The sequence below is a fragment of the Emydura macquarii genome, unplaced genomic scaffold, assembly GCF_026122565.2.
Source record: "Emydura macquarii macquarii isolate MOO-44397 ecotype Brisbane River unplaced genomic scaffold, CSIRO-AGI_Emac_v2 contig_1027, whole genome shotgun sequence".
NCBI classification, from domain to species: Eukaryota; Metazoa; Chordata; order Testudines; family Chelidae; genus Emydura; species Emydura macquarii.
The window spans coordinates 20,158,312-20,302,490 of record NW_027131164.1 but is presented as its reverse complement, the minus strand read 5'-3'; the positions used below and the strand labels follow the sequence as shown (position 1 = coordinate 20,302,490).

The window sequence follows — 144,179 nt, the reverse complement described above, 5'->3', positions numbered from 1 at the left end:
GGAGCAAAGGAGGATGAAGCAGCAGCCGCCGCCAGAAGGTTTGTGGCAGCTGAATAAGAAATGTTTCCTGGGCTAGGAGATGGGGTTTCTCTGCATCCAGAGGATCAGGCAAGGAGAAACCTCTTGGCCCCAGCTGGCAGGAGGGAGCCACACCAATGTACCTCCCTGGGGAGATGGGGTAACTGGTGACTCCCTGGCCCACTACAAGGGGCAGAAGCGTGAGACCCACTAGAGTGAAGTTGACTGTCTGCCACATATGATGTCAGGAGTGGGATTCTATTGTGCAGTGTGTTTAAACCAGGGTGGTTCTAACACATCCCACTACCAAGATGGAGGATGTGGTGAAAGCCCTGGTACAAGCCACAGCTGCCCAGCAGGAATCTACCCGGGTCCAGGCGGCGGCCCAGCAGGAGGCTGTACGATTACAGCAGGAGACCAACCACCTGCTGAGGAGCCAGGCTGCCCAGGACCGGGCCCTACTCCAGGAGGTGGTAGGCCAGTTGAAAGTCCTGATGGAGCGAGGTGGCAGCCAAGACGGGGTGTGGGCCATATGAGCCAGCAACTACCTGCAGAAAATGATGTGGGTAGATGATATAGAGGCATATCTTCTGGCCATTGAGAGAACAGCCCTGTGGGAGGCCTGGCCCTGAGATCAGTGGGCCAGTGTCCTTGCCCCTTTCCTAGGGGGAGAGGACCAGAAGGCCTATTATGATATAGTGGCGGAAGCTCTGGTCTCAGGGAAACTGGTGGGCCAGGACCAGCTGTCCTCGGCCAAATGCACTGGAATAACGTGTGTGCATGGTGCGCTCAATTTGTACCCATCCACTCCGGTCCAGATTGGGATTCAGGGGCAGACCACGAGAGTAATGGTCAGTGTCGTCCCGAAACTTCCCTACCCAGCCCTCATAGGCCGGAACTTCCCAGAGTTTGGGTCCCTACTCCTGTGGGAGACTCTCCGATGAGTAGACCATTGACTGGTTACAGGGTGCCATACTTACAGGCATAGCAATGTACACTTGTTGTTATTAAAAAACAGAAATGATCCTAGAAAAAATCTGTGCCTGTCAGTAAAAATAGACTTTAAAGCTGTTCTTTACCGTTTGCATTTCTCGGTCGCCTTCTGAACTCCACATGGGGGAAGGGGGCAGCCAGAGTCTGAGCCTAGGCTTACATTGCAGTGTAGACATACCCTAAGTAGCCTGTTACTCAGTGGAATTTTCAGCCTCGAGTTAGGCACCCAGACTCCCCATACAATGCCTGGGGAGAGTAAAGTGCCTAAGAAGAGGATTTTCAGAAGCCAAGCCTGAACAGGGAAATATCTTCTTCTATGATTCTATGACCTAACCTAGCTAGGAGTGAAATGCTGAGGAGAGGGGCAGGAAGAGTGGGGGGAGAAGGGAGGGACTTAGGCACTTAAGTGGCTGACCCAATCTGACTGGCTGAAAAGCCAGAAGTAGGTGCCTTTCACTACTATGAACCGTCTCCTGGAATTAGGCACCTAAACCAGGTTATCTCCTTAGGTAGCTCATGCCCTAGCAGCTGAAACTATCTGTCTCTTGCTCATGCTAAGTAGCTTTTTCACGCTCACCATACATTTTCCCCATATGTCACCATATGTCTCTTGTGTGAGTATGGGTGCCATGCTGCCCCTCCATCTATTATTGGCCTGCTCCCACCCCGCCTGATGCAGTAGCTGGCAGACAGAAGGTGATCAGCATGCTCTGAGCGCACCTACAGTTAGGCTTTGCTTTCAAGACAGGTGTTCCCCTCCACCTAGTTGAGAAAACTGGCTTTGGGGCCTTCAGGGCTTTGAATTGAGCTAGAGCTCCAAGCTGTTCATTAGCTGTGGCATAGCATCAGTGCTTAGGCAGCTTTGGAATGCTGACTGGTGGAAACCCAAGTGCCTAGGGGACTTAGGCCCCTTCACGGTTAGGCAGCAGCTGAGCTGCAGCTTTGGAAATGTCAGTGGCACCTAAAACGGCAGACGAGAACCTAAGTGCTTTTGAGGATCCGTGTCTCACAAGTATTTAAGAATAGAAATAACAGTAACAATCCTTCTTCCTAGTTTGGAAGATAAATTGTGTGATTAGTTTAAAAGGGTATTTTTCTTTGTTTCTTTTAGGAAGCAAGCAGGTGTGTTGTGTGCACTAAGGAATTACTCAGGGAACACCAACTTTAACAACAGGAATTTTATATTTAATTCAGATGTTTTGTGAAATCACAAATTTGGGGATACACATATGAAAAGCAAGAGAATAATTTCTTCACTGAGATCTGTACGTTTCTTACTAGCATGTTTTATTGCAGCTGAATGCTTTCTGTTTACTATTCATTCCATTATAGCTGGCATGCTTACTTTAGCTAAAACTCATGGCAGCTATTAATAATCAACAGAAGGCGCAAAGCTTTGCTATTGAAAATTACAAACAGTTCTAACTGAGACATTATTTCTCTTCAGAGGGCCTCTGGCTTTATGAAATGAGGATGAGCAAGAGAAGAAGAGAGTTTGATAGGATCCATGTACTATATAGACCAACAGGGTTTTTTTCCCACTTAGTTATTAATATATGGAAGGAGTGTGACCCTATTTCAATCCCTCCAACCCCCCAGTAATGGAGAATGAATCCTAAAATGAAGCAAATGAGAGTTCCATGAAAATTGAAAAACACTGAGCCAAACTCACCCCTTCTATCTTTGGATGGATCTGCAGTTCCTCCCCCAAACTTGTTTCTCCTCCTCTCCTTCAGCTCTTCATTTTCCCACCCCTCAGCAGCTGGTATACCATTCTCTTCTGATGGACATGGCTGGGATATAGCTGCAGCTTCTTACTGTGGCCAGCTGATAAATCAGTCAGCTGACTAGATGCTTATTAGTCTCCCTGCCTCCCCAACTTCACAAGCTGCTGCTACTTCCACACCTTACTCTTCTTCTCAGTCCCCTCCACATCTACCACTCCACCCCATTATGACCTACCACTCCTCTCTCTCTCTGCCTGCAACAACATCTTCCAAAATATCTCACCCTGAACATCTTCAGGAAGTTCCCTGCTATCACTGATTTTACTCTTCCCCTTTGTCCCTGAATTAAACAAAGTGAACAGAAATGGAAAGCTTCACAATCATTCAAACACTAGTGTTCCACCCTTCACATTTGCTGTACCATATGCCCAGTCATCATGTCCCTTTTGGTTAACTTGGCCCTGTCCGTAAGGGGTCTTATATGCAGAGTGCTCACTCCTCCTGTGCAAGGTATGTGAGGAACAGTCAGATGTTTGCATGGCATTTAGATCTACAACTGATCTGCTTCTCATGCAGCCCAGATGCTATCATCTTTCTTTTCCCCCCATTTCTTATGGAAGTGGAGAGATGGAGATGATTAAACTAATTTAAACCAGGGAAAATGGCAGAGATGCTGATAAGCAGAGGGAAACCCCTAGCAGTATGGACCAGAGCTACGATTATGCATTCTGTCTTCCCGTGGAGGCATGTGCCTGATCTGTGCTGCCAATACTGTCCACACACTTGAAATAATATTGACTCCATTGCTGTTTTTCATAACATTGATGGTTTTTTACCATCTGTGGTTTTCCTGAGGCTGTGACCATTCCTTCTATTAGGTTCTCATCACATTGACCTATTCTATTTAGTTTAACAATAATCTATTTACCTTAACAAAAATAAGGTTATGAAGATAAAGATCACTGTAAGTATGTACATGGGGAACACATTTTTAATAACAGGGTCTTTCATCTAGTGGACAAACGTATCACACAATCCAATGGCTGGAAGCTGAAGCTAGACAAATTCAGACTGGAAATAAGACATAAATTTGTAACAGTGAGAACAGTTTCTAACCACTGGAGCAAATTACCAAAGGGTCATGTCGATTCTTCATTACTGGCTATTATACTGAATGGTTGACTAAAAGCTATGCTCTAAGAATTCTTTTGGGGAAGTTGTATGGCCCGTGTTATATAGGAGGTCAGACTAGATGATCATCATAGTCCCTTTTGGTCTTGGAATGTATGAACCTACAGCTTTGTAAACTAAAGGGCCAGATTAAAGTGCTTCATTTTGAAATGTATCCCAAAATTTCCACCTAGTGCTTAATGTCATGGCTCATTTCTTAAATGGAGCACATCATTGGCATCTGATCCCAAGCCCACTGAAATCAATGGAATGATTGCCACTGACTTCAATGGGCATTAGATCAGGCCCTATAAACATATAATATCCATTTTCCTTGCTCTGCCCTGGTTCTGACTGCAGTTCAAGGCTTTGTTTAGGATCCGTAAAGCCCTTGGTGGTGGGGGAAGGGTCCCAGCCAGTTGAAAGCTCACCACTGCCTGAATACTTAATAGCAGTGGGAACCCATTTTTCTAGGTTCATGATGTTATAGCATTTATGGAAATTTCCTGATTTCAGTTGTTTTAGGGGTTTTTCCATGGGAAAAAAGGGTGTTCTTAGCAGAGGATCCATCTCTCTGGAAATTGCTCCTTCTTGCGGGCTGCCAGACCCCAAGGTTGGCAAGCTGTAAGGTGCAATGTAAAATGCATCTCTTTGGTCAGGCCTCCCATTGGCTGTTCAACCATTTTAGTAGCAGAGAATGGAGATTTTTATAGTCTTTTAAAATACATATTTATGTAGAAGTTTGTTTTATTTAATGTACAGCAGAGAGGTTTTCAGGCAATGGGTGCACCTATAAGTAAATTTAGTACTTACATGACTGGACTTTTTGTAGACTTTCACATTGTTGGAAAGGAGAGTTATTAAATTCATTATTTCTTTTCTTTCCTTTTCCCCCTATAGATTCCCACAGTGTTCGATGCTGATTTTAAACTTTTTTCCTTTCCTACATTCTTGTTTCTTTTTGACAACATACATATAATTATGAAAATAAAAAGGGGCCAAAGGGTTGCTTTTGGAAAGATGGGTATTTAGGACAGCTGGAGTTTGCATGAGATTGCAATTCTCCTTGAGGAAATGGTTTTGTTTATAGTGTGGGAATGTAGTAATGCTACAAATTCTTTATCGTAGAAAATAATGTCCTGTGAAATTTAGGTTTGCAAACATGTGATTAATCATTGCAGGAGGAGGAGTGGAGTTTTGTACAATTCCTAATATGTTTCTTTGCATCTCATAAATTGGGCATCAAGTTTATATGGACAGCACAATAGACTGACTTCTCATGAAGCCTGGTGCTATAAGAGGATGAATGTCCTTAACCCTCATTGACATCAGTGGGTGCTTAAGGAGCTCAGCACTTTGTGGGATTGGACCCTAATAACAGACTAGTCAGGGATAGTGTAGAAAAATACTGTGCAAATTTGGCAAATCATGCAATACTGCTCAGTTGTCTACAATAAAACGCAATAATGGTTAATTACAAATAGAATGAAATGATGATGAAATAGCAGTAATACATTGCACTAATATAGCAATTTCATCTATTGGTTCTCAAAGTGTTTTACAAGCATGAGTCATCATTATTTTCCTCACTTTACACATGGGGAAACTGAGGCACAGAGAGGTTAAATGACTTGCTCAAGGTCACACATCTAGTAGGTTGTAGTCAGGAACTGAACACAACCCCTTTCTCTAACCATGTCACTGACCTGTAAGCACTCTAATATTTCACTTCTAGATCTCTTGAGCAGAGATTACCAATCATAACCAACTGCACTGTGTTTTAGTGATGTAGACACATTTCCATTGGAGACAAAGCTAGCAGCTCCCAATTTATTTCCACTTGTGGCCAAGGCAGGATAAAACCGCAGAGTATTCAAATGTGAAAACTGGTGCATTAACTTACACCCCTCATCAAACTCCCCCCTCCTAGGAGGTGAAAAACATTTGTTTAAATTTTGGATTTTGGATTGTGAAAGGAGCCAGGCAGCCAGCCCTGGAAAGATAAGTCTTCTATGTATGTCTAGATCAGGTATAACTTTATTAGGAGAAATATGAGTCATTACTCTTACCTGCCTAAGTTCTACTATTACCTTGAGGACTGCCTCTAGGGAGAAGAGAGAAGTTCTATCTCCCTATCCAATCATTCCTTGATGTCACTGCTGATACAGTTAACACAGTGCTAATTTGAAAGGGTGTTTCATGTTTGTTTTAAATATATAGGTACTGAGATGTATTCTTGAGAATGGAAAAAAAAATCCTTGGTCCAGTTCTACCCCTAGATAAACAGGTGATTCCCATAAAGGAGTTGTGCCCATAAATCTGAAAGCACAATAGGCCCTCAACATATTAGCATCCTGATATCATCACATGGCAAATCCCAAAGGAATATAACTATCTTGCAGATCGAGCATCACTCAGATTGATCTCTAACTGGAACAGTCCTTTTGCAAGGTTTCTTTGGTCATTTTCATCTCAGTGGCAGAGAAACTTTTCACTGTTTGGGCTACATGGCCAATTGACCAGATTGTTGCAGGCTGTTGCAGGCTGAAGCATAAACATTGTCATGACTTAACAAATGAAAAAGTATTCTGAGAGCCATGGGAAGTGCATGTAGACATTGAAAATAAAGATAAGGATTTCAAAATGTGTTGATGTTATTACTATACACTTTGTCAAGGCAACCATCACTGTGGTGTTTAGACCCACTCTTCACTGTTTAAACTGGGTCATTAACATTCCTAACGAAGGGGCGCAAGAACCCCAACATAGGATTATTTTTTTGTGGTCTACTCTTTTACATGGGTCAAAGTCTTTGGCTGACTTCCAAGAATCTTACACTGTAATTTATCATTTTTAGGGCATGTCAAAGCTAAAGCAGGGCCCTTCATGCAAGTAAATCAATTGAACTACTTGTGTGAGTAAGGACACCTCATGAGATCAAAGTTTGTGTGATCAGGCCTTTAGAAGTCTGATGACTTTCACCAAGTTTAGCCATAATATCCCTGTAGGCAGGCGCCGTGACCTTCCTTGGAGCCTGGGCATTGGACTGGAGCCGGGGGCATTGGACTGCTCACCTACCCGCCCTGCCTGAGGGCTGGGGGCATCGGACTGCATTAATCACCCCACCTGTGGGAAGGCCAGAGGCTATAGACTCTTGAACAGGCACTGCTTATTCCCCTAAAGGAAGGCGCTGTGGCCTTCCTAGGAGCCTGGGCCTGAGGAAGGGTTGCAACGTCTCGGACGGACCGTGCCACTGGCTTACAATCCCCAAACTCAACTTGTCCATTCTTATCTTTTAGCCTAGTACTAATGAACATTGGCAGCATATTACACTGTTGTACTCTAAAGCAGGCTTTTATTTACATTGCCATTTTAATAGAAATACAATTATGAAACTAAGTAAACATCAGTTAATAATATGAGCCAAATACAATACAAAACAGCCAAGGACATTCATTCCAGCATTGCCTCTTTACAAAATACCACACACACCTAAAAAAATGCCACACAAAATCCACCCTTCCCTTTTCATATACCTCCTTACTTACATACCTCTGCAGCAGAATCTTTTGGCATTAATTTAACAAATACAAAAACTATTTATAAAAAGCAATTAAAACAGTGTAGTTTGAAGGACTTCACTGTTCAGCACACACAGCTTCAATTGACATACATATGCTGAAGGAAGATAAATTGATCATATAGATTTGAAGTGTGGTGTCTGTGTGCTAGATTGCAATTGGACAGTAGGCAACTTAACTTCCTGTATGTTTGTTCAGTCTTCAGCATACCACTGATGCTTAGTAAATAAACATTAATAACTAAAGAGGCTAATGGCATTTTATTACAAGAGATGTGTAAAACTAAATTGCCCTTTAATACCATGTGAGCTTGATTGTATATTTCATGAATATTTTATATTTTGTTTTGGACTATACAGAATATATTTCCTTCTGTCTGCATATGCTCTCCTAATGTCATTCATTGGGAGCTCCACTGTAGCATTGTATACTTCACCATTTCACCCTTGAGGGTCTCCTAGCTGCAGTCTCCGCATTTGTCAGCCAGAAAAGGAGGAGAGAGGAAATAGTGTTACCTGATGCCTTGCTGATTGAAAGTGAGGCTGCCAACTTCTGTCTCCTTGTCTGATTGACAGGTGTAAAACCTACTAAATATACCAGCAGTAAGGAGGTCATTCTGGGCATGAGAAACTGAGTCAGTAGTTCTTAGAACCAAAAATGCAACTATGAAAAGGGTGGGAAATGCAGACAACTTCAGGCCAGGGGAAAACTTATTCTCTAATGGCTGTGGTGAGGGGACATACAACAGGACCTTGAATTCTGTGTGAATGGGGAAAGGAGAAAAGACTATTTTGAGGTAGACAGGAAAGGGAGAAGGGAAAATGATTAACAGCAGCGTTTTTATAACTAAGTGTCTGAAGCAAATATCTAATCTAGAAACTTCATTCATTTTTCATTTGATTATGTTTTATTGTCTTGTTCTCTACCAAACCCAGAAATGCATAAACACACCTTGAAGCAAAAAGAAACCCCAAAGCTTTTATGCATGAGAATTACCATACTGTGCTCAGTGAAAGTGCTTACATCACATCAACAAAATCTGTTCAATAACTCAGCTTTTCAGGTGAAAAATGAAATCTAAAATGAACAAATTAAAGATTTTTTTAAATATAAGAAAATTTCCCATTGCATTAAAGCATTGCAGAGCTGAGAGGGAGGGGGAATCTGAGGAAAAAATTGTCAACAAAAATGAAAAATAATAAATTTTTTTTTTTTTTGTAGAAAAAAAAAAAAAGAGAGAGAAACTCCAAAATTCTGGGGGTTTATCAAGAACAAAACAACAAAAAAATTTCAGTTGCTGAAAACCAAAACATTTTCAGTTGTTACCTTTTTTAATAAAATCCTTAAGTTAATTTATCAAATAGATTTTTTTTAACAAACATTTCCACTTTGTTGAAAATCCAATTTCTGTCCTTCCCCAAAAATAACCCCTCCCCCCCACTCTACTCTGAAGCCATTTTGTTCACCATTTGAACATACTCTACACCCTCTTGGTTATTCAGATATGTCTTTGTTGTAAACTGGGAAGGAAAAATGTTTAATCAACAGTGAACCTAATTACACATGGTCTCACGGTACTGAAATTGCTGAACTTTTCATATAGAACCAAACTATGAGAAAAGCTTTCAAAACAAAATTAAACCACATAAAGCCCACCTGCTTTTTGGTGCCATTACAAATTCAAAGCTTTGTCCAGGTTTGTCATGATGTTCATTAAGGTTTGTGAACTTCTCAAGTGAACCCAGATCCAATCAAAGCCAATCTGGGTAGATTTATGTTTTTGCATCAGAGCCCATGTGAGATTTGTGGTTTCCCATTATTTGGATGCAAAACATAGTAATCTGCAGTTTTACTAGAGTTTTGTTTTGAGGTTTTTTTGAAATACCAAATCAAGCAAAAATTGAAAAGGTATTCTTTTGTATGCATCATGATATCTAGATTGTTCAGCCATCTAACTGTTGCCTCATCAAGGGCAGAAAGATGTTGCAATCCACCCTCCAATCTTCTAACTGTGAACTCCTTCACCACGTTTGACCATCTGCATTGTTGCCCTGCAGTCACGTTGTGAAAATTGGGCTAAATCAAATGGAGGACATGTTCACTTGCCTTCCTGTGGCATCCTCCACAAGGAGCATAAAACAAAGTGAAAGTAGACACAATGCAGAACACAGGCTTGCATTCTAAGTGAACATAGTATGCATCTGCTTGAAACAAAGAAAAGATTTCTCTGAACCCTTGTAAAGCAAGGCTGCAGAGTTTCACCCAGTTTGGTTTAACTTCTCAGTGATTTAGTGATCTGCTTTCCACCTACAAAGCTCCCTTTGTTTTCTGTTTTAGGATTTGTAGATTCTTATAACTCCATTAATCTTTAGGCACTGTATTTAGTGCCTATCTATAAAAAGAGGAATAAGGACAACCCTGGGAATTACAGATCAGTCAGCTTAACTTCAGTACCCAGAAAAATAATGGAGTAAATAATTAAGCAATCAATTTACAAACACCTAGAAGATAATAAGGTGATAAATAACAGTCAGCATAGATATGTCAAGAACAAACCATGTCAAACCAACCTAATACCCTGTCAAAGAAAGTTAACAAGCCTTGTGGATGGGGGAAGTGGTAGATGTGATATATCTTGACTTTAGTAAGTCTTTTGATACTGTTTTGCATGACCCTGTCACGAAAAAGTAGGGAAATACCATTTAGATGGAGCTACTATAAGATGGGTGCATAACCTGTTGGAAATCCATTCCCAGAGAGTAGTTATCAGTGATTTCACAGTCAAGCTGGAAGGACATATTGAGTGGGGACCACAGGGTTCAGTTCTGGGTCTGGTTCTGTTCAATATCTTCATCATTGATTTAGATAATGGCATAAAGAGTACATTTATAAAGTTTGCAGATGATACTAAGTTGGGAGGAATTACTAGTGCTTTGGAGGATAGGAATAAAATTCAGAATGATGTGGACAAACTGGAGAAATGGTCTGAAAAGGACGAAATTCAACAAAGACAAATGCAAAGCACTCCAATTAGGAAGGAACAATCAGTTGCATGCATACTAAATGGGAAATGACTGCCTAGGAAGGAGCACTGCAGAAAGGGATCTGAGGGTCAGAGTGATCTGGGGATCACAAGCTAAATATGAGTCAACAGTGTAACACTGTTGTAAAAAAAGCAAACGTCATTCTGAGATGTATTCGCAGGAGTTCTGTAAGCAAGACATGAGAAGTAATTCTTCCATTCTACTGTGTGATGATTAGACCTCAACTGGAGTATTGTGTCCAGTTCTGGGAGCCACATTTAGGAAAGATGTGGACAAACTGGAGAAAGTCCAGAGAAGAGCAACAAAAATGATTAAAGGTCTATAAAACATGACCTATGAGAAAAGATTGAAAAACTGGGTTTGTTTAGTCTGGAGAAGAGAAGACTGAGGGGAGGACATGATAACAGTTTTCAAGTACATAAAAGGTTGTTACAAGGAGGAGGGAGAAAAATTCTTCTTCTTAATCTCTGAGGATAGGACAAGAAGCAATGGGTTTAAATTGCAGCCTGGGTGGTTTAGGTTGGACATTAGGAAAAACTTTCTAATTGTCAGGGTAGTTAAGCACTGGAATAAAGTGTGTAGGGAGGTTGTGGAATCTCCATCATTGGAGATTTTTAAGACCAGGTTAGGCAAACATCTGTCAAGGATGGTCTAGATAATACTTAGTCCTGCCATAAATGCAGGGGACTGGACTAAATAACCTCTCGGGATCCCTTCCAGTCCTATGATTAAGACAACTGAAGACTTCCATACACTTGTGTCTCTCTAGCCAATTCTTCAGATCAGTTCTCAGTTCCCTTTAGAGCTGAACTCCCCACTCTCGGATCTGCTCTGCAAGGAACACTCTGTAACATCCTGGATGGTATCTTAGTAAATATTTAGACTTGCAGAGTACTTAGTGAAATTCATGAATGAGTTCTTCAATTTGCAAAATCAATAGCACTCTGTGGCAGGATAAGGTTAGATAGGACAATTCAAGTGCCATGTTTCCAGAAGGATCCCACATTTTCTTCAGAGGATCCCAGATGTTGGGATTCCATCCTCATCACACCCCTTAATATACACATGGCCCTGCATTTCTACATTTTTCATTCCAGACTATACATTTTTCAGTGTTTAGCCCAGCACATAGTATGGACTTACTCTGCATGTCTGATACAGTTGTGATCTCCTCTATGATAGAAGTTTTAAGTAATTAATTAAGAGAAATTAACAATCAGTGATGGAATATATTTATGAGGTTGTCATATTCTGCCCTGTACCACAACATTCAATTTGCCTTTATAATGCTCTTCAAACCACTAAAAAACCTTTTTTTACTGTTTTGATTTCTTTTGCCTTTTTCCCTGGATTCCCTCTTTCTAGTGCTAATTATTACTTCTTGGTGGGAGAGCAGAAGAAGCATTCCCTTTATCAGTTGTGTCTTCAATTATGGTCCCAAATACTATACTAACACTATTGTAAGGTATGATGTGTTGGGTCATTATTGTAGATTATTGTTTGTATTTTAAAAAATAAGAAATCCTCACTGATGCTGCCATGCATAGTGATCCACAATGCCTCCAGCAGAAAGTGTTGAAAGAATGTAGTCAAAATTCTGCTGTCCATACCGCACACACCACATTTACACATACCATGTTTACTAAGCAGAAAGTTTAGGCGCAAAGCAAACATGGTGACAGAAATCTAACTAAGCATCCTTTATTTAAAAATATAGTTCAGAAGACTTTGTAAAACTATGCTATTTGCACTATTTTTAAAGGAATATTATGTGCCTCAATTTACCTGCTTGGTATTATTCTGTCTGAGTACATGAAGCTGAATAAAAAGGGGTTGTTAGAATAGCAAGGAGGAAAGGAAACAATGGTAGAGATAAGCATCTGGGGTAAACAATTTCAAGGGAATTAAGATGAAAATAGCTGGATCATTAATTGGGAAGATGATGATTTCAGGTGCCAGGAAAGTTACACAGCTGTTTTGCCAAGGCCAGAGCCTAGAGATCATAAGGCCCAAAAATAGTTAAATGCAAAGTGTGTGTAGGGGAGGTGAGTGTTCAGCAGCTACTGAGGGAAGCTGCAGCAAGGAAAGTCTGTCCCAGCCCAGAGAAGGTGGAACTTACCAAAACTTGCAAGGAAAGATAAGGTTTAGGTAAGATAAAATGTGCACAGACTTTTGTTATTCTAATCTTTTTCTCTGCTTGCTATGTACATTTGGGTGTATAAACAATAAGTCTGTTTTGAAGGAATTGTTCTTAGTTACCTTAATCAGCAAGTGATCATAGGCTCCTAGGGGGAAGTTTCTTGCAGATGCCAAATACAGTTGGGCCAGTCGTGTTATCACAGTCAGGAAACAAGGGGGCTGCAAACCAGGTATCCAAACTAAAAGTGGTAGAGTTACAAGATTCTACACACAGAGAGATAAAGGTAGCAAAATCAATCTTCTGAGGGGTGCACTCAAGAGAATCTGCAAAGGACCCAAATGCAGCTGGTCCTGTCACCATAATAGGTAGTTTTGAAAATCTCTCCATAATTTTAATGTAAAAAATTAAATGCATGCTACTTCCATGGACTTTCAGGGCCTTTCCGCCAGGCCCTGCCCCCACAAGTGACATCAGAGAACAGGAAGTATTATATTCCACCTCCTTTCTGCTGCTGCTGGTTGCCATAGGGATCTTTCAGGATTCTCTCTGCCAGGAAAATCTATGTGATATTTAATTGAATTCTTGATCATCTGGGCAGCCCTCTGCTCCTTTCCATTATACAGAGTTAAGAAGAGCAAAATGAAATACAGGCTGAAAAGAAATTGTAACTCAAGGGGGGGAGGATGTGTTAGATGCAGATGCATTCTGCAAGCACAAAGATACTCAGTTCATCATATCATGTTCTTCTCAAAAACTGGTGAATTTCACAGTGGAATTGCCCGAGGAAGTTATTGCTACTGCTTGTAACATCTTCCCCTTCTCAACTGCAATCTCTACTTTCTGCAAAGAAGGGTGAACCAGTGATATACCACGGCCATGTTTCTCACTGACTCACTGCCAGGAGAAACAGTGAACAGGAGCTTCTCAGTAGTGATCCAACATCTTGTATAAGGGAAAACACATTCCCCTGTGGATCTCAGGACATCCACACACCCAGTGGGCCGTTTCCCATATGGAAATCTGAACTGGGCAGCAAGGAGAGCCTGAAAACCTGATTATTCTCCATGAGCTCTATGTCAGAGTTAGGCTTTCATATATATTAATAAAGTAGTGAAATGAATTGAACATTTTTGAGTTCTGTTCTCTGACAATCTATCCTGTCCCCATTGAAGCCTATGGTAAAGCTCCTTTTTACCTCAGTGAGTATAGGATCAGGCTCTAACTGGTAACATGACTAATAATAGTGTATACTTCACCAAATATGTAGCGATCAAGTGACTTACTGTATAAGGACTTCAGCCCTACATATATTATGGCACACTTGGAACTAATAATTTAGTATTCTTTCAATCCAAATGGTGGCCCTTAGAAACATGACAATCTTAATCAAAATACATTTTCTTTCTTATCTATATGCTATACTTCACTATCAACAGAAAACAGCTCAAATGCTGAGGTAACATAAGTTAAAACAGTTATGTAGTTATCAAAGACAAATAGCAAAGTTTTAAGGGCAACTCTTTACTAAGCCTACACAACTTATTTTTTCCTACTCTAATTTTGTTGCAAAATCTACTGTTGTTTTTAGGAGGTAACTTGAAAAATTATTTCATTAAAATCTGGAAAGGAACTTATCTATTCTAAAGGTATAGGGCTTTGTTTTTTTAAAAGAAACAGCCTAGGATTTACTAGTGAAGAACGACTTTTTATAGCTGTGACAAAAATCCCGTTTGACAGCCTTGTTTATGTTGAAGGAAATAATGATTGCTGACAGTCTGACCACCCGGTGTGTTATTTACATTTGAAACATTTGAAATCAGCTTTGTTTAGATAATTTTTAAGTTTTGCATCTGGCTTGCCTGCACATGTTGTTTGCATGCTGTATTAAAGTTAGTATCTCACATTTGAATTGTAATCAATAATGTCCAAGTTTCACACTGTCAGCCGGGAGCTATTAATGTGAAGTTGTTGAGTCTCCTGTTAAACATTTTGTTCACTTAGATCTTGGAATCTAGCTGTTAATGGAAACCTCTTCACATTACAGAAGAAAATTGTGGAGGTTTTTATGTAAGAGAATTAAATGCCTAAATTCTAATTTATTCCATATTCATCCTCTAGAGAGCCACAGAAATGTATTTTTTAATGTAATAACGTGTAACAGAAAGAGATTCCAAGGTACATGAATCCCTAGGATTTGGAGAGCACATTTCTGAATATATACTGTAGAGAATTAGCAGTTTAAAATTAAGAAACTCTGAGTTAAGACCATCCATTAAGCGGCACAGTACTTTTACAACTGCTTAAATAAGAAAGATGCTTTGATATGATCTGTACCAAGGAAGAACTTCTCCCTTCATTTTATATTGCTTATCTCTTTGTTTTGCCAAGAACATTTCTGAACTGATTAAGTGAATAATACCTGCTGGATATTTTGTTAACCTGAATGAAAGGCTTGGACACAATTCTTCTGAACATAAAGAGCTAGGGGTTATATATTTTCCATCCAGCTTCCATCCTAGTAACAAAAACAAAACAAAAAATGATAGAGGTAACAGAAAGCTTTAATGTGTTTAAAAAAGCAACAAGAATTAATAATTGCCAGTCGCTTCCATCATTTTCTGTTACTAAAATAGATACGAAATTATTTTTCCTGTTATCTTTCCTCTCCATTGATTTTTCATTCAGGTATATCAGTTTGATGTATGATCGAGTTTTGAAACTTTTGTTATTAGGAGTTTGAAACTGGGTCACCTTGAGCAACTTAGTGGGGTCATGTGAAAAGGAAAGGATGGACATGCAACCTCTACATCTGAGCTGAGAGAACAACATTTGTGTATGGAAGTTATCTTGTAGACTGATTTCTTAAATGGCTGAAGAAGTCGCAGTCTAGAAGGGCAAGTAATCCTTGGTATTATAGGCTTTGACACTGCATGTTTCTTGAAGCAGAAGTGCTCTTCGTATGATGGGCTGATCCTCGACTTCATGGCATGAACAAAACTGAATTACTTTCATTTATTGCCATTCTTGAAAGGCTTTCTCAGATATGAACGTACTCAGCAGTACATCCAACTAAAACCAGCCTTTTGGAGACTCATTATCATAAAGCAAACCCTTTATCTGATAAATTGTGGAGGAAAAGAGAAAAATGTTACCCTGAATGCTTTTCCCCCGCTTCATGGTCAAGACAAACAAAGAAAACGCTTTCTTGCTCAGAGGGCAGCTGCAAAATGGAATGACACTATTCAATTTTTTTGATAGAAGATCTCCAAATTCTTCATACAGTTGATAAATATTTAACTGCAGAGGATAAATATCAAGCAGGGTACCTTCAAACATTTCAGTGAGATGGACAGGACTGATTTTTGATGATACAAGTTCCAGTCTGGAGAATAAGTAACAATTTGACAATATAGTGTTTATAATCACTCAGATAAAGGCTACTGTCTAAACATATAGTGAGGAAAAGTAAATATAGTCTGCTACATATGAGATATTGGAAAACTAAATTAGGACACGAGGCTATTGAGTTTGCTGGCACTGAAAAAGTATTCTGATTGGATGGGTCCTCAAGATTGTGTAAATAGATATCAATAATGAGTGTCTGTATATCGTATTTACTTGAACAGGAACATGCTCCTGTTGTAGACAACAGAAGTACTCACAGATTTCAAATGATATAGGGTTTGTTCAAAAGTCCATGAAGTCAATGAAAAGAATTCCATTGACTCCAATGGAGCTGGATTACATCCATAGTTACTGTAGCTTTGCTACAAGGAAACTTAAGGTCCACATTTGAAAATAATTAAATCAGATATGCAAAAGAAGTGACCCAAAACGTATCAGACACATTTTAGGACGGCTAAGATTTATAAAGGGTTTTGTTTTTATGCATGTTTGTCAGAATCTGTTTGCTGACAAGAAACCAATTCTAGAGAGAGTGCTGTTTTAGGTTTATGGTTGAAATGTGGCCTTAATTTTGAAATCGAATATGAAGGAAGGAAATTAGAAACATTAAAATACAATGGACACATTGAAGGAAATGCCAGACTGAGTGCAGCTAATAGTGTGAGTCAAATTTTAAAGTGTAACTGGCGGGTCTAATGTTTCACAGAAAATGAACATTCTGAAGAAAGTCTTGCTATAACTTAAATTAAGATTAATCCTCGAAAATACTGCATCTCCGTTTAAAGGAAATTCATTTTGGCTAAAAATATTATTGTTAATGAAAACGCTGTACAATGGTACCTATGTATATATGATACTTTGTAAACTCAAAATAGCACCCATAAAGCTATAGGAACTGAGGCTGTCAATAGTAAAAATACATTTGTATCTATATATTTCCTTTTATGATGCTCAACAGTATTGCCCAGATATTTTCTGAGGTTTAATTCATGTAATTAATTACATAACTAACAGTTAGAATATAAAGTGATTTGAAGTCCTAGGATGAAAGAAACTATAGAACTGGAGGAGAATATTGCAAAGTATAAATAGATATTGCAAATATGGAGAAAATAAATTTAGAAACCCCTATAATATTATTGTTTATGTGCCCACTGGATGATCTGGTTTAAAAAGGCTACAGTTAGCATCTATAGACAACCTGTGTACTTCTTACCACCAGTAGAAATTTATTTATTTAGCCAAACCTTTCAGCAGAATTTAGCCACTCCACTGAATAGTAATTATGTACTCACTGCTGAGAAGGGAAAGAGAAGTATTGTTTAACATTTATACCGGAGGCCTCAACAAAATTGAGACATCATTCTGCTAGTCACTGTGCAAACATGGAATATCTGAGAGGCTCTGCCCCAAAATGCTGACACTGCCTTAAAGATCATACATAACAGGTGGAAGAGATAGTAAGTGGGTAAAAGAGAACACAGGGTAACAAAAACAATAGGAAGTTTAAGCACAAACTATCTGCATGTAAATTTCTTAGCCAGTCAGTAGCTGTAATCATTGTTAAACTATACTATATGGATGAAGTTACAGTATTCAGCTTGTGTTATTTATACAACTTATAAGGGATCTATCAGGGAGTCAACAAACATGTGGACAAGGATGATCCAGTGGATATAGTGTACTTAGATTTTCAGAAAGCCTTTGACAAAGTCCCTCCCTTTCTCAGCAAAGTAAGCTATCTTGGGATAAGAGGGAAGATCCTCTCCTGAATCAGTATCTGGTTAAAAGATAGGAAACAAAGGGTATGAATAGTCAGTTTTCAGAATGGAGAGAGGTAAATAGTGGTGTCCCACAGGGGTCTGTACTGGGATCAGTACAGTTCAACATATTCGTAAATGATCTGGAAAAAGGGGTAAACAGGGACATGGCAAAATTTGTAGATGATACAAAACTACGCAAGATACTTAAGCCCAAAGCAGACTGTGAAGAATTACAAAGGGATCTCACAAAACTGGGTGACTGGGCAACAAAATGGCAGATGAAATTCAATGTTGATAAATGCAAATTAATGCACATTGGAAAACATAATCCCAACAATACATATAAAATGATGGGGTCTAAATTAGCTATTACCACTCAAGAAAGGGATCTTGCAGTCATTGTGGATAGTTCTCTGACAACATCCACTCAATGTGCAGCAGCAGTCAAAAAAGCTAACAGGATGTTGGGAATCATTAGGAAAAGTAGATAATAAGACAGAAGATATCATATTGCCTCTATGTAAATCCGTGGCATGCCCACATCTTGAATACTGGTTGCAGATCTGGTTGCCCCACCTCAAAAAAGATATGTTGGAATTGGAAAAGATACAGAAAAGGGAAACAAAAATGATTAGGAGTATGGAACAGCTTCCATATGAAGAGAGATTGCTCAGACTGGGACTTTTCAGTGTGGGAAAGAGACGACAAGAGGGGATATGGTGTGGAGAAAGTAAATAAGGAAGTATTATTTACTCCTTCTCATAACACAAGAACTAGGGTTCACTAAATGAAATAGGCAGCAGAGTTAAAACAAACAAAAGGAAGTATTTCTTCACACAAAGGACAGTCAATCTATGGAACCCTTTGCCAGAGGATGTTGTGAAGACCAAGACTATAACAGGAGTCAAAAAAGAACTAGATAAGTTCATGGAGGGGAGGTCCATCAATGGCTATTAGCCAGGTTTGGCAGGGATGCAAAACCATGCTCTGAAGTGTCCCCAGCCTCTGTTTGCCAGAAGCTGGGAATGGGCGATAGGGATGGATCACTTAATGATTACCTGTTCTGTGCATTCCTTCTGAAGCACCTTGCATTGACCTCTGGATATTGGACTAGATGGACCATTGGTTTGACCCAGTATGGCCATTCTTATGTTTATAGCAGAATTTCACATGCTTAAATTGTCTTTCTGATTCACAATACAGATAGGGGCTGTGCCACCCTCAAACTCAGCAATCAGGCCATTCTCTACTGTGGAGCCAGGATTCCTCACTAAGCCAAAACTTTTACTGAAGTCAAATATAACTGCATTCCAAAATCAAACTCTAACTGTACTTTTCTCTTACTTAACTGTACTCCTTTTGCACTTATTATAGGTATTTTTATTTTGAACAAAACAGAGATTCTCAGCCTTGGTGTTGCAAACGTGTCCATGGGCTGGGACAATCCTGACATTTCCATATGGGTAAATGAAAGGAGGGGCTCAGCTAGATAAAGGAAGATCCTGGTAGTTGAGAACCACTGAAATAAACACTTACACAACCTACAATGCCTTTTAGTTGCTGAAAAGTCAGATCTAAAGACGGCTCTCACTGACGCAAATGTAATTATGGAGTAATCCCACTGAAGTCCATGGAGTTATACTGGATTTATACCTGTGCCACTCAAAAGATAACTAGACCAACTACTCCTCCATTTGTGACATAGACTGTAGCTACAAAAATGAATAAAATCTATTCCAATATTAGGATCAGAGGTAGATGAATTGGTGTGTATTGATAATGTTTAGACCAAATATTTCTACAGAATTCCAACCAAAATTGGTAAAGGATGAAGCAGGTTAATTTTTTTTTTGCTCATATTTGTTATGGCATGGAAAAAAACCCCAAAGAGTTAAAAATACTAAGGGGCTGTCTTTGTAATATTTTTAACTCAACCAAGAACCTATGGAAATCTCACAGGAACAACTATTCCCATGACATTTTTAGACTAACATGTTTCTAGTAAACGTTGGATAAATCTGGATGCTCAACACCACCAAACTGACCTTGTAAACATTTTGGCCAAGATTTTCAAAAATAGATGCCTAAGGTTAGGCTCTCAATCCAACTTTAGGCAACATAAATAGGTGGTCTGATTTTCAAAAGTGCTGAGCACCCATCACTCCAATTAAAGTAAATAGAAGCTGATGAATGCTCAGCTCTTTTGAAGATCAGGCAACTTATTTGTGTGCCTAGAATATGGATTTAGGAGCTTAATGTTGGGTATGATTTTAAAAATCCTAGATTTGAAATTTGTACAAATGTAATTGTGGATACAGTTCAGCAAAACCTACCAATCTTCTTGAAAAAAATGCAATAGACTGCCAGTTCCCCAATAAGACAACACTCAACTCTGAATCTCTCTCCAACTATTTTCCCACCTCTAACATCCTATTCCTGGGAAAATTGACAGTAAGGATATCTTTTAAAGTTTTCAGCAAACTTCTATTAAAACACAATTCTTAAATAATTATTTATATGAAGAATAATTAGGAAAAGTAGCTCTGAGAGAAATATTTTTGTGTAAATTCCAATAGACAGAATGCTTGTCTTGGCATGAAGTCATGGATGGAATTATTTGCTAATTTGTTGCTAAATGCAGGAGATGCTAGTCTCATGGAAATTTAAGCCTGTACATAAGGAAGGATTTGTGTTATCATCAAGGTTATATAAAGGCAAAATCAGATCAGAAGTTATGCAATTTATATGTTGGTTTATGATTTAAAACTAATATACAAAGAATGACAATGCTACAATTCACTAAGGACAACAACTCTAAAATTATTAATATACATTGGAAAGAAGAGTTTAACCTCCTCCCCTATACATTGCACCTGTAAGCTTTAAAACATGTGTGCACGTTCAAGTGTTACTAATTATGTATATACTATTATCAAAGGTTTAGCACTTTTACTCCTTGTGACTATGACTAACAGTCTTTTCTCCCTCTCCCTGAACATTTAACTAACTATATTATAGCTAGGTAATGTAAGTATTTCTAAAGCTCCCACTTAAAAATTGCTCAAGGTGGCAACACCTGAGTGTGGGGCTGGGAGGCTACACATTGTCATTTCTGCAGGCCAGATCACAATATCCTGTCTATTCACTCAAGAGGAAGTACTTTGTGACCTCCAAAAAATAAGCAAAACCAAAACACATGCACAGGTTCATCACTGAAGTTGAGTGTGGTGCTGTCTGAACAAATCACTAGGGTGATATTTGAAGCAATCCTCTCCAGACTAGGAAATCAATCTATGTTTGACTTCTGTGGAAGGAAAGATTGAAATAATGAATGCTAAAATGAACTGTATGGACAGGTTAACTGATCATGTTGAACATGCAGCATACAATATATGGAGATGTGGAGATGGGGGGAAAAGAAGAGCCATCTATGGTACCTAGAAAAGCAGTTACCAAATAAGTTAATTTTAACACTTCTTTCTTTGAAAAATGATGATTCATGAAAACCAAAACTTGTTGTGGAAACAGCTGTTTTGACAGCCTTTATGCCTAAGCTGACAGAGTAACTTGACATAAGATAGCCCTCATTTCACAGTGGGCATGACTAGGAAGTGAATGGAAGATTAAGTCATAAATAAGAGCATAAAAAGCTGGAGTCAGCCTAGCTAAGATAAGCTGGAAAATAGTACTAAAGACAATGGTCAAGATAAACCTGTAATGTAGAGATCAGTTTACATACGAACAGCACATGGACAGAGAATGCTGGACAAGGACTGACTCCTGAAAAGTAGTCAAGACAATGTGATACCATGTATAGTCAGGAATGCCACTGTTAGTAAAGTAAGATGTATATAAAGAAAAGTTTTGCTATATCCACCTCTCTGGGTTTGAACTGGGACAGCTAGTACTGTTACTATATCCCTGTAGCTGGGTGGTGTGGCCTCCCTCAGAGACTGACGGCAAGGGAGAGCCAAACCCCCTCTGGGGGTTGAAGCCCAGGAGTACACCACCTCACCGGAAGCAGGTAGATGGTTTTCCCCATTGCCTGCCGGCGGGCTAGGCCTTGGACTATTTCTTTGTTCTGCCAAGGGCTAGAGACTGTTTTCCCCTGTTGCCGGGCCACCCTGTGGGCTGGATTTTGAACTATTGCCTCGCCCTGCTGAGGACTAGAGGCTGTTCCTTGCTGCCTGCCCGCCCTACTGAGGGCCGGGCCGTAGACTATTTTCTCACCCTGTGAGGGGCTGGAGACTGTTCCTGTGGTTATGTTCACCCTGCCTAAGGGCCAGGGCATCAGAACTGCTTACTCGCCCTACGAAGTGCTCGAGACTGTTCCCATTTGCCTTGCCTACTCTGCCTAAGGGCCGGGGCTCAGCACTGCCTACTCACCCTATGAAGGGCTCGAGACTGTTCCTCTTTAGCAGCCCACCCTGCCTAAAGATCGGGGTCTTGAACTGCCTGCTCACCCTACTAAAGGGCCAAAGACTACTTCCCCATTTGTTTGACTCGCCCCCTAAGGGCTGGGACCTGAAACCGGGGCTCGCCCTGAGAAACGCAGGAGATGGCCCCTTTATTTTGGACTCCCCGCTGGGTGCAGGTGCTGGGAGGTGTGGTCTCCCTCGGAGATTGACAGCGAGGGAGAACCACCGGTGCAGCCCACAAAAGGAGGCACTTTACAATCCCAAATAAAGATATCGGAGTGACAAATTCTGGAACTGAACTGAGTTTTCAGGAACCTAATGGAAATAGGTCTTAGGGGGGGCCCAATATAGCCCAGAATGGAATTTCCAGTCAAAATGACAGAGACTCCCTCTTGCTACCCCAAAATAGCCAAGAGACTAGTGGTTAGGGCATTCACCGGGGATGTGGGAAACCTAGGTTCAAGCTCTTGCTCTGAAATACGATACAGCATGCTTGTCTTAAAGGAGGCTTCAGCTGATTCATATATTTGCTACAAGTTAGGTATACAAGAAATAAACACCAGACTTTAAACACCTTACAATTCTATTCATATGGTATATGTGACTTCTGGGCCCACGATATTGCTTCAGTTCTCCAGAACAGAGTCTTGGTTTTGGATGACAGGAATTTTTTTTGCTTAAGCTTCTGATATGCACCATTAAGAATCATCTAAGAACAAAGAATTTAGAAACTCTCTTTCCACAAGGAGGGTGAAGGAGTCCTTAAGAAAGCAGATCTTTCTGCTAACGCTGGGCTAAATAAAGGGAGGATGTTTGAGTCCCAGTTTTTAAAATAATGGGAAAAGGTCCTGAGCTTTGCAGGAGGCATGTCTATATCTTTTTTTGCAGCTCTGGAGACAGAGAACTGGAGATCTTTTCCGTGGTAGAAGCTAAACTGACATCCAGAACTCACATTTGCCTCTGCTTCCAAAATAGCAAGTGAGACTAAAACCTATTGTCAGAATCAGTGAGCCTGTTTGAGAGAGAGGTTTATAGTAACCTTTGCAGGCATGACTACAATTAAAAAAAAAGTTCTAAGGATCGGGGAATGATCTCTCCTTAACAACCTTTGCTCTGCCACTCAGATGAAAAAACAGGCAGCATTTGGCACAGGAAGGAAAAGCAGAAAGTTTGCTATTTACAGCTTTACTTCAGGTAGATCATATAACCATGACTTAGTTGCTGGAAGGATCACATGTGTGAGATTTTTATTTTGTATTCATAGAAATGCCAGAAACAGCAGGGACCTGGTTATAACCAAGTATAATCTCAAATGGAGAAGACTCATGAAGTGGTCTAAACACATTTTTTTGGCTGATAAACATCCTATGAAGAAGTGTAATTATATCCTTTGATGCATTAGGAAAAACTTCCTAACTGTCAGGGTGGTTAAGCACTGGAACAAATTGCCTATGGTAGATAGTTTGAATTGAGTTTATTAGGGAATATTTATAATGGATGAAGGAGAGAGAACATTAGAAACAACATAACTTATTAAAAATCAAAATATTCTTCTAATACATTTAATTTATTCTTATACATTTTTCCATACAGAAAAATTAACTCTAAAAATTATTGTAACTGGAAGCAGAATAAAAACATTTTAGAGGACAATTTGTAAAAAATACAGATTGTAAATTGATTGTGCATAATCCAGTGGATATTTCAGAAAAGAAGTTTTGAAAAGACAACAATAAGGCCATTGAATGCATTTTAGTTACAGTTCATGGTAACGTAATTAGCTGGGAATATGCCTGTTTGGCCTCGGATGCTTCCTTCCCACCAGTCGAACTGTGAATCTGTTTTGGTTGTGACAACGATTTTATCTCCAGCTTTGAAATTCAAGTCACCTGGTTGCTGTCCTTCAAATGAATAAAGTGCCATCACTTCCATAGGTTTACTCCAAGAATTCCCTAAAAACAAAGGACAATTGAAGTCTTATTTTATTTTTAAAAGATTTGATTAACATGTTGAACTTCATGTACAGTATATTTTCTCTCTCTCTCTCTCCCTCTCTATCTACAGATGTGATGAAGTTCCATTTTTAATACATTCTCAGACTGGTATATCATAATAAATGTGTCATTACACGAGTCTAAAGAGCACAGTGAAAACAGAACTTCAATATAAAAACTGCTGGTCTTCCTTCTCAAGGGCTCACTTCTGCATTATAAAGTCAATGGGAGCGGGACAAAGCCACAGGTGCTGAAGCATCAGCATTCTCTAAGACAGAGCTGAATACAGAGTGAAAAATCTTAAGCGCTATTATGGAATAACAATACCCAGTTCTGTCTGCAAAGTAAAGCCCTTTTTCATTAACAGATAGATTTGCAGAAGTTATAAAATGAGTTTCATAAACTCATTACTTATTTCTTTAAAGCACTGACAATCTACTCATTTTACTTGCAGCAGTTCAGAAGTTAGACAGCTCAATAATCAGAGGAACTGTAGAGCGTTGAATGCTGGACATTTTTTCTAGAACAAGGATGGTCTGTAACATAACAAACTCTTGCAGATCATAGAGATGGGTACACTTGGAGTGGGTTTGGATTTGCAAAAAGTTGGGACTCACAGACTTTAAGGCCAGAAGGGACCATAATCTATCATCCAGTTTGACCTCCTGCACATTGCAGGCCACAGAACCTCACCCACCCACTCCTGTAACAGACCAATATCCTCTTGCTGAGTTACTGGAAGTTCTCAAGTCATGATTTAAAGACTTAACGTTACAGAGAATCCACCATTTACACCACTTTAAACCTGGAAGTGACCCACGCCCTATGTAGCAGAAGGTGAAAGCTCCCTAGGGTCTCTGCCAATCTGACCCAGGGAAATATTCCTTCCCAACCCCAAATATGGCGATCAGTTAGACCCTGAGCATGTGGGCAAGACCCATAAGCCAGACACCTGGGAAAGAATTTTCTGTAGTAACTCAGAGCCCTGCCCATCTAGTGTTCCATCATTGGCTGTTGGAGATATTTGCTGCTAGCAGCTGCAGATTAGCTACATGGCACTGTAGGAAGTCTCATCATACCATCCTCTTGTGACCCAATGCATCCCATGTACACCCTTATGGTGTGATTGTGTATCATTTATATTCACTCTTATAGTGTAACTGTGTATTGTTTAATTCACAGTATGTCATGTAAGGTGTTTTTGGAATGCTCACGACATGCTGAACATTATTGTTATAGTAGTATGTTTCTTGCAATGTCATGTGTATGGTTATGAAGCTCTGCTATGTAATATTTCCAATTGTGTGTGTCATATGGCTTGAATAGATCCAGGAAAACACTAAAAGCAGAGGTAATTTACGCCTCAGCGAGGCGTGCGTAAAACAACTCAGTTCTTCCAGGAACAATGGACTGGATTAAGTATCTGATAAAGTGATGCCCATTTGACTCAAATGGAGGAAAAACCCTGCTAGAGGGGGTGGCGGGGGAACCTGATAAAGGAAGAGGCATTCTTGAGCTCTCTCTTGCATTCCATCCACAAGACAACACCAAGCAATTGAAAGACTGTCCATAGGGGGAGGGCCTGGCTGAGGCGAAGTCATCCTGTTCTAATTGAAGTCAATAGGTGTCTTGCCGTTGCTCCCACTGTAGTCTGGATTATACAAGTGATATTAAGGGGCCCAGTGGGGGCCACATAGGTGTTAACCATTCCCTTTGAGGAGTCTGCTTCTACTCAATAACATCACCTTTTTCCATTAGCAGAGTCTGAATGTGTTATTCAGTGGGCAAACATGTTTAACTGTAAACTGCAAAGACGGAGCAGGGAAATAGGAGGAAACTATTAAATATATAGTGAATGAGACATGACAGTGTTTGGAGAAAGAGCTCAGAGCATGATTTCTATGTTTATAAGCAATGCTTCATGTTTGTCTTATTGTTACATTTAATAGACAAAATTATACACTTAAACTTGAACTGCCATGCACAAAAAATGACTGTTTCACTTCTTCAAAATGTCATTTGTTAGGTGACATTTGCGTTTTATTTTTTCTCCCTCTATTGAGATATTTTACTTTTCTTCAATGTTTTAAACTACCATAACATTCAGGAATGTGAAGTCTGTAAAGTAGAAAAATATGTAAAAATATAATTTTATTGGGGTTTGAGTCATTTCAGTAGCAGAATGTTGACTGTAAAAGTTGGTGAGTTTCTCTCAGAACAGAATTATAAATGTGCTTTTGTTGATGGCTTTGTCATGTAGTATGTTTGCGCTCTGGTAATTGGGCATTTTAAAGCTGAAAACATTCTTTAAGAGATGTGTGCCAAAATGTAGCACAAGTTGTGGTTCCCTACTTGACGTTTACATCGTCTAAATAGTTGTGGATGATTATCATGTCTCCCCAGCCCTGTTGTCATTGTTTAGCCAATATATAAATATTTTAGTATTTTTAATCTTTCCTCATAAATTAATCCTTCCAACTTCCTAATGATTTTTGTTACTTTTCTCTTAACTCCCTGGGCTCTGTCTCTGGACTGCTCAACACAAAATAGTTGCACTGGTTTAACTGAAATCATTTTTTAAACTGAGTTAGTGAAACAAATGCAAACCCCTGGATACTAGTGATTGCCTCTTTCATGACTGAAGTGGCACTGAAATCTGCATTTAAAAGCAGAACTAAAATCCCTGTTTCACATTTTATTGACTGTGCCAAATTTGGGGCCTAAATCAATCTTACTTTAGAAGACAATGGAATTTTCCATGTATTTTTAAAGAAAAATATTTACTTTTGCAAAGAAAACATTTTAATATGCTCTTCAGCAGTCTTCTTTTTCGGGTTCTCATAGCTAAACCATCACAGTGCCCAACCTCAGACTTCATGTAGACATAGGCCACTTTTGAAATGGACTAACTAAACACACAAAGGTGTCTGTCTATCAGGCTTGTGTTCTTAGTACCCTGCTTTATGGCTGTGAAAGCTGGGTTACGTACTCCAATCAAGAATGGACATGGAACAGTTTCCATCTCCACTGTCTTAGAAAAATCCTTGGAGTTACTTGGGACCAATGGATCATCAATACCAAAATCCTTCAGAGAAATGGCTTACAGTCTACACTGGAAGTTCGCAAGCTGTGTAGGTTGGGACACGTGCAGTGCATGCTTCAAGATCGTCTGCCAAAGGCTGTGCTCTATGGCCAACTTAAGAACTGCCCACGATGCACAGGGAGGCCAAAGCTCCGATACAGAGACAGGGTCAAGCAAGGTCTCAAGAAATTCAGCATTCCCACTGACAATTGGGCATGGAAAGCACGTGATGCCTGCTTTTGGGGAGGCTGGATGGGGGCGGGGGGGGGGGGGGGGGGGAACCAGTCCTCCCCCATAGCCCTGTCTCCTTCCCCAAAGCCCCACCCAGGCTCTGCTCCTGGCACCCACATGCATCTGCAGGAGAAGTTGACCTGGCTTGCCCTGGAAAATACCTTTGGGAAGAGGATGAAGGGGTGCGAGTGGTGGGTGGGGGAGAGGGCGAAGAGGCACAAGTAGCAGGCAGAGAGGGACATCGGGAGAGGGGGCCCAACCGGAGTGGGGCCCAGTTGAACCGCCTACGCACCACCAGGACGGGAGGTTGGGCACCCTTTGCTTTTCAGTGGAGAAGCCCAGGCCTTGCCGACACCAGGCCCCACGCTGTGTTCCCTGTGGTGCTGGGTCTGATGTGTACAGCAGAAGCTGATGCCGGGGACAGGCTGGGTCAACTCCTTCCCTGGCAGCGAGTAGGGAAGGAGTATGGATGGGGCAGAGAGGTGGAGGAGCTTCCAGCGGTGGCTGGTTGGGGAGGCTTAGTCTCCCCCAGCCTATTATACCCACCATCTATGCAACTGGAAAAATCCTGCCCACTATTGCTCAGTTTGGAATAGGGATCTAAAATATTAAACAATTAAATGGTTAACCAATACGTATTAGTCTTACTGTTAATATATTACATTTAACGTTTAAAACAGATTGGTAAAATAATTCTGTGACACTAACACCTAATGTGCACATTAAAAACGCAGCAACAATACCAGCAAATTTGCTACAATTGTGTTGTGAGAATTGGGTTTTAAGTGCCATTATTTTATGTGGGTCTTATTTCCTTGCCTGCGTATTTTTCTACATTTCATAGTGTATGTGGAACTAGCTTCCACATCTTTAGGACCATTGCTATGGAACTGACCTCACACTTTGGTAGCATTAAACCTTCAAACAACATCACGTAGGTTATCACGATTTTTGATAACTATTTTTCCAGAGCAGTACGCGCACACACAGTTTTGAAGCTTGAGCGACTGAAAAGGAGTAATGCCTGGAATCCTTTCATAAAAATAACAGATGACTCTGTTAAATATAAACTATGTAATACAGTGCTGAGGTATGCAAACAGCACCGGAGAAATGCTGAACCATTTGAAGCTGAAACATCCCTCTATTTCATGTTAAAAAGGCAGCTAAAATCAACCCATACTGACAGCATTTGTTTCTGGCAGTTCAAGAGAATGTAATATACAACATGCCGAAAAACTAACCGAGTTGTTGTGCACCATGATCACTACAGATACGCTGCTTTTAAGTGTCATTGAGGGTACAGGTTTTCATGCACTGATGAGTTTTGTAGAACCTGAATACCGTGTGCATGTGAAAAACTCTAACCTCATGACTAGAGATGTGCTATGAGGACTGTGTGAAATCTCTCTGGGAAAAATTGGAAAACGCCGCTAAAGTAGCTTTTATCACCGACTGCTGAACAGCATTAACTACAGAAAACTACACATGACTGTCACTTGCTATTATATTGAAAATTGGGAGCTTTGATTACAATTCTACAAACTGAAAGTGTGGCAGAACAACATACAGTAGAAAACCTTGCTGAAAAATTAAACACTACAATGGAAAGATGGGGTCTGGCAGGCTGTGTTTTGGCATGTGTACATGCAAGCGACACTGTGCTTGCCAACACACCGAGGTATGTTAGGTGGAAATCTGTCAGTTGTATTGCCCACACTTTGCAGATAGCCATAAATGATGGGATTTTTTCAAGTAGTGTGGATCGTGCTGTCGCAGCTGCAAGTAGATTAGTTGCACACTTCCATCACCACATGGGGGCTGGAAAAGCACTCAAAAGAAAACAAACACAACTTCAGGTTAAGCGACGCCGTCTGATCCAGTTGTGTAAAACTCCTTGGAATTCGGTATATGACATGTTCGAAAGACTCAGTAAGCAAAGGTGGGCGATAACAGCTGTGCTTTCAGATAGCTCTGTAACAAAATAATCTGATGCCTGAATGCTTCAGCTGCAAAATGAGCACTGGCAATTAATATAGGATATCTTACCACTACTTTGCACTTTAAAATGTACTACAGTGCCATGTCTGCTGAACAATCAGTTTCAATTTCAAATATTTATCCAATCTGCAACAGTCTTCTCCAAACTCAACTCAGAAGTAAAGCTGCTGTCGAAAATGGCTGCTGTTCATCATTCTCTGGAGCATCGCATGAATCCCAACGATGCTGCCATAACTGCCAAACCTGCATTTATTGCCTCCTTGTTAGATCGACGCCATAAACACATGCGGGTCCTTTCACCTGTCATCCAGATTGCTGCTAAATCAAAGCTTCTGCAACTTGCACTGATGGTAGAAGAACCTCTGAGTGCTGTGGCTGAACTGAGAATTGCTGAACCAGTTGAGCCGATAGAACCAGCACCCAAAAAAATGTGCGAAACTGAGAAGAGTGCTATAGTAATGCTTTTAGGTGAAGATTGTACCGAAAAGGAGAATGAGGAGAATGCAGTAGAAAACGAACTGGAAAATTACTTCAGAGAGCCTTGTCCTTCATTGGAATGCAGTCCATTTGAGTTGGGGATGTAAAATAGTAAACAATTAACGGTCTTACTGTTAAGACAAATATTTATCTGTTAACCAGCGGCGCGGAGGTTAACCAGTGGCGTGGGCTCCCCATCTCCATGGTGATGGTGCCAGGCCACGGTGGAGGCGGGTGAGGCCCTACTTCAGGCACTGCGGAGTGCTTGACTGCAGAACACTGGGGATCACAGGTCTGAGACGGGGGGTCCCCTGTGAAGCTGGGCTGGGGGGTGCTACCCAGAGGCTGAGGGGAGGGGGTGCAGTGGGGGGAACAGGACACAAAATTATATCAGTTAAATGGTTAACCAATATAATTTTAATAGTTTAAACTGTTACCTTTTGTAACCGATATTTACATCCGTAGTTTGGAAAAGCCTAGTTAAGGCTGGTGCAGTCACCGCAAAGAGTCAGAGAGCCCAGGCTGAGGCCTACAGGTGACCCAGGAAGCAGTGTATGATTCAACCTCCATCTGGAGAGTGGACCAACAGCCACCGTGGGAAGATTTGCCGCTTGTGCATTGGGCTTTTCCCATACCATCACCAACCACCACTAATGGACTGATTTTGTCATGTCTCCTTTCATCTATTAAGATGTTAGACGGCCAGTTAAACACAGCTTTATTCTCCATACCCATCACAACCTACCTGATCAACACCTCCATCAGCCAGAACTATCACCACTCAACCGCACCCAAAGAATGTCTGTATGTGCTCATGCTTCATACCATCCACTTCCCACCCTTGTGTCCCGCCCTGATACCAAGTGGTGGGCCCTGTTACCACCTAAGGAGGGCAAGGAACCCCACTAGGCCAGCTTGTATTCCACTCTGGTTCCATGGCCCACCAGGAAAATTAGGTGGTGGCTCCTCCACAGAGCCATTAGCACCTGTGTGTACCTGATGTGGTTTACAAACTCCCCAATAGCTATCCCTTTTTCAATGAGAGAGACACCCTGGAGCACATTATGTAGAATGTATCTGGTTGCCATCCTCTGGCTCCTCCAGAACCTTACTGAGGTTCTGGCTGCACTTCTCCCAACGTTCTGGCTTATGCACACCACATCCATGGCCCCACAAAGTTGTGGGACCTCCTTGTCAACCTACTCCTGGTGCTGGCCAAGATGGCCATCCATCAAATCAGGAGGAGGAAGATGGACAGTGGGTGGGGAGGTGCTCTGTGACTGTGGGACCTATTTCTGGTCCGTTACCCAATCATGCCTCCAGGCAGAGTTCATCTGGGCAGTGTCCACTGGCTCCCTAGATGCCTTTGAGGAACAGTGGGCACTGTTGAGGGTTCTCTGCTCAGTATCCCCACTTCTTGTTCTTTGATTTTAATCTTTGACCTCACTCCCATTCCTGTTTTCTCCTTAGTTGTCCCCTGTAACCAGTGGACTTAGTGGTTCCTCCCCCTTAGCTGAGGTGCAGGGCCTTTAATTTTGGGCAGACCTAGGGTCACCCAGACCAGTACTTCAAATAGTACAGACAAAATTCCACCTCCTCTATTGTGCCTGTCTAGTGTGCCTGAGAGCTGAAGCAGAAATACCTCATGGATACCTGGAAGCACAGGTGTTTCACCACTGCTGCCCTCAGCTCTAGTTCAAGGCCCCAGAGAAATTCAGGGGGGCCAGAGGGAGAGAGTAATAAATGCATACTTGTGGGGAATCTGTACCTTTCATTAATCATATCTCCATTTATCCCCTCCTCTAGAGAGTGAAGGCAAGATATGCCTTTCACCCCTCATATACTTTTTTTTTTTTTAAACTCCCCTCTATGGGCATTCTTCCCCACACTCAGATTCCCAGAGTGCTGCTGCTTTGTATTATTATTCATACTGTATTCAAAGTCATAGACTTTTATCCTGCTATTTCTCCCAAACCTATTTCAGTTTTATTACTTTCTGTCTCTTACACATTTAATGCAGAATAATTCTTAAATAATTTATTTCCCCTGGGCTTGCATTTTCCTAGGTCTTAATTTTATTTTATTTTAGCTAAGTCTCTACTGTCTCTCTTTACCTCTCATTTGTTTTTACAGCACAAAACAGAGAATTCACATGTATAGAATCTAGATTACCTACAACTCATGCCTAAACATTATGCTGAACCATATTTAAATTCTGTACATTTTAAGAAGTGCCATATATGATGACGTAAAACTGTGAGGAAAAACAGGAAACATCTTTAACCAGTTTTTTCCTCTTCATTTTCATTGGACAAAATATGGTTTGACTATTTACTGCACTGTATATTAGGTTTGATCAATGTGTTATAGACACAAAACACTGATATGCTGTAGAGGAGAATGTATTATGTGTTACATTTCTCAGATGCAATTGTAATAAAATATTCTAAAGTTTACTGTCAAAGTTAACACTGTTCATTTTTATAGTGGAAAAATGAAGATTTCTGAGTATATGAAAGCCTTTGAAACAGGAATGGATTTCTTGAAACATCAAATTTCCAGCTCACACAAGATGGTGCTACAGTGCTACATACAGCAAAGGATGTCCTGATCATTGAGACTTTTGGATCTACTACATTGAAGCTTTTATATGAAATAATGAAATATTAGGAAAACTCACTATTTTAAGTAGACTGTTGTTTTTATGCATATATTATCCCAACAGTTCACTTTTTAAATAAGGAGTTCTTTAAGTTAATATAAGGTCCTGTGCCAAAGAACGAAAAATCCACAAGATTTATTTTATCTTCATCTGAATGATCGAATGACTGGAAGGCACTGCATAACAAGCAGGACACCACCTTCAGTGAAGACTTCAGGCCTAGACAGATACATAGAACCACATGCAACCAAGAACCATGTTTTTGGTTCATATAAACCCGAAAGCCACATGGAACATAGGGGATGGAAACTCATTTTAATCAGCACAAAGAAAATATTTGCACAGAACCCCATCTGCCAAAAACTCTGAGTTTCACACAGCTTTGCTTATATGTTTTCTTCATGTTTTAATACTAGAGTCTAAGGCAGGGGTGGCCAACCTGCGGCTCACGAGCCGCATGCAGCTCTTTGCTGATACAAATGCGGCTCGCGGCTCATTGCATGCGGCTCTTTGAAATTGACAAGCTGCCGCCAAAATTGACAGATCAGTAAGAGACAGAAAAGTGAAATTGACAAGCTGCCGCCGAAATTGATGGATCAGCGCAAATTTTCGGTGGAGGATAAAAATGTGGCTCTTTGAGGCTCTTCATCTCTGACTGGTTGGCCACCCCTGATCTAAGGACTGGTTCACATTTACCATGTGATTCGGCGGCAGTTGACGGGAGTTATGCAAACTACGTAGAGTTTTCTCCATGTAGAGTAGTTTGCGTAACTGACGTCGACTGCTCTGCTTCCCTTCTGCGCGCTGTTCTCACTGAGCTGAGCTGTTCCCGTCGGCTCAGCGCTACGCTACTTGAGAGGGTGGACTTACTCAGTCGACTTCCTGATCAGTTGACCAGGTCTCACTGACCACTCAATCGATCAAGAAAGATTGATCTGGCGGCGGTGATTTTGCCGCCCTCAGTCTGAACATAGCCTAACTCTAATACTACTTATTCTCCACCTGAAGTCATGATCTCTTTTTTAAATCTTTAAAAAAAATAAAGTTAAAAACCAGAACAACACAAAATTCAACACACAGGATTATCTTAAGTAGGATGTTGTCTTTGAGGAGTCTAAAGGCTTTTAATGAGAAATTATTCAAGATTTTTGGATGGCTTTTAGAATGGGTGGATAGTGCTTATATTGCTGAATTCAGCCTTGAGGAATACCACATTCAAGTTATTAACCTCTTCCCCTAGTATTTTAGAGAGGAGGCGTGAAATGGCTGGCATATGTGTTTAGTAAGCACATTTGTGTTTAAACAAAGTTAACTGCATCTCCAGCATCTGTGATAAGAGCTGTGCAGAACACTGACCCATATGACCGCATGCCAAAAGTGTCCAGGCATGGAAAAGCTGCAATTGAATATCTCATTAGCCAAATGGCAGCCTACAAAAACAGGAAAGGTGGGACCCTAAAATCTAAGCCCTTGTATGCCACAAAAATAAATAATGTTCATGAATAACCTTTTAACAAAGCCTATACCATGAATAATCTTTTAACCACATTAGTTCCTATTTATTGAGCATAAAGAAATTTTGTATAAAAATAGAAAGCAAAAAGCCCAACAATTTCTAATTTTGCTCTAATGGTCAAAATTTTTCAAATAGTTATTAAGTGTTATCAAGTGCATTCATTGCATGAATGTGGACTTTCACAGATTTATAGGTAATGTAACATGCATGCTCATGTGCCAGTATTAGTATTTAGATCTTCTGTACCCTATAAGCACTAGAAGGGAATAATCACACCTATTCAAACATGTCTGACATTCCATTCAGTAGAACACAGGGTAAAGAAACATTATGAGGGAAAACAAACTGAAAACAGATACTATGGTAGATGTAGAGTACAAACAGACCAGAGAAAAGTTGTGCAGAGCCTTGAAATGGGGGAAAAGGACTTTAAAAACCTGTTGAGGAAGGTGACAGGTAGCAAGCAAAGGGACTGGAGGAGGGGAGTGACTTAGGCTAAGTCGCTGCCGTCAGATCGACTTATCTGGATTGACTGAGCAATCAGTGAAGACCCACTCAGTCGATTCAGAAGTCGACATTATTAATCCACCCCCGCAAGTGGCATAGCGCTGCGTTGACAGGAACACAGTTCCTGTCAGCGCAGTGCAGTGAAGATGGCGCGCAGAAGAGAAACTCCGAAGTCGACAGGAGTTATGCAAATTTCTTGTGTACTTTGCGTAACTCCCATCAACTGCTGCCGAATCGCAGAGGTAAGTGTAGACCAAGCCATGGTCAGATCAGTGGAAGAGGAAGAAAGTATAAGTAGGAGCATGCTTAACAAACTGAAGAGGAACAAAGTGGTAGTCAAGACGACCAGAGAAAGCAATACAATATTAGTTAAAGCAAGAGATGACTGAGGACTGGACCATGGTGAGGAAGTTGGACAGGAGAGAACAGGGTAAATTTTAGGGATGTTGCAGATGAAGTTCTAACAGGACATGTGACATATTTGCAGACCTTCACTAACTGCGGAGAAAAAGTACACTATGAACTTTCTGAAGTTATACACATGTGGAAAACCTATTGAACTTGGCACACCATACCATAAAAGTGCAAGTCACATCTTTGAGAAATCACACAACTTTTCATTAGACTTCTAAAACACATCTGCAACTAAGTGATAAGCTCCCTAGCAAATTTCAACCATACGACTGAAAAATCTTTTAAAATATGTAGAATGGGAAAAGTATTTTTGCCTCTTACTCTTTGCTCTCAAAAATAGCTGGACCATTTTGGTTCAATTTTTCAAAAAACTAACTCCTGGATTTAGAATTTATCTGACAAATTTCAATCAAAAAAGTAAAAGACTGCAAAAATATAAGTAACTGAAAATCTCTCAGAATGAAAATGTTTATGCAACATTAGCTATAGATGTAGCTACCTGTTCTGCCTAAAGTAAACGGTGCTTAATTAAAATGTCTGCTAATAGAGGAGGAGAATTGTTCTTGATACATTTGGGATGGTCTCCAAACGCAGAAGATTCTCTAATAAAAATGGTTCCTTGTATACATTTCATTGTACCGTGATTATGGGTATCATTGGGACATACCCAACACAGCTGCTACAGAGAGTAAGGGACTCCTTGTTACCAGCTATGTGAGAAAGACACTAATAATAATATTAATATCTAGCATTTGTATATTTCATTTAATCACTAGATCCCAAAGCACTTTATTACAAAGGGATGTATCATGTCTTTTTTTTTTTTTTTTTTTTTTTTAAACCAGAGGCCCTGGGAGGTGAAATGATTTGCCCAGGTCACCCAGATGGTCACTGGCAGAGCTAGGAATAGAATTTCTTCTCCTGAGTCTTGGTCCATTGCTCCCTTCTAGGACACACTAAATCCCCATATTTTCATTCTGTCATGCTCATATATTGAAATTTTTATCAAACACTTGAGCACAAAATAGTTAATTTATTTTAAAACGGTACACAAAAACCTGAATGACACAACTCAGTCTTTTTGACATTTCTGAATATTCCCAGAATATGCTCTGAGTCTTGCTTGTATAGCTCTTATTGCTGGCATGGCGTGACCCTAAGGACCCCTTAATGCCAACTGGCAAAGGCTTCACTGTTCTGTAACAGCAGCTCCTATCAGGCCTGACAACAATAAGAAATGTCTTATAAAAGCACATATCACAGTGATCCTCCCAATCATTGGACTGAGGGGTCCATTTATGATATTATTTAACATCAATATTTCAAAATTGCAATAATTCATATGAGAGGTTATGTCAGGTACCATTAGAAAGGTTATAATTTGCTAAGTATGATGATATTGTTTATGTGTATATGTCATATTTGTAATGCAGTTTATAAAATGTAAGGCACATCTGTATTTCCACTTGTGCTATGTTTCTGGGCGATACCGCAGAGGATGGCTGCAGCACTAGCTGCTTGATGGCCCATTAAGGGAACTTAAAAGTACAATAAGCCCAGGGGCTACAACTTATGAGTCACCAGGATTTACTCATGTGACCCTGGACTCCATCTCATTTCTGTAAATTTCCAAAAGCAGCATGGCAAAGGCCAAGGAACATAAAAGACAGCTGCACCACATCCATTTTGTCTTCAGTCTTCAGTCAGTCTTAGTCTTCAGCCACCTCTGGATCAACTCAGCTGCAAGTGAAGCTGTGAAACAAAGGACTGAGACCCATCCAGGTATGGGATGTACACCAGAGGGACTATACAAGCCTGCAACCTCCACAATTCTACTGGAAACCTGATATATATGGACTTTTAAATCATTTGTATGTATCTGATTGCTTTAATCATTTAACATTTCTCTTATAGTTTCTTTCTTTTTATAATAAACCTTTAGTTTTAGTTACTAAAGGATTGGCTGGCAGAGTGGTATTTTGGATAAGATCCAAACTTATATTGATCTGGTAATGCAGCTGACCCTTTGGGGTCAGGAGAACCTTTTTGATAAACAGCATAGAGTTTTAAGTAACTTATCTCTTTACTGGACCTAATGGCTGACTGGGAGCCAGAGACTAAAATGCAGTAAAGGGAGCTGTTTATATTTTGCTTTAGCTTCTTGATAACCAGTGTGGAGAATCAGAAGCATTGTTTGTGGCTGGTTGGGAAGTCTGACCTCAGTGTCACCCACCAGTGCTAGGAGAATATGCTCTCCTTTTGCAGCCTTGGCATTTTCAGGTGGCTACTCTAGCATGGATGGGTCACAGTATGTACTGATGATATTTAAGGAACTGTGTATATGCACTGAAAATGTATTTTAGAGTCTGTTGCCCAGACAGGGTTTTGCCAGACAAAGGGATGTACATTCAGTTATCTGCTTACATTCATATGTAGATCAAGCATTGTAAGTCAACACAACGAAAGCCCATTTTGGTTCTAGAGTCAACATGAGTATGTGAAGACACATTGGAGCCAGTGCCCAAGGCATGAACCATGGGATGGTCATCCTGACTCTGGGGAAAAAACAATAAATGAGTTTTGGGAAATATAAAGAGAAGCAAAATGACATTTTGTTATCCATTCACTAAGGAAACCCCTTGAAGAATGGAGTTTGGATTATGTTTTCCACTATGCATAACTTTGCATTTATCAACATTGCCCAGTTTTGTGAGATCTCTTTATAGCTCTTTGCAGTCTGCTTTGGATTTAACTAGGTTGAATAATTTTGTATTGTCTGCAAAGCTTTACCATGTCACTGTTTATTGCTTTTTCCAGATCATTTACAAATGTGTTGAACAGCACAGATCTCACTACATATTCCTGGTGGACCCTGCTAGTTATCTTTCTCCATTCTGAAATTGACCATTTATTCCTCCCCTTTGTTTCCTGTCTTTTAACAGCTACTGATCCATGAGAGGACCTTTCCTCTTATCCCATGAGGCCCTATTTTCTTAAGACCCTTGTAAAAGGCTGGATCAACCCTGGTCCACATATCTGTTGATCCCTTCAAAGAATTCCAATAGATTGTGCCTCACCAATTTCCATTTACAAAAATTGTGTTGACTCTTCCCCAACAAATCGTGTTCATCCGTGTGTCTGATAATTCTGTTCTTCACTATAGTTTCAACCAATTTGCCTGCTACTGGAGTTAGGTTTACCAGTTTGTAATTGCCAGGATTACCCCTGGAGCCTCTTTTAAAAATTGGTGACACATTACCTATCCTCCAGTCATCTGCTACAGAAGCAGATTCAAGCAATAGAATACATACCACAACAGTAGTTCTATAATTTCATAACCGAGTTCCTTCAGAACTCTTGGGTGGATACCATCTGGTTGTGGTGACTTATTGTTTAATTTATCAATTTGTTCCAAAACCAGCTCTATTGACACCTCAGTCTGGGACAGTTCCTCAGATTTGTCATCTAAAAAGAAACTGAAATGCAGTAAAGTGGGCTGTGTGTATTTGTATACAGTATTGTATACTGGCTTCTTAATAACCAGTATGGGAAATCAGAAGCACAGTTTGTGGCTGGTTGGGAAGTCTGGCTTCAGTGCCACCCAACAGTGCTGGAAGAATCTGCTCTCCTTTTGCAGCCTGCCCTGACCTTGACATTTTCAGGTAGCTACCCTAGGCACAGAAGGGTTACACCATCACCTCCATAAATTTATCAAGCTCAGTTTTGAAGCCAGCTAGGTATTTGCCCTACTGCTATCCTTGGAAGGCTATGTCAGAACTTCACTCCTCTGATGGTTACAAACCTTTGTCTAATATCAAGTCTAAACTTCCTGATGACCAGTTTATATCCATTAGTTCTTGTGTCCACACTGGCACTGAACTTAAATAATTCCTCTCCCTCCCTGGTATTTATCCCTCTGATGTATTTAGAGAGCAATCATATCTCCCCTCAACCTTCTTTTGGTTAGGCTAAAAAAGCCAAGCTCTTTGAGTCTCCTCTCATAAGGCAGGTTTTCCATTCCATGGATCATCCTAGTAGCCCTTCTCTGCACCTGTTCCAGTTTGAATTCAATCTTTCTTAAACATGGGGGATCAGAACTGCACACAGTATTCCAGAGGAGGTCTCACTAGCACCTTATATAACAGTACTAACACCTCCTTATCTCTACTGGAAACACCTCGCCTGATGCATCCTACTTGTTTTTCAACACAGAGAAAGAGATACAGTTTCTGTCCTGAAGAACACAGAAAAAACACAACAGAAAGATATGCTAACATATACACACACACACACACACACACACACACACACACACACACACACATGCACAAAGTTTTCTTTCTCATAGTCTAATACAGTACAAGAAACTGGGGAAAAAGCAATCATGACTATGAAAACAGCTGCTTTAGGAAAAATGTTAGCCTTTTGTTTATGGAGAAAAGAAGGTATGGGTTGCATGTACCAACCTGAGAATTCTCTCAAACTTGTAAAAGTCCTGTATATATTATACAACCCCTTTTAGTAAGAAAGTACTATTTTTGCATAATACAACAATGTGTCAAGCAAAAGGTCCATTTTGTGGTCACATGCCATAGCTATAAGCAGCATATTGTAAATATACTATCTTATGATCAGTGATTTTTTTAAAGGTTTCATGACCTCATTATTGAAGTAATCAAGGAGTATGGTTGACTGGTTAGTTATACAGTCCATAGGGAGAATATGACTCAATCAAGTAATATTTTATTTATCCTTTGATAAAACATTACCTTCCATCTGTAGAGTCCCATTAATATTTATTATTAGTCAGGTCTGAGTGTCTCTGCACTACAGCCTGGCAAAAAACAGATTTTTTGGTTCACAAGCAATTTTGAAAAATTGAAATAAAAAATGTTTCAGCTTGAACCAAAAATGCTATTTTACTGACTGACACATATGACAAATCAAGACCCAGGTCACTTTGGTTGCTCTAACTTGGGACATACGATATTGGTACATGTATTTCCTGGATCTCTTACAGCAGTATCTGTATCACCAAACCTGCTTGCACAGAAGATGATCTCATCCTGAACTAAAAAATCAGTCACTTCACCTTTCTGATTGAATTGACTTTGACTATTCCTGATCTAGCATGTTCTTCAAGACTATGAGGCAGCGGTTCTCAACTGGTGGTACGCGTACCACCGGTGGTACTTCGCAGAAGGCTGGGTGGTTCGCGAGCCGTACCGCATCGCCGAATCCGCCCTCCCACCCACCCTCGGGAAACCCTGCCGCCGAAAAGGGGCAAACGGCGGAAGGGTTTCAGCGGAGGCCATTGTTCCCCCCAGGTAACCCGCCGCCGCCGCAAGGCCCCCCCCCCCCCCACCGCGAAACCCCACCACCACCGCAAGTCCCCCCCACTTTTTTTCCCCGAGTGGTACTCGGTCAGGTACAGTCAGGTCAAGTGGTACTTGACCTGACTGTACCTGACCCGAGTGGTACTCGGGAGGGGGGGGGGGGAAGGAGAGTTGAGAACTGCTGCTATAAGGTATAGTGCTGCAGTCCTTAAAACCTTCAAAATCTAAGAATTATTTGAAGATGTTGGTGGGCCAGTACTTATGCTGGCCCATCTTATTTCTCATCAGTTGTACTTCTGGGCTTTCCTACCAACTCCTTCCAATCAACCTCTTTTTCTGATTTTGACACCCGTCTCTCTCTCTCTTCTTCTCCTCACAATCTCCCACACTCGTCCTTGGTGACTTCACTTTCCATGTTGATGACCCATTTGCTCCCTTAGCTGTATACTTCCTCACCCTCACCTCTTCATTTAACCTGCAGTCTGGATGCAACCTTCCCAGTCACCAAAAGGGACATTTCACTTAACTTGGGATTTCACCAAGCTCCGCTTGCTCTTTTGCTCTCTCTGTTGGTGAGTTCCCCCCTCTGACCATCACCTAGTCTCTTTCAGCATTGCCCATCAGTGCTCCACTTCCAGCTTGGCCTTTATGTGACCTCAAGTCCCTCAACATTGACAGCTTCTCATCTGCTGTCAGCCCTCTCCCTCCCTGCCCCTCTCTTCCACTGATACGGTTAGTGATTTTTTCCATGCTTCATTCTCCTTCACCTTTGACTCTAATGCCTCTCTCTCGCATTGGCCATGGGCAAGGGCCACCCTTACAATCCTCAACCCAAGCTCACTCCCAACAGCCACATCCTCTGCTCATGCCTTCACAATGTGGCAGATATCCCATGACCAGGCTGAGTTCCTCCACTACAAATTCATTCTCTCCTCCTTCAGTTCTGCCATCTTCCTGACTAAACAATTCTACTTCCCAACTTAACTGAATTCCAAGCCTGCAATCCAGACACTTTTCTACTATCTTTGACTCACTCCTGAAACCCTTCCTCCTCCTTCCTGCCTCTACATCTCTCTCCACACAGGAACACACCTATTTCCTTTAAGAGAAAATTGACAAAACTGACATGGCCTTTCCCTTCCTTTCCTATAGCTCTCACCGCCTCCTCCCCTTTTTCATCTGCTGTTCTCCACTAACCCCTCCACCTGCCCCAGTGACCCCATCCCATCCCATCTCATCTCCTGATTTCTCCTGCACCCACTCTCATCCCCTCTCTTCCTCTTCTCCTTAACCTCTCACGCTACTCTGGTGCTTTCCCCTCATAATACAAGTATGCTTTAGTCTTAAAGATCCCACCCTTGACTCCAACTGCTTCTCCAACTGTAATCCCATATCCCTTTTCACCTCTAAGCTTTTTGAACATGCTGTTTACAACTGTTGTCTGGAGTTCTTCTCCTCCAATTCCAACCTATATCCTCTCCAATATGGCTTTATGCCTTGCTCTACACTGGAATGGGTCTTGCCAAAGTCTCTAATGACCTCTTCCTATATAGATTTCAGAACCAGTACCTCACACTCTGTGGCCTGTCAGACACCTTCAACACCCTCGACCATGCATCTCTTCTTGAAATCTTGTCCTCTTTTGGTTTCTATGACTGTCTTTTACTGGTTCTTCTCCCTCTCTAATGATTCCTTCAATGGGTCGTCATGAGAATTCCTCCTCATTGCCTCTCTAACTTTCTTTGGAGGTTCCACAGGGCTATGTCCTGGGTCTCCTTTTCTCTTCTCCCTCCACAATTTATCTCCAGGTAATCTCATCTGCAAACACAAATTCAACTACCATGTCTATGCTGACAATACATAGATCTACTTCTCTATACAGAATTGTCTTCTTCTGTCTAAGCTAAAATCTCAGCTTATGTCTCTGATATCTCGTCATGGGTGTCTAGCCACCAGGTCAAGTTCAACATGGTTAAACTATCTCTGTCTTTTGCCTGAAGCTCTCTCCTGCTCTTCTCTCTCTCACTGTAGACACCACCACCACCCTCTCTGTTAGTCAGGCCCATAACTTGGGTGTTATTTTCAATGCAAACCTTTCTCTAGGTCCTCACATTTAGGTTATATCTAAATATTACAGATTCTATCTGCATTATATCGCTAATATATACCTTTTCCTATCCATTCATACAGCTAAAGCTCTTGTCCAAGCTCTCATCTCACATCTTGATTACCACAAAATCCTTCTCTCTCGCTTTGAGAAATCTTGCTCTATTCTATTCTATATATATATATATATATATATATATAGGTTTTTATACCATATTCATTACTATAGTATCTGACCATCTTCCAGTAGTGCATTAAGCAACATGACTAGACATCTATCATGTGTTGTTTGTTCCCTCATCATCTCCCCAGAGAGGGGGGAAGTGTGTGCATGGAAGCATCTTGTTTGGGTAGTGCATTTTGTTTTGTTTTTTAGTATAAAGTATCCCTATTGCTATGTCAAATTGCTTACAAAAGAAAGCATGTCAAAGAAATGTGCCTTGCACTTGGAATGGAAAGTGGTGAGGTTTGTGTTGGTTGCTAGATCCTGGGGGAGTTCATTCCACAGTCTCGGACTACCCCTGGAGAAAGTTCTGCCTCCTGCAGAGACAAGCTTTACTCATATTGTTGAGAGTTGCATTGTGCCAGAGGTGCATAGTTGCTGACCATGGTCTTCATCCCAAAGCTTTAGATGATATTTTAGATCTCCTGGACCCAGCTCATGAAGCTCCTTTGACGATAAGGACTGAGACCTTGAACTTGATTTGAAATTCTATGGGAAGCCAATGTAGAGAGCAGAGGACAAGTTTGATATGGTCACAGTAGACTATATTGCTCAGGATATGCACTGCGGTGTTCTAGCTGAAGCTTCCTAAGTGCTGCCAGGAGAGAGCTTAGTATCAGTGAGGAATCCAAAAGTAATCTTAGAAGATGGTCTGAACTGATCAGTTGTGGATGTATATGTTCAACCAACAGAGACTGCACTGTAGCTGCAAGTGCTTCAGTGCCATCCAGTATCACCTCTATCTTTCCTGGTTTCAACTTCAGCCAACTGTTCATCCAAGAGCTGATCTCACCCACAAAGCTACCTCATTACTCTCCTTCAAAACGCTCCCTAAACATTTTCTTTTGCTGTGATAACTTCCTAAACCATGAAAACAGTTAGGCTGCCGGTATGTTTATTTCTCTGCCTGTTATGCTGACAAATATTGTCTTATTGTACTCCCCTGTCATCTGTATCCATCTGTCTCCTAATACTTAGATTGAAACTTATCTGGGACAGGGACAGTTGTTTTACTCTGTAGCTGTACAGAGCCTAGAACAGTGTGCTCTTAGTCTACGATTGGGGATCCTAGTACTATGATGAAGGTAGCTACTGAAATCAGACATTTTACAATGAGCACGTTCAGATATCTTATCTGAGCAAGTTAATTCCAAGAATTTTAAAATAGATGACTGAGGAGTTTGCTGGAGCATTAATATGAGTTTTCAGTAATTCTTGGAACACTGGGGACGTTTCAAGGGACTGGAAGAAAGCTAGTGTGTCAATGTTTTAAAAGGGTAAATGGGATGATATAGGTAATTATAGTTCTGTCAGTCTGATATTGATCCTGGGCAAGATAATGAAACAACTGATATGGGACTTAATTAGTAACTAAAGGAAGGTATAGGGGAGGGAGACCATCCATCCTTGTCAGTCTCGGAGGGAGGCCATGCCCCCTTGCTGTTGCACCTGTGTGGACAAGTTTTAGGCAAGAATTTAGCTCTCTCTCAGGTTCCAGCCCCAGGCAACACAGGGCCAGTTAGCAGTCAATGGGCCCGGACCTTGCCCTATAGGTGGGGTGGCAAGGGGGGGGGAGGGGAAATGCGGGGCCTCTCAAGTCCACCGTGACCCAGCCCAGGGCCCTTACAGTGGTAGGGTGTTCCACCACTGGGTCAGTGGGGCTCCAGCTGAAACGCGTCGACCGGTGCTCAGGCATGAGCACAGCCAGACCAAACTCTGTTATCCCCATGCTACCTCCTCCACTCCAGTGCCTGTGTACCTGTGGCCAAGGTCTGTCATCTGGCTCCTTGGGTTATGTCACCAGTGGCAGTCCAAGCAACTCCTTGCTGTCTGGGTCGTCAAACTGCTCAGGCGAGTCACGCGAGTCCTTGAAGCAGTCCTCGCTGGGCTCCCCCTCTAGCTGTGGGCAGGAGACGTCCTTCTCCTCCAGCAGCTGTGTTTCAGTTGAGCTGTAGGGCCTGCCCTTTATATTTCCTGTTCCTGTCCTGCCTCTCTGTTTCCAGCATGGCAGGTGTGGCTTCCCTGGCTCCGCCTACCAGGGGTTGAGTGGCAGTCCCTCTTTATCAGTCCCAAAGGGCGGTCAACCCCCTCACTACATCAGGTAGTATAATTAATGCCAACCAACATGGGTTTATGGAAAATAAATTGTCAGACTAACTTGAGATCTTTTTTTGATAAGATTACAAGTTTAACTGATGAAGCTAACAGTGCTGATGGAACATATTTAGATTTTTATAAGGCATTTGACTTAGCACCACATGACATTTTGATTGAAAAAATAGAAAGATACAAAACTAACATGGCACACATTAAAAGGATTAAAAACTAGCTAACTGATTGGTCTCAACATGAAATTGTAAATGGGGAGTCATCATCAAGTGGATGTGTTTCTAGTGGGGTCCTGCAAGAATCAGTTCTTGGATCTACACTAAACATATTTATCAATGACCTGGAAGAAAACATAAAATCATCATTGATGATGTTTGCAGATGACTCAAAGATTCGGGGAATGGTAAATAATGAAGATAAATCACTGATAGAGAGTGCTCTGGATTGCTTGGTCTAACTTGCGCCCAGCCCACAATCGGCATTTTAATTCAGCTAAATGTAAATTTATATATCTAAGAACAAAGAATGTAGGACATACATACAGAATGGGGAACTCTATCCTGGGAAGCAGTGACCCTGTAGTAGTTTTGGGGGTGAGAGCAGATAAGCAGCTGAACATGAGCTCCTAGTGTGACACTGTGGCCAAAAGGGCTGATTAGATCTTGGATGCAAAAACCAGGGGAATCTTGAATATGAGTAGAGAGGTTATATTACCTCTGAATTTGGCAGTGAGACCACATTTGAATGGCCTTTTCAATCTAGTAGATAAAGGTATAATAGGATCCAGTGGCTGGAAGTTAAAGCTAGACAAATTCAGACGAGAAATAAGGTGGAAATTTTTAACAGTGAAGTTAATTAATGTACCAATATACCAAGTGTCATGGTGAATTCTCCATCACCAGCAATTTTTAAACCAAGAGTGGATTTTTTTTTTTTTTAAAGTTACATTCCTGTTCATAGATTTTAAGGCCAGATGGAACCATTGGGATCATCTAGTCTGACCTGTATAGCACAAGCCAAAGAACTTTCCCCAAAATAATTCCTAGAACATATCTTTTAGAAAAACATCCAATTTTGATTTAAACATTATCAGAGATGGAGAATCCACCATAACCCTTGGTAAATTATATCAATGATTAGTTATTCTCCCCAGTTAAAAAAACCTACCTTATTTCCCGTCTGAAACGGGAATTATTTTGAGGAAGTTCTATGGCCTATGTTATACTGCCAGTCAGACTAGACAATCCCGATGATACCCCCAAGCCTGGAAATCTATGAAAATGCAAACCAACAAATAAATAAATAAAAGAAATGTTTGAGCCAAAGTTATCTTTTATGTTAAAATTCTCTATATGGTTTAGGTTTTGTCAGAAGCCTTTGTTTAAATTATTCTTGATGTTTTAGGTGTTAATCTAACCAAATATTTGGAGAGAAGGTTCACAGCTCACTATAATTGCCTCTGGTTCTTAGACTGGCATCATATAACTGTTCATAATGTATTATTTGAAAGATGGGGCAGAATGAGGATTATCAGAAGACTTGCTAGAAAACAGATCTGTGACACATTGCTATCACTAGCCAATTACTTTATGCAGATAAAGGCTTGAAGTATACATAACATACACAGTTATCTTTTACAGTGTACTTTATACGGAGGACTGGGCTACACTACAGAGTTTTGTTGGCAAAAGTCAGCTTTTGCCGATAAAACAGAGGTGTACACTCTGAAATGCTTTTCCCACCGATGTAACTCCCCTGCTTTGCCAACATAATACACCATTTCAACGAGAGAGGTGGAGGTTATAGTTAGGATGTCACAGTGTCAATGTAGATACTGCCATTATAACACACTCTGCTGGAGCCATGAAATTAACAAGAAAGCCAGGCAGCTAGAATCTAGCTGTCCCCAGCTCCCCTGGAGAGCTGAGTGGCTAGACCCTGCTCCAGTCTGGCAGTGGGGCAAGAATCCCCAAGAGGCTGGAACCTGCTCTCAGTGGGGAACATGGAAGGGAGAAGTCCTGGTGGCTGGCCAGCTCCTGTGGGGAACAGAGGAGCGAGAAGCTGGGGCAGGTGGACCCCACTCCCAGAGGGTGAGAAGCCCCAGATGGCTTTCCCCGGCTCCTGGAGAGGAATGGGGAGAGGAGAAGCCCTGGGGCAGCTTCCCCTGGTGGAGAATGGGGGGGGAGATGGGCAGCCCACCTGGAGCCCAGGAACCTGTGGAGCAGCCGTGCTTCTGCCAGAGAGCTGCCAGCGGAGCTGAGAGCCTGGTGTCTCAGCCCTGCACACTGCCCTTCTTAGGTCGGTGGAAATGCGCCTGGTGAGGACATATACCACCAACCCAAGGAGGGTAGGGTGGACATCAGCCAATGCAGTGTCTGTAAGTCGACCTAACATAGGTTGACTTATCTTTGTAGTGTAGACAAGGCCTAATTGTAAAGATAAGGTAACATACAGACTTCTTTTAGCCTCCATTTCTTGTGGATCTATGACTCTGGCCTCTTCCCACCACAGTGCTGCTGGCAATAACTCTCTTTCCCCGGCTTCCTGTGTGCCCCTAATATATTAATACAGTTCATTCAATGGCTTCAACTTTATTGAAAATTTGATGTGGAAGCCATTACTGCATTCAGGACTATGAATGAAAGTGATGCTATCATTAGAACAAAATACAAGACATGGTCTGCAGTTTTGGTGTGTGCCTCTCTCATTCTGAGTCATGTTGTAAGGCAGACTGGGGGAATTATTCTCTTTTAAAATTCAAGTCAAATATTTAGAAATGATCTGCAACATTTTCTCTCAATTTCTGTGCGAAGTACTGCAGTTAACCATTGATAGTTTAAATTATGAAATCTTAACTGAAACATGAATTCAGGTAAGACATGGATAGGAACATTTATCTGGACTGAAAAATAGTTAAATAACAGTAAATAAAAGTTAATTATAAATGGCATCCAGCCATAATCCCATGGTATCAAGTTGATGGATGTGTACAGTTGGCTACTTCAGGGATCTGTGCTAGACCTTGTCTTAAATATCTCCTTTAATTATTTGGAAGAGGTAACATATGGCTCATTAGCTAAATTTGTACATGATACTAAACTGGGAGAAGCTGCAAACACCAGACTGAGAAATAATACAAAGGTATCTAGAGACATCAGAAACATGGGCAAAACATGAATGGTAATTCAACATGGAAAAATGCAAGCTAATACATCCAGGGAAAATTAATGCAAAATATTGATACTCTGTGGGAAGAAGAAACTTATGAAAGCATAATAACTGAGAGACCTAGGAGCTACAGTGCAGAACAAATTATACCTGAGTTGAAATGAGAGTATAGCTGTTACTTTGGCTGCATAAGAAAAAGCATCACATCTGTCTGGTCAACTGCCCCAAAAATAATCTTTTATCTGTGGCTTGTGATATACAGGAGTCCAGACCAGATCATCATAGTGGTCCATTCTGGCCTCAAACTGTTTGAGTAATTGTAATACAGAATTCTATAAAATGGCTTAAGTATAAAGCTATTTACTTACCAAGACCTAAGGAGTTAACAACCTGCTTCCCCTACCAATCTGATGACCTCTTTAACAATTACACAGGAGTATTGCTTTTCTTCCTTTAAGTATTCTATTCTATGTATTCTCTTACACCATGTTCATCACCACTGTATCTATATCAATTATTTCACCCACTGTCACAGTTCAGAACTCAACTCCGATCAGTAAAGCACTGACTTTCAATTATAATCTACAAATCTTCATTTAAAAGTTACAAATAAGTACGAAGTCTACATATGCATTCAGTTAATTGTCCAGTATATTCAACAACTTTTTGTATTTTTTAAAATGGCTTTTTAGTTCACCTTCAACAATTATCCAGAAAGCAATGCTAACACTAAAATAGCTTTAACGTTCATTTTTTTCATTATTGAATCATTACTATTAATTTTTGTGGATCTTTTCATCATACTAATAGACTGTAATTCAATCTCATTGACAGCATCCCAGGAATCCAATTATTTACAAATAAGATTTCTTTTATAATGTAATTTCATTTAGTTAAAAGCAAAGTGAAGAAAAACAGGGTTACTTACCAGTAACTGTTGTTCTTCGAGATGTGTTGCTCATATCCATTCCAATATAGGTCAGTGCGCGCCTTGTGCACTGGTTCCCAGAACTTTTTTCCTCTAGCAAGCCCCGTAGGGCCGGCTTAAGCATCCCCTGGAGTGCCACACTCATGCCGCAGTATATGAGGCGCCGCCAGCCCTGCAGGCCCTCAGTCCTTTCTTTCTGCCGACTCTGACAGCGGGGACGGAATTGGAATAGATATGAGCAACACATCTCGAAGAACAACAGTTACTGGTAAGTAATCTTGTTTTCTACTTCGAGTGATTGCTTATATCCATTCCAATATAGGTGTTTAAATAGCCATACCTTGGAGGTGGGTAGGAGTCATCGTCAAGCTACTCTCATCAGTACGGCCCTGTCAAAGCCCACGTCCTCTCTCGCGTGCTGCACAATGGTGTAGTGGGACGTGAAGGTGTGGACCGACGACCAGGTTGCTGCCTTGCAGATGTCCTGCAGGGGCACTCTTTCCAGGAAGGCCACCAATGAGGCCTGGGCTCTGGTTGAGTGCGCTGAAACAGCTCCTGGAAGTGGCACCTTCACCTGCTCGTAGCAGGTCCTGATGCATGCGGTGATCCAGGCGGAGATGCGTTGGGTGGAGACAGGTGAGCCCTTCATCTGGTCCACCACGGCCACAAACAGCTGCGTCGACTTCCGGAACGGCCGCGTCCGCTCGATGTAGTAGGTCAGGGCTCGTCTCACGTCCAGCGAGTGCCATCTCCACTCCTCCTCCAAACTGTGTGGTTTAGGAAAGAACACAGGGAGGAAGATATCCTGGTTATAATGAAACTGGGACACCACCCGAGGCAGGAAGACCTGGTGCGGTCTCAGCCGTACCTTGTCCTTATAAAAAAGACGGTGTAAGGGGGGCTCCGAGGTTAAAGCTCTTACCTCAGAGACCCACCTAGCTGATGTAATGGCCACCAGGAAGGCTACCTTCCATGACAGAACGATCAGCGGGCATGTAGCCATGGACTTGAAGGGGGGTCCCGTCAGTGGGGCGAGGACCAGGTTCAAGTCCCAGAGATGCACCGGGTCACGGACCTGCGCGTATAGCCTCTCCACCCCTTTAAGGAACCTGACTGACATGGGGTGCGAGAATAATGACCTCCCTTCCATCGGCTGATGGAAGGTCGAGATGGCCGCCAGGTACACCTTTAGGGAGGCCAGTGCCAGACCCTGGAGCTTCAGATGCAGCAGGTACTCCAAAATCACCTGTATGGGTGAGCAGCTCAGTGGGATACCCCGGGCCTCCGCCCAACAGATAAACCGCTTCCACTTGGCCCGGTACACCACTTGAGTGGAAGGTTTTCTGCTGCCCAGCAGAACCTGTTGGACCTGCGCCGAGCAGGCTCTCTCTCCCTCCGTCAGCCACAGAGTCTCCATGCCGTCAGGTGGAGGGAGGTCAGGTCCGGGTGCAGCAGGTGACCCTGGTCCTGGGAGAGCCGGTCGTAACGCCTTGGGAGTGGCACTGGCGGGGCGATGGACAGGTCCAGCAACATGCTGAACCAGTGCTGTCTTGGCCATGCTGGGGCGATCAATATGACACCCGCTTTGTCCCTCTTGATCTTCAAGAGGACTTTGGGCAGCAGCGGAATGGGGGGAAACGCATACAGCAGGGTCCCCATCCATTCTATAAGGAACGCGTCGGAGATGGAGCCCGGCTCGCGACCCTGGAGTGAGCAGAACCTCGGGCACTTCCTGTTCCAGGACAACACGAACAGGTCCAGTTGGGGAACACCCCACTTGCGGAAGATAAAACTTATCACCTCCGGGTCTAGCGACCAGTCATGTCGGGGTAGAAACAACCTGCTGAGGCAGTCTGCCTCATCGTTCCTGACCCCAGGGAAGTGAGAAGCAGATATGTGAAAGTCGTGCCTCACCACAAAGTCCCAAAGTCGAATAGCCTCCTGCCAAAGGGCCGAGGAGCACGCTCCCCCCTGCCTGTTCATGTAGAACATGACTGCCATGTTGTCCGTGAGGACCTGCACCATCCTGACCCTCAGGAATCTTGCAGGCCCAGCGGACTGCCCTGAGCTCCCGGACGTTGATATGGAGACTCCTTTCATCTGCTGACCAGAGCCCCTGGGTGCTCAGGTCACTGCTGATGTGGGCCACCCCATCCCACATCGGAGGCGTCCGTGATGAGGGTGACCGATGGGGCCAAGTCTTGGAATGGGACCCCCCTCAAAACTTCCCTGGGAGTCCTCCACCAGTTCAGGGAGGTCAGGACCCAAGCAGGAACCATGACCACCCTGTTCAAGGAGTGCCTGGCTGGAGCGTATACCGAGGCTAGCCATGCCCGGAGAGGCCTGAGTTTGAGGTGAGCCAGCCTCACCACGTACGTACAGGCCGCCATATGTCCCAACAGCTGCAGGCAGTGCTTGGCTGTCGTCGTGGGGGACCTGTGAAGATAGTCAGTAATGGCGGCCTTCATCTCGAAGCGAGGCTGTGGGAGGAAGGCTCTGACCTGAGTGGCATCCAGGGTGGCCCCGATAAAGTCTATGCGCTGCACCGGGGTGAGAGTGGACTTCTGCTCGTTGATGAGCAGCCCCAGTCTGGTGCATGTCACGCAGGTGAGAGCCAGGCTGTTCCTCACATAGGCCCTGGACTTGCCCCGGATCAGCCAATCATCCAGGTAGGGAAATATCTGAACCCCTCTGCGGTGGAGGTGGGCCACCACTACTGCCATACACTTTGTGAAAAACCTGGGGGCAGACGAGAGGCAGAAGGGTAGGGCCAAAAACTGGTAGTGGCAGCCAGCTACCGTAAATCGGAGGAAGCATCTGTATTTGGGAAGGATGAAGATGTGAAAATACGCATCTTTTAGGTCGAGGGCAGCATACCAGTCCCCTGGATCCAGTGTGGGAATGATGGAGGCTAGGGAAACCATACGGAACCTGAGATGTCTGATGAATTTGTTCAGATGGTGGAGATCTAATATGGGCCTCAGGCCCCCCTTTGCTTTGGGGACAAGGAAATACATTGAGTAGAAACCCCTCCCTATTTCCTGTGGAGGGACTTCTTCCACAGCCCCGAGGAGGAGGAGGGAATTCACCTCCCTGCAGCAGGAGTTCCTCGTGAGAGGGGTCCCTGAAGAGGGACGGGGTGGGGGGGGGGAGAATCCGGGGGGAAGGCTGTGAGCTGAAGTGACCAACGGTCTAAAGTGATCTTTCGCGACTCGGTGTAGTAAGGCCTGAGTCTGTGTGAAAATGGCAGGGGTGGATCCAGGAGAATGGCATGGGTACCACCCTCGAGCACACCATCAAAATTGTCTCTTGTTATTCGTTGGGCCCTGTTGAGAAGCTGCTGATGACCCTGATCGGTCGTGGCGGTTCGAGCCCCTGTATCTATCCCCGGCCCCCCCTCGGTTGAGCGGGCCTGGGTGGCGGCCGAGGGGCCGGCTGGGTCTGGCACTGGGGTTGAGGTCGAGACTGAAGCCTCGAGGCCTGTGGTGTGAATAGCCCCAGGGATTTGAGGGTGGCCCTAGAATCCTTCAGGGTGTGCAATTTCTCTTTGGTCTTGTCCGAAAATAAAGCTGCCCCAAAGGGCAGGTCCTGGATGGATTGTTGGACTTCTTGTGTCAACCCTAAGGACTGCAGCCACGAACACCTCTGCATTGCAATAGCCGAAGCCATGACTCTCCTGGCGGTGTCTGCAGTGTCGCTGGCAGTTTGTAGGGCAGCCCCTGCAACCGCGGTGCCCTCTTCTAGGACCGTCACGAAGTCCGCTGCCTGGTTCTGGGGTAGCCTCTCCGCGAGTCTCCGCATGGAGGTCCAGAGGTTTAGATTGTAGCGGCCAAGGAGCGCTTGGTGGTTGGCAATCCTCAGCTGCAGCGCCCCCGTCGAATAGACCTTTCGGCTGAACAGGTCCAACTTTTTATTCTCCTTGTTTTTGGGGGTATTGCCCTGGCGCCCTGCCTGTCCCATTGGTTGACCATATCAACCACAAGGGTCCCAGGAGCAGGGTGGTTAATGAGGAACTCAAACCCCTCCAAGGGAACATAGTATTTTTTTCTCGGTGCCCTTGTATGTGGGGGCAACCAAGGAAGGGGTTTGCCAGAGAGCCTTGGCCAGCTTCAAGATTCTCTTGTGCACAGGCAGGGCCACCCTGGATGGCCCTGCTGACCCAGCCACCCCAAAGAGGGGGTCCTCCTCCTCAGAGAGTTACTTGAGCTCCAGGTTAAGGATACTGGCCACCCTCTTGAAGAGGTCCTGGTGGGCCTTAAAGTCTGTCAGGGGTGCCCTAGGGTCCCTAGCAGGTGCATCGTCAGGGGAAGAGGAGGAGGATTGCGGGAGGAGCCCCGTGGAGGGACCCTCCTCAGGGTCCGATTCCTCCGAGGAATGGCCCTTGTCTGGCTGGCTCGGTGGGAGGGGGGGGTGCAGTTTGGGCCACTGATGATTGCACCGTGACCATGCCCTGCCCCATCTGTGCTCCCCATTGTCCCCAGGACAGCCACTGCCACGGTCCCTGAGGCTAAGCTGGTGCTGGCATCGGCGCTGACTGCGACGCTTCCTGGTGGTGGGCGTGGTACCCCGAGCCGCAAGAGCGGTGCCGGTAATGCTTACGGCTCATGCCTGCCTTCATCGATGATCTGCTCCGCGAAGACGTCGACGAAGACAAGGAGCACTGGTGCCATCATGTGCGGTGCTAGCAGGGAGGAGAGCGGCTGGAGGAGCTGGAAGACGATCGCCGTCTCGGTGCCTGTTGCAGACAGGTAAAGGGATCCCCTGATTACCAAGCACCACGCTGAGAAAACAGTTTCTTAACTATTTACAAGTTTATTTGGGGCAAAGGGGATGTGGGGTTTTACAAGGGAAAAAAGGAACAATACATATAACAGAACTATCTACTTTCCTTAACAGGAGGAGTTAAGCAGATTAGAAGGAGAACAAGACACAGAGTACACTAGATAACGATTACATGAGTTTCAAAAGTATAATCAAATTAATGTTACTAATACCCAAAAACTATAACAAGAATACTATTTAAAATCTTACCACCATGAGGAACAGGGTCATGACGCCTGACCAATGGGGGACACGAGAAAAGCTCGGGTTCAAAACTCGGACCGGTTACGCTCGACTCGACTCTCGCCCAGCAGAGGACTCGGGGGCGGGAAGAGGTAGCAGCTCCAGGGGATCAGTCTGGCGGGCCGACAGCTCTTCTGTCAGGCCCGCCGAAATGCAGCAGTTATTATGCACTCGGGCTATGCTTGGTACATGAGTGGTGTGCGATATTCGTAACAGCCGATGGCTGCCCCTGTTCGTGAGAGGTGTGCAGTATCTGTAACAGCCGATGGCTGCCCCTGGGCTTTTTGCAACGTCCCATTGTTTGCCATTTCAGACGTGCTATCTTAGACGTGTCAGTAAAGGTCCCGATAAGGTCATGTCTCAGGTCTACTGTAATTGCTGAGCGGGAGGAGGTGAGCGGGGGCGAGTGCCGGTCACTAAATATTATACTGTCGCCACAGTGCCGAGCTCTTATGTCAGTGCTTCCCTTTTGGGGACTGGGAGCGGTGACAGCCGTGCCTCCTTGGTGCCGGGTCCGACTCCGATGAACGTGACCGGCGGCGCGGTGCCCATGTCACCGCTGGTGCCAAGTCCTTTGGCACCGGGATCCACGCCGAACTATAGTCCGGGGAGTGGGACCGGTGCGTCATGGCATCTCCTCCGGTATCGGGATCCGCACTGGAGTGTGTGCCGGGGATCGGGACCAGTGCTGTGCGTGTCGTGCCGTCTCCTCTGGTGCCAGGATCCACGCCGGACTGCGTGCTGGGGATCAAGACCGATGCCGTGCGTGTCATGCCATCTCCTCTGGTGCCGGGATTTGCACCGGACTGCATTCTGGGGATCGAGACCGGTGCCGTGTCGATGGACTCGGTGCTGGAGTGCGGGAGCTGTGCACCTCGCGCGAGGCAGAACTGTATCAACGTCGCCTCGAGCACAAACCTCTGCACTGCCCACGGTGCTGTGGTGTGGAGGAGCTCGACAACCCAGAATCGGAGCTATGGGGGAAGCCCACACACTCTACCCTCCGTGACCGTCTGGGGGGAGACTTAGATTCCTGCCTTGACCACCCACCGGGGCCACCCAGCGTGGGTTTACCCCAGGACACCAGTCCCTGCACCCTCGGCTGAGGGGGTGGCAGAGGCGTAGGCATGCCCATGAGGGCACGTGCCACAGCGAACACGTCCGGCATCGATGGCCCTTGCAGGGGCACTCCCCTACCCCCAGGAGTCGGGGGAGGCTACCTGAGAGGAGATGCAGGTGCCAGAGTAATAGCAACGGCACGCAGGTGATGCATCTCCTGACTCCCCCCAGACCTGGCAGAAGGTGCGGGGGAGTTTTGGCACTCGGTGTCCTGGCGATTCTCTCTTTGGCACCGGGGCCTGGCAGTGGGTTGACACCGGTGCTAGTGGAGCGCTCCGCACCAAGGAGATGCTTGGTGCCACTGGGGAATGTGCCGGTTCGGAGTCCAGCCGAAGCGCAGACTCCATCAGTATGGCCTTGAAGCGTGCGTCTCTCTCTTTCTGCGTACGTGGCTTGAAGGCCTTGAAGATTTAACATTTGTCCTTTCTATGCTGCTCTCCCAGGCAGCGGAGGCAGCAGTCGTGAGAGTCACTCATGGGAAATGCTTTGCCACAAGCGGCGCAGGGTTTGAAGCCAGTTGTACCATGCATGGCCCAACCTTAAGCCCCTGAGGGCTATCTTATCTAATCTAACTAATCACTTAACACTAACACTAAGAACTATGTTAAACTTAAGAACTATGCTTAACAGCTACTTATGCTAACAACAACGAAATAAAGCAATGGGAAGGCTACTTGCTAAAGCAAGAGGCAGACATTCCAGCAACCGTCACGGGCGGAAAGAAGGAACTGAGGGCCCGCAGGGCCAGTGGCACTTTATATACCGCGGCATGAGCACGGCACTCCAGGGGGTGCGTAAGCCGGCCCTATGAGGCTTGCTAGAGGAAAAAAGTTCCGGGAACCAGTGCAAGGGGCGTGCACTCACCTATATTGGGAATGGATATGAGCAATCACTTGAAATAGAATATACCAAATATAGCTTTTAAAGCTCAAACGTTTATTGCAAAAGTTGATAATATAACACCTGTGGCACAAATAAATGAAACAATACACAGTTCCCCTTAGGATTTCAGGAAAAAACTGTTAAATAATCAGTCAATGTAAAACCTTTACACTGCTTTCTTGATGCAGGATGCAATGTTATGAATTTAAAAATTACATGTGGGTTTATGCATTAGGGCTACTGATTAAAAGATTAGAGATGCTTTTGGGAATTGGGCAAATTTCTATCCTCTATATTACTGAGGCAAGTCTAGCTAGTCTTAAATATTGCTTTCCTAGGTAAAGAAAAGGTTGTTTTAATCTTACCTTCATCCTGCCCTTACTTGAAAGATTAGAAAAAATATCACTTGCCTCTGACAGTACATAATTCTGAACTGCCATTTTAGCATGTATAAATATTCTGAAGTAATTCTCTGTACTGACTACATGATACTTAGACAAAGTGCTTAAAAATACATCCTAAAATCAAAATTCAGACAACAAATCAGTTAATATATTAACAGATTCCTATATAGCCACACAACTAATTTCACATATTTTACCTTTTGTGAATTAGAAATAATATATTAAATACTGCCTTACTCCCAAAAACATATTCTTGCATTGGAATGGATGTTGTGATTATTTGTAACCATTTAATATTTTTAATCAAAACATTATTAAAAATGCTGAGAGAATGTTAAAAATTCATACAATTTCACCGATTCCTGAACAAATGCATTTATTTCAGATATTTAACAAAATACTAACTTTCCATTACATGCATGAATCAAAGACCCCATTTTTTCTAATTCTAGCATGTCCTGACCTGAATTTCTTTATACCTTATAGTATTCTGTGCTAGCTGATTATATGTGGTTTCCAATATAACCAGCTGAGTCCCACATTACATATTTTTGCTCAGTTTAATACAACATAAGCCAAAAGACGTTTGATTGTTTGACTTACTACATACATGCTAAGAGGTATGATCCTAGTAAAAGTGAATCCCAAATTAAAATAGTTTCTGAAATAATTTCCTGGGATTTCCTACTTCTCTATTAGTATTAAGATACAGTTCTTAACAGCAACAAAATTAACACAGAGTGACCACCAGATGGATGTTTATTATTCCCATAACTAAATATAAACATGTCACAAGCCTGGCCAGGAAAACCTCAAAAATAGATTTTAGAGGTTTTATCCAAGCCTAAGGACTTTCTGGGGGTTAACTCCAGAATGTTTACTGAATTTGTACACATGTCACTAAGGCTTATGATATATATGCCTCTTATCCCTCTGTGTAAAGATCTTCTGAAATAAATATCTACTAGTCACGTTGAGCTGGATTGTTGTTTTTACAGTTTATAATCTGTTATAGGTTGCCGCACATATTATTGTAAAAGGGAAGAAGATACTACTGTATAGCTTTGTGAGTGAGCACTTTTGCTTCCATCATGAATTGCTTCTGTTTGACTCTGACATATTTGTTCTTGAGGTAGAATAATTAAAAACATTACATTTTCCATAATTTTCCTTTAGCCCCAATTTAATGTGCAGTTTACCCAAATACAATCATATGACCTATTTAGATGCCTACATCCCTGGATACAAATTAATTTTATGAATATCAATAATTTTAACAGAACATATTAAGTAATTATACTAAATATTTGATCCAACTTTCACTGAATTATTGTGATTAGTAGCTAACCACCATCCTATTTAAAACATGTCTGCTGTGCTGCACCTTGAAATTACACAGCACAGATGACATGTTTATTTACCAAAATAAAATGTAACCAATACATTTCCTATTCCCCAGTAAACTCTAGCCACTGAGTAGCAACAGCAGAGGAGAATCACAGAAAAAGGTCTATGATAAAGTTCATATGCCTACTACATCCGGTAGAATGCTTTCAATTTTTATATAGCACTCTGCAGGCCTAAATCTATTTTCATACTTACGTTAATCAGAAGTAAATCTACTGAGGTCAATAGAATTACATTGGTTGTAAAATACTAGTGTACATGAGAGAAATTCAGGCCCATCACTTTTGGAATACCTATCATCTCAGTCTATAAATAGGTACATCCTAGTCACGTTAACATCTTTTTCTGAATAATGCACAGACTTAATCTTATGAATTCTGATTTACAACTCTGTTTAATGAAAATACCCGTGTCTTCCCCAGTCTAAGAAAAAAACGTGTTGGATTTTTCAAGAGTTTTGAACTTTCCCCCAAGATCTTTGTAAAACCAGTGTTCTACCATAGAGGTTACCACATTTCTGGTGCAGCTAAAAATGCTTAAATCTCAAATAGTCATCTGAGCTGTACCAGTTGGCGGGCAAATGCATCTGCTTTTCAACGTTGACCAATCTTAGCCAGTATAGTTTGACACCATCATTTTAAATTTCTGAGCCAGAATGGAGAGAGAAAAGCCATTCCTTTCAGAGTAACAGTGCTAAATTGACTGTGTTCAGTAAAGATGAAATTTCTCAAGGGCAGCATTCCTCCTCAAGATACAAGGTGAAAGTCCAGATATTACATGCTGCAAAATCTGCTGCAGAGCAGGCAATGCCCCTGGACATCTTTTGCTTTGAGGAGGTGAGAGTCTATACACTGACTCAGGCACAGTGAACTTAGCCATGTTCGTGATCAAAATTCTAAAGTCCTCTGAGGAGGCCGCCAGAAAGACAGAATTTGCAGACACTTGAATCTCTCCCATCGTACCCACTGTCAGGCCTTTATCACTGTGAAAGTATTTCTACAGTGTGGAATCAGTTGAATGAGACAAAATAGATGCAATTATGATGTTAACCACACCAAGCACACTAAATACCAGAACTTTCCAATCCATGTGTAATGTCATGATCAGGATCTTATGACAATGGATGTTTTTCTGGAAAGTTTAAGGATAATCAGACAAGTCATTTGTGAGATGCCAGAGTTCAAAATCTGAGGAGTAATTTGCTTTTGGGGAAGCTTCTGAACTCACCCCACCTTTTTGCTTTGTGTCTTAGAAACAGCTAGGCCTACGAACTTTAAATTTGTTGTATTCTATTGGCCTTAATCTTAATGAGCATTGATTTTGTTATTAGTATCAGACAGTTTGGGGCAGGAGATTAATAAAACTAACAGTAATTAGGGAACTTTAGAAACCTTGTATGCTGCCAGTGAAATTCCTCAGATAAAGCATGTTTAAGGAGGCATAAAACCCATGTGTTCCTTTGCATGCTCACAACATATGGACCTCAAAATACATAGTGGGCCACCATCAAGTCTGGGATTTCAGATACTGGGGAAAGGTTTCAGAGCAAAGAAACACACAGTGAAAAAGACTCTTCAGACATGGTGGTCTAATTAATTGAATTTAGGGCTGGCAGTTCCTGAATTCTAATCACTCCTCTGTCACTGACTCAAGTTGTGAACCTAATAATTTTCACATATGCTACACGGAAAGATCTCAAAGCACTTTATGATACTTAATATTTAAACTTCACAAACATCCCTTTAAAATAGTAAGTATGCTTCCTATTATACAGATGGGGAAACAGATTAAGAGGTTAAATAGCTTTGATTTAGTACTGCACAACGTTCTGATTAAAATATAACATTATACAATATCAATAAAGTATATATTAGACAAATTAAGTATTGTCTGACAGTAATCTTGTATATCTGGAATTCTCCCATGGCTCTCACCACACCTCTCTTCTGCCTCATCATTTGTCATCCTCTTCCTTCCCTCATTCTTGTTACCATCAACACTCCATAGTTTCCACCAGCTCTACCTTCTCCTCTTCCCTTCTCCAACCCAATTTCCCCAGTCCACCAGCACAAATCCAGATCCTACATCCATATCCTCCTCATCTCTGGAGACATTCCCTCAGCCCTGCCCTTCCCTCCATCAGCACTCATCCCTGCTACCACTTCTGCCCCTCTTGCAAGCAATCCTAACCTCATTCCCAGCTCTCTCTTTCATCCCTCCCTCTTCCCCTTTTCTTTTTGTCCCTGGAACACCCACTTAATCTCTAAAAAGTTCACAACTGTGCATGACCTCTTTGTATCTCATCCCCTCCAACTCCCAGATTCAGCGGTCTGAATCCTTTCATCTGACACAGCCTCTGCAGGTGTCCTCTCTTACGGAGGCATCTTCTCCTCTCACACTGCCAGTCCTGGCTCCATGGTGGGGGAGTTTTGGCTTCTCTTCTCCCCTTCCTGCCACTTTCAACTGTTCTCCCTTTCCCATATCTTCTCCTTTTTTGAACAACAATGCATCTGACTCTCCTCTCCCCTCCCCTTTCACATTGCTGTCATCTATTATTAGATTGGATTAGATGCCTTGTGACACAGAGGCAATCCAGAGTTTACACCTCCATTTTTCTAATGCAAAGCTTCTTGCTCTCTTGTAGTCTGTTTTCAAGATTGTGACATCTATCTCAGTGGTTCTCTTATATGTCATCTGCTGTCCTCTTCTTTTCCATCTTAAATCAAATGGATTTAATACAGCGAAATGCAAAGTCATACTCTAAGAACAAGAATTCAGGCCATACCTACAGAATGGGGGACACTATTCTTGAAAGCAATGATTTTAAGAAGGATTTACGGAGCACAGTGAACAACCAACCAAACGAAAGCTCCCAGTGTGATGCTATTGCAAAAAGGGCTAATGTGATCCTTGGATGTATAAATAAGGGACTAGTGAGGAAGAAAATGAATTTACTTCAATATACAGCATTGGTGAATCTATACTGGAATAGTGTGTTCTGTTCTGGTGCCCACATTTTAAAAATAATGTTGAAAAACTGGACAGGGGCAGAAAAGATCCACAAAAAGTTATTTCAGGACCAGAGAATATGCCTTACAGTGACAGATTTAAAGCTCAATCTGTTTATTTTTATCAAAAAGAAGACTGAGTGGTGACTTGATTCCAACATCTTCACAGGGAGAAAATACCAGATATTAAAGGAATATTAATCTACAGGAGAAAGGCATAAAAAGTACTACTGGTTGGAATCTGAAACCAGACAAATTCAAATAAAAAAAAGTGTGCTTTATTTCTAACAGTGACTAACCATTGGAACAAACTGCCAAGGAAACCTGGATTCTCCAACTTCTGCTGTCTTCAAATCTAGATAGGATGCCTTTCTGATGCTGGCAGACCAGGTGCCAGCTTATGCAAAGGTCCCTAAGCTTCACTGAATGTTAACAAATGCATACCTGGAAATCAGTCTTATTTACCTGTGTGTTAGCACTATCAAAATAGACATTAGCGTTAAAACAGCGTTTAGACTTTATGGAACATTTGTAGGATGTTACATGTATTAATCCTACTTACAATATCTGTATCCCACATTATAAAGTAATGTTTAAACGTTTGCTCTGCAACTATAAAAATGTTTGTTAAGACTGTAAATTCCCTACAGTCATGGGAGAATTACTAAGCATGAAATATAAGTTTACCCCAAAAGGTTTTATTTCCTGCTCATCAGGAGAGCTACTGAATCCAAATTGGCTATTATGAAACAAAGACTTTGTCAATTGCTGCCTCCATTCCCCATGAAGAGGTTACATGCAGAGTACTCGTCCAATTAGCTTGCATTCTGGAGTAATGGGGAATAAAAATCCTTGACAAGGTGAAACTGGATCTTTGATACTATCTAGGCTCTGAAAGGCAAAAAGATTCCTAAATATAAGCAAGAGATCCCCATGCTGCCTGGCATGGGTCAGCTCTAAAGTACATATAGAGAGCCTAAAGGACATAATTACCTTTTTAAATCTAAGACTGGAACTCATTTGTGTATGTATGTTTCCTGTTTAAACCTTGTAAATAACTCATTTCTTTTCCTAGTTAATAAATCCTTAGTAAGTTTATTACAGGACTGGCTACAAGCTATGAGATCTGAGTACAAATGACCTGGGATAAATGACTGGTCCTTTGGACCTGGGAGTCACCCAACTATTGTTGTAATATTTGGTGGAAAGTGACCATCTATCACATAGTCCAGCTTGCTGAGATGACATAGACTGGAAAGTTCAAGGTAACTGTCTGAGACTCTAAAACAGGGATAGTGCTTTAGGAACCCACTTTTTACTAGATTGGTGAAACTTAATTATAGAACACACAACCAGTTTGGGTTTTCTGCCCTGCTTTTTGACAGTCTGCATTGAGGTTGGCACTCATGGTCATGAGCCACTCCAGACAGCGTGACAGCCTTTCTAGGAGATATGCTTTAGTTCAAACACCAGTTATTCAGCTCAATACAGGAATAATTGGGTGAAATCCTATGCTCTGTGCTACACAGGAAGTCAGACCATATGATATAATGGCCCCTTTTGCCTTACTATATATGAATTCATGTAGAAACTTTCAGGTGGTCACCTAGCAAATCTCTGGTTAGGACTAGGACTAGAACCCAAACTCACCAATTCCCATGACTAAATCAGTAAATAACAGTGCCTCTGAGATAAGTCACTTAAATTTCTGTCTCAGCTTCTTCAAATGGACACAAATAAAGATACTTATCAACCTAACAGATGTCCTGAAGAGCCATTAATATCTTCATAGTGCTTTGAAAATGTAAAGCAATTAGTGAGATGGTATTCACTGTGTATTTAAAGTTGTAACTAGCTTTCATTTTAAAGATTTTGATTCCCTCCTTCTATTTTGCTCAGACTATCCAAGTCCACCTGAACCATTCCTTGTACTTCTTTGTACAACAGAACAGCTTAAAAATCCAGCCCACTGTAAATGGACTGATACTTTATTCAGTTAAAGCAAAAAGGTGAGCAAGCATTTATCCTTAAGGATCAAATAAACCAAAAAAACACAAAAAGAAACTTCACATTTTCAGTACCTATTGTCACTGCGAAAGCCAACAATTCACTACTATTTTTTTGTGAAAGGCTTATAGCCAAAACAACATTAGGTGTTTGGATTTATTAGATTACCTTTCACTAGCACAAGTTTGCCTTCATTTTGGCTTTGGGGGGGCTTTTTCTCTCTTTTTTCAATTTCTGCTAATTCATAAAAAAGTATTTTCAAATTTACTAGTAAAGAGACCTTTAACAAATAGGAAAGCATAGAATTTTAAAATAGTAGCTTTTGCCCTGTGGTATCATTACTATAGTTCTTCATGTGTGTAAGTGTCCTAGGAATGTGAGATATGGCAAATTAAGAAAACACTATTTTACTGAGAGACGACAAAATGAATCATTACCTGTATTCATTTTCAGAAATTAGAAACAGAAAACCAAAGGTCAAGTACATAAAGCATTTATACACAAAGAACGGCTGAAAGTGATGCTATTCTTGATCACATCATTTTCTATCATGTCATTTGAAAACTACATATTTAGACTTTGCCAGAAGCAAGATTCTCCCTGGATAGTCACAGCAGTAAGCAATCAGGAAGCTACATTTCATTTTTGTTTTACATTTTCAAGCCACTAAATATGAGATGTGTCATTCACATTACCCAATCTTACAGTAATAATTCTTAACTTTAAGCATCGTAACAGTCAGAGCCAAAATGGGGCCACTATGCCTCTGCCTTGTTCCAGTTGATCTTTAAGATCCCTGGACTAACACAGCTTGGGGGAGGAAGGCTCTGAAATCATTCCCCTTTCTCTCACCCTGTCCTGTCCCAGCTGTTGCCTGATGGTTTCAAAAACTTGGATGAGAATCACTTCAGTCTGCCAAGGCAAGGGTCAGTCCTCTCAAAATAGGCTTAGTTGGAGCACAGATATCTGAAAACAACTCCAGTTTCAGACCACATTCCCTGATGATCAGTTCTCCCCTCGTGAGTCAGTCCTCAAAATTTCAGACCTCAGTGCACTAGTGGGGCAAAGAGGCAAATGTGGATGTTTGGTCAGAAGGCTCATATGCAACTTCAAGGTCTCTTTTCTGGTACTATCTCAATTATCTCTAAAGTACTCTACCCTCATAGGGTGCAATAGGGTGTTAACATTTGAGATTGGATCTGTGTTCTAACATGTGAATCAAAAACACCAAAATTCCCATTTCATGGGGGTTGCTTCCAAAAGGCAAAAAGGCTAAGGAGGAAGTTAATGGGCTGGTCATATGAGCTGTAATTGACCATTTTTGTTTCCTAACTACCTGGTAGAGTAAAACATGCTATTTTATGAGAGAGGAAGTATAGGTTATTTTGTAAAATGGCAAAATAAAGGAAGACAAACCAAAAAATAAAAATAATATGTAACAATTTTCAATAAGAAAATATTTTTAAAAACTAAAGGTAGCAAATCAAAGCTACTTTTTGAAAACTCAGATTAAAATTAGTGACTTCTTTGGTAACGGAGAACTGGTTTCTGCCCACCACAATGGCATTTGCTAGGACATGGAATTTCAAAGGAGCCTAAGGGAGTTGGGATGGCCAAATCCTGATAATCCCAGTCTATTTAGTTAATAATGGTACTATTGTGATTTTTTTATTTTCTGAGTTGTAATAATTCTTAGTGATTTACAACAGTTTAAAGAAATAGACAAAGACTGATTTTTCACTAAAATCTGTAATATTTCCCATTTCTGATAACCTTTAAAATCTTCTTTTTGAAACACCATTTACACTTTAGTGTATTAATCCAAGAATTACTCTTGACAGAATTCAGCCGTATAAAAACTTAGTCTGTTCTGCTTGAATATGAACCAAGTATCACAATATCAGTTTAGAGACACATATTTCTAATTTAATATTCCGTCTTGGATTTGAAACAGATTATATTACTTTATTCATCAAGATATCTGCTATGGAGACCTTCTGAGTTAATTAAAAATGTCTCAAACACAAATCTAATTCTTCTTTCATGTAACATAATAGAAGCATAAAATGTTTCAACTCTTCTGTTACTTTTATGATTTTTTGTTGTTGCAATTAATCCCTTCCTACTGCTGACACTGTTGTTATATGCTAAGGTACAGTATTCCTGCACTAACATTTACTATAGCATCATAAAATCTAAAACTTGGCTTCTAGATAATTCATTTTATCTGTACTTCTATGTGTTGTCTACAAATTACTGTAGTTTTCCTTCACTGGCAACAGAAGAGATTTATGTTAAATGTTGAAACTGTATATTATTCTATAAGAATCTGAATAATATAACAACAGACCTTGACCCAGCAATGGTGACTGTGTAGCACAGATGGGGTCCTGTTTAAACCAGTCTTAGAACTACACAAATACAGAGATCTGTGCTAACAGACCACATTGCAGGATCAGGACCTTAGTCTTATCAGCAACCAATTTTCTTATGTCTCACTTATCTCTTTACTACCAGAATAATATATCAGCATTTTAGAGCTTAATGACAGAAAATATTTACAGTTTTCAGAGCTGCCTAATACCTATAAGGCTGCAGATATCCACTGGATGGTAGGACTGTTATCCCAGGAAAATTGGCCTGCAGAGTAAGACAAAATTTCCCTTTCCCCCAACTCCCTCTTCCCTTCACAAGAGGCAGAACTGAAAGTTCCATTTTAGCTTCCTGACTGTGACAAATGTTTGTCAGGTCCCCGTGTTTCTAACAAGGTTAGAGAACGTGTGATATGTCTGTGAGTTGCCATAAACCAAATAACAGAGCAAAAGTTGAATCTTTTCAACTTTTCAAAAAAGTTCCTATCTTTTTTTCCTGTGTCTCTCCCCCTGTGTGCATTTATCTTGTTTGACTGCAGAAGTAGAACTGGACTTTGCCAATAAAACCTGAGACCTATCTGCTAAACTGAACACTTTTCCCCAACAAGAATATGTATTACTATCAGAAACTGGCAAGCGATAGCTTTTCCTTTTAAGAAAACTACAAACAGAGAGGGCAGAGGTGAAGGAATAAGGAAGGTGATTAAAATGAGGATTAATTTTTAATTTTTACATATTTTCTCTTTTTCTCTCTTTTTGTGTGTTTAAAAATGTATCCTGTTAATTTATTAATGCTTTGTGCAAGTGAGAACATATAATTGGTGCACTGGTCAGGACCTTGTTATTAAATTAAATCATAGTTAGTGGATGTTATGAACATCACAAACAATTACAAAAACAAATTAATCATGTGACTGGATAATTGTGGTTGTTTTAACTTTTTTTTTTTTTAAAGTAAAAATACTTTGGAACATATTGGTGAAAGATTTTAATTTTTAAGTATTGTGTGTATGTGAAACGTGTATGTTTATGCTGTGCCAAGGTTTTGGGTCTGATCCTAGTACTGAACAAGACTTACTGTCTGTATAAAACTTAGTGATGAACAAGCAGGCAATGTATTTTATAGATCAAAAAACCTATCCAACATACTTGATGAAATTATTATATTTCATAGCCTTGCAAGTTGTAAATAGATTGCGGACCTTACAAGGAGTTTTAGGGGATCAACACAAACTTGTTTTTTTTCATTGGAAGGATGAGACATACTTGGGGAAACAAAAGCCAGATGGGCTTAGACATTCTCTAAGTGAATTTAACCAGTTTGTCCATAGGGTTCTGCCAGGTGCAGAAGAAAGATTAAACTGTTTGGGTTTCAAAATTAGCTCTAGTGGTCTGTGATACCAAGCTCTCAGGGTACAAATTATATAAACTAAAAGTGGTGCTGGGTGCCACAGAATCATAAATTACTTAGGGATGGAAACGAGTCAGGCCCTTGTATTGATTCAAAAAAAGTTGTCAGCCCAGACTACAGCACAAGTGAGCTCTGTGTTATGACAAAAAGCAAATTTATAATCTCAAATCACTGCATAATCCGGTGAAAGGGTGTTAATGCATTAATAGACTAACTTTATGATGCTAATCAGATCTGACCATTGTTGGTGGGTGTTTATTTAAAACAGGATTTACACTACTTCATGTACAGAGAAAAGAGGGTAGACTTGGTCACAGGTTTGTTAGGTCACAGTGATCTCTTTGGCCTCATTAAAGTGACAATCAAATACAGTCTATTTATTGGACTGGACATGTATGCTGAATGAGGAAAAAGGATTTCTGAAATGTAAAAAGTTAGGCCACAAGACGACAGAAAGAAAGGTGAGATTCACCTGTTGTCTGAGCATAAAGCCAGAGAACGAGATAAAGGCAGGTATTTATAAAACATAAAAAAACATAAAAAACCAAATGAATCTTGATTTATTTAACTCCTGGGATGAGAGTCTAAATAATAAAGATGAGAGAGTGATACCAATACAGATTTTTTAAAAAAAAGTATACCGTTTTCCAAAATATCCCCATGAGGTCTCATACCTATGTGATATTTATAAAATAAATCCAAAGTTTAGAACTTACCCTCAGTGGCATGGTAATTGGGAAGTTCAGGATAAAGTTTGCATGGATTTTTTACAGCTGCAAAAAAATGTAAAGAATTAATTTATATAACATACCAATATGGGTCATTTTACTTTGTTTTCTGTTTTTTCTAATATACATTCAGTGGCCACAAAATAATTGTGGTGGTGGAGAGAAGAAATAGCTATTTACTGAACTAGGTCTGAGAAATGGAAATCTTGATTCATCTCTTTCCCAATAGAAGAGGAAAGGAGTTGCAGGAAAAAAACAACAGCAGGAGGAGCACACACCCTACTTGCTGTGTGACAAAAGTGTGGGAAGGCTGCTTTGAATTAGGAATCAAGACACTATCCTAGTGAAAAATTCAAAGTATCTATTTGAAGAGGACATCGAAAAGAGGCATTGCATTGGGACCAAACCAGAAGAGATTAACTCCCTCCTAAAAGTCAGCAGCTATTACAAGGAAACATTCCTCTTAAGTAGGAAAAAAAATCCACCACACAAAGAAGACTATTATGTACCCAATTAACTTTACTATCCCTTCTGAGCTATTACATACATGACTGTAAAAACTGGCACTAATTTCTATATTCATCCATCATTGATAATATGTAGCAACAGAACAATCAGACATTTTGTAGTGTCTTTTTAGTAAGAATATTATAAAACAAACCCGAGAGTTCTGTGGCACTTTAAAGACTAACAGATTTAATTTTTGTAGGCATAAGCTTTCGTGAGACTCAGCTCTCATCAGATGCAGAAGCAGAATGATACAGTAAATAGGAAACAGATATACAAGTTCATAGAGAACAATGGGGGAGGTGGATGAAAGCCAGGTACTTGAGGGCTAATGCTGTCTACTACTCAATGACTCAAAGACAGACTACTCAATGACTGTCATTAGTTCTCAAGTACCCGGCTTTCATCCACCTTCCCCACTGTTCTCTATGCACTTGTATATCTGTTTCCTATTTACTGTATCATTCTACCTCTGCATCTGACGAAGTGAGCTGAGTCTCATGAAAGCGTATGCCTACAAAAATTAAATTTATTAGTCTTTAAAGTGCCACAGAACTCTCGTTGTTTTTGCTGGATACAGACTAACACGGCAACCCCTCTGGAACTAAGTATATTATATGTTGCATTTAGAAACTAGAAAAAAGTACATTTATTAAAAGTTAACAAAAACCATAAAAGGTTCACCCATTATTTCTCATGAATCCATCTCAGAATACTTTTTGACAAAGCAAATTGTTATAGAGAAGTTACCATCTCACACAACAAAAAGAAGTGAATATCATAAGAACATTAATACTCATTAGTGTTTCTAATACTCTTCTTTCACATATAGCAACAACAATTTCATGTCATCAAAACATTTACATACCTGCTGGTGCAGCATACACAGGTGGCTTTTGTGATTGTGGCCTTGACGATGGTTTAACAGATGGATCATTAGCCTAAAATAGATAATTTAAAAAGTAGCAAAAAATCACACCTCACTAGCAAGTACAGGTTAGTGTAACTGAAGGCCTGGAGATAGTCCAGAAGAAATTAAAAAGCACCCATCATATGTTGCCTCTTGATGTCATTACATTTTAAACTGTAAAATTAAAGACATATTTGGAGTTAACCACACAATTGTTCACCATGAGGTTGTGTGTGTAAACAAAAATGTTATTGCTTGATGTTTTAACACAAAAGTAGAAAATAAATTATATATATTGTAGTTTCTCTCAGTAGCATCAGCTGTTATATCTAGACAGATAATGTTGTCTAGCCATCGATAATGTCTTTTCCCATAATTCTCAACATTTTCTCAGTAATTAAATATGATGGCCTAATGAAAGTGTAGTAATTTTGGATGGGAAAAAGAAGGAGCAGATAAATTCAACTAAAAACACTGGTTTGTTTCAAATATTAAGAATGAAAATTTTTCTTGAAACTAAAACTACAGCAGAAAAGAATATTTTGAATAAACTTTTCTGATTCTGGTGCGTCAAATACAGATGTGTCTGTAAGTTGGTTGCCTTCTTTGAAACAACGTAATGAAGAATTATAATGTTAGATTGGAGTGTGCACAGCTAAAGTTAATTGTAAGGTTCTTCTATAGAGGAGGTCACTATGACAATACTGAACAATTCACTGGAGTGAATACAGTATACCCAAAAAAGGCACCCTATCCTTCCATCAGTCAGCACTCAACATATCCAATGACTTCAATGTGAGTGCCATCCACACAGCAATATTAGGATTAGTTCCAAATGTAGATTAAAGGATTTAGCAACAGAGTGAGCCAATATGGAAAAGATGTGTTCTAACCTTCCTTTGTTCCCTTGCTGCTTTCCTTGAATTGTTTTTCTGTTCCTCATTTTCATATTTTTCAGTAAAGGAATCCAAAATTTCATACAGATCATCTGATTGAGCAGGGCGAGATACATCACCAAATAAAATGGCATTAGCTCGAATATCTTGACCATAAAATCTAGGGGAAAAAATGATATCAGTTACTTTGATCATCATCTCATCTGTACTTCTAGTTTAACCTACAGTTTAAAAGATTCCTTATGCTCGGTGTCATTTCTACATATTGTATAAATATCAATTACTTGATTTCTTAAACTGATTACCTACAGAGGAGTAGCAGAAGTCCTATGCTCAATATAAATTGAGACAAAGTATAGGGAACAGACTTGTTTACCCTTGGAAGGATGAATACCTGAGAGACCATTTGTTTGACTGGTGCTAGTTGCAGTGACTGTTTGACAGTTTGACCGTGTGTTTGTTTGGAAAGTGTGAATCGGGAGTGTTTTGTTCCAGGTGGGCCTTGAGTAGTTGATTGGAGAGTGAGGCTTTCAGCCAGGGCAACTACTTTGAGTCAGCATCTTTATAAAAAGCAACCAGTTGTGAACCAAGTGAGCTGCAAACAGAGGAGAAGCAAACAGAGGGAGTTTGCCTGGGAGTCCGTCTTGGGGGAGAGCCCTCACTGAGTTTTGTCTTTCAGGCTTTAGTGAACAGTAAATACAACATCTGAAGAGGCTCCTAGAGGAAAGATAATATAGATAGTGAGTGATCAGCTGTTGTGACCTGTACAGGATGTGTCTTGTCTTTCTCCCAGAGGATAGAAGTGACTTCATCTGTATGAAGTGTAAGTTGGTCTCCAAATTGGAAGAGATGGTTAAAGGACTAGAGACCCAACTCTAGTCCTTTAACTGGCATTGCATCAGAGAAATTGAAGACTTTCTTGATAGAAGTCACAATTTGTTACTGCAGGCTCAATAGGCTGAAGAATCAGAGAGGGCAGTGCATGGGAGACTGAAGAATGGGAAAGAAAATTGGCAGCATGTGACCTCCATAAGAAAGAGGAGAACTCATATACCCCCAAAGAAGATAGCGGTAAGCAACCGTTTTCAGGTTCTCTGCTGAGAATGGTTTGGAAGAGTCATCTGAGAGAAGGGACCAGGAGGAGACCTCATTGATTGGAAAGAAGGGGATGCATTATCCTGGGGATGGAGGTTCCATGACCAACACTCCGAAGAGAAGGAGACGGGTGGTGGTGGTCAGGGACTCCTTCCAAAGGCGGACAGAGTCATCCATCTACCATCCGGACTGCAAAACTCGAGAAGTGGGCTGCTTGCCTTGAGCTAGAATTCAAGATGTGACAGAGAGTCTGCTGAAATGCATCAACCTCTCAGACCACTACCCCTTCCTATTTCTCCACATGGGCACCAGTTACACTGCTGAGAATGACCTTGAGGGTCACTGCAGACTACGTGGCTTTGGGAAGAAGGATAAAGGAGTTTGAAGTGCAAGTGGTGTTCTCGTCCATCCTTTCTGTTGAAGGAAAAGGCCAAGGTAGGGACTGTCAAATTGCAGAAGTAAATGCATAGTTATGCAGGTGGTGTTGGAGAGAGGGCTTTGGATTATTCAACCATGGGATGTTGTTCCAGAAAGAAGGATTGCTGGAAGATATGGTATCCACCTAACAAAGACAGGAAAGAGCATCTTTGCAGACAGGCTTGCTAGTCTAATGAGGAGGGCTTTAAACTAGGTTCACCATGGGACGGGACCTAAGCCTGGAGGTAAGTGGGGAAGTGGGAAACAAGGAGGAGGGTGCTACAGGGGATGACTCCTGATTCGTACTGAGAAAGTAGGGCAATTGGCTAGTTATCTTAGGTGCCTGTACACGAACGCAAGAAGCCTGGGAAATACGCAAAAGGAATTTGAAGTCCTGGCACAGTCAAGGAACTATAATGTGATTGGAATAAAATACTTGGTTGGGTAACTCACATGACTGGAACACGGTCATGAATGGGTATAAACTGTTCAGGAAGGACAGGCAGGGGAAAAAAGGTGGAGGAGTTGCACTCTATGTAAGAGATCAATATGATTGCTCAGAGTTCCAGTATGAAACTGGAGAAAAGTCTGTTGAGAGTCTCTGGGTTAAGTTTAGAGGTGAGAGCAACAAGGTGGGCATCTGTTATAGACCACCAAACCAGGAGGATGACGTAGATGAGGCTTTCTTGAGACAACTAATGAAAGTTTCCAGATCATAGGACCTGGTTCTCATGGGGAACTTCAGTCACTCTGACATCTGTTGGAAGAGCAATATAGCAGTTCATAGACAATCCAGGAAATTTTTGGAGAGTGTTGTGGACAACTTCCTGGTGCAAGTGGTAGAGGAACCAACAAGGGGCTATGCTTCTCTTGACCTGCTGCTTTCAAAAAGGGAAAAATTGGTAGGGGACGTAGAAGTGGGTGGCAACCTGGGCAGCAGTGACCATGAGATGGTTGAATTCAGAATCCTGACAAAAGGAAGAAAGGAGAACAGCAGAATATGGACCCTGGACTTCAGAAAAGCAGACTTGGACTCTCTCAGAGAGCTGATGGGCAGGATCCTCTGGGAAGCTAATATGAGGGGGGAAAGGAGTTCAAGAGAGCTGGTTGTATTTTAAAGAAACCTTATTGAGGATGCAGGAACGAACCACCCCGATGTGCAGAAAGAATAGCAAATATGGCTGGTGACCAGCTTGGCTTAACAAAGAAACCTTCAGTGAGCTTAAACACAAAAAGGAAACGTACAAGAAGGGGAAGCTTGTTCAGCTGACTAGGGAGGAGTATAAAAATACTGTTCAAGCATGCAGGAATGAAATCAGGAAGGCAAAGCACAACTGGAGTTGCAGCTAACAAGAGACTTGAAGGGTAACAAGAAGGGTTAGTAATAAAAAGATGGTCAGGGACAGTGTGGGCCCATTACTGAATGGGGGAGGCAACCTAGTGACAGATGATGTGGAAAAAGCTGAAGTACTCCATACATTTTTTGCCTCTGTCTTCACAGACAAGGTCAGCTCCTAGACTACTGAACTGGGAACCACAGAATGGGGAGGAGGTGAACAGCCCTCTGTGGTGAAAGAACAGGTTCAAGACTATTTAGAAAAGCTGAATATGTAAAAGTCCATGGGGCCATCTGAGGCTGCTGAAGGAGTTGACTGATGTGACTGCAGAGCCTTTGGCCATTACCTTTGAAAACTTGTGCTGATTGGGGGAGGTCCTGGACGATTGGAAAAAGGCAAATATAGCATCCATCCTCAAAAAAGGAAAGATGGAGGATCCAGAGAACTACAGATCAGTCAGCCTCACCTCAGTCCCTGTAAAGATCATGGAACAAGTCCTCAAGGAATCCATTTTGAGGCACTTGGAAGAGAGGATGATGATCAGGAACACTCAGCATGGATTCACCAAGGGCAAGTCATTATTATGACAAGGGCAAGTGATTATTCCCCTCTATTTGGCATTGGTGAGGCCACACTTGGAGTACTGTGTCCATTTTTTGGGCCCACTACTAAAGGAAGGATGCGAATAAGTTCGAGAGAGTCCAGTGGAGGGCAGCAAAAATGATTAGGGGACTGGAGCACATGACTTATGAGGAGAGGCTGATGGAACTAGGCTTGTTTAGTCTGCATAAGAGAAGGGTGAGTGGGTATTTGATACCAGGCTTCAGCTACCTGAAGGGGGATTCCAAGGAGGATGGAGCTAAGCAGTTTTCAGTGGTGGCAGACAACGAAAAAGGAGCAATGGTCTCAAGTTGCAGTGGGGGAGGTCTAGGTTTGATATTAGGAAAAACTTTTTCCACTAGGAAGGTGATGAAAAACATTTCACTAGGAGGAAGGGTGAAAAACATTTCAGTGGATGTCATTTTTTAGTAAGCATGTACAAGTAACTGCTTCCTGCGTGGCCTAGTTCACAAAGTACACAAACCTTTAAGACCCAGTAGTACGGTCTGCCTATTAATATGGGAGACATGTCTATAACCTCTTCTCTTCCCTCCTGAATGCACTTTGCTTTCTGGTCTTGCCTGGGCTGTGCCAGGGGAGAACCTCCTTGCATGTCCCTCCCTCATATTTTCCATATGTATTCACATAAGGGCCTGTAAAACCATGTTTTTACTAAATATGAATTAATGCCTTTGGTACTGCACAACTTAAAATTGGCACAGTACATTTGGACATTTGGGATTTTTTTTTAGAAGTCTTTACTCTTATAAACAGCAATATTAAGATGGGAGATTTTTAGAAGAGAGAGACATATTCAATTTAAAATTGTAATTGTCTACAATTCAGACTGGTTTGACTTTAGTGTAATTTTCAACCAAGTGGTCTGACTCAGACAAGATTGCAAACCTGTCAGAATACAGCATGGGAAACCTCATCTTTGGAACCACATGTTAAAAGTAAATATTTAATTTTCTTGGGAAAAATAAAGTCTGTTGGAAAGATTTTAGTTTTATCATATCATCTTTGTCTAATTTTAATTTTATAGTATTGCTATCATCTTAAAAAGCTCAAGTTAAAGATTAGTATGTGTATGTTTTCAACAATGCCACTAGAATGGAAAAGACTTTTAAAACGTAGAAAACTGGACCTAAATCTCCCATCAATTGTGATAGTTTTAATGGTTAGCTATGGGTAAAATAAAACAAATCCAAAAACCCTAAGAAGCAGGTCTTGAACTTCTTTAGTGAGACTCTAAACCATAACCCCTAACTTATTTCTTTAAAAAAAAAAAAAAAAAAAAAAAAAAACACCACTGAACCAGATGTCTGACGTTTCCCAGTCAAACACCTAAATACCAACCCCAAATTCAAAGACATTTTATTCTAATGAAAATAAGACAAATAACCCATATCAGAAATAAACTTTTTGCATGGTGCAGTGGAATAAATGTTCATATGTAGGCAACGTACTTCCAATACTCAAACACAACCACTAATGCTTTTGGAGATACCACAGGTCAAATTTTGCTTTAGATAATCACGTGCAATTTCTCATGAAATCATTCCAAGGACAGAATTCCAAGGTCCACTACACCAAAATATATCAACTATGCACCATTTTCCTTTCTATTTACCCTGTAAGTATAGTACTATCTCTGATTTGTGTATAAGTTAGGACTATAAGATTTATTTTGAATATTTTCCTAAAGGTCCATCCCACTAAAACTCCAATGTAACCCATCTGATGATGCACTACAAGATATGGAGGAAACACACATAAACAATATAAAATGTCCTTTAACATTCAGAAACTATTGATTATTACTGACATTTCCCCCCAAAAACAGCGTGGGATATTTTCACAGCTATTGAATATTTCAAAATTGAATATATTCTTGTTTATTACCCTAATACCCTCATCATTTGATTTCATTAGATCATTTTGAATTGGACTTACTTGCGATTAGTTTCCTTTCTTTCAATTAAACAGGTTCCTTCTAAAGATACTCCTGCAAACAACCCTCGCGATTTGCAGTATGTATAGACAGCAGCTGAGCTTCGTACGGCAACATCACCTTCTAAATTTCTACAAAAAAGGAAAAAAGTTTGTCTGGCTCTTTTCAGCATGCTATTGTAACATGAACAGCAGTTGACAATTGCTCATTCTAAATTTTACAGTTTTCGGGAACCATGATCAAATTATTTTTCACAATCTGTACTTCTTATTGTCCAATTACTACTTTTTTTTTTTGGCTGCAACTGAACAAATGCATTCTTCACTTATTTTCCACATCTGGATTTTGTGAGAGAAAAAACTAAAAGGAAAGGCGCACTGTGAATGAGAATTACAATGGGTGGAGAAATAAAACAATAATTAAATTATCCAGTCTCTCAGACAATGAAATAACGAGCCATTTTATAAATATGATAAAATTGTACAGAAAGATGGTCATTTTCCTTTTAATAATATAGATATGGAGATTTAAGATACAGCCATGTGTTCACCTGTAATTTAAGTATTTTTGACCTATAGGTTGACCTTTGCTTCATATCTATCTGTTCCTTTTCCCTCTGTTCAACCTTATTATTTCCTACTGGAGAGTTTAAAAAAATGTAAGCCAATGCAATATAAATTTAAATTGCAGTGCTTCTACAAAATTGTCAAACAACTCAATGGCTTATACTACTTCTATTCTAAAGATAAAATAGCTATTTCCACATTGTTTAAACTGGCAGTTTTCTAACACTGATCTTCAGTATGTTGGTACACAATACCAGTATCAAAATTTGTATGGCTATGCTGCAGAACAGAGCAGTCAGAAGGAATTTTGCTTTGCAGGGGAATACGTAGAAACATAGGAATTGCCATATTGGCTCAGGCCCAAAGTTCATCTAATCCAATATCCTGTCTCCAGCAGCGGCCAGTACCACATACTTCAGAGGAAAGAGTAAGAATCCTGCAGTAGGCAGTTCTGGGATAATCTGCCCCCCCCCCCACGTTAGGTCTCAGCTGAGTTTCCAATATTTAGAAATTCACTTATGCCCTGAGGCATGAGGTTTAACATCTCTTCCCTGAAATTAAAAGGTGAATCCAGCCCTGGGGACTGGTTGTGAAAGGCCTTGCAAGTTAAGACAAGCAGTATATGTTTGATGTGATTGGCTAAAATCTCTTTGGCAAGTACAGGCTTCTGAGTCTATATCTCTCTGGATCGTTGCTAGAACCTTTTTAAAAAAAATGTAAGTACAACATTTTTTCTCCTCTAATCCATTGGAACAGTGGCTGTTTCTAAAGGAGGGATTGCATATTTTTGTTAGCAGCTCAGCCACTTCATATTTGAGATCTTTCAGAACTCGTAGATGCAACACCTAGGTCTGGTGACTTACTGCTTTTAAATGATCAACATCCTTATCTTCCCAAAGGGCTCCTTTAGCTCCTTGTGATCCAGCAGACCCACTGATTCTGTCACAGGCTCCCTGCTTCTGAAATACTTTAAAAAAATCTCATTTGTTTTTACAACTTTAGCTATTTGCTTTTCAAAATCCATTTTGGCCCTTCTAATTTCTTCTTGTATTTACTGCCTGCTATAATTTATGCAATTGTGTATTGGCTTTATTAGGGTCAGACTTCCAAATTTTGAAGGATTTCTGTTTGAAGAGACTCTCAAACCTTGCAACTAAGCCATATTGGTCTATACTCCCTTTTAGTTGAACAGTAGGCATGTATTTTTAGTGCTTGTCTTCACAAGTATGAGCTCAAGATATAGCTCAAGTTTTTCTCCCTAACACGACTCCCATCCACACACAAACATCTCTAGTTCAAGTTAGATGGTGGTTTAAATTTGAGCTAGCTGATCTGTCAGGAAATGAGAGCTGAAGCTCATGTGCTGCTGCTTGAGCAAGTAATGCAACGGCAATGCAGCAGCTCAAATCACAACTCATCAGGTGTTAGTCCATTCACACTGCTAATCTAGTCATTCTGTGTAGCTCAGATATGTTGTTTCAGAAAGTAAGTCTACATGTGTGGTGGCATGTAAAGTACAGTCACTGCATATCCAGCTAGCATGGGTATAAATAGCAGAGTTGATGGTGAGGCTTGACTTAGGCAGGTAGAGTGGAGTGCCCTATGCATGTGAATATGTATTTATGCTACACAGGTTCTCTACATGCCCAAGCAGTGTCTCCCATATATACATGGTCTTTTTAATGGTGTAGCAGTAAGGAAAGGAGTAACTCAAGTGAACAAACTTCATTTAACTGTTGTAGTGAAGATAAACTGAGACTCTATTATTATGTTTTTAGTACCATCCATGCCACCTCTAGGAGTTTTACTTCCTTTACTTTTAGCCTTAGGACCTCTCTGAATAACATTCTCATTTCATTTGAAGCTCCCTTTCCAGTGGTCAGTGTCACAGTTACTTTATGGTGCCCTACTTGCACTTTGGATGTTGAACCTAACTGTATCATGGTCACTATAGCTTAGCGTTTCTACTACTATCACTTCTTGAATTAGCTCCTGTTATTTAAGATCAAGTAAAAATTGTTCCTCTCGCATGTTCTATACTAGCTGTTCCAAGAAACAATTATCTAAAGTGTTGAGAAATTTTCTTTAAACTTTGTCCCGTTGTGCAATTTTATCATTTTCTATGGGGGTAGTTGAAGTCCTCCATTTCATCATTTTGTTAGATTTTGCTGCCTCATTGATCTTACTCAACATTCTGCACTCTGTTTCATTCTTGACCCAGAGACTGGTAGTAGGGCCTACTAATATATTTACTTTCTTTTATTTTGGGATTTGTTTCCATTCTACTGGATGGTTCTCTCCACGCAGAATTTTTATCTGGCTACATTCAATGGAATGTTTTAGAAACAATGCCACATTCCCACCTCTATTGCCTACTCTATCTTTCATATAACAGATACTATAGTATACCATTGTTTTTCATCTTATCACCAAGGTTCAATAATGTCTATTACATCAAAGTCCTGGTACATTGTAAAGTATTCTAGTTCATCTATTTCTGACTTTAAACTTCTTGAATTTGTGTATCATAGATGCCGTTGTGTTACAGAGCAAATGGAGGAATTCCAAAGCAGCTCTCCATTAAAGGAAATATAGCTAATGTCAAGGCACTAAATCACCAGATAACAGTATTGCCAATCCCAAGAATTCAAAAATCATTAGATTGAAAATTTAACTTCCCCATAAATGAAATTGGCTTAAAAAATCATAAAGTTATAATTGTGGGGTGTTTTTATTTGCCTTCTGGTTTTTAAGTCCTCAGAGTTCACGTTTTCCAGCTTTTCTTTGCAACCATGAGGGCTATTCTGTCTTTAAAATAAAAGCCAAATTTCTCATTGTATTCGTGATTCTCAGAGCAGGAGCTTTATGGAAAAACCCCAGCAAATATCATGAAATTTGTGATAAAAATCACTCCCCCAGCTTCTGGCAAAGAGTGGCTAGACACACTCAGGGCATGGTGTTGTATCCCAGGACAACCTGGCCAATAGCTATTGATGGGCCTATCCTCCATGAACTTATCTAGTTCTTTTTTAAACTCTTCTATAGTTTTGGCCTTCACAACATCCCCTGGCAAGTGTTCCATAGGTTGACTGTGTGAAAAAGTACTTCTTTTTGTTTGTTTTAAACCTGCTGCCTACTCATTTCACTGAGTGACCCCTAGTTCTTGTGTTACGTGAAGGAGTAAATAACATTTCTTTATTCACTTTCTCCCTATCAGTTAAGATTTTATAAACCTCTATCATATAGCCTCTTAGTCATCTCTTTTCCAAGATGAAAAGTCCCAGTCTTTTTACTCTCTCCTCATACCAAAACTGTTCCATACTCCAATAATTTTTGTTGCTCTTCTTTTTTAATTCAAATATAGCTTTTTGAGATGGGACAACCAAATCTGCATGCAGTACTCAAGATAAGGGCATACAATGGATTTATATAGAAGCATTATGATATTCTGTTAGCTTTTATGACTGCTGCTGCACACTGAGATGTTTTCAAAGAACTATCCATAATGTCGCCAAGATTTCTTTCTTGAATGGCAATAGCTAATTTAGAACCCATCATTTTGTATGTTGGGATTATATTTTCTAATGCGCATTATTTTGCATTTATCAGCAGTGAATTTCAATTGCCACTGCCACCAGTCACCCAGTTTTGTGTGATCCCTTTGTAACTTTTGACAATCTGCTTTAGATTTAACTACCATAAGTACCTTGTACTGTCTTCAAGTTTTGCCACCTCAATGTGTATCCCTTTTTCCAAAGTATTTATGAATATGTTGTACAGCATTGGTCCTTGTACAGACCCCTAGGGGAATACCACTATTTACCTCTCCCCATTCTGAAATGTCCTGATGCCCTGCCTCCGCCCCACAATCACCGTTTTTCTCATGCTGTCCTCTCAAATAGAACAGCTCTTCCTGAGCTGGTCCACTAAGCCTTATCATTCAAATCCATCCTTAAAACCGATTTCTATCTTTATGTTCAGAAGATAGGTAGCATTTTATTTATTTTTAAAGAAAACCGCTCTGCCAAATTCTGTGCCATAACCTATAACTTGTCAAAACCAAGATATGACAGACTAGAGGGTGTAGTAAGATGTTACGTATGGAATGATTCTAAGCATAAGGCAGATCGTGCAAAGCAAGAATTCTAAATTTTGCTCCTAGACTAACATGGAGTGGAACTATTCTGGAAATATATTCAGTTTATGGGAAGAGTTCAGTTTTATTGCACCTAAGCACACTCCTCTTAAATGTCAGAAGTGACAGTTGTAATCTTGGACTTTAAAGGGAGGTCTTGCTTTGGTCCTCAGTACAGATGCCCAAAAAAGTTAGTGTGCCAAGACATTTTTTATATTACAAGGTATTTCTTTGATATTCATATTTATTAAACCTACACAGGAAGTTATTCGGTCAGCCTTGCTGTACACATCCCTTTCCTGAATAACCACATATGCTTTTTTACTGTGACCCTAGTCTTTTCTCTTATACCCAAATCCCAAGCATTGTACTATTGCTTCTTTATCACAGCAGATGCATAAATAGTATAAGCTATTTGGGGTAGCAAGGTACCTAACACATCTCTAAGCAACGTAAAATAATAAGTAGGAGATTGCATGTTATGTGTCACTATACATATTAGGAGTTTCTGCTAAAAGGATGGAATAGCACCCTATATAGATCCTCAGGGAAAGGAATGAATAAATTACAAGGAGAAACTCAATCTTGCATGAAATCTTGGTATGCACTTAACTTAACTCTTATCTGTTATCAAAATACGGATTATATCCTGATGTAACAACCTAGCCCTGGGGAAAATCTCTCATTACAGGACATATTTATCATTAATTGCTGAATCCAGTAAAAAAGAAGGAAATGGCAAAATATTTCACATATAACCTATGTTGTATGTTAGGAAGAGAGTCATTTAATATTTGAAATTAAAAAAAAGTGATATTGTTTAAAAGGACACTCTTAAAACAGTAATTTGCATTATAAAAAGTGCTCTGTAACAAGTTTTCAAAGATCCCAAACAAACTCTACTACCCTTTTCCTTTGGTAAATACTTTCCTCTTATACTGCAATATAAAATAAAATAGATTTTGTTGGTATTCGGTTAATGAAAAATAAAAACAAAATACAATTTACTATATATAAAAATGACTTGTTATAATAAATCTTTTTCTAATCAATATCTGCACTTCATGCCAGTATAGATCTAGGAAAATTGTATCAAGTATTTATTTCATTATGAAAAGTGCAAAACATATGTATCATAAAACCTCTGGTTAGAGATGTTTTAAAAAAGGTCAGAAAATGTTTTTTCCTATGGAAAAAAATGGACTTTTTGGTGAAATATTTGAGCCAAAACCAAAATATTTTTGATTTGGAAATGCCACTATGGTGTCTCATGGGAGCTTCAGTTCACGTGCCCCATACTCTCATTGTCTTCTATAGAATGGGTTCCCTGGTTGGACGCCAACTCTCACAATGCACCATTCATTCCCCTTTTGGGGGGTGGTGCATCCTGGGAATCCCAAAGCTGTGGCACATCATGAGAAATAAAGTCCAGATGTGGAGCCTGGCCCAAAGAGAAGAATGGGGACTTGAAGCAACAGACCTACAACTTCTATGAGGCATAACTGAGCATCAAAGAGCATAATTGAATCAAAGTATTTTAATTTTGGCCCCAAATTTATTCCTTCAGGTTTATGGTTGTTTGGATTTTTTACCAAAAATCTGTAGAAAGCAGACACTTTTCACAAAAGTCATTTAATTGATACCCAAATTTTTAATCAAAAAAGTAATTTTGACAGAAAATTTTTGACTACTTTAAAATAGTCAAACAATTGGCCAACCCAAAAAAACAACCAGAACTGACTACATGTTAGAACGTTCCCTACAGTCACTTCTCTCAAGCAAAAGACTAAGTAAAAAAAGAATAGCCTTAAACTGGCTCAAGGTTAACAAACTTGGGGTCTCATAGACCAGAAAGGTAACCAAATTCCAGAATTAAGGACCTTCCTCTAAAAACTTCCTGTACCCAGTTCCCAGATTTTCAAATCTAGGGCCTTTGTGAACCCAGCTTATTTCATCTCTCTCAATCATACACAGAAAGAAGCAATTTATTCTTCTTTCCACCTACAAACAATCGCTATCTTATCTAGACAACTTTTATTAGCAGCCTCTTTCCCACTGCTTTCTGTATGTCTGACAGAGAAGGACGAGACTTGGCTGAGACTGCACAATCTGTGTTCGATTAACATGACATAATACTGCAAAGATAACACTGGCCAAGAGAATGATAGGTTTTCCACAAAATTACTGAGCAGTTTATTAGAATAACTAACTAAGATTTATAAGTATTATTTTAAATAAGATTATGGAAGTACTATTTTGTCAATATATACATTTAAAACATTTTATTTGAATTTTTTATTTTAATGCTACTCACCTCCCCAAAGGCCCAATTGCTACTGTAAAATTTCCTCCAAGTGTAAGATTGCCACCTTTTGCAAAAGCATCAACTGCTCTTTCATGGTTCAGTATTATTACTAAATCTGACACCTAGGAATCAAGTAAAAACAACTATATTTGCTGCTTGAAACGAATATTTGAATGTTCATCCATCTCAAGAAGGAAAGAACACAAACATGCAAATCTGTAGATCAGCAAAAACATGATAGTATATAAACCATTTTCTGGAGTTATCCATCTTCAAGTTATCCTCCTAGTGAAAAATCAGATTAAGAATCTCAGCATTTTTATTACTCTTGATCATTTAAGTACTGTGACAACATAGCCAAGGACGCAACTATTTTTTGTTGTTGCTGTTCTCCATCTCTTTGTCTACCATTCATCTGTCCTGAAAGAAGGAAGCAATAGGGGGGAAAAAAAAAGTCATTGAGGAAAATACCTATGATTATGGTTTCTCATTATCAATGAAAACCCATTTTCTGAACACAACAAGCCAAATTATGATACTTTGCCAATTAAATGTTACACTAATTTAAATAAATATTTGTGAAAGCCTCAACCAGTTTCTTCAATAAAGTAACTAATGCAAAAACTCTAGAGATAAGCATCTATTTTCTCCTTGGGTTTTCCAAATGAAAAGAATGACTATATCTACCAAATATATCATGTTACTGTGCTATGACAAAAATTACATCTGTTAGAGAATGGCATCTTACCACCTTTGCTTATTACCTACAGTAAAATAGAAGAGAAAGGAAGTTGTGCACACTCATATCACTACTGTAAGGTTGTGGAATTGACTAAATGAAATCCAAAAGTTTTTAAAAAGCTGGCTGAGAAGCTCACTAAACCAATTATGTTGACTCTCACTACATTCTGGAACACTGCAAAAGTTCCAGAAAACTGGAAGAAAACTATTGTGGTGTCATAATTTTAAAAGAGTAAATGGGTGACCTGTGTAATTATAGGCTGTCAGTTTGACACTGATCCCAGGAAAGATAATGGAGCAGCTGATATGGGACTTGATTAATAAAGAATTAAAAGAAGGAACTATAATTAATGCCAATCAACATGGGTCTATGGAAAATAGATCCATTCAAACAAACTTATCTTTCTTGGTTGATACAGGTAACAGTGTTCATAGAATATATTTAGACTTCTGTAAGGTATTTGAGCTAGCACTGAACGACATTATGATTAAAATTTAGAACAATACAAAGTTTACATGGCACACATTAAATGGATTAAAAGCTGCCTAACTGATAGGCCTCAATGTAATTTTAAACAGAATCATTGTCATGAATGTGTGTTTCTAGTGGGGTTCCATGGGAATCAGTTCTTGGCCCCACCCAACTTAACATTCTTATCAATAACCTGAAAGAAAACATAAAATCATCACTGATAAAGTTTATAGATGATACAAAAATTGTGGGGGTGGTAAAAAATGAAGATAGCTGATCACTGATACCAAGAAATCTGGATCTTTTGGTAAACTGGGCACAAGCAAACAAAATCACTTTAATATGGCTAAATACATGTATGCATCTAAGAACAAAGAATGTAGGCCATACTTTCATGATAGGGGACTCTATCCTGGGAAGCAGTGTTTCTGAGAAAGATTTGGGAGTGGTGATGGATAATCAGTTGAACATGAGCTCCCAGTATGATGCTATGGCCAAAAGAGCTAATGTGGTCCTTGGATGCATAAATAGGGGAATATTAAGTAGGAGTACCGGAGGTTATTTTATTGCTATATTTAGTATTGGGGCAAACACTGCTATTATACTGTGTGCGCCATTCTGGTGCCCACTGTTGAAGAAAATGGTGAAAAATTGGAGAGGTGTCAGAAAAGAGCCACAAGAATCATTAAAGAATTAAAAAACCTGCCTCGTAATGAGAGTCTCAGGAACTCAATCTCTTTAGTTTACAAAGGGATGACTTAATCACTGTTCATAAGTTCCTACACGTGGAACAAATATTTAATAATAGGCTTCTCCATCTAGCAGAGAAAGGTATAGCATGGTCCAAAGGCAGGAAGATGAATCTAGACAAATTCAGATTGGAAATATGGAGTACATTTTAACAGAGTAATTTACCATTAGAATAATTTACTCAGGGTTGGAGTAATTTACTTGGGTTTGGATTCTCCAATACTGACAAATTTTAAATCAAGATAGGATGTTTTTTCTAACAGCTATGCTCTAGGAATTATTTGGGTAAATTCTATGGCCTGCATTATACAGGAGGTTGGACTAGATGATCACAATGGTCTCTTTTGGCCTTAGAATCTCAGACTCATAGACTTTAAGGTCAGAAGGGACCAATATGATCATGTAGTCTGACCACCTAACCTATGACTTAGTTACTGAAGTCCTCAAATCATGGTTTAAAGACTTCACAGTCCAGAGAATCCACCAGCAAGTGACCCATGCCCTATGCTACAGAGGAAGACGAAAAACACCCAGGGTCCCTGCCCATCTGCCTGGGGGAAAATTCCTTCCCGACCCCAAATATGGAGATCAGCTAAACCCTGAGAGCATGTGGGCAAGACTCACCAGCCAGACACCCAAGAAAGAATTCTCTGTAGTAACTCAGAACCCATCCCATCTAATATTCCATCACAGGCCATTGGGCATATTTACCTTGAGTACTCAAAGATCAGTTAATTGCCAAAATAGGCTGTCCTATCATACCATCCTCTCCATAAACTTATCAAGCTCAATCTATAAATCCTCCTGTAATTATTTCCTAACTAATATCTATAGGAAGCATTACAGAAAAAGAAACTCATCTAAAACCCAAGCTTGGTTCTAAAAGGATGAGTCAGACAAGATAAATTAAAAGACAAAAACAGTTTAATAAGCAGATCTAAATAAATGTAATGAATTTTTAGGAAAAGTGGTGGAAGAGTCCTATACTGGGTCTAGGTCCTAAATGGCAACAACATTTTATTTCAAAATTTTACATATCTGTTTTATAACAAATCATACCACAGAGTTTAGTGGCCAGGCAGACTTCCCTTAGCTCCAAAAATGTTGCTATGCATCTCCATTCCTAGTCAAGAAGCTCCATGGAAGATTTAGTGGAAATATGGGTTCTATACTCCAGTAGATGGCATCTATAGTTACCTCTAAATGGGGTGGGTGTCTTAAGCATCCATTAATTTGAACAGGCTATATGATCTAATAAGTCTGTTGCCTCTTCAATGTCTGTGGTTTTAGGATTCTAGGATGACAGAATAGATTTCTCAAATAATACATAGAGCATTTAAAACTATGGTAACAGATAAATCTTGCAAAGGTCCTATCAGATAACTGAAACATAAGAAGAAATATATTGACTAATTTGAAAAATAATAAACATTAAGGCTGTTGGACTGGCTTTGTATATAGCAATGGAAAATGCAAATGAAGACATCACATTTTACTGAAAATATAAAAAACATGGCTTCCTGAGTGACTGACCTTCAGGGAAAAAATATCTTTAAGAGAGAGGCTTTGGCAGAATTTGATATATTTTAATATAATTGACAGGTAATATTGATTTTTATTTTAAGCGTTTTAAATTTTATCATCTATTTAAATTGTCACAGTTGCATGAAATTATGGGTTAAAGTTTTTTATTTTTATCCATTTTAATTTCTCCTCTTGCGGGAAATTATGGGTGCCAGACAATTATTTATTGACAGATGCTGAGACTCAAAAGTTAAAGCTTTATAACATTTAAAACAAAAATTGTCAACATCATGTCTAAATATATAAAGTACATATTCTTAAATGAACAAATCATACCTGTTTGTACTATTTATTTGCTAGTCCATTTGTAACCAGGCTAATTCAAAAAGCCTAAATCACTGGATTATTGATTCTGATAAAAAAGTTTTCAGGTAGCATTTTTCTTACTTTGCCTATCTGTAAATTTCTATGATCATTGGTGGATTTTTTTTCAGTTTGTGTATATACAGTAAAATTGACATTTACCAATACAAATCTAATCCTTCTAAGCCTATATATAGATTAGGAACAATAGTAAGACTAAAGTGACGTAAGTATTATTCTGATATTCAATCAGAGTAGAGTAGAGTATGAAAATGAAACTATATTTTGACAAGGAGAGGAAAGCACAGTTAAATTATATGAAATAAGTAATTATTGGAACATAAAGTGTGTCATATGAGAGGCCAGCTTCATATATAGAAAGTACCAAGAATACTACAGGAATTTAGGAGAAGAAATTTCTGGAATAGCTAAAAGCTATGCAGTTTAACAACTTTCATCCCAATTCTGCATTTCCTGGTTTGCAAGTGTTCGATGTGTCAAACTTAACATGAGATTATTGTTACAGGAGAGAGAAGGAGGTCTATCATGTTTTTTAATCTAAAGCAGTGGTTCTCAGACTGATTTGATCGGGCTCCCTTTCTTTTTGTCTGTAGTCATTTATGTCCTCCCTCCCTCACAAGCACATATATTACTACCCAGCTCTGAAGGCAGAGCAACAGAGGCAGAGCAGTGGCTGCTGGCCGGATGCCCCATTCTGAAGAAAGCGCCACACCAGCAACAGAACAGAAGTAAAGGAAGCAATGTGAAAAGTGATATTTATCAATATCACTTTTCCACGTAAGACTTAACACCCCATTGCCACCCTTACTTCTGCACTGCTGCCGCCACCCTGGGACTAACAGCCAGAGCCCCGCCACACCCAGGAGAGGGATTGTGTGATGGGAAAGAAAGGAGAGCCTGAGTTGGGCTGCCTCCTGGTGAGGGATTAGGGAGAGGGGTAGAAGGAGAGCTCGAGCTCGGGTAAAGGGGGGTCCGGCTGTCAGCTCTGGGGCGGTGAGGCTCCAGCTGTCCCCTTTATCCGCACCTCGTGGGTATGCATGGCTCTTCTGCAGAAGGCCCAACCACCTGGGGCTGACAGCCAGAGCTCTTTTAACCTCCCCCCAAAAACATACAACTCACATCTCCCATGCCCTTCCTTGGGAGGCCCGCCCCATAGTTTGAGAACCGCTGAGCTAAAGAAGTACACATACATATTGTATTGAGAAAGAACAAACAAGTCCTGTATGGCTACAGAAATACATATACACATATATAAACACATTAGATTTTCAACAATAGGACTTCCCCCCAGTCCAGATGGCTCATGTGCACTACACTTAAAAAGTTGTCCCCTTGTTAAGAAATGTTATTTTAGGCTCTGCTCCAAGACTCAATACAAGTCTCAATGGGCCTGAAACCAGTGCAAATTTAAATCCTTGACTGTGACAGCAAGTTTTGCAAAGCCAGTAAGACTAAGAATCACAATATGTGGTTTTCTCTAGAGATCATCATAAGAAACCTTACAGGTTTTATATTGGCTACCTCGCACTGTTTCACCAATGCCAATGACAAGTTTATTACTTTATTTTCTAATATTTAGAAACAGTATGCTCTGTTTAAGAGCCCACTTACAGTTGATATATGCTGGAGTAAGTGATATGCACATAAAACTTGCATTTTTGTTGATTAATATAATTATAATCTATGCTTCTACTACACTTTTAACTGTTTTCACTTAGCTAGGTTTAACTTTAAAAAAAAGAGTTTTGCACATTTGTTTTTATATAAAATTTACCTTCACTTGTGTCCATCAATACTTTTTTTTTTTGGGAGGGGGGGGGGGCGGCAGGGGAGGAGGAGGGTGCCATGCAGTTCTTTTTACCATTTTGCACACACAACCATATCATTTCACTTTGTCTGCAAACACCATCTATATTTAATCCTATCAAGCGCAACTACAAAATCTTCTATCCCCTTTATCTCATGTCTTTATCCCAAGTACAATATGTTTGCTTATCAAACAGGGCTACTCTTTAGAAATGCATTAATTTATGTTTAATTATACTTCAGTCAATTAGCAAAGAGATCAGATAAGATCAGTTAAAGCAAACTAGCTAATGTATCAATCTTCATTGATGGATTATTTGCTTCCTATTCAAAATGTATCATTTTATGAAAACATGAGAAAAATCCATACTGTACATGCATAATTGTAAAATGAATTTCAATTATGGTTCGTGAACATTGAAACAATGCATATTTCAAGACATCAATGGATATAGCATTAAAAAAAACTCTACTTTTGTAAGATATTACAAATGTATTTAACACTCACCTCAATTCCAATTTCAAATCCACCACCAAGGCCAGCTATCCCTATTGCAGAAGGAGGAGACCAACCTGACCCACACAAAAATAAAATATGTATTACAAAAATTGATCCACATCACCATTTTCCTCTTTAGAATAACTAAAGGTCAATTAATACAATCTGAAAAATATTACCAATGACTGCATTGCACATCCAAATTTTCAAAATGAAACCTAAAAATTACGAAGCTAAATATATTTTGCCTCTTGTTTTTAAACTACATCTCAAAATTTTCAAAGGCATCCAAAACTGAGCTTGAAAGTTATGTTTGCAAAAGAAATACTGCTTTTCATGGAAGGCACGTGAAAAACTAGCAACAGCAAGTAGATAGCAAATGAAAACAGTGCTGCCTGGGGACAATGTGTTTGATAAATAATATTGTAATAGTAAAGAAAAAATTCCAAGTTATAAAATTGCATTTCAATAGTTAAAAGGACGTAATTACTGAAAACAACACTGCACATTGGAAATTTCACTGTGATTCTGATTACCGTATTAAAGAGACACTTCAGAGAGGGAAGCATTTACACTGAAGCACACTCGTTTTAGGCAACATGTTTGCAATTTTTAAAAAATATATTAAGGTGCATGTTTTCAAAAGCATCTTTCAAACATCATACATTTACATTCACTTAATCTTTTGGATACCAAGGCTTGTTTCAAAAAGGTATCACAATACTTCACACAGAACATCAGAGGTCTGAAAATATGAGGGTTTATGTGATGTATGAATGTAGCTAAAACTTTTTGTGAAGTTACCTTTAGGAGTGGTCATATATTTCTGCTAACAGTACTTCTCATTGCTATGCCTGTGTGTGCTTCACAGCATTCTTGTAAACAAACAAAGAATTAGTCCCCATATTTACACCGATCAACAGAGCAGAAATCTATTGCATGCTAAATACCTTCATTAGCTAAGATGAACTAATTCATGACACTGTAGTAAGCTACTGCATATTGAATTCCTAACACATTACCTAATGTTACTCACTGTAATACTTTTACTGGTAAATATTGATTTGAAACAACACTTTCTATTATAAATCAGACAGACAGACAAATAAGCCTTGGTAAGTAAGTAAGTAAGTAACAAGATAGGAATAATGTGTGTCAGAAACACCACTGTAACCACGGAGTATTTTGAAACATTCTTCTACGCAGGATCGAAACCAGGGTGGGGTGAGCGGGGGAGCCACCCAACGCTCAAAGCTGCAGAGGTGGAAAAATGGAGTGGAAAAATGCCAAAAAATAAATGGCAGGAGGTGCAAATATGCTTACTCACTTAATGATCATGCATGTGTTTCTTCATAATTAGTGCTGAAGATTGGCCACTAAAAGTTTTTTTTCTAAGGAGTGGTGAGAGGAGCTGCAGTAAGACCTTCAAAATCAGTCCACTAAAAAGTGACAAGTTTAAAACTGGATTGTTTTCCCCATACAACACATAAAACTTACCTATGAAACTCACTTACAAAAGATCACACACAAATAATAATAATAATACATAGATACCCTACTAGATTAAACATATTACAAAAGATATTAACCTTCATGCTTCAGAATGTAAGCTAATCACTGTGGGTATATTACACATTGTTCTGAAGGGTCTAGCACTAGCTGTTTTTACACTGCATGTGCACTAGAAAATATCATACTTGTTTTCCAGTTAAGATGCTGAAAAACCTAAGTCCAGTCAACAATAGTGCTTGCAGCACTACTACTGCAATGTTGCTGGAGATACAAACTTTTCTAATGTAAAATCAGCCTTAGAAACAGGCTACAGACGAGACAGATCACTGGTTTGATCTAATATGGCATTTAGAATCATAGAATATTAGAGTTGGAAGGGACCTCAGGAGGTCATCTAGTCCAACCCCCTGCTCAAAGCAGGACTAACCTCAGCTATATCATCCCAGCCAGGGCTTTGTCAAGCCTCAGCTTAAAAACCTCTAAGGATGGAGATTCCACCACCTCCCTAGGTAACCTATTCCAGTGCTTCACCACCCTCCTAGTAAAAAACTTTTTCCTAATGTCCAACCTAGACCTCCCGCCCTGCAACTTGAGACCGTTGCTCCTTGTTCTGTCATCTGCCACCACCGAGAACAGCCTAGCCCCATCCTCCCTGGAACCCCCTTTCAGGTAGTTAAAGGCCGCTATCAAATCCCCCCCTCACTCTTCTCTTTTGCAGACTAAACAAGCCCAGTTCCCTCAGCCTCTCCTCATAAGTCCTGTGCTCCAGCCCCCTAATCATTTTTGTTGCCCTCCGCTGCACTCTCTCCAACTTGTCCACATCCTTTTTGTAGTGGGGGGCCCAAAACTGGACACAATATTCTAAATGTGGCCTCACCAATGCCGAATAGAGGGGAATAATCACTTCCCGTGACCTGCTGGCAATGCCCCTCCTAATGCAGCCCAATATGCCATTAGCCTTCTTGACAACCAGGGCACACTGCTGACTCATATCCAGCTTTTTATCCACCGTTACCCCCAGGTCCCTTTCCTATGTTCTAGTTTATTAAAAGAAAAACAAGGAAGAAGGAAAAATGAATTATGTTTATTTTGAAGTTTCCCCAAGAGGTATAAAAGGAAAATACTCACTAATTCTTTTTTAACTGAGAAAATGTCAACTTACTTCCATTAGGAAGACGCGCTAATACAATCCCGCTGCCTCCTCGAGCAGTTACCAAAAATCCAGCTTTGATAACAGACAAAACTGCAAGGCCTTTAGCTTTAGCTATTACATGGGCTGAAATCAATTAAATATTAATTAGTTAATATTAAAATTTTCAAAACAGTATAAAGAACACACTAAAATACAATCATGACTTTAAAAATAACCATACATTTAATAATTTTCAATAAGAAAGAGAAAAAGCTTAAAGAAATTTATAACGAAATAGTGAACTAGATTAGTGAAATACAAAAAGAAATGACAATGGAGACTCAATATCTTTGCCTCGATGGATTTTTTAAGTGGATAATATTAACAGTAACATAGCACATGTTAATCTGAAATCATCTTATAAAAATGATTAACATCTTAATTATTATTCAGTACTTGGGATCATAATAAAGTGACATCAAAAAAGAAAATTTAAAGTCTTATTGCACTTTAAAGACTAACAAATTTAATTTCTGCAGGCATAAGCTTTCGTGGGCTGCAACCCACTTTGTCTGTATGCCTGCAGAAATTAAATTTGTTAAGTCTTTAAAGTGCTACAGGACTCTTGTTGTTTTTGCTGTATACAGACTAACACGGCTACCCCTCTGAAACTTAAAGTCTTATTATATACCTTCTGGAACATAATTAGTTTAAAATTCAAAGACAAACTTGGAATGTGGGACAAGGAAGGGAAATTAGAACACAAATAGAGGAAACAACATAAGAGATGGCAGAAAAAAGGACATTGGGAAAAACAGAAAGACAGCCTAATTTTCCTCTTATAACAGTTGTATCCTGGTGTAACTCCATTTAATTCCATTTTGATTTACAATAGGGTCAGAGGAAAATCACGTAGAGAGGTTATTTTTAGCTGCAGAACATATCTCCAAAATGTATATATCAAGGCTATAATTCTATCTTGAGGATTCTGGTGATATTAACTAACTACTACAGATGCACAGGGTTTCAATTACTATATCTGGTCCTTCCTATGTACCAGTCTATATAGGGCAAATATGAAGACCCCATCTATGCCACGTTCATCTACATAGCCACTCTGACAGTGACTTCTATTAGTGGGGGCACCTGGGGTGGGGATAGAGGGGAATAAGCTGTGAGAAGGGTTCACCCTAAGACTCCTGGATGAGAATGAATTTTACCTCTTAAAAGTAAAGTAATTTCACAAAAATCATAGCTGTAGGGTCCAGTTCTTCATTACTCTTGGAGAAAACGCACAGTGAACACACATGAAGACAATGGGAGTTTTGCCCGAGAGAGGATTGGAGAAATTGGCCCTTCAATTGCAACAAATTTGTATCCTTACTAACCAGGTATGATCTTATCCGGTCCATTTCTGGAAGTTATTTCTGTAAATTCTCGTAATATTTTAGCTGCCTTTTTTGCTTCTGACCTCAAGTTGGAAGGTATAGGATTATTCACTGTAAAACAATAGAAAAATGTATAATGTGATTATTAAAATTATACTTTTGGAGTCAGTTTAAAAGAGTTCATCCTTTTTTACTAGCTAACACAATAAACACTAATGCCATCAGCATGCATTTTTGTATGTAGAAATCCTACAAAATATACCAACCACCGAATAACGACACAAACAAGGTGAAAGAGTCTCCACTTTCTCTATACCTTATACCACAAGCACTATTCTCTTCCTCAAAAGTCCTTTTTATTTAAAGGCCCTGAAAGTGAACAAATTCAGGCTATTGTGGACTAAGGGGCAGTGGGAGAGATAGCAAAATTCCAAAGAATAAAGGTGAAAAGTTCCAGAGGGGTAGCCGTGTTAGTCTGTATACAGCAAAAACAATGAGAGGCCTGTAGCACTTTAAAGAATTAACAAATTTAATTTCTGCAGGCATAATCTTTCGTGGGCTGTAACCCACTTCGTCAGATGTCAGATTTTTTTTTTTTTTTTTTAAAAGAATAAAGGCTTTCACGAAGAACACCCCTTCAACAGCAACTTTTCTTTTATACCAAGAGGGATCCAGCTCAAAAATCTCTGTAAACTTCAACTCTGGGAGTGCAACAAGGAGAAAGGGACAGCACCTCCAGAGGGAAAATCCAAAGTCATTTAATGCTTTATATGTCAAACATCAGTATCAGCTCCATTCTGGAAACCCACTAAGCAGCCAATTTTTAATAAGAGTGACAACTACATCCAGATCTTTCCATAAGTTAATTAGATTTGTTTCATTTAAGCAATTAATGAACAGAATGTTTGTCAACTGTTTACTAGCAATTAATTGTTTATAGCACCCCAAAAATATGCTGGGTGCTTTAAAAAAAAAATCACTGACCTTACCTAAAAATGTAAAATCTTAGGCTCCAATCTTATAAATGTATACTTACATGAATATCTTTACACATGCAAGTAGTACCATTGTGTCCTCACATGTGAAAGAGGGCCAGCACTCTTTCCGTGCAGCAGATAATAGAGTTAAAGCCAGTATTGCTTCTCAAAAATATTTAAGGGAGCAGGAATATTATGCTACTTTTTCCATTAAAAAATATTTCTGCCTCTCACTATTTCAGGTTTTACTGTCAAAAAATGACCTTAGAACAGGTAATACTTTTGGGCATTAAACACAGAAAAAGTTTTAAACAAAAAGAAAAGAACTTTCACATTTGCAGGACAGTGGTTAAGTTAAAAGTTATCCACTTCAATTAGAGTTTCCAAAACTTTCTTTCACTCCTTTGCTCTAGGTAATTTTTTAACCCACAGCCATAGGGGTACAAGTCAAGCCTTCAGCCAACAAAGATGACACATCAATGACTTGAGTAGCATTTCTAAATTGGCCGAACAGTACCAGAAGTGTCCCATTAACACTAAGCCACAAACCTAAGAACGAGACATTAGGCTGCTTCTGAAAAAAAAATTTCTTTAAGTGCTGATTTTACATGCATTTTGATTTTCAATTAAACACAAGATGTTTCTACATCAAAACTTACTTCTTATGTAACAAAACTTGTCATTATCTGGTTAGATATCTATATGTAAGCATCTGATTTTGAAAGGTCACCATTCTTCCTCATGAATATGCTCAACAGTGTGAAAGTATTTCTACTGTTGTATGATACTTCATGTAGAATCATGTTTATCTCCCATCATTGGATGTGGAGAATACCTACATTTTGTATTAAGATAATACCAAAGCCTAAATTCTGAGGTACTTCAGAAAAGTCCAGATAAACCTTTGGCTATTGAGTCAGTTTAAGCTTCATGACAAACAAGCCTGCCATAAAAACTGCTAAAAATATATTTGGTCTATATTTTAACCTCCTTCTATAGGAGGCATACACTATGGATTTGAAACATACATTTAACTGCAGATAAATTAGTCAGGAAAGGGTATGTGTTCTTAATTGTGGTTTTTTAATACCATTTTCCTAGAAGCAACCAATTACTAAAGCACCGGTGATCTGCAGGGGGAGGGTTGGTTGGTTGGTTGAAGTTTCTATGGCAAGTTCTATGAAGGTGGAGTCAAACCATGATTCCTTGATTGGCAGGTCTGGTCTTATTTCTACAACTTAGTGGCTGGAAAACCTTACTGAGAAGAGAGGAAGGAAACTAAGGAATATGATCTATTTCCTACAAAATGTCTGTCTCAAGGTTTTTCAATGCATACTTTTTCAGTATAAACTGCCTTGCATACACAAGCGACCTTTTTTTTTTTTTTTTTTAAATTCTGCTTTATCTTGCATTTTATCCCAATGTAACTGCTTTGGAAGAGAGATACCTATTTTGGAATGAGTTATACCACTGTAAGGCTTGCACACTAATTTCAAGTTAACTATGTTACTTCAGGTAGAATAAAAGCTGGAAACATACCACCATCTATGTTCATAGTAATTTTGGGAGCAAGAGTTGCAATTTTTGATTGCATATAAGTGGGGTGTGTTGCTGAAGTTCTTGGTACCACAGGCCTCTCTGACCACCTTCACATTAATTTAGTGAACTTGCCATGGTGACGAAGCAAGCCTTGCATGACCATGAAGAAATACTCTTTTTTATGCTGATGAACTCCAAAGCCTGTTTGGAAGTGTATAGGAGGGGAGCAAGGGGACAGATAAATAATAGACATGTGGGTCCCATCAGTCGCCCCTATACAATTTGGCAACCCCAAGCATTCACAGAAGATTACTGATACAATTGCATTGTCAATTGCCAGGGCAGCAGCACACCTGTGACAACAACCCCAACAGTTGATTTTAAAACACCAAATGAATTAACTACCGACTGGTAGCAGACAAGGGAGGCAAGCTTCTGTAGTGTGATGACCACATGTTTCTCTGCTTTGATGGGGACTCAGACATTGGTGCTCTGTCATTGTAGCACCATGGCGAGCTCTGCACAAATGTTGAGGAAAGTGGTCTTCCATGTTCTAAAGTTCTGCGGACACTTTTGGTCATCCCATTGCCAACACATCAGGAACACCCTGTCCATATAAACAATGGTCATGCTGGTGGTGCTCAGAAGTGCTTTCTCCATGTTGCTTGACAGCTTGAAAATTCGTTCAATTATGAAAGTTTCTACTACTACTGAGAGAGAAGGAAACGGATGGAGTGAGCACAGGGGAGTATGGACTGAGTGGGAGTTAGGCACTATGGGGAATCATGCCCTGAATTCAACTATTAACAAATAGCCTGGTAGACTAACAAATTAAACCTTTAAAGAAATGAAATCCTACTCCTGAAATAACAATAGTCCATAAAAAAAGGGAACCAGGAAGACAAGGAGGAAACAATTATGGCTAAATTTCAAGATTTGAGACCCTATCTGAGTCAAAACAGAAATCCTTCAAGATTTATGACCCTAGTGAAACCAATAAACAGCCTAAATTATAGCTCGCATTAAACAAGACAAACGTTAAAGGGCCAAAATGGAATTCAAAGAGCAAATAGTTAAAGGTATGTGATGACTATGTATATTTTGCTTTCCTACTTCCTGCTCCCTGTTCTTGTTTTGTTTTCTGATTCAGGCTGTGTGTGTGTATGAATGGCATATGGGGCATTCAGCTATTCTCAGCCCACTGCTACATATCTGCTGTTCGGACTATTATGTTTTGTTTAGACCTGGTCTACACTGACAATGTAGGTCAATGGCGTAGAGCTGAAATCGAATTGTATGGGTCAAAAGACCATCAGTGTAGGCAGAGCGCAACATAAATAGACATCATTGACCTCTGGGAGGTATCCCATAATGCTCCGTTGTGACCGCTCTGGATGTTCGCACTCTGTTGCACTGCGGCCACATGGACAGGAAACAACTCCTCCCCTGAAGCCCCAGGAAAGTTTAAATTCCCATTTCCTGTTTGGTCAGTGTGTAGAGAGCTTTGTAGCTGAATTGCTCATGGCAACTGCACGCCCCAAACACGCTCCAGCCTGGAGTCAACCTGAGGTCTTGGATCTCATCAGCTTGTGAGGTGAAGAGTCTGTTCTGGCTCAGCTCTGAGCCAGCAAAAGAAATGTGGATATCTACAAAAAGATATTGCGTAGTATGGTGGAGAAGGACCACAACAGGGACGCGCAGCAGTGCCATGTTAAAATCAAAGAGCCAAAGCAGGCATATCAGAAAACTAGGGAGGCGAACAGTGTGTTCTGGCTCGTCACCAAAGACATGCTGCTTTTATGAGGAGCTGCATGCGATTCTCAACGGTGACCCCACCACTGTACCACCATGCAGCATAGATACCTCCGTAGAATCCCAGTCCAGGATGAATGAGGAAGACTCTGTGGACAAGGACGAGGAGGATGAGAACAGGGGGCAGGCGAGCGCGGTATCCATCTCCCTGAGAGTCAAGATCTGTTTGTTACCTCAGAGCAGCCCAGGACAGCGTGACTGATGCTGGAGAAGGCATATCTGGTGAGTGTGTATAACAAATCACATTTCTGTGGTTATAGCCCCAGTCCACTTTCTTATTTCTTGGAAAAAAGGAGTTTGTGTTTTTGTGGGGATAGGCTTCCTGGATGTTGGTCCACTTAAGCAGAGGGTTACCCCCGGAACAGACTATTTATGTGCACAGGGATTCTCCAAGAATCCTTCATGGATATCTCCAAGAAACTTTCATGTAGGTACTCTGCAATCCTTTGCAGAAGGTTTCTGGGGAGGGCAGCCTTATTTCTTCCACCACGGTAGGACACTTGTTCCTGCCACTCTGCTATTAAATGAGCAGGCATCATTGCAGAACACAGCACAGCAGCATAAGGGTCAGGCCTGTACCCAGATGCTCACAGCAAATCTTCCCTTTCTGCCTGTGTTACCCTTAGGAGACTGATATATCGTCACCCTAGGGAAGATGGCACAAGTTTATAGTACTCAAATAATATAGTAAGTGTGTGTGTTATTTCCCTGCCATGGACAATGTCCTGGGCCCCAACACAGACAATTCCTAGCTATGACATTGTTGGCATGGGTGTTAGGCATCCAGGAACGAGTGCCTCTATTTTTTCCTCAGGCAATACTTCACCCACACCCTCCTCCAATCCCTTTGGACCACCTCCTCCCAAATCGGTCTTTGGGATGATAAAGGGGAGCCCAATGATCCTGCTCTTTGGTTAAGTGCGGATTGGGGAGCTTAGTGCCCTATAATGGATGCAAGAGCCCCTTACTTACCATGGCTGGATTTGAGTGACAAGCCTTTTGCACAGCCAGTACGTTATGCACCTCCTGCACAAGATCCAAGCACAAATACCAAATGCAAAATATAATGGTATTATTCAGGAGGTGGAAGTACCTACGGATCAGAGCTCATTTATTGTTTAACCACTTGATTCGCTACTTTTGGCCTTCCAGATAGATTTGTTTCAGATAATAGGCCACCTTTTGTATCAAGAGAGTTTGAAGGGTGATGAGTATTGGTACACTACTTAACAATCTGCTGTGTACCATGCCAAAGAAAATGGGATAGTGGAGAGACTGCATGGGACTCTAAGTATGTAACTGGAGGAACATCAAGGTATACCCTTCTTTATTTCATTAAGTCATGCTTTATACAATATTAGGACACTGCTCATGAAAATATTGGAGAAAACCCATTTCATCAGCTCTTCAGCCAGCCTATGAAGACCAAGGTGTCTATGCTGATGGAAAAAGGTTCACCCCACCTCTTCACAATCCTGGAAGCCAACTGAGGTGACTAGAAAATATGCAAGTTTCAACAAGTTTATTCATGCAACTCTATCTTCAACAAATAGTGTATGTTAGGCAAGGATCTGGAACCGTTTTCGATACTCATGGCATGATCTTGCAGGCTGCATGGTCTGGAGTATGAGTGCATTTAATGAACAAAACATGCAGCCTTCTGAAAGGGGAACAGATAGGGAAGATGTTCTTTCCTGCATATGATTATGTCATGTGACCAATTGGGAAGTTGAACCCTAGCAACAGCATTCCCCCCACCCCCCCTTGAGCTGAATTTGAGGTGTAATTTATAGCCCCAGGATTACCTGGTGCCTCTGGCTAGCTACTGCTGAACTTTTTGGAGAAGGAAAGGAAATTGTAATAACTGGTATGTGTGTTGTCTTCATGCTTTCTGTTCCTGCTCCCTGTGCTCCTGTTCAAAGTTGTGTGCATACATAGCATTGGGTGCATGTAGCTACTCAGGGCCTGCTGCTATGTATCTGCTGTTCACTTATATTTTGTTCAGACTATTGCTGACCTCCCTGATCAAGGTTATTACATGTTTTGACTGACAACCCACCTGTGTGTCTTGCTTCTTTTTTGGATTACTATTCTGGTATGCATCAAAGAGTAACCAGGTGTAAAATCAAACAAGAGAGATTATTTAAATATACCAGAAGCAGGGGGCCTGCAAAAGAATCAGTAAGTCCACTCTCACCTGAGGTAAAAGGGAACATTTAAGGAAGAAAGGGATAAGGCAATGGTTTCTTTGCATCAGTGTTCACCACTGAGAATATCAAGACAATACCTACTCCAGACCCGCTGTCTTCTCGTACTAAGGATGAGGTACTCAGACACTGAGGCATCAGAAGTACTAGTGCTGGGACAAACTGATAATTTAAAAAGCAGTAAGTCACCTGACCCAGATAGTATAGTCAAGAGTTTGAAGGAGCTTAAACATGAAGCATCGAGTTGCTAACAAAAATATGCACTCTCTCATTAAAAACAGCCACTGTTCCAGAGGATTGGAGGATGACAAATGTCATACTCATCAGTGGGATTCTGCCTGTCCCTAGAGGAGGACAACAAAGGCGTGACAAGATTATGATCAAGATGGCTCAGGCAGTGGTGCTATAAGGAGGGCTTTGGGATGTATGGCCACTGGGAGGCATTCATGGACAGAAGACTGTTCCCTTGGGATGGACTTCATCTGAAGAGAGAGTGAAAAAGACTCTAGGATGGAGGTTGGCACAACTGATTGAGAGCTTTAAACTAGGAACTTGGGGGAGAGGGTTGGGAGATGCCCGGGTGAGCTCCACACCTGATTTTAACATTGAGAGGGAAGAAAATGGAATAGGAAAGGCTATAGCAGTGGGTAGGAGAATGGACATGAAAAGGAATGGTGGTGTAGATACCAGATTAATAGGTAATACTGGCAGTAGAATGACTGTGGTGAATCGTGTAAGGAATGTGAGAAGCCAAACAGCAAAAATTAAGATGTTTGCACATCAATGCGAGGAGCCTGGGTAACAAAATGGAGGAATTACAGCTACTGGTGCAGGAAGTGAAACCAGATATTATAGGGATAACAAAAACATGGTGGAATAGTAGTCATGACTAGAGTATGGGTATTGATGGGTATGTGCTGTTTAGAAAAGACAGAAATAAAGGCAAAGACGATGGAGTAGCATTGTATATCAATGATGAAGTAGACTGTAAAGAAATTAGAAGTGATGCAATGGATAAGACAGTCTGTCCGGACAAAAATCACATTGGGGAAGGAAACTGCTAGAGCTTCCCCTGGGATAGTGCTTGGGGTGTGTTACAGACCGCCGGAATCTGATTTGGATATGGATAGAGATCTCCTTAATATTTTTAATGAAGTAAATACTACTGGGAAGTGTGTGATTATGGGAGATTTTAATTTCCTGGATATAGACTGGAAGATTAGTGCTAGTAATGATAACAGGACTCAGACTTTCCTGGTTGTGATAACTGACAGATTCCTTAATCAAACAGTTGCTGAATGAACAAGAGGGGATGCCATTTTAGATTTGGTATTGGTGAGTAGTGAGGATCTTGTAGAAGAATTGGTTGCAGGGGACAATCTTGGTTTAAGCAACCATGAGTTAATTCAGTTCATACTAAATGAAAGGACAAACAAAAATAGATCTGTGACTAGGGTCTGATTTCAAAAGGGCGAACTTTAAAAAATTAAGGGAATTAGTTAGGGAAGTGGACTGGACTGAAGAACTCATGCATCTAAAGGTGAAGAAGGCTTGGAATTACTTCACATCAAAGTTGCAGGAACTCTCTCAAGCCTGCATCCCAAGGAAGGGGAAAAAATTCATAGGCAAGGGTTGTAGACCAAGTTGGATGAGCAAGCATCTCAGACAGGTTATTAAGAGAAAGTAGAAAGCCTACAAGGAGTGGAAGATGGGAAGAATCAGCAAGGAAAGAGATCTCTTGGAGGTCATGTAGAGACAAAGTGAGAAATGCCAAAAGCCAAGTAGAGTTGGACCTTGCAAAGGGAATTAAAACCAATAGTAAAAGGTTCTATAGCCATATAAACAGGAAGAAAACAAAGAAGAATGGGACTGCTAAGCACTGAGGATGGGGTGAAGGTTAAAGGCATGGCCCATAGCTAAACAAATACTTTGCCTCAGTTTTTAAATGAGGCTAAGGAAGAGATTAGGGATAGTGGCAGGGGGGGATAATGGGTTTGAGGATATGGAGGTAGAAATTACCACATCTGAGGTAAAAGCCAAACTCGAACATCAGAGGGATAAATACCAGGGAGGGCGAGGAGTTATTTAAGTTCAGCACCAATCTGGACACAAGGACAAATGGATATAAACTGGCCAATAGGAAGCTTAAACTTGAAATTAGATGCAGGTTTCTAACCATCAGGGAAGTGAAGTTCTGGAACAGCCTTCCAAGGGGCACAATGAGGGCAAGAAACCTAGCTGGATTCAAGACTGAGCTTGATAAGTTTTTGGAGGGGATGGTATGATGGGCCAGTTTAATTTGGCAATTGACTAATCTTAGATTACTAGAGGTAAATATGCCCAATGGTCTGTGAAGGGATATTAGATGAGGTGGGTTCTGAATTACTACAGAGAATTCTTTCTAGGTGTCTGGCTGGTGAGTCTTGCCCACATTCTTAGTGTTTAACTGATCACCATATTTGGGGTCAGGAAGGAATTTTCTCCCAGGGAAGATTAGCATAGGCCCTGGGGGGGTGGGGGGGTTGCCTCTTTCTGAAGCATGGGGCTTGGGTCACTTGCTGGTGGATTCGCTGTACCTTGAAGTCTTTAAATCATTATTTGAGGACTTCAATAACTCAGTCTTAGGTTAGGGGTCTATTACAGGAGAGGGTGAGTTAATTTCTGTAGCCTGCGTTGTGCAGAAGGTCAGATTAGATGTTCATAATGGTCCCTTCTGACCTTATAGTTTAGGAGTCTATATTTAAAAAAGGCTGTAGAGATGATCTGGGGAATTATACCCTTTTAAATTTTACATCTGTAGTGGCAAATTGGTTACATCAATAATTAAAAATAGAACACCAATACATTGGGAGCATCATGATGTAATAGAATCTTGTCAACACAGACTCTGCAAAGAAAAATCATTTTTACTAATCTCTTAGAATTATTTGAACTTCTCAATACAATGGTGGACAAAGGAGAAAGAGTTGACAATTTATTTAGTCTTCCCAATGGCCTTTGACAACATCTCATACAAGAGTTTACTGAAGAAGCTAAGTAGTCACAATTGAGAGGCAAAGTATTGCCATTAGCAAAAACTGGCTAGAAGTCAGAAAACAAAGAGTAGGATTGAGTAGTTTATTTTCAACATGGCAAAAGGTTAACTGCAGTTCTGAACTAGGTTGTTTAATACACCTGGAAGCGAGGGAGTAGTGACAAATGTAGATGTAGCAAAATTTGCAGATGACACAAAGTTACTTAGGTTAGTCAGGATTGGAAAGGACAGTGAGGAACTTCAGAGACACCAAAACAAAACTAGGCAATATAACTATTAAATTTAATTTGCTAACAAATTCAGAATAATGCACACAAAGGAGTAAGAATAGTATAGACTCTTCCCTCCAAGCTTCTAAATCAACTGTATCAACCCAAGAAAGGAACCCGAGTGTCATTATAAATAACTCAATTGAAACCTCTGCTGAATGCTCAGCTGTGGTAAAAAATGCTAACAAAAATGTTCATATGCATAAAGAATGAGATAGATAATACCAAAGATACATAAACCAATCGTGCAGCCCCACCTTGAATATGGTATATAGTACTGATCACCCATCTTAAAAAAATATTGCAGAACTAGGGAGGGTTCAGAGTTTTGAGTGACAAAAACGATCAGCAAAGTCTCTCAGATGAAGAGAGGTTGAAAGATTAAGATTGTTTCTCTTACAAAGGAGAAAAATAAGAAGGGGCATGATAAGCACATAAAATAAGGAATGGTATATAGAAGGTAGTTCAGAAGCTTCTGTTCTCCCTTTTTCAGAACACAGTAAAAGGGGACCTGTGACCTTAACAGAATCCGAGTGTAAGAGGCTCACTGGTATTTGGTAGTGAATTTCAGCTGACCTAACCAGTTCAGCATATTCCAACTAACTAATGTCATAACCTGTATCTAAAAAGTGTCACATAAGATTTCAAAAGAAAGCTAACAACATACTGATCATTAATATTATTATGTTATGTATGTACAGAGAACAAATTCAAAATTACAGATTTTAAAATGCATCTGATAGTGCCAGGAAGGGCCAAAGTTACCTCATCCTAGACAAAGGAATGTGGTTCTGCAACCTTGAAGTTACTTTCAAGGTACAATAAGAGACACTGGTAATGGATTTACATAGGGTGACTGGATAACAAGTGTGAAAAATTGGGATGGGGGAAAATGGGGTAATAGGCACCTATATAAGAAAAAGCTCTATCCCTATAAATAATAGGGATATTAGGGATAAATAATAAAAGCTTTATCCCTATAAAATCAGGACATCTGGTCACCCTACATTTACATAAGAGGTAAACAGGACCATCAAGTTAAAAACCACTCCACATCACAGAAGGCAGAACAGATTGCAGGAAACAGATCGATTTGAAAATACCAGTAGGGGAAGAAATCAGCCTGAAATTTCCTTCACCAGGAGACTCCATTCTACCTCTCTCACAGTTTGAATGAGCTTTACTTTGAGGGGGTAACCTTCAGAAGAATCCATTTCAAAGGCTCACTGGGCTATATAAGAGGGGCAAACAAACTCAAGTGATATTTCACCTAAGGTGACAAAAGAACTGAGCATTTTGGACTTTGTGGGAGATCCTGACCAGAAGGATGGTCAGCTATTTTACTGTAAGGTTGTATGATAAGAATCTTACCTTGAACCAAGACTGCAGTTTTGTTAAGTCTTAGCCTCTAGGAATCTTTCCACTTTTATCTGCTCGTAACTATTTTTAACTCTATCCTTCATACTTGAATGGACTTAAAATCCTATCTCCTTTTGTTAATAAACTTGTTTGACTTTTAATCAGTATTGTGCTTGAATTGAAGTGATAGTTAACTCTAGTAGAAGTGAAAAGCTGTACAGTTTGTGTCTTTATAGGAGCAAACAAACCTCTGAATGGTCTGAAACCTCTGAAGGAGAGGGGTGGACTTTACAGAGCACATGGTTTGGGGTAAATTCGGGACTGGGAGCAGTTGTTGGGATAATCTTGCCAAGTGTAACCAAGGCTGGTGGAGGCCACAATGTGGCTGTGGTGTAACAAGCAGGCTACTAGAGTTAGAGCTACTGGTCTAGAGTTGTTGGTCACACAGGCTCCCAGTGTATGTTTGTTTGTTGGCTGGGAACATCCACACAAGGGAGCAACAGCAGCAGAGCATTTTAAGGCACCCAGGGTTACAGGGCAGGTGATGACAACCCTTCACTGGTCTGAACTGTACCCCAGAACATGACAGGGACATTAAATTAAAAGGTGGGAAATTCAGAATCAAAAGAAAATGCTTTCGCACACAACTCAGTGCAACTCATTGACATGGGAACTGGAGCCAAGATTCAAAAAGGGAATGGATATTTATATAGGTATTAAGCGTATCCAGAGTTGTCATAATTAATGACAAACATTTTGGAAGGGATATTAAACTTAGTACTTCAGGCTTAAGCCAATCTCTGAATATTAGAAACCAGGATGAGACCAAGAGGCCAGGGCAGATTATTCCACTGATGCCCACTCCAAGGTTCTTATACCATCCTCTAAAAAAAACATTTGGCCACTGTCCAGAGACTGGACTACTGATCTGACCAAGTATAGCAATTCCTGTCTTCCTGTGCTACTAAAGGAAGGCAACACTATCAATAGTTTCAAACAAGGAAAGTACACTGAGTGCCTTTGCAATCAAAATAAAGTATTAAGTCTCTTAAAACAGTTTTGGTTTCTGTTTGAATTCCATAACACAAGTTTGGCTCACATTTGATAACATTAAGGTGTGCCCTAGGAGAATTCTGAAAGAGCAAAGAATCCCCTGATGGTATCTTGTTGTTCAGGAGAGCACAGCATATTTTCATAATAGAAAAGCTCACAGACAATCTGAGATGAGACAGTGGAAGTAATTCTTACAGATCTGACTACCCTTGTACAATATGAAAGGTAGACATATTGGAAAAAAAACCCCAGGAAATATAGAAATTTGCTCATCCTATAAAAAATGTGTTTGTCCAAGAAATATATAGGAATAATAGAACTGATTGAGGGGTATATTGAAGCTCTTTGAGACAAAAAATGTTTTTCTACCCATTTATACAGTGCCTACCAACTGATGGATATAGAATGCCGTGATCAGTGAATGCCTAGTGGGACCAAGTTTCATTTACACAGTCACTTGTTGTTGAAGGAATATATATTGAGCATATATATGAGTCAACGGCATATACTGCAAAGGAGAATATCACAAGAAAATTGATTAACTACTTAATTTGCAGGTTTATAAAGCAAGTGCATCAGTCTCTCATTTACATTCTAGCAGTAACATATTGTGTTGACTGAATATTTGAATAAAGAGCAGAAAATGTTTTGCCTAATTGAGTGAGCAAGGTGTAGTATGTACAAAAGTTATTACATTCTTTAAAATTTAATTCTGATCTCACCCCAATTTTATGAATCTATGAACTAATAGGAACTAATATGTAAACAAATATGGTGCAATTCTCAAAACTTGACTGTCAAATTGTCAATAGAGATAGGTACAATTTATGCAGAAGATGAGAGGTTAGAAAAGGTGCATATAAGGTCTTGTCTGACAATCCTGTATGCACATTAAGTCAACTTTGAAGAGTTTAGTTGGAAAAGTCTCTGGGTTTGGATTCAAGACAAGAGAAAAAAGAAATGACAGTGAGTATCAGCTATCAACAAGCAAGAATTATTTAAATTTCATTAAGAACCTAGAAAACAAGTTAACAGTTTAACGGAATGAGTAGTTGATATTAATTCAACAAATACCTGAGAGTACAGCAAGAATTAGAAACATGAGCAGAAAACAATGCAATATGATAGCATCAGTTTGTCCAAAAGTTAATACAGCCATGGAAAAATTACTCAAGTCACAGGTATTTAATGTGAAGGAGAAACTTGAAAAGCAAGACAGAGTAATGGTGGGTAGAAAACTGAACATGTTACAGTTCAATTCAGCAATAAAAATGGCCCATGAAATTTTGGTTTCACAAACATATGCAATACCCCAGATCAAGACATAAAGGTCCATCTTATACAGATCTACTTTGATTACATCCAGTGCAGGAAATGATTTATGAGGACAAATTAAAAGAATGTAGTTTTGTAAACTTGGACTATGGAGGGAAACAGAAGAAGAATCTACAAATAAATATTTGAAAGGCATATACACTGAAGAGGAAACTTACTGCATTATATTTAAGCTTTCTATTTTATTATACACAGCAAAGACAACTAAAAATTGAGAAGCACTCATATTTATACAGAGATCAGCCATTTTAAAAGAAAACGGAAGCTGTTAGAGGCACTGACAAGGGGGAAAAGTGGCAATAGGCTGGTTTCCTCCTCTCCTCTTTCCTTTATCAGCTCACTTTCACTTTAGTGAACCTGGCCTTCTCTTACATGTCACCTTGCTTCACATAAACTTCACTTCTCTTTATTGTCTTAGGGTTTTGTACTGGCTCCTGACACTAAGCACATCTGTATTTACACCCTACACACTATTGTAATGATCTTTGTACAAAATATGCCCTGTGAGGTTTGAAAATTCATAACTCTCTGATCAATATTCTTGCATGATATATGTGTAATTGTACCGCTACAGCAGGGCTAATACCCGCCCCTCTATCCCTTGTATCCTGGGTTTTCAGGATGGGGGAATGCACATGCGGCAGTCTCTGGGGGCGGAACCAGCGCTGCACGCAGAGGCTGCTGGGAGCTGAAATTGGAGCAGCTGCAGTGGATGTTGACACTGACCCACAGGCTGTGGCCCACTGAAGTGAGTCGGGGTGGAAGGAGTGCTCCTTCCCCATCCCCCATGGGGGCTGGCCCAAGCTCCTAGTACCTAGTGTGACCATTCGCACCCTCCATCCCGAATGTTCCTCCATGCCCCCTAGTGGGATGCACCACACAGTTTTAAAACCTCTGGTCTAATCACACAGGCACTCAGGGTGTGACCTGCGTGCTTGTAGACCAGTCGTGAGTGGCCCAGGCTGAGAGCTCCAGCAGCAAAGCACTGTGAGACACCCAGGATTACAAGGCAAATGGAGACAACTCTTCACTGGTCTACACTGCACCCCAGGACCATCACAGTTCCCATCACTGACAATTTGTTGTTCTCCATTTTCTCCTCAATGGAGGCCTGGGGATGTCACAAATGTACACACAATATAGCAAGCACCTTTTTTTGTTTTGGTAGTGGATGTAACTACAGGAGGTAATTCTCTCATCTAAAAAAGAAGTGTAACCAATAACCTACAACACTAGCATCAGACCTGTAAGGTTTTTTTTAATTAATTCTATTTAATAGTAATTTGTTGAATAAATGGCACCAAAGGAAGGCTCACACATAACTTCATAAAGTTGTCTTGATTTGAAAATTAAGACAGTGTGGTTGGTCACAGTTTTTCCAAGTAAATACATCTGATACAGTAGAACTGTGGATCACAACAAACTGTACCAGTTTTGACTGAAGCATTATTGTTAATTGTATTATGGTAGTGCCTGAGGTACCCAGTCATAAACCAGGGACCCACTGTTCTAGGCATTGTTCAAACATAAGGACAATCCCTATTCTGAAGATTTTATAAACTAAGAAAAAAGTGAATGCGACAGACAGAGGGAGGGGCATGAAGAAACAATGAGATGATACCAATTGGCATGATAAACAATGGTCACAGCACACCAGCTACCTAACCTTTGTCAAATTTTTGGAATATGAAATATCCTTAATCTCATGACAAATTCCTAATACAATACTCTTTTTAAAAGTTCATCTTGCTTCAGTTAAGGCTCTCTCAAGACTTCTTTAGTCTTACAGCAGAGCTGGTCAAAGTTTGTAAAATAAAGGTTTTGGTGTCAAAATATGGCCTTTTTCTTTTGTGGAAAACTTTAAAATTTGAATTTATTCTTATTTCGGAAAAAGCAAAATTTCAAAATCCTTTGTGATATGGAATTTCCATCCTCCACACACAGCTCTAGGCCTAGGCGAGCAAAGCAAAACTGAGAAGTTCTGGTGCTCTTACCATGAATCAAACACGCTTCATAGAACCATAGCCAATAGAGCCAGAAAAGGTTACACTGAATGTCTCAAGTTACCATCTACCTTTATCAGGACTACTCCTAATTTCCTTCCCATTAATCCATTTTAAAATATTTATGGTGATTGTACAGTGCCTTCTCCTTGGTAGTTTATTTCATTGCCTATTTGATTATACCAATAAGAACTTTCTATGAAAGGGAAAGGCAGGCCACAGTCTTTGCAAACCCACTTTCTCCCAAGTGTTTACATTTTTCTTTCAGGGTATATTGCTTCTTGAACTTACTAATTTCTGCATCTGTAATTATTCCTTTCTTTTGCACTATTACCTCCTAATTATTTTATAGTTTCTTATCATATCTCTTCCCTCACAAGACTTCTTTTTTCCAGATTACAGTATACAAATTCAGTTTCCTCAGTCTCATAATTTATCTTCCAATTTTACATTGTTTTCTTGACCTCTTTTTTCCCCCCTAGTTTTTCCTCCTATAGCCTTCCTAACTACATAATTCTATAGTTTTTGCCACATTTTTAGAGTTAAATTTTCAGAACACAACCACAATTGAAATCAAGCTTAAAACCCCTCTTTTAAAAAACAAAACCCACCCAAAATATGTACATTTAAATTGGATTTTTATATAAACTAAGGATGTTTAAAAACCTATTTAAAATTAATTTTAAATTTATGACAACCTATATTAAGATCTAAGCTTAGTATAATCTATTGAAATGATATAAATTTAATTAAAAGAAATTCAAAGCCATACATGTTTGTGGCTGAAGTTTATAAGAAAATGTCTACAGTATGGATTCCAAGACCAGAAGGGACTGTTGTGATCATCAAGTCTGACCTTCTGTACAGGCTACAGTATTTCTTCAAAATAATTCCAACATTTTTCCTCTCAGCTCATTTGGCTCATATTTGTTTTCAGCTTTGTGAAATTGGGCCTATTAAAGCACCAAGTACATATATTTCTCATCAGGACCTTATTCTGCTTACACATTATATCAAGTCATGATCACTTGTACCTAAGCTACGATTAATTAGTTCTATGATCAGTTCCTCTTCTGTTAGGACAAGGTCTAATAAAAAATTCCCCCATGATGGCTGCAACACTTTGTGAGTTAGGAAATCATCATCCCTCATTACCAGGGCAGCGTAAAGTTTTTTCATCACTATGGTTGGTGGATTGGGAGCAGAGGTGGAGTCTGCAGCCAGAAGTAACCAGCAGCCTATGTCCTCCCTGTTACAGAGCTGTATCTTCCTTCCCCAGTACTGTGACAGCAATCTTCTCTAGGTGGATAGATTCCTTAGCCTTGGAGGTCTCTATATGAATACTCTTGATCAATTCCTTGTGTGCATGAATGCTTCTTGGCCTAGCCACCTTCCTCTGTAGCTCTCCCACCTGTTTCCTCAGAGATTCCACCAGCAGACACATTTCACACTGAATGGTCTCCCTAGCCTGGCTTTCTATGAAAGACTGGCCTGCCTTTCCCTTTACAAACCCACACCAGGATCTGGGTAAAGGCATCAATGATCAGGTTCTCTGTCTGGATACAGGTATAGATGAAAGAGACAGAAGCAGCATTGGCATTGGCCATGTGGTTTTTCCTAACCATAGCTATTACATTGTCTCCCTCTTACAAACACCCTCTCAAAAGCCCCTTTTTGCTGTCCCTTGTTTGCTGGTTGCCCTTGGTCACTCAGCCTCTGGCTTTTAAGCATCTCTCTCCTAGGTCAGCCCTACGCCCTCTTTAAACACACAGGAGGAGGGTGATCACAAGGTTGATCAAGGCCGATCAAAGATGATCAAGGGAACAAAGGCTCAAACAATCTCCAAACACACTATCCCAATGTATTACACACACTGTAATTTTAAGTCACTTGAAAGAGAAAGAAACAAAACCAAACCACCTCACTCAACCCAAGATTAGTACACGCACCTTGTTCTGTAGGCCCCAGAATTGTGATGTAGGCCTGAACCAGAGCAGGCCTGGACCATGGATACATATTTGAAGCTTAAGGGTTAATCATCACACTGAGAAAGAACAAAACTAGGCATTATAGATAGGGATGTTCCGGACATATTGTTTGTTCATGCCACCCCAGGCTCCACTATGATAATTGACTGCTTGAACATATGAGTAGGAACATCCTGTCTAAACATTTTGTGATTTAACATTTATGACACATTGGGGCCCTATTTATGAACATCTACATATGAATGTTTGGGAACATCCTGAAATCTAATTGTGATCATTTACAAGTGAAGGACAGTGCCCAATGCGTATCAGGAATGTGGTTGATGGATAAATCATGGGGCAATAAGAGGGCAAATAAGATTTCTTTTATTTCCTTTTAGTAAAATTGGTATTAATAGAACTGGTATAGGTATAAGGATTTTATTATGTTAGTAAGTAAGTATAAGATAATGCACCAATGTAATGGGATAAGAATGTAATGATTTTTAGTAAGTATGAATGAGGAGTGAATGCAGTTTGAGTCTGCTGAGATAAGACAGCTAGGAAGTAATTGCTGAGGTAATGGTTCTCAGCTTCCAAGGGCAGGAGGGAGAGAAGGACTTTTACAATCCAGATGGCCGAAGATCAAGATAACTCTGGAAAACAGGGGACTTAACACCCAAGGCAGGAACAAGACAAAGTGTGAAACAGGAATAAAAGAAAAATGGGAAAGCTGTCACACTTGCGATATCAAACGTCATTGACGATTACATCAAACAAGGAGACTGACATCACAAAATCCATAGACCCAAATGGGGATGGATAAGTATAAAATGGGGAGAAGAAACCTGGACTTTGGGCTCATTCTGCAAACTCCAAGGAGCATCGTGTCTCAACCGACAGAGCCTGGCTCCATCCTCGTGTCTGAGTCACCTGGCCAGTGATTCAGCTCGAGCAACACAGTGGCTGGTAATTATATCCCTCCTGCAGAACTGTGTGCATGTGTGTGTGTCTGCGTGTTTTGGACAATTGCTTTTTCAAATATTTTATGTATTCATAATAAATGCGGAAAACTGCCTTGTCCCCTGAATAAGATCCTTCTGTTTATTTCATAAGTGTAACAGTTCAGCAGGGAGATCTTCTCTCCGTCTTAAACTCCTCTGTTTGCTGTCATATGTCATACATTAATTTATAAGGAAGGAACCCTCACGCCCTCTCCCATCCCAGTCTATTATCATCAGCCACCTAGTTTCTTTAGTATGTATATTAATTCAAATTAGCACTATACTAAACAAAAGAGCACCCATTCCAAGATGCACCCAGTGAGTAATTATGGGAAATTGCACCTCCACCATTGGACACCTCCCTTTTGTGGAGTTCTCTGTCTGGTCCTACTCAACATCTACATGCAACCCCTAGGTAAACTGGTGAGACAATATGAACTCAAGTGCCAGCAACGTGCAGATGATACACACGTCTACCTATCCTTCACGATGTATCACCAGATGCCTACCACCAAGATGGCCCAGTGCTTGCTGCAATCAGATTATGGATAAAAAAACCACACGAGAGTCCTGTAGCACTTTAAAGGACTCTCGCTGTTTTTGCTGTATACAGACTAACACGGACTAACTACCCCCTGGAACTTTTCAGATTATGGATGAAGAGCAGCCATCTGATGCTGAACCTGAGCAAGTCAGAGGTGATGCTGGTGGGCAGAGGAAAGGATTTTGAAGAGCTTGCAGCCATGATTCAGTCTCCCTTTGGTAGAAAATACTTTCACAATTGGTCAGTTCAGTCTGTAGTCTAGAAGCACTCCACTCCTGGATTTCTTACTGATGCTAAGCTTTCACATAGCAGCATCCCTGAGTAATCTTTTCTATCATTCTACCGTAAAAGAGGCTCCGTCTGTCCTGGTGGATGATAACCTGGCCTCAGCTATTCACACCATTGTCACTTTCGTGCTGGACAATAGCAATGCAATATACCTAGGAATGAAGCCTCTGCACTTAGAAAACTCCAACTGTTATAGAATGTTGCAGAGCATCTCCTCTGCAACAGAGGCTACTGTGAGCACATCAAACCTAGCCTCTATTCTGTACACTGGCTTCCCGCAGAATTTCTAATCAAGGTCAAAGTCTTGGTCCTTATATTAAACATGCTACATGGCCTAGACCCAAGCTATCTAAAAGACCACCTAGAATTTCAGGATGAGGACCGTGATCGGCAATTATGCTCCTCTGGCACAGTGGAACTCTCTACAAGAATAAAGCTCATCTATTCAGGGAACAGAGGCAGCCTTTCTCCAGAGGCAGTCTGAGACTGTGGAAGGAAGTTCCCCTAGAAACAAGGACCATCACAGACCTCACCATCGTACAAACCAAATACAAAGGGCATTTCTTTGATCTTGTTGTCACTAAGAAATACATAGCAACATCTATATTTTAAAAACCTAAAACAATACCAAAACAAGACGCACCACTGCATGCATAATTCCCCCTGTAGAGAGGATGAGAGAATCCCCAACATGTTACAGACGTGTAGTGCATTCAGCAACATAACTAATGGAAGGTGCTGAGATACCACAAGGATGAGTGCAGTATAAGAACCTACATAGACTTGGGCACCCTTGACAAACTCATAAAAAACACATCATGAGACCTTAAGGGAAAAACTACAGAGAGGTGCTAGCCAGAGAGACCTGCAGGGAGGAACAAAAGCAGAGATTTGTGCATGAGGGGGAAGAGGGTAAAACAGGGTCCACCCAGGACCATCCTTCCTCCAGAATTGTGCAGGGCAGACACCTTTACCCCCATACTCGGGCACAGGACTCCAGCGATGTCTCCCTCACACCACCAGTTGGCCTTGGAGGAAAATTGCAGAGAGCAGCCTGCCAAAGACTCCAGCTGGTAGGAGCAAAAGTAACCAAAGCAGAGACTTTTTTTTTTCACCTTTGGATATTACAATCACACCTGGAGAAAGTTTTCTAACTTCTTCTGCCCTGTCCTGATGGGCTGTTTCCTTCAACCCTTCCTCTCCCTCCACAGCAGCCTCACTCCACACCTGCCCCTCCTCCCCTGCTCTGTTCCCCTCACCTCCTTCCTTTCCTTTTTCTTTCTATTTAGTTCTTCCTAAGTAAACACATCTTAAAAAATTAGGAGACATGACATTTGTCATCATATTGTTCAGTCTGCTTGTGTCTTATACCACTCTCCCCTGTGTCTGTCTTGTCTATTTACATTGTAATCTCTATGGGGCAGAGACTGTCTACTACACTTGTGTTTGTATGGTGCCCAGAACAATGGGCCCCATTCTGCATTGCCCCTTACGCATTACCATAATAAACACGATTAAAAATACTCATAAAATACACAGACTCCAGCCATCACCATCAGGCAACACTATGCTGTCAACAACAAATATAATAAAAATTTAATAAATTGCACCAACAAAAGTACCACTGTTGTTTCACTACATCCACCTTCTGACGTCAATCATCTACTATGCCTATATGTCAGGATCAAAGTTCATAAACTACTGAATTAATTTCTGAAATTAACCACTCTCAAGATACTTCATTAACTAAAAAGAAGAGGAATAAGGAGCATTTTAAACAGAGGACCAGAGTAATCTGAACTGTTTATTCAGACTTTATTAAACTCAAGAACTAAGATTATTGTATCTCCTTTCTCTAATGGATAAACAAAATCCACAATGGATAAACAAAAATGCAAGATAATATGTTTTTACATGAATGAGATTGTTTTTGTAAAAGTAGCTGTAACATACTTGGCTTACCCAATCAAATGCTCCTATCAAATTGTACTCTGTACTGCTTTTTCCCTCCAGTGTAGCCAAGAAGTCATTTGACCAATTCAAATTGGGTATAAAACATTACCATTCTGATCTGGTAGAATTTTACATCCACTTGCCAATAGTATAAACCACTACACAGGATGCAAAACAGAGAGTTTTGCTACAGAGTATTACAGAGGTATGAATTGTATTTTAACTCTTTAGACTTGGATCTGGTCTTTCCCCCCGACCTATCATCAGAGAGAAAAGAACCATATAATAAATGCTTGAAATAATGGTTTCCCTCCACCCATATTCGATGGGTGTCCAATGATACTATTTTGCAAACAACTTTGTCAGAGAGATTCTCACATTTATCTCTCATTTTCCCCACTACCAGGTTCTCAAAGCATTTTATTCTGTGAAGCACCAGGAGAGGCTCCACAGAGCACAGTTTAAAGAAATTTTGCAATTAAGAGCAACTCAGAAGCATTTCACTGAATAAACCAGGGGTTCTCAAGAAACAACAGATAACTGTGCCCCCGTCCGTCCAAGATCTTTTGTGAGAATGCAGCATGCCACAACATAAGGCAGCTCCCGAAGTTGTACTAAAAGTACAAAAGGGTGGAATGTGGAATCACAAAAATTCAGGCAGGATGCCTTAGACTGGAACTATGATAGAAATGCAAAATCGTTGGTCTATGTTGTAAGACGCTAACTACCTTTGTAACCGCACCCAGCTATACCCTGTCAGCGATTCCTGTGATAGATAACCAGTGACTGTATGTGACTCCGGACTTGCTGGAGAGTCCCCGGGGACTTGTTAGCACCAGGAGAATCCCATTGTGTGTTATAAGTACCTAGGTGCGGTGAGTGTCCTGTTAAGTATTGAAATTTCACTATAGGATCTGTATGTGAAAAGTAATCTTAAACAAACCTATATAAGCCATCTGTATTTTGAACCAAGGTGAAGATCCAGAGATCAGCACGGGGACATGCTACCTGGGCTTCCCCCTATAACCATAGCTTTCTGTGTGTTTGTCATGATTAAAGTTCTGCTCGAACTAACCCAAATTGAGTAGCTGTGTGATTTTCCACAACAGCTGGAACCCACTTTGCAAACATTTCAGGCTGTAATGACCCCCCCTCAAAAGTGTTGAGCACCCCCACCCTATGCCATGCCACCTTTATCGGCATGCTTGGGGGCTGACAGCTCATGACCCCTCTGATAATAACCTGGAGACCCTCTGAGGGGTCACGACCCCCAGTTTGAGAACTCCTGGATAAAGAGAGCAGTTTCAAATAGTCATGTCCATTGCACAAACGCAATATAGTTTTTACCACAGGGAAAACACTGATATGCATGCTGTGATGACGGTGTGTGTAAAACTGTGTGTGTTGAAAATAAACTTTCATTCATATTCTTCCCAGTCATTCTCTATTTCATTAAAAAATAGATAGATCATTTGGCAGCAATTACACAGAGGCAGATGAATCGTCCTATAGGTGCCTCAGTGCCCTCTATAGGTACCTAATATTAATCATAACCATTTGACAATTGTGGGATTTTAATAAAAGCTAGATCCTGGAGTTTTTAGGCCTTCATCCCTGAAATTCCACTGCTTAAGTGAAGAACAAGTCTAGCTGTTTCTATTGCAAAGGATTCCAGACACAAACACATACTGGCAAACCTAGAGATGGCAGTATCTAAACCTAGCTAACTTTTGATCTCAACAACACAGATTCAACTGCTAATTAGAGAACATCTGGATTATTCTGGTGAATTAGGAGAATGTGTGCTAAATTCAGGATTAATTTATTTAAATCACTGATTTTAATAATTTAAATCAGCACACAGTAAACCTTCATTTAAATAATCAATTTTAATCTTTTGCATTCATACATTCTATTATTTTTCTAAAGAAAATTGATTCTTGTTATTTGCAAAAAGAAGTACCAAATTAACCTACCAAGGAGGATACACTATAGCTATACACCCTTATTTAAGCAATTATAGATCTTAAAAATTTGTATTATGTTAGAAAACGGTGAACATTTCTTATTTACTTGATGATTTCATTTTTATCCATGATTTGTGTCAAGCTGCATTTGTAATTCAATTAAAAATACACAAAACCAGCATTGTAAAATATTTTTGTTAATTAAGAACTACCTTAAATATGCTAGATAAATAAGGAAAAATCCTATATTTATCAAAACAACTAATTAATTCATTAAACACAAAGTATTATCTGTAATTAATTAATTGAACGAGTTGTTTCTGGTCAGCAAGTACTTCAAGATTTGAGATCTAACAGATCTCATCCTCACACCTCATTTTCATTCATAGATTGGAAGAGGAAAACAAGCTTTTCTTCTTTTCCAACTACCAATCTATTTTTCAACTTCAAATGAATTAATCATTAAAATGAACTATCTGAATAAACTGAAATGAAGAAAATATTCTCTCTGCACCTAGTTCTGTCTAAAGGTGGTATAGCTGTTCACCAAATTCTAGTTCCAGGTGCTTAGCCAGTGATTTTCACCATTCAGTAACCTGACTTTCTTTAAAACTTTAGCTGCAAGCATATGTTTTAAATGTAGTTCAAATGACCTTAACAGATGATAGTAAATTTAGTCCCTAACAGAGGTTGCCATATTTTAAATAGGCTTATTTTAAAAAAGAAAAATGTATTTAAGCCAAAAAAAAAAAAAAAATCAATGTTTCTCCACCATGGCTATATTTAGGCAACAAAACTGGGATGCAATGCAGATCAAAATGATCTAGAATCAGCAGCTGTCAAATTAGAGTTTTTGTGGGTTTCAGGAAGCGTTGAGGTATAGATTATTTTGGTTAAATAGTACAAACAACACTTATTCTTCATTTAATAGTACAGTTATCTAGTTTGTGGCCAAAATCTGGCAGGATCAAAATGTCAGATTAGAGTTTTGGGGCCAGAAGCTTAAGGTGCACTAGTAGTAGCTATGTTCTGCAGTCTAATGAAAACTGAAGACTTGAAAACCAACAGGATTCCCTAGAATCTCAGTACCAGACTGAAGCTTTTGTAGCACTGTTGCACTGAGCTGCAATTGCACCTTTTTTGTTTGTATGTGTTTGTTGAAATACCAGCACATATATTTGTTTTGTATTTAAACTGTGTAATTTGCAAGGTGGGGACCAAAAACTAGCCAGATCCACATTCCAGCAGGTTTCATAGTTGAGTTTTTGTGGCACACTCATGCCAAGACATATTGCAGCCTGCGGGTTATTGGTGTAAGAGGAGGAACTAACTTAGGCCTGTCTACACTACAAAGTTAGGTCACCTTAAGGCAGACTACATCAGCTTAACTCTGTTAGCATCTATACTACAATGTTGCTCCTGCCAGTGTAAGTCGCCCACTACACCAACTTAATAATTCCACCTCAGTGTGAGGTGTAGTGCTCAGGTTGATGTAGTTAGGTCGATGAAGTGTCAGTGTATGTGCTGCTTACATCAGACTGTTGCAGCTGCCAGTGCCGGGGCTCCAGGCTGCCAGTGTCCCACACTGGCAGCTAAATCAGTGGAAGAGCTTCTGGTGAGGACGCGCTGACAGAAGGCGCTAGTGTGGATATGTAAAATGATTTAATTACTGCAGGGGCTGTATGTTGACGTAACTTAAGTTGACTTTTAGGGCTTGTCTACACTACCTTTTGTTGGTATAACTCAATAGTTCCCAACCATTTTGGCTCGAGGGCCATAGATATCAATTTTACAACCCTGAAGGGCCACCAGCCTCCACCAGCAGGCCCCCCTGCAGCCAGACAGAAGGAGTCTCCCTGGCTGCAGTAGGGAAACTGCATGTGTCCTGTAGCCCTGTGCACTCCACCTGCGTCCCTAGACAGTGGCTCCCTTCTGCAGCCAGGGGGACGGGAGATCAGTACTCCCCTCCCTCTGTCTCCAGCAGGGACACCAGCACTTCTGGACCTAGGCACAGTGCTTTGCCGTGCTCCCTGCTATAGCCAGGGGGAGGGGAGCGCTAATCTCCCATCCCCTTGGCTGCAGCAAGGAGACCGCACCAGTCTTTTAGCCCCTGAGAAACACACTCCACCTGGGTCCTTAGGCAGTGGCTCCCTTCTGCAGCCAGCAGGAGGGGAGCCATGGGCCACTTTGAAAGCCCCAGCAGGCCACTTTTTGGAACCACAGGTTGGGAACCACTGGTAAAACTTATATCACTCAGGGGTGTGAGAAAAATGATGCCCCCTCCCCCCAGTGACAAAAGTTACACTGACAGATGCGCCGATGAGGACAGCGCTATAGCACAGTGTTTCTCAATGACCGGTCTGTGGACCAGCGTCAGTCCCTGAGTCCTCCCTGACATAATTTAGGAAGGCTGTAAACTGGAGTAAGCCAGTCCCTGGTATCATAAAGGTTGAGAAACACTGCTACAGCAGAAAGAGAGTTTCTCCTTCCGACATAGCTACTGCCACTCAGGGAGACAGTTTTCTTATGCCAACAGGACATCTGTCTCCCATTGGCACAGCGCACCTACACACGTGATCTTACTGCGCTGCAACTGCATCGGTACAGCTGTGCGGCTGTAAACTCTGGGGTGTAGACGGGGCTAACTTCGGAGTGGAGACTTGCCCTCTTCTCCATCTAACCCCTGGAAGTTGGGAAGGCAGGACCCATGGATCCCAAAGGACCACTGTCTTTTCCCAGAACGGGGCTGCCCCCTTTCTCGGGACTGAGAGCACAGCAGCGTCAATACTCACTTCTCGGAACATCCCCCAAAGCCTCAGTCACTGCAGCTTCCCCGCTCCTGCCACGGCTGTGCAGCACAGGGGAGAGAGGGGACGCGGCTGCTGCGAGGCCCCACAAGCTCTACCTCTCAGAGCAAGCAGGTGAAGAAAGGACCCCTAAGAACTATTCACCTGGGACAGGTGCAGCTGGGAGGAGGAATGGGGTGTCTACTCAGGTGCCTGATTTTTACACGCGCGTCCCACCGCAACGCCATGATGGGTTTATTGGTGAGAGGGGCTGGTCGAGCCCGCTGCCTGTGCCAGCCTCTGCAAGCATATTATTTTTAACTCGTTTTTTATCTCCCCCTCTTTCCCATCAGGCATAAACAAGGGAAGACATTAACGTGCGGCGCCGTAAAGCGCGGTGCGGTTTGCACGACAGTCCGGCGGAGGGAAGAAGGAAGGACCCTGGGCCCGGCTTGGTTCTCTAGACTCTGGAATCTGCCCGGCGGGGAAGATGGCGGCTGGGGAGGTGAAGTCTGTGCTCTTCGTGTGTCTGGGTAAGTGCGGCGCGGCCGCGCAGGCAGGACTGGAGCGGGACGGGGAGCCATGGTTGGTGGATGGAGAGAGGGCCCCCGGCAAAGGGGAAGAGAGGCCGGTTCTCTCCTCCTCGGGACTGTAGCAGGCGGGGTGGGAATGAGCAGAGTCTCTGGCGGGGGCTGGTAGTTAGGAGTGGAGTCCATCCCCCCCTCTCCTCGGACAGCAGGCTGGAGAGGTTAGCAGAGCCCATGCTTGGGGGTGGGGGAGGGGATAGGATAGGAGTAGAGTCCACCCTCCCAAGGAATAGAAGGTGAATCAATCATTGGTTTTTTGGGGTTTTTTTTTTTTTTTGGGGGGGGGGGGGAAGTGCATCCTGCATAGGGGAGGAGCTCATGTCAGTGTAATAAACATTTCTGGTATCTCCCACCACCATTCCCCTTTCTAATCTACTAGCTCACCCCTCCCCCAACACCACTTCTCAACCAGCTGGGATCTCTGCCCAGAGGGATTAGCACAGTGTCCCAGTAAGTGTAACTGCTAGGCTGTGTGTTCCTGTTTAATACCTACCTGCCAACGTTTGCAGAGAAGGTTCTGGTTATGATACTGTTCAATGTTTTCTTTGAGTTGGCTAATGGGGCAGAGAGTATGCTTATAAAATTTGCATGTGATACCAGGTGTGGAGGGGTTGCAAGCACTTTGGAGGGCAGGATTAGAATTCAAAAGGACTTTCACAAATTGGAGAGTTTTCTTAAATCAACAAGATGAATATCAATGAAGTTAAGTGTGAAGTATTTCACTTAGGAAGGAAAAATCAAATGCACTATTACAAAATGGGGAATAACTTACTAAGTGGTAGTACTGCTGAAAAGGATCTGGGTGTTATAGTTGATTGAATATGAGTTAATGTAGTGCAATTATGAAAAAGGCTAGTATCTTTTTGGGGGTGTAATAACAGGAGTGTCATATGTCAGACACTGGAGGTAAATGTCCCATTCCACTCTGCACTGGTCAGGCCTCAGCTGGAGTACTGGGTCCATTTCTGGGCTCCACATTTCAGGAAAGATGTGGACAAATTGAAAAGAGCCCAGGGGAGAGCCACAAAAATGATAAAAGGTATAGAAAATCTGACCTATGATGAAAGGTTAAAAAAACTGGCCATCTTTAGTTTTGTGAAAGGACTGAGCGGAAACTTGATAGCAGTCTTCAAATATGTTAAGGGCTGTTATAAAGAGGACTATGTTCAATTGTTGTCCATGTCCACTGAAGGTAGGACAAGAAGTAATCAGTTTAATCTGCATGCAGTAAGGGAGATGTAGGTTAGATATTAGAAAAATCTTTCTGCCTATAAGGATAACTAAGGTCTGGAATAGGTTTTCAAGGGAGGCTGTGGAATCCCCATCATTGGAGGTTTTTAAGAACAGGTTAGACAAATACCTGTCAAAAATAATCTATGTTTACTTGATTCTTCCTCGGTGCAGAGGGCTGGACTAAATGAGTTCTGAAGGTCCCTTCCAGCCCTATGATTGTATGAGTCTGGCTACCTGGCCCTTAAATTTTCTCCAATGCACTGGAAGATGATCCTTGAGAAGACATGTCTTCATTTTTTAAATTAGATCTGTGTTATGGAACCATCAGTAAACGTATGTGAACCATCTGCTTTGCATTTGTAATGAAAAATGGATATTAGTTACATAGCAAAATAAAATTTAGTTAGTGCTTGATAATGTCTTCTGTCTGCAATAAATAAAACAGATAATAACCACTAATGGAGCACATCTAGACCGTAAAATCTCTGGGGCAGGGACTATGGCTTACTCTGTTTGTTTAGCCCAATGTGGTCCTAATATAAATGTTAAATAATACTAGAAAAACTTGGGAATGCAGAGAATAAACCATATTCAGTATTTGCAGGGAAAAATGAACAAAGTCAGAAAGTACAAGTCACTAATACTTTCACTAATAAATGTTGTCAACTCCCCTGGAATTTTCCCTCATCCTATATTGGCTACCCAGAAGAGCCATATGACAACAAGGGCTAAATGATGTGAGAAACAGCTTTCTTTCTTTTTTTAATAAATGCTGACCTGTCAAAATTTTAGAGTATAATTTTAAGATAGTGTTGAGCTTTTCTTCTGCCAGTGTTGGGTTTTGCTGTGTTTCAGCAGTTGTCTAAATTTTTTTCTTAGCCCTAAAAAGTGATCTTGATTCATTATTAAAATGTTAAGTATATGTAATATTTGAGATTAAAAAGAATAAAAGCTGAGAGCCCCATCGACTCAAAAACATGAATAAGTTATTTTAGCACACACTGCAAATATCTGAAACTTCCAATACTTCAAGTGTTCAGTTATTTGCAAGGAGAGACAGCCTATCCTTTCTGAAGATCTCCCATACTCACTGAGAATTGATCCCAAAGAGTACAAGGATTCATGGGAAGTCAGGTTGTTTACTTCTATATTTGTTTTTAAAAACTAATAGTCAAATATTAATTTACTACCTGGTTTCTCTTTGTAACAAGAGAAGTAGCTATTCATTAGACAGCAAAATATAATCTAGTTAATATTTGCATAATTATATTGTTTCTGAATTGTTTCCTACCACAAGAAAACGCATGAAGCATCCAGCAACATAAATAACCCAAATAGATAAAAAGGAATTGGGACTGAGAAGAGGTGAACAAGCTAATTTAAGGAAAGACATTTAATTTTTTTTTTTTTTTTTTACTCTTTTTGCATTTGTAGTGCCTTTTGTTGGAGGAGCTCACCCATTAATTTACCTAATACCATTAAGAGACAGATGATAATTATACCTTAGATACAGATTGTTAGCTTCTGTCTTTTGAGTATAGTTGACTTTGTCCAGGGGCGCATAACAAGTTAAAGCTCCTGTGTTCTATTCCTAACTTTCAGTCCTCTGCTCTATCCCATAATCTGTTAGTTTTACAGAAACTACAAACACTAAATTTGATCTAGTGACTGAAAAGCTTCAGTCATGGGGGCCATAGTTCACAGATATAAACTCTGCTGGTCACTTCACTTGACAAGGCTTCCAATAAGAATAACTTTTGTTTGGAGTTTAGGGGAGAGATCCTCACTATTGAAAAGTGAATGAAGAAAAAACATATCTATTGGAAAAAACTACCATACATTCAATAGCTTTCTTCACACATGAAAGATATTTTTCTATTTTTATTTTTAAAAGTTTTTTGCATCTGTATTGTTACAATCTCAGAAGCTCACATATCCAGGAGGTCAGCCCAGTACATAATTGTGCTTTCAGTTTCCCAAAACAGTTGAAGTGGGAAAAGGATGGAATATGAAAAAGAGACCGGGATGAAAGTTTTTTCTAAAGGGGTATCATTAAAAAGAGGATCCCAAACAATGGCATTAGCAGACTCTTCCTTTGGTATTGGACTTTTATTTAATTTGAAAAAGGATATGGTATATTCCCAAATATTTTTGGCATTCTACAGTGTTTAATACAGTTTTAAGGGGTAAAAAGATAACTTGTAATAGAAAGCTTGCTTCCAGCAACCATGCTGGCCATTAAGACAAATAATTCAAGCAAATTTTGGCAAATCATCCAGTAAATCATAGTCAGGAATGTATTGTACTTGTTGCCAGTACACCAGGGACTGGTGGGGATAGGGTGTTTGAAGTCTCTTAGAAGTTCCAGACTATTATGAGTAAAATTATGAAAGACAAAGACATAAAAATGTCAGCGTTAACACCCATTTGAGATACAGTTCAAAATTTTGCTTTTTTTCAATTATGGCTACAAAAAGTATTTCTGTAGGAGAAAAAGAATAAACAGTAATGTACTTGCGCCGTATAGGAGGGGGACAGGATTTGGGATCTAGCGTAAGGGATGCGTGAATCCTTGTGTGGCAAGCTCCATGGGGCAGTACCTTCACTCTCCTGGTGTAGTAAAATGGAAATAAAATAGAGATTGCTTCAGAGGCTCTGGCTTGACTCCACTGCTGTAGATTCACCTAGGGAATATGATCAAATAAACTGTCAAAGCCTATGTGAAGTAAAATCCTGTCTATGCTGACTTATGATGGCCAATGCCTTACAACTAATATCTTGCTTTTTTTACTGTATATAAACTTAAGTTCAATCTCTTATTTTTGTAGGGAACATTTGCCGATCACCCATAGCTGAAGCAGTTTTTAGAAAACTTGTAACAGATGAAAACATTGAAAATAAGGTCAGTCTTTTATTTTTACGGTTGCCAAAATATACTTTCTCATAGACAGTCAGTATTATATAAGTTGTGGGAAGGAAAACATAAACATTTGAATTTGTTTTTCTGTAGTGGAGGATAGACAGTGCAGCGACATCTACTTATGAAATAGGAAACTCTCCTGATTATCGGGGACAGACTTGCATGAGGAAGCATGGCATTACCATGAATCATATTGCCAGACAGGTACTGTACTCTAATTTCTTTTAAATGTGTATTTGTATATGTCTTTTTTTTTTTTTTGTTGCAGTGGATGACAGACAGTGGTGCTGTTTCTGACTGGAATGTGGGGCGCTCCCCAGATGCAAGGGCTTTAAGCTGTCTAAGAAATCATGGCATTGAGACAGCCCATAAAGCACGGCAGGTAGAAAAGAGTCCATTTTATTTCTTGACAGAAGTAATAATTTTGTTGGGCCATAATTACTCATACCACTCGCAACAGTCATTTGTTGAATATATGGTAGGCGTCAAATTGAATATTAAATATTAGGAGTTATTAATATTAAATATTAAATGGAATTTTCAAAAGCACTCAGCATTGGCTTCACTCTTATAGTTGAAGTCAATGGAGGAGAGTTAGGCCAACAGTTGAGTGACTTTGAAAACCCCATCTTTAAATGTTTAATATTCTTTCTCTAAGGCATATTTTTTCTATTGAATAATTTTGCAGTGTCTTATCTTGTGAGTCCAAGGCACTTCCCATACACATGAAGGAACTGATGGGTACTTTGGAAGGCAGCATTTATGTCCTACAGGTACAGTAGAGGACCTGGCTTGCACTCTGCCCTGGTACTGCTGCCACGAGGGTCAAAATTCTTTAACAGTTGTGGGAGGTTCTGTCTTACAGTAAGGAACTCAGACCCAAGAGTGAAAATAATGTCAAAATATTTTCAAAGGAGAATTACCAGTAAATAATCTTCCTAAACATACCTTGGGGCACTCTCGCTAAGAGTCTGAGCAGCACCATTCACTAAATGGAAACACTGTCTGAAGTTTTGGAAATGCTCAAGTCCATTTTCTTTAGGGAGTACGTTTCAAGTATTGCATTCCAGAGAGAGATGCATTGAAGTAAACATAATTTCATATATCTAAATGATTTAGACATTCAAATAAATGCACATAATTTATTTCCATTAACTATTCTCTGTATATAGAGTATTTCTTTAGGACTTGACTTTTCCTTGGCTTGAGTTCATAACACTAGTTCTTGCATTTGACATAAGATCAAGTAGTTTTGTTAGCATCTTTCCTTTCTGTTCCCTTCAGAATTTTGGTACACCTTATTGCAGTCATCCTTTATTTTCTCCATTTTCAAAAAGTACATGCTTAGTCCGTCTAACCTTCTAACGACATTCCCTCAGTCATACTGATTGACCTTTCTCGTCTCTAATCTTTATGTAATAATGCAAACAGAATTGAACACAACTCACTATTGCAATTTTTGCTTCTTCTAATACTAGAACAATTCTGTCTGTCTTTTCCATTTACAAGTACCAGATTTTTTTTACTGCTGCAAACAGCATATTTACTTTTATCTTTACATTAGGTCAGTGGTTCTCAAACTCATTTGTGAAGCTGTTTCAGTCACAATGGTGAAACATGTAGAGGCCTTCAGGGCTTCCTATGAGGACTCTCCTTTGGTGTTTGTAGATTACTTATGACCAGTTAAACTAAAAGGAAACCAAATTTCAAATACACACATTTGCATTCTGTATGGCTGCTTCAGATCTTCCTTTGTCATTTTTTTAAATATAAATGCAATTGACAAATTTGTGGAAATACCCAGAACAAAATTGCAACATGACCTGGAGAGATTACAACAAAGGGAACTGAAGGCAATGATAAAATATATTTCCTCTCCCTGCACATATAACTAAGCACAAATATGCATTTGGGAGGGACTATGATAGCTGGCAATGTCTGTCTGAAACAGCCCACCCATTATGGTAAGTGTTGATCCTGCTGGAAAAGGGTTAATGGGAAGATTTTTGAAGGCACAAATGGCTGTTAGGTATCTAAAGTCAGTAGGAGTCGAACACCTAACTGTCATTTATACCTTTGAAAGTCTCCTCCAAGTGGGTTCTTCTGACTCGCTGATGAAGCAGATGATTTGAGGCCACACCTAGCACAGCCCCTCTAGGAAGGGAGGATCAAAGGTGTGGGTTAGGAAGTACTGAAGTAGAATTTTTGGAAGCTAAGCCTAGAGAAAAAGGTTTGAGCTGAATTTTGTTTCTTTGCTAATAAAGCCAAATCCAAGGAAGGAGTCGAGCATATGGCTATCTTTTAGAGCAGGTTGGGAAAGTCATCTGCTGGTTGGAAAATAACCAAACACATTAAGAAGAATTTATTCTTTTCTTGTCTTCTTAATGCTGTCCAACTATTATTACAACTTCATGTAATTAAGCCCTATAGTTCTTCAAATTGCTGTGTATGTGACTCCCATTCATGTTGTGGTTGCACCTCTTGCACAGTTCAGAAGCTACAAAAGCAGTGTGCAGTAGTGGTCACACATGCACCCTTCATTTCCTTGTGCATGTCACACATGCACCCTTGTGCCCCTCTCCTAAGGAAATAAAGGTCATCATGACTCGGCTGATCCCCCTCAGTTCCTTCCAACCACCTTTGGGCAGAGAGCAGAAAGAAAGTAGCATCCACCTTAGTGACATAGTTGTGTATACTATGTTAGTGTTTTGTTAATCAATTTCATCTGTTAGTACATTCAGGTTAGTGGATTTCAGCCTGCTGAGGCTACTCAATGTAATCTGTTAGCTGGTTGAAAACAAACAAACTAGTGTTTTAGATAGGTTTCAAGTAAAGCCTTATGACAGATCCTCATTTAAGTCATGTATATCATGTCACAGAATTATTCCCATCACAGATAGACACAACCTCTGCTTATTTTGCATAGGAGAAGCTCACATTCCATCACAGTGCACTATTTGCAGGACTTTTGAAAAACACACTCAATAGTCAAGGGAATATAGACTCAGGCTAGTCCACATGGAGAAATCAGTAAGGCCTCAGTCTGACTAACTTGCAGCAGCTTCGGAGACCTCAAGAATGTTCTCGGGGACCCAGCCTGTCAGTGCCACCCAAATCAGAGGGGTAACTATAATCTCTCCACCCCCTAGCAGGTACTGCTCTTCTAAGAGCCCTTAGTCTTGTGTGTTGGAGCTGTCAGTTACCCATGCTGCCCACAGAGTTAAAGACCAAGAATATAACGGCCATACCAATAGTCCATCTTGCTTGATATCCTGTCTTCTGACAATAGCTAGTACCAGATGCTTCAGAGGGAATGAACAGAATAGGACAATTATTGAGTGATCCACCCTTGTTCAATCCAAGCTTCTTGCACTCAGAGGTTTAAGAACACTCAGAGCATGGAGTTGCTTCCCTGACCATCTTGGCTAATAGCCATCATTGGACCTATCCTCCATGAATTTACCTCATTCTCTTTTGAACCGAGTTACATTTTTGGCCCTCACAACATCCCCTGGTAAGGACTTCCATAGGCTGACTGTGCATTGTGTGAATAAGTACTACTTTATGTTTTTGTTTTAAACTTGCTACCTATTTCATCGTGACCTGTGGTTCTTGTTTTATGCAAAGAGGTAAATAACACTTCCTTATTCACTTTCTCCATGCCATTCGTGATTTCATAGATTTCTATCATATCCCACCTTTGTTCTCTTTTATAAACTGAATAGTCCCTGTCTTTTTAATCTTGCCTCATCTGGAAGCTGTTCCATCCTCCTAATTGTTTCTGTTGTCCTTCTCTGTAGATTTTTCCAATTCTGATACCTTTTTTGAGATGGGATGACCAGAACTGCACACTGTATTCAAGATGTAGGCATACCATGTATTTATAAAGGGACATGATGGTATTTTCTGTCTTATTTTTTATAATGTTTCCTAACATTGTTAGCTTTTATGACTGCTACTGCACATTGAGCAGATGTTTTCAGAGAAGTATCCATGATCCTTCCAATATCTTAAGTGGTAACAGCTGATTTAGGTCACATCATTTTGTATGTATAATTGGGATTATGTTTCCAATATGCATTATTTTGCACTAATCAACATTGAATTTCACTTGCCATTTGTTGACTAGTCACCCGGTTGCGTGAGATCTCTTTCTAACTCTTCACTGACAGCTTGGGACTTAACTGTCTTGGGTAACTTTGTGTTGTCTGCAAACTTTGCTACCCACTGTTTCATCTCTTTTTCCAGATCATTTATGAATATGTTGAATAGGACAGGCAGTAAAGACTGATGAAAGAATGTATTTAGTTTCTCCCAAACGGCCTGCTCTGTCTTGAGTACTCCTTTAGCACCTTGATCATGCAGTGGCCTCACTGATTGTTTGACCAGCTTCCTTTGTTTGATGTACTTTAAAAAAAAAAATGATGTTAGTGTCTTTTGCTAGTTGCTCTTCACATTCTTTTTGGCCTGCCTAATTGCACTTTGACACTTGAATTGCTAGAGTTTACACTATTTTCTATTTTCTTCAGCAGGATTTGACTTCCAATGCTTAAAGGATGTCTTTTTGTCCCTAATAGTCTCTTTTAATCTGTTTAATCATGGTGGCATTATGTCATCTTGCTTTTTTTTTTTTTTTTTAATTTGGGGAATATGTTTAGTTTTAGCTTCTATAATGGCGTTTCTAAAAAGTTGTCATGCAGCTTGCAGACATTTCACTCGTGACTGTTCCTTTTAATTTCTGTTTAACTAGCCTCTTCATTTTTGTGTCATTCCCCTTTCTTGAAGGTAAATGCAACTGTGGAGGGCTTCTTTGGTAATTTCCACCCAACAAGGATATTAACATTAATTACATTATGGTCATATTACTGAATGGTTCAACTATATTCACCACTTGGACCAAATCCCGTGCATCACTTTGTACTAAATCAAGAATTGCCTTTCCCCTTGTGGTTCCGGGACTAGCTGCTCCAAGAAGCAGTCATTAATGGTGTCTAGAAATTTTACCTCTCCATCCCATCCTGAGGTGACATGTACCCAGTCAATATGGGGATATTTGAAATCCCTCATTATTATTGTGTTTGCTATTTTTGTAGCCTCTCTAATCTTCCTAAGCCATTTCACAGTCAGTCCTTGTCAGATGGTCAGTGGCATATTCCTAGTGCTATACTCTTATTATTGAATATGGAACTTCTGTCCAGAGAGATTCTGTGGTACAGTTTGATTCATTTAACATTTTTACTATATTTGACTCTATGCTTACTATGGCCTGGTCTACACTGCCATCAACGGGAGATGCACATAACGTAGCTTGTTCATCTCCCGATGACTTTCTTTTGTTGCCGTATTGTGGTGTCTCCACTGCATTACGTCGACAGGAGATGCCATTCAGTCAACACAGCCTTACTCTTTTCAGGGGAATGGATTTATGGCGTCGATTGGAGAGCTCTTCCAGGATCGAATGAGTGGATCTCTACAGCTCGATCAATTGATTCTGCTGCATCGATCTATGCAGCCCCAGCAGTGTAGACATATGACATAGTGCCATGCCCCCACCAGCATGACCTACTCTGTCATTCCTATATATTTTGTACTCTAGTATTGTCTCATTGATTATTATTCCACCAAGTTACTATGATGCCCATTATATCAATATCCTCACTTAATACCAGGCACTGAAGTTAAACCCTCTTAGTCTTTAGACTTCTAGCATTTTTTTACAAGCAGTTACTAAATTTGTTGGTATTTAGTTGTCTGTATTCATGTGATGTAACTGAATTGGACTCTTTTTCATTTGACTGCTTCTCTTCAGTTCCTGTCTGTTATCAACGTCTATCCTCTCCCCTTTTTTTACTAGGATATAGAGTATCCTTTATAATAAACCGGGTCCTACAGGATGTCTCTGTCTGAACCTTGTGCTCTTCTGCAGCTGTTGGCTTTTCCCCTGCCCTTAGTTTAAAGACTCCTGTATTAATTTTTCATGCCAGCAGTCTGGTTCTATTTTAGTTTAGATGGAGTCTTTACTTTCTTTGTAGGCTTCTCCTTTTCCAAAAAGTTACCGAGTTCCTAAGACACCTAAGTACCTCCTCTAAACACCTCATTCATGCATAAAGACCCTTCAGTTCTGCCTGACTAACTGGCCCTATTTGTGCACCTGGAAACATTTAACAGAATACTACCATGGAGGTCCTGGACTTGAATTTCTTACCTAGGAGCCTAAATTTGGCCTCCATGGATTCTCTTCTACCTTTCCCTTTGTCATTGGTACCTACATTCCCCAGGACCACTGACACCTTCCCAACACTGCACATACATCTACCTAGAAGTCTTGACAGGGCTGCAACCTTAACACCCAGCAGGCAATTCACCATGTGGTTCTCTCAGTCATCAGAAACCCATCTATCAGAAGTATCTATCTGAGTCACTACTCTTCAATATCTCCTATAAGGAAGCAATCACCTTCCCCAGTACTGCGAAAGATGAGAGCAGAATCCCTGGTATCAAAGAAGCAGCTGAAAGCAAAGCTGGGAAAATCCTCTCAGTGGAGGGGTGCGGTACCAGGGGGACCTGCCTTTACTTCAATCCTAGGCCTTAAGAGATTGCTGCTATGATACCATGGAAGCCTGTGCCAATGCAATTTTCAGCAATCTAAACATAGCCTGGCAGGGTTAGATGCTCCAGCTAGGGCTGTTTCTAGGTGGGGTGCGTGGCCCGGGGCAAATCAACCCCCACCCAGCTGGCCTCCTGGCTGTGTGCAGGGACCAGGCGGGAGGGTGCTGCTGCCACGAGGCAGCACCCATCACAGGCCTGAGGCTAAGACCTCTTCAGTCCTGGGTCAAGTCAGTTTTTACCGTCTGAATATCCACAGCATGAACAGATTGGTAACAGTTTCCCAGAAGGTCCGTTCATACTTTCATTTGGTGGCTAGAACTGAATAATGTCTGTCAAGGATGACTTTCACTTTGATATCTCCCACTCAGATATTAGTCTCTGATGCATCCACAAAGGGGTGGGGAGTTCTTCTGAATCGATACTTGATCCCTGGACATCTGTTCATTGTTCAGACTGTATACGTGTTTTAGAATCAAGAGCAATTTGCTTAGCCTGTGCAGAAGTTTTGATGGATAATATTTCAGCATTGTACTGTATAAACAGAGGGGAGCAAAATCAAGCCCTGTTTGTCAGGTGGCCATGTGGTTTTGGGTATGGTTCATCAGTCACAACATAGACCTGATAACTCTGTATCACCCAGGAATCCAATGCATTAGTGGAACAGCTAAGCAGAAAAGTTGTGGTCCCTATAGGAGACAATGTTAACAAAAATATTTCAGATTTGGAGATACCCACAAATAGATCTTTATGCAGCTAAAGACACCAAGACGTTTCCCATTTTGCTCTCATGGAGATTGGTGTAAAGGTGCTTTAGAAGATGTTTCTAATCCCTTGATTGGTTCATATACCATATGCATTTCCTTCCTTTCTTCTAATCTCCAAAGTACTAAGAAAAGTGAGATAGGATAGAGCTCAGATTATCCTGGTGACTCCAGCATAGCCTTGTCAGTTTTGGTATCCAGACTTACTGTAGCTCTCCATTCAACAACTGATCGCTTTTCCCCTATTGACAAACATAATCTTTTAGGACTCTGGACTCAGATTCCATCCGGATCCAAAATCCCTTCACCTCATGGCATGCAGGCTTTCTGGTTAGCATCATAGATAGGGGACATACTGGTAAGGTTGAGAGTGTCATTATGGAGTGTAGGAAGCCGTCAACCAGAAAAATCATATTTTGTGAAGTGGAAGTGTTCTTCCTTATGGATGAAGACAAAGCAGTTCAGTCCTCTAAAATTGTCTGTTCCATTAATTCTAGATCTACTATCATTAAGATATACAGGACTATTGTTCAACTCGATCAAAGTTCATCTGCCTGCAGATTTGGCCTTTCATTCCGCTTTTTAAGTTCTTCAGTATTTCCCCATTTTACAGTTAAAATATTTCTTTAAAAATTATTGAACATCTTTCCACCAATTAAAGATATACCACCCTCGTGGAATTTGAACTTATTCTTTTTTTACAGGTGGGGCCTTGATATGAGACTTTCAACTTGCTGACTCCACTATTTATCAGCTAAAATGATCTTTTTGGTAGCTGTCGCTTCTTTATATAGAGCAAGGGATTATTCAAGCATTAATGTCCAACTCTCCATATATACAGTTTTCCATGTGAACAAAGTAACTATGTAACATCGCCCAAAATTTATCCCGTGGGTCATTTCAAACTTTTGTATTAACCAGTGTATACACTTACCTTTATTTTCATTTCCAAGACCTCACAAGACAAAGTTACATACACTGGATATTAGAGGCTCCCTCTATAATAGCTTAATAGAACAGACCATACAGGAAATCCTCTAGACTCTTTCTTGCATAAGACAGTGCTTCAAAGGGCAAATCAATCTCCTCAGATTGCAGACTGTATATGAAATTCTGACCTTATGAACAAACTTCAGCCTCAGCTCAAGTAACTTCTCATTCCACCAAATCACAAGCAGTCTCAACAGCATGCCTTAGTAGGATACCAGTTGTAGAAAATTACAGAGCAGCAAATTGGTCTTCAGTGCATACATTCACCAACCATCATTCCTTGGTATCAGCATCCTGAGCAGATGCAGAATTGGAAAGAACAGACCTACAATCTCTATTGAATTGAGCTTCTAGCTCCCACCACCTCAATCACTGAATTGTTTGTTAATCACCATGAGTGAGAGCCACATGCACAGGAACGCAAAGAAGAAAGAATGGTTACTTACCGTATAATAACAGTTGTTCTGTGCATGTGAATCCCGTGATCCACCCTCCATTCCTACATCTCAGAGACTTTGAGATTCTGGGTAGTGAGAAAGAACTGAGAGGGTGAATGGGTCATGCTGCCCTTGGACATGCCGTTGCTCTCAAGGACATAAAGAGCTCATGCTCAATCCCTATTGGACACTGCTTTTGAAGCTTCCGATCTCTTATGTAAATGGCACGACTACTCCATGAGTGGGATCCACATGCACAGAACATTTTAACAACCACAGTTACTCTAAGGTAAGTAACCATTATTTTTCTGCAGGAAAGGTATGGGGTAGAGGTGAGCACCTCAGTCCCTTCCAACAGGTTGCATAAGAGTTTCTTAATTATGCATGCTCATGAATAAAACTTTATTTTCCTACATATTCATGAGCTGAATCATGCACAAAATCTACACTAATTTGTTGGGTACTTCCTAGCATTACAGGTGTAGAGAGAACATGCCTCCCCTCCCCGAGTGTCTTACTACAATAATAGCTGATATAAGACGATGCTTAAAAATGCAAAATACAAACAGTTTTAGTATACTTTAATAGGTTGTATGCTACTGTGCTCATTCACACACCTTATGAGTCACCCAACTGAGTGCTCACACATAATAATATGAACAAATATTTTAATCAACTTGTTGCTGATGCAAAAAATTGAGATTCCTGTATGACTGATGTCATTCACTTGCCTTACTGAGGAAGTGAGATTGAGAAGAAGAATGTCTTAAACAGTATTCCACAACTGGATAAAGCTTGAGAAACACTGCTCCCAATCCTTTTCAAGGTCTTTGTTTAAGAAATACATTACTTTTCAAAAGACTCTGATTCTGCACATACTTATACACGTAACTATTTGCAGTATTGGTGCTGCAATGTAATTTGTCTGAAGTCTTAAAATTTGCCACACTGAATTGTAAAGAGAGAAACCCTAAATTCTCGTCTTCACATGCTCCTCGTCTAGCCAAGTTCATCTATAGTTGGTTCGATTGACCATCCTTTTGCTCCAAAAGTTGATACTTTTCCAAATTTTGTTTTCTATATTTTATTTCCCTGTCAAGAGACACTATCAAATTCTTTATCCCAAAATGTTGTTGATTCACTATGCTCATAAGGAGAATGTTCTCATGTATTTTGGTTTACAAATCCTTGTTTAAACAAGACCTGCGCTTCACCTACTCTTTTAAAAAGTAGCTGGAGTTTATTGAAGTATGCTTTGTGTTCAGCTGCTGCAGAGACATAAGAGAAAACACAAGGTAATCATGCATGGCTGCACTGGCATCATTGATAATGTGGGTCCATAACTTAAATTTTAAGTGGATTCAGTGTACTTAGATCTCTAGGCTCATGTTAGTTTTATTTTTATTGTCTTTGGTGCAACAATAATTGTGTAAGATTATTTTCAGAGGGGCCAAGATTTAAGAGCTGAGAGTCACCAGGGTAAGCCTGTAGAGGTTTCATTAGACTTGCTAGGAAAACAGAGCTATTTCCACTGTAAAAATATTTTTGTAGGTCAAAGGCCACAGTATAAATACAGCAAATATTTTTATATTGAAAATAAACTCTCTGCACTTGTTCTCGTTACTGTCGTAAGCTCTAGCTAAGATTATATTGAGACTTCCATTCTAACCCTTTGTTTCACACTCCCCATTTCCTGCAGAAAAATTCCCTATATGAGCGAAATGTTCCATGTTTGGTCTCACCTCTCTCTATTTATAGACGCGTGCGCGCACACACAAGTTCAGATTTTTCACTGACTGTGAATTTATTTCTAGGACACTTTCTCACATGCTTCCTTTGCTTTCCCCTATTGCTCCCAAAAAAGTACATCTACAGGATAGACCTTCCGTATATGCAACTATGGATAGAACTGTGCAGTATTGATGTTAGTTATTTATGTAGCTAATTCCATTGAGTCCCAGTGCAAACCCCCAGCATAGATGCGGTGCACCAGCAAAAAGTGTGGCTTAAATTGATGTAGGCCTTGCCTGACCTGGAAAAGCTTTTTCAGTATAACCTAAGGTGTGAATTTAAACCGGTATGGTTATACTAGTATAATCACTCACATGGACAGTCTTGTCTGGAATAAGAGTTGCTTTTTTAGTTTAGCATATGTCAGTTGGAAATGTGTGTAAACTAAACTAAAAATAGGCACTCTTCTGGAGCAAGAATATATGCTGGGTTACATCTTTATAACTAGCAGAAGTTTATAGATGAGCCCTTGCTGTAATTGCATTAAACCTCAGTTCATGCTGGTGCAGCATATTTACATGAAGAGTTGGCACCAGTGTAACTAAATCAATTTAATTTCAACAATACACCAGAAGTTGGTCCAATAAATTATATGACCTTATCCACCTTGTGTTTCTACTTTTCTGAAGGACATATAAAAATTATGACCGACTTGGTTTACTTTTTACAAGTTTGTGAGTGGAGTGAGAATTTTTATAACTCTGGATGCATAAGTGTGACATATGTTCACTTAAGTATGAAAAGATTAGTTGGTGTTTTTTTAAAAGAAACTATATTGTAAAATGCAACTGCATATTTTAATCTTAATCATAATTTGTTCATTGTTTTGTTAAAATAATTACTATTGACTTGAAGGATAGGTCTTGGACTCAGACTGTGCTGACTAGTTTGCTGGTTCCCAATTCCATATTTATACTTGTCATTACTCCTAACTAAGAATTGCAAAATTGTAACTTTTCTTCTTTGCTATATTTTTTTGTATTGTAAGTAAACACATCTTTGCTAGAAAAGTTAAAACAAATCTTTTTAATTCCAGGTTACTAAAGATGATTTCCTTACATTTGATTATATACTTTGTATGGATGAAAGCAACCTAAGGTAAAGTAAGATAGTATGCAGTTTTACTAATAGAGATTATGATTTGAGTATCTGCATTTGTAAATGATGATAAATCCAGAAGATGGGCCTAATTGTTTTAGTGCCTAATATGCAACCTTTTGCGGTTTTTCTTATGAGTGATAATTAGACTTGGCAGAATTTGATTATATAATTTCAACTGATGAGATGTGTTTATTTTTAAGAATCTTTTTCAATTTATATCTATTTAAATTTTCACAGTTGCAGAAAATGATTGGGAGGGGTCAGACAATTATTTTATGACAGCAGCCATTGAGTTTCAAAAAGTTTAACATTTATAACTGTTCAATTGTCAACATATATCAAAATATACAAAATAAATATACTTAAATCAAAGTCTAAGTTCTTCTTTGAGTAGTGTCCTTGTGGGTGCTCCACTTTAAGTGTGCATTCACCCCTGCACCTTTGATGGGAGATTTTTGGTAGAAGTGCCTGGTCAGCCTTCACATGTGCCCTACACATCCTTGTGCCCTATACTGATGCTATATAGGACTGACATATGATTCTGGTAACATATCACTCTGGGACCATGTTAAGCTTAATAAGAGTGCATGGCAATAGCTGACTAATTTAATAATCTGGTTAGCAGTAGCAAAATTTCTGCTTAATTGGGGGATGCATTTGTCCAGTGCCAAGTAGTTAAATGGGTATGAAATTCTAAGCAATGGCCCTTTTAAGTTATCAGGATTTAAAGACTAAAAACATAAAGATGAAATTATACAAATCAGTCATAGGTCTTTTCAGGCTATTTTGAATGGCCACCTCTTGTACAACACAATCATGCAAGGACTCCATGTATGGCACTTGAACTGACTAAAGTGTTAGTCAGTGACTAAAGGACCTACTTAGATAATTTACTTCCAATTTCATTTAAACTCTTTATTACTTTTATATTGGTGTCGTTGCCACTTATCAAGATGTCAGTGATACAAAGAAAAGAGCTGCATTGAAGCAAGTGGGGGAAAAAATTGGAAGGGTAGACTTGGAGTGATTTCAAATCGTTTAACAGCAATTGGGAGAACTGAAATTCTTTCTAGCTCTTGCCAGGAAAGCAGCACAACAACAGTGGGAAGAAGAGAACTTTCTCCCTCAATTGCCTCTGCCTCAGATTTAGGCCCCGTAGTCCAGCTTCTCCCAGGAACAGCCCTATGATGCTCCAAGTGGTAGTACCAGAATGCCTGGGAAGGCAGATTCATTCTAGCTGCTGGCATAGTATCAGCAGTGGGAAGAAAGGACACCTTTACAAGTTTACACCTTTCATTCCCCTCCTCCCTCTGAATCAGAACATTCTGCTTGCTTCTGTAGATGAGGTATGTTGAGAGCCCTAAAGTGAATCTGGCTAGCTGTCATGGTTGACATTGGGTCAGGTTTTACAGCAGGAGCAGAATTTTTTACTTTAATCTCTACACACCCTTTCCGACCCCTCCAAAGATAATTAATAGGCAAATGTGCAGCTGACTTGGTTGATTAAAATATAAGACTAGGTTATTGTTAAATTTGAGGAGGTAGGAACCAATATCATAGTTGAAGGTGTTTTTTTATTTATAAATCAATAAAAACTAGGACTAACTAGAAGTGTACATAGTTTCACCTTGCTCACTATGTATTTGTTTATTCCCTCTCCCTATCTTTGTTACGGGGGAAGTTCGTTTACCCTGGCTTCCGGATCTATTACCGGGGACAGACTGTAAGACACTCTGCTGGTGTACAAACAAAGGGCAATTTATTGTGGTGACAAACAATGAATTCAAAACCACTGAAGTTAAGAATACAAACAATAGGGATAAACCCCAGGTCCCACAACCAGTAACACAACCCCTGGATCCCCAAAGTCTCTGATATTTACAGTTGATCTTTGCTCCACCCAAGGAGTTCTGTTCACGATCTGGTCTTATTCATCTGCCTCGGCTCCAGGTCTGCAGTTGTCTGCTTCTCGTCCTGGTCCGCAGTCAGCTGCTTCTCGTCCTCGATTCTCGATGTCCGCGCAAAGCAAACGTACCCTTGCCACACTGTCACTCAGATGGACAGCCCCGAATTGTGGCACTGACCGCCTTAAATCAGCTTGGTTTGTTTCTTTATCAGCCAATCACAAGCCAGCATTTTTCCCGTTCTTCGGGTGGTGCACACGGCACTCTAATCTTGTGCGCACAGCACTCTAAATTATAGGCTTCCTGCCTTTTTGCCCTGTCTCCAGGCAGATTTGTCTTGCTGGCATCCTGCCAAGCATCAGTGTCTTGGTATCTCTATTGTCTGACTCCATTTTGGATTTAAGATCCAATATGGATTTTGGCCTGGTCGCCCTCTTATCCATTAGCAGAGGACTATTTAAACCTATTTACAAACACATAAACAATTTCCCCAACATCTTGTCTTTAGATTGTAAACTCTTTGAGGTAGGGACTCAAATGACTAATTTAGTGACTACTTACATGATTGTACAAAGCCTAGCACAGTAATACCTAGCTCTTGCATAGCATTGTTTAGCTGCAGTTATCAAAGTGCTTATAAAGGAGAGTGTCATTGTCATTATCTTCATTTTACAGATGGGGAAAACAAACTAGTGGTGGAAACTGGGAATAGAACTCAGGTCACAGGAGTCCCAGTCCAATGTTCTGTTCACTAGGCCACGCTAAGGATTGATCAGAATTGAAGCTTCTAAGTGCTATCATAACAGAAATTATAAGTTAAATTGCAGTTATTGGTGCAGGACCTGAGTAGCAATTATTTGGAAAGGTAGCCTGTAAAATCATTTCTGACAGAGTGAGAGGATTTTGGAACTGAGATTTATAATATAACCAGTTCATACTGTTCGGCATGATAAAAGTCAGAGTGTGGAGCTGCATCTTTTTTAAAGGTACTAGGAAACTGGGATTTGGGATAATGGACAGTGTATGAAAGCATATTAGCATTAAAGATAATCTGAGTGGGAGGAATCTTGGGAGAGGATTTATTTCCCAAATGACAGTGATCAGAAGTGCTTGTCAACATATTTGCAAACACTGATGGGAGGAAAGACCTTGTTTAGCACTTCAGCAATTAATGTAACTTGAAGAAGGCAGAGCTAAGAGAATTTACAAAACCAGAACAATTGAAACAGCATTTTCATGGAAACCTGGAAGAAGCTTACTCATATTTTTAAGAAACGTATCAGCTGTGTTCCCAAGAGACTTTTGAATAATAAAACCTAAAGGGAAACACTGAAAATAACGAATAAAATGACTAGAGAAAAATATTATAAACTTTTTTATGACTAAAGCCAAATTAAGGGCATTGTCAAGCACCCAATTGCATGATTTATTTGCATTTCTATTTACTCTTCATTTTACGTAGATGTCTTTGACACTTAAACTATCAACAACACAAATTTTGACACAAATTAGCAACAACGTAGAGAAAGTACACAGCCCTGTTAAAGTATAGCAGCACTCTTTCATCTTCATTCAGACCCTATAAACTTTCTAGTAATTATTGAATTTCTAATGTTGATGCCAAATGGAGCAGACACCCTCATTGTCATGGAAACAATAGTTCAAAATACTTCTTTTTACTTTACAGAGATCTAAAAAGAAAAAGTAATCAAGTTAAAAATTGTACAGCTAAAATTGAACTTCTTGGGAGCTACGATCCACAGAAACAACTTATTATTGAAGATCCATACTATGTAAGTATCACAGATTGACTTGAGAACTTTTAATTAAACATTAGTATGTATGATTAACAAACATGAACACAATTTTAAAAGTAACTGTTGAAGATTTAAATTTGGGTGACTAGATATTTTTACCTTTTCTTTTTCTTATCTTTTTCCAGGGAAATGAAAAAGACTTTGAGATTGTTTATGAGCAGTGTGTTAGGTGCTGTAAGGCATTTTTGGAGAAGGCGCATTAGTGCAACACCATTTTATTTCTAAAAGGAAGTAATACTTAGCTCCTTCTTTGAAGTGTTATATAAATTTCACTTGATTGATGTATTTAAAATGTAATATTGTACCTCTGCAGTAGAGCCTAATTGCAGCTGCTTAATTTTAGTTTTGTATTGTAGCTACCCTATGGCCTAACTTAGAAGAACTTGGAAATGTTTTAAAAATTGAATTTGGGGATCAGCCATTTTGTCAGGCATCAGTGTAACAAAATATTTCAGAGAGAAACAGAATAAATATGTCTATGAACTCCTTTTCAGTGTCTAAGAACTATAAAATTAATTTGTCTTACTTTTTTGTGTGTGATGCAAACTTACATTCTTGTACATATACCCCCATTTAAATATTATTAAAAAGATATTTGAGAAACGGGAGCTTTTTTATGTTTTGAAACAGATGTGCATATATTGAGCATTAACTGATTAATGCTGTATTTTTCAACAAAAATATCTGTATCCTTCAGGACCATTTATATCACATAAAGCTGCAATGTTGACTTTGCTGCAGACAGGTCTGAGAATGGGTAACCCATCATCATCAAACTCTGTCATACTGCCAGCTGTCATCCTGTCCAGCACAAGTTCCTAGAGTTGGGAGCATACCAAAGCTGGATGGCATATGGGAACTTGCTGTCCTAAAGCTGGAGTTAACTCCCCAACACATGAACTAATGGGAACATTGACCAGTTCCTTGCACTTCCCTGACATTTGAGCCTCCCTTTCCCTTAGATAAATATTTGCCATATTTGCCAGCCTTCTTGCAAGAGTTGAGGGGATTTGTTTTTCTCTGTAACTTTTCAAGTATCTCCTCCCCCTTTCTTATTGAAAAACCAGATCACCAATCCATGTTCTAATCTTCTGCTTCAACTGCTGTAATCTTTCTTTCTGGTCTTTTTGGATCCCCATAATGCCAGACTTGCTCCCCTTTTCATATTCCACTTTCAAAGGGTTTGGGGTTTTTTTTAATGCTTGGAATGCCCTGGTACACTTTCACCCAGATTCATTTGCTCCTTGATTCATTCAAATTCCTCCTAAAAACTCACTTCTGTTGACTCGCCTATGGAAAATCAAGGGGGAGGAAAAGTGTTTAAATTAAACACTAAATTTTTTAAAACCCTTCACGAACAATGTATCCCTTTCTGAGTTACCACAAGCTTTTGATTTTTACCCTTCTTCCTCTGCCCTTCCCTCCTTTGGTTATGTCTCAATTGTTGAAATCAGGCTGCACATTCTTTGGGACAGGGCCCACATCTTAACTTGTCTTGTGAGGTGGAGCACACTTTGGCGTCATCAGAAAATGAGTGACTCACCTGACTTAAGGTAAGCAAGACTCCCTCCCGCCACATAGTTTACAGTTCCAAAAAAAGACTGTCAAGCGCATTACTCTGTCTTGACATTGTTTCAGAGATCAGCCAGCAAAGCTTTTCAAGATAAAGCAGTACAATATAAAAACGTAACTGATTCATATCTTGATCTAGCAATATTAATCTATTAAAGTCAAAACTGTAGCTGAAAGTGCAATCTCTCATAATTCCTGTCTCTGTTAATATTATCACTGAACACTGTTCGTAGGAGAGTAGGTGGCACATCAAAAGTATATGTTGAAAGCTCAGTTTTAAACTAAAGACAACAAGCCTCACCACAGTAGAGTGGGGTTACTCCATGGGGAGGCAGTTCTGCTCTGTCCTGAAAGAGTTCAATAAATTGTAAAAACTTACCCTGTTTGGGCATTTCTACCATCGCCCTAGCCAGTGTTCAACACAAATTTCTGTTCCAATCTTCATATAAGAGAGTTAAAGAGAAAACACAGTGACTGTTATGTGTGTTGTATAGCTTTTATGTGCGTGAATTTGTAACCATGTGTTTCTATAAAATTCAGATTCTTTTAAAGAGAATTTGTATGTCCAGTAGTTGAATACTAGTCCACTATTAGGTCACATGATAATAGAGGACCAACTAACGTAATGCTGTAATAGAGCAGCTAAAATGCATGTGTCTCTCTATGAAGCTTTCATTTTGTATTAAAATTTCAACCATATTTTATATTTTTGTAAATGGGGTCACTACCTTTAACAGAAGACTATATATAAAATTGGTGTCTGGTAGACAGAGCATCTGAATCTCAATGTGAAAAATACAGACAAGCTTATAAGACTAGAAGACAAAATGTTCTTGATACAGATATTCCTGGCATTGCCAACAAGCTTGTCTTGAAGTGGCAGGACAAAATGCCATGGCCCCAATTCAGAAGTGCTTTTCAGGAAGAGTGCTCAATATACTTAAAAGCTTGCCTGAATTGGAGCCCAGGAGAGTAACATTGCATTTAAAAAGAAGACTTTTGCAGAATAAGAAAGAATAAAAAAATGGCTAGCCTTCAGGAAGGACAGTTGCACAATGGCATTATGCAAACATACATGTGCAAGATGGGCAACCGACAGAAGAAGATGCACTAATAATGATCCATAAAGATGACAGGTTACAGGTCTAAATTTTCTCAGCTTTTATGAAAAATGTTATACCAAATGGCAAAATACAGAATTTCTTCTACTTTATTTTTTATCTGCAGCTGTTCACCTTAAGTACAATGAAAGATGTATTTAGAGTCGAGCAACCTCTCTGGATGCCCTAACCACTGCACTATAGAGTGATTCTTTCTGGCCCAATTAATATTTTAATTCAATTATTTAATTAAAATGGAACAGCTTCAGCAAGAGAGATTGAGACCCACACCAGAGTATCATTTATTCCAGGGGCTAGGGCACTCACCAGACAGGTGGAGAACCCCTGTTCATATCAGCAGGGAAAGGAATTGAAGAATTGAATGGGGAGGGGGTCTTGTATATTGAATGAGTACCTAACCACTGGCCTAGAGATTATAAGGGAATTCCTTACCCCTTCCCCATTTAGTGTATCATTAGGCAGCCTTTAAGGACACCTATTGGATCAGGCCCTGCCGTCAGGTTCGATGTTCCTTTGCCTATCTTCCTCAGGTTTATGGATCACTCTGGGACTTAGCCAGGAGATAGGTGTCTGGAGGCCTAGAGTGAAGTAGCATGCCCAGAAGCAGAAACTTAGGCACCTAGAAAACTTTTAAAGCAAAACTTCAGGTGCTGAGAAAGTTTCGGCACCAACAGGGTTAGGCAGCAGCTGATCAGAGTTTTGTGGATCGCAGTGGCTCCTAAAACTGAGACTTTTTGGATCTGGCCCTAAATTAATTGCATAGGAGTCCATTATTCTCCCAGCTGAACTTTTTGTATAAATGTATTAAGAAATGTCAATGACAGTTGAAATGTTAATGCCTCATTAGGTCACATAAATTACATAATATGGATTTATCTTAAGAAGCCTGAGGAAGTTAGGTGCTCAAATCCAATTGGAGTTTAATGGGATATGGGCACCTTAATTCTTCTACTAGTGGATACTGAGAAATATTTACCCAAAATACTATGTGGCCATCAACAAAACTTCTTTGGAGTTCCTAAAAATAATAGATGAAGATTCCTTAACACACCGTCCTGCACCCAACTGGATAGCTCAATATTGGACTTTATTCTGATGAACACAGAAGAGTTAATTATTGACTGTTGGTAAATTGTGTATGTAGTCAATTACTTGACCACACTTTGGTTTGTTATAAAATATACTCAAGAGACCAAATAGCCAATGTCCATCTGATTTATTACGATAAGCCAATAATAATATACTACAGGGAAAAAGTTTTATGTGATATCAGTCTCTGGGAAGCTGTCTTATGCAAAGATGTTACCTTCTCCTTTGGCATAAAATGTGCTCCCAAAGTTACACATTTCAGGTGGTATTATTTATATGGTGATTTTGCAATGTATACGTTTCTTTACACATCACTAAAATCCAACCCCTCATTTTCCCTAACTTACTATTCTGTTCCTTCCTATCTTTTTGGATATTAGCATTCCAGGTACTGGTCCATGAAGGTACTTCCCTATCTTGCACTAAGACACAAAATGAATGTATGTTGATTTTCACAAATTTCCTGTTTGCTTATGCCAGATGCTTACTTCAGCAAATGCTAGGATATCTAGCATGTGAACAGGATTATGGAATAGGCCAGTTTAGGCTATATCACTGTTACAATATTTGTGCTTAATGCATACTGAAACATAGATATGTGGTGTGGATATTATATGTTATTAATTACATATCATATGCTAGCCAGCATATGTTAGTCAATGCTGACCTAATAATTAGCACTTATGGTAGTATCAGTGATCATGAGCTGGTTACATGTGCCTTGTGGGGGCATCAACCAATAATGTATATACCTGGAACTTCAAAGAGCCACTTTTCCAAAGTTGAAAACAATTGTAAGCATAACTGACTGGGAGCATAAATTTAAGTGGGAAGTGTCAGTGGAGGTGAGGGATTCACTGTTGTTCGGAGCCTTGAAGAAAAGATTAGATGTTTTTCTGAAAGATATGTTTGAAGTCAGTTTCTGGGAGAAGTTCTACTGGTGCACCATGTCAGGCTCAGTAGTCATGGTGATGCCATCTGGCCTTGGAATCTGACTCCCTCTGTTGTTCATCCCTTTCCTTCATGGATCTTGGGGAGAACAAGTTTGCTTACATAGTCTTCATCTTGCTCATAACACTCTTGCTCTGTATTTGATAAGGATTATAATCTAATCTCATGCAGCAGGGCTTCAAATGGTCAGCTACAGGGGTTAGGAAGGAATTCCGCCCCTCCCCCCAGTGGACAAAAGGGTCACCTTGCTCTGAAACATCAGATCTGCCACAGCTAGACAGGTTACTAGTTAGGATGGACTGGTGCTCAGAATTGGTACACAAATCCTCTTATATATTGGTTAGTATGTCTTCCTCATGTGCTCAGGGTGTAATTCATAACAAGACTTGGGGGTGGGAAGGAACTTCCCCAAAGTCAGATTGGCAGGAACCTTCAGGGCTTTTCATTGTCCTTTGCAGCCTGAGCTGTGCTTAGTCTCCTAGGGTCATCTGAGCACATCTCACCTAATCAGTTCTCTGGCATGGCACGGGTGGCATCTTAGTCTCTCCTGTTCACTGCCTGTGGTTCCTCTAGTTTAGTCTCCTGAGGACTAAAATGCTTTTATTCAACTGAAGTCATGGGACTCAACAAAGGGGATTTGGATAGAATGTAATAGCGTGAGGTATGCAGGAGGTGAGACAAGATGATCTAAGGATCTTTTCTGGCCTTAAACTCTATGAACTATGAAAATCCTAGCCCTACTTATTTGTATTGGACTCAAAGGTTTTATACCATACAGTCCAATATGATCTAAAGGGCTTGTGTAAAATAGATGGTTCTTTGAAAGAAAGCTTCAGTGTGAAAACTTGTGTGTCT

At 40.2% G+C, this 144,179-nt stretch overlaps 2 protein-coding genes across 7 annotated transcripts; one reads left to right on the top strand and one right to left on the bottom strand.

The window, feature by feature from the left end:
* Nucleotides 1-23,805: 23,805 nt before the first annotated feature.
* Nucleotides 23,806-118,565, bottom strand: SH3YL1 (SH3 and SYLF domain containing 1). 5 transcript variants are annotated; one of them, XM_067544891.1, is made up of 11 exons: nucleotides 118,448-118,565; nucleotides 92,345-92,455; nucleotides 90,987-91,100; nucleotides 88,322-88,386; nucleotides 82,146-82,258; nucleotides 75,133-75,261; nucleotides 69,725-69,887; nucleotides 68,790-68,862; nucleotides 67,403-67,459; nucleotides 53,612-53,747; nucleotides 24,054-24,211 (listed from the first exon to the last, which is right to left on the bottom strand). In XM_067544891.1, coding segments are annotated over exons 1-11 (978 nt in total). In that variant the 5' UTR covers nucleotides 118,449-118,565; the 3' UTR covers nucleotides 24,054-24,195. The 5 variants fall into 5 exon arrangements, with proteins under 5 accessions (XP_067400991.1, XP_067400995.1, XP_067400992.1 ...); XM_067544890.1 differs by lacking the exon at nucleotides 53,612-53,747 and having other exon boundaries at nucleotides 23,806-24,211; XM_067544892.1 differs by lacking the exons at nucleotides 24,054-24,211; nucleotides 53,612-53,747 and adding an exon at nucleotides 24,299-24,532.
* A 226-nt stretch (nucleotides 118,566-118,791) lies between these two features.
* ACP1 (acid phosphatase 1) lies at nucleotides 118,792-139,079 on the top strand. 2 transcript variants are annotated; one of them, XM_067544889.1, is made up of 6 exons: nucleotides 118,792-118,974; nucleotides 123,090-123,163; nucleotides 123,450-123,563; nucleotides 134,806-134,867; nucleotides 138,462-138,567; nucleotides 138,717-139,079. In XM_067544889.1, the coding sequence occupies exons 1-6, from the start codon at nucleotides 118,932-118,934 to the stop codon at nucleotides 138,792-138,794; spliced, it is 477 nt and encodes a 158-aa protein (XP_067400990.1). In that variant the 5' UTR covers nucleotides 118,792-118,931; the 3' UTR covers nucleotides 138,795-139,079. The 2 variants fall into 2 exon arrangements, with proteins under 2 accessions (XP_067400990.1, XP_067400988.1); XM_067544887.1 differs by lacking the exon at nucleotides 123,450-123,563 and adding an exon at nucleotides 123,272-123,385 and having other exon boundaries at nucleotides 118,797-118,974.
* The last annotated feature ends 5,100 nt before the right edge of the window (nucleotides 139,080-144,179 follow it).

Bases quoted from the DNA above. Each gene is read 5' to 3' on its own strand.
- SH3YL1 (XM_067544890.1), bottom strand. The intron at 82,259-88,321 runs GTGAGTGTTAAA...CTTGATTCCTAG, and splicing joins GATTTGAAATTGGAATTGAG to GTGTCAGATTTAGTAATAAT. The intron at 24,212-67,402 runs GTAAGTTCTAAA...CTTTGTTTTTAG, and splicing joins CAATTACCATGCCACTGAGG to GGAATTCTTGGAGTAAACCT.
- ACP1 (XM_067544889.1), top strand. From the start codon at position 118,932: ATGGCGGCTGGGGAGGTGAAGTCTGTGCTCTTCGTGTGTCTGG. The intron at 118,975-123,089 runs GTAAGTGCGGCG...TTATTTTTGTAG, and splicing joins TGTGCTCTTCGTGTGTCTGG to GGAACATTTGCCGATCACCC. The intron at 123,164-123,449 runs GTCAGTCTTTTA...TTTTTGTTGCAG, and splicing joins ATGAAAACATTGAAAATAAG to TGGATGACAGACAGTGGTGC.